This window comes from Strongylocentrotus purpuratus, unplaced genomic scaffold, assembly GCF_000002235.5.
Source record: "Strongylocentrotus purpuratus isolate Spur 01 unplaced genomic scaffold, Spur_5.0 spur5_scaffold_3, whole genome shotgun sequence".
Classification (NCBI taxonomy): Eukaryota; Metazoa; Echinodermata; class Echinoidea; order Camarodonta; family Strongylocentrotidae; genus Strongylocentrotus; species Strongylocentrotus purpuratus.
In genome coordinates this window covers 29,368,746-29,512,924 of record NW_022145609.1, presented here as the reverse complement: position 1 = coordinate 29,512,924, position 144,179 = coordinate 29,368,746, and the positions used below count along the sequence as shown (strand labels likewise).

Below are 144,179 nucleotides of genomic sequence, written 5' to 3'. Positions count from 1 at the left end.
GGATATCTTTGAGGTAGGAAAATATAGAAAAAATAATGAATAGACAGAAGGGGATTGTTTCTAGCATAACAATATCAATTTGAAGTCACCTACTAAATGTTGTACTATTTATTCTCAAGGGTTATCAAATTAGTTTTGCAGGAAATTAAACCAAAAATAAAAATGATGTAATTTTTTTAAAATTCTTTTCAAGAGTTCTTGATGTGTTACTTACTTAATAACAAATTGTCATGCTTTGATTTCCATTTGCAGACCGGCATTGAAATGAAAGGTTTTGAGCCAATCATTGAATCAGTCTTTGGACCTGAGGGATTCTTCCCAGAAGTAAAACTTCAAACTATGTTTGAAACCATTGATGAGAAAATCTTGTCTAAAGTTCGAGAGTTTGCTGAGGCTCAGCTTGGAAACTGGGTTACTCCTAAAGCTGAGCCAGACAATGAGGTCTACAACAAGCAGGGCAAATACGGCAAGAAGATGAAGAGGCACTCACCAATTGGAGAGCCTCAGGTATAATATTTAATTAGTATTGATATTAAACATGAATGATGAATATAATTGTTGTTTACACTTTGTCATTTGCTTGCAAATCATATTCTAATCTACGTCAATCTATGATAATAAGTTACCAAGTGCTTGAAGGATACTTCACAAATATATTGCACGGGTGTTTATAAAATGACTATTTTGGACATTATTAAAAGCTCCATGCTTTCATGATTTCAGAGTGAAATTCATTCATCCCTCTTCAATTGTGATGCGCGTTTAATATGCTTTCAGGTTGTTGATATGATCCACGAAAATACCATGAACAAGCTCAACCAACTGCACTATCTGGTTGGCATGGAACCATCTGCTACTGATGCTACAGTCTTCCTTCGTCTCCTTGGAAACGAATTTGGTTTCGTTAGTGCCAGTGATGTTCTTGCTCTTATTCCTTACACCATGGGAATTTATGAAGAGCTTTTGAACAAGACAAAACAGGTCAGTTTATATTCAATTGTTATTTGATAATGCACAATAATACTGCTTTTAGAGCATTCTCCAGCAATGTTTCACTTTAATCAAGTTCATTCAAATCGGCATTGACAGTGAAGGGATAACTAAAAGAAGTAGATATCTTCATGTTTCGCTCAAATAGTAGGCTTTTCAGTTTGTCATGAATGAAGAATTGTCAAATAAATTTTGATCAGCCAAGTATTCATCAGGGATATGTTTGAACATTACAGATTCCACAGCTCCTGTCACAGGGACTCAACCTCAACACAACTCGATCTTTTGTCTTCATGGATAAGAGCTTCATTGTACCAACTGGTATGGGTATGCCCCTTAACTGCAGCATCAATGGTACTGCTGTTGTCAGCCTACGCATGAAGAGTCAGTTCAGCTTTAATCTTCCTAAGATCATTGCCGCTGGACATGTTGCTCCAAGGTACGTTCCACATGTTGAACATATTTGATTATTCCACTTATTTTTAACTGCTTGGTTTTAATTTTTGCGTGAATATGAAAGAAGAAACTTCTTTAATACATATGTATTGTCTTCTACTTTTTGCCTACTTCTAGTGGTGCTGTAGAGGTTCTGGCTACCATGGGCATTGGTCTGCCCACCAAAGTCTTCACTGGTGTTATGGCCAATGCTACTGTCTACCATTCCTCCATGCTGGCAGGCAACATCACCATCGATGGAACTCACCTCAAGATCAACCTTAACAACACTGACCGTCCAATGAACCTCTTCAACTATTCCACAACCTACAACCTCTTGAAGGCTAATGGAGATATTGAATTTATCCCAGGAGTTCTTCAGGATGCTGTCAGAAGTCAGAGGTGTACCAATGTCAGCAAAGTCTTTGGTGTTGATCTGTGTGTTTCATGGGCCTATCCCAATGCAAGCTACGTTGCTGAAGCACCACGTTTCCCATTCAGTGGACCTAACAGTTTCAATGTTACCCTCGTCAACACAGACCAGTAAGTATTACTTACGATCACATTGGATATATGTTTACAACAAGCCAATGCTATAATTACCCCCAACTAACAACAACAACAACATTATGAGTGATGTCAGGAGTGGGATAAGAAATGTAACCTCTGATGGCAATAGGTATATTTGAAATCAAATTTGCATGTTGACAAGATGAAATGTTATGCACAACTTTATTATTTCAGAGCACTGAAGGCATACACCATCGATGCTCAGTACAAGCAGATCAGAGAAGGCGGTGCACCAGCACCGATGTCATTCAAGTCGATCGGAAAGAGGAGCAAGCAAAACGCTCCAGCATTTACCAAGCTTATTGATACAGTCCGTGTCTCTTTCTATGCACCAGGTAATAAAGACTTTCAAATAAATGTATAGATAGATATTAAATAGCTTATAGTTACATAGACTTACAAATAGCATTTCACTAGCTTTTACTGCGGAAGTACTGATGCCTTATCTGTTTTTTCTATTTATAAAATCACAACTGAAATCAGAAATGATAAACTGATGAGGCCCAGATGAAATTTACAACCAGTTTCTTATCAAATTGTGTACCGGGTAACCAGCTTTTTACTTTTTCCTTGATGTCTTTTTTAGGAGAGGAACTTACTCGCAACATTACCTCACTTGTGAGTGTTGATCGTCTTCGCAAGACAGCCAAATGGACATTCACCGTGCCAGAAGTTAAGAACTTCATCATGTTTGCTGGAATCCTGAATGAAACCACAGATTCGTCCTCCTCATACAGGGCCGTCTTCAATGTTTCTGCTGCTGAGAACACAGCATCAGTTGACTTCCTTGTTAGGAACGAAACATCTCTAGCACAGAAGAATCTTACTGCAGTCTTCAATGCATCCATCAACAGTTTGTACTGGGCTGCTGTTGGACAGTTTGTCAAGCAGTCAAACAATGGTAATTGGAATGCACATCTCACTGACACATACTATTGGTAAGCTACCTTCGTTTTTATTCCTCTCCCATCAAAGGTGGTACCGGGGGCATTACTTCATTACTTAAAAGTTTCTGCAGGAATAAATGAAAAAGTGTCAAAACATAGAGTCTGTTAGGACACGTGCTGTAGCATGAACGCTGTACTTGTTTCATACTGAAGATGTTTAGATCTTAATTGACAAATCATTATTCAGATTTCTATAACAAAAAGGACTGATTATATATTGTCATAATAATTGCTCTTCAATTTTTGCAGGGATAATGAGACTCCATTGTACAAGCAGCTTCTCTTCCCCTGGACTGGATATCAGATCAACCATGCTAAATACCAGACCTCAACCATCACTGCTAGGAGAGTCACAAGGGGACCAATCGTAAAGCGTGACCTCAAGATGGCGACCCTTGACTGGGCGTTTGACTTCAACACTGTTCAGACTGTTACAGATGAATTGAAAGAGCTTACAGTCCACACACAAATCTCCAATGCCACATGGGTAAGAATCATTCATATGAAATAACCACCACCAAGAGGAACAGGAGAGATCATACGCCACAAAAGCTACCTTGGTACCTTCATTTACAGTGTGACCCTGTTATGGAGAGTTCTTTGTCGGTTGGACTACCAAATTGACATATTATATTTTAGAATCACTGTGCAGATACAGGAAAGACAGGCTATTTCTAGGAAATGTTTTACAAGAATAAACATAGTTGAAGGTTTGGATGTTAGGTGCTTTGAATGAAAGGGTTCGTCAATACTTTGACTTTGACTTTGACGTGCAGATATTGTGTTAATTGTAACATCGCATTTATTTACAGGAATTCCCTCTTCTGGATGTTACCTTGAGGAACGTAACAAACGTGAATGGCTATCGTCTGGAAGGACAGGTTGCACGCAGCACTCACCATATCTTTGCTGAATACGATGTAACCAAGGAGCCAAGAGAGACCAACAGTAACTTCAGAATGGGACTCAGGACAGACGTTCTTGTGAACAACCCTGATGTGTCCATGTTCCTTAACTCTCCAGTTCTGCTTAGTAAGTAATACAAATGCAGTTATAGCAGTTATTGTAATAAAATTACAGTATATCGCAGAGAGAATTGACATGAATGGCGCATTCAGATACAATAGACTATGTCAACTTAAATTTTAGTCAAAATAATGATAACTAGCATCTCCAAATATTCCCTGCTGAAAACATGAAGCATTAGAATATATTTTGCTCAATAACTTCACCTTCATATCTTAAAAAAAAATTGTTTTAAACAAGCCTATTGTGATGGTCTTAGTCGATTTTGGCACAGGAATTTAATGCTTGTAAATGTTTCTCAGGACTCTTTGTTGACTGGTTTATTCTTTCTTACAGAACTTTTTGGCGAGACTGCACTCATTGATGAGCCAGTTGTCATTGATGGTGGTGTCAACTTCAGGATCCTTGATCAATCATCCCTGACTGAGGAACGTCTTATTCAGACCAGCATCTTCGTACCCAACCCAAGGAGCCCCCAGACACACCTGACATATGACTTCGAACTCCGACTTGAGAATGCTACAATCAGCGACCGAAAGGACTACTCCCTGGAATTGACGACACCAATTACTCTGCTTAAGGTAAAAATTGCCTGTTCAGAGCAAGAAGGTTGTTAACTGTGTGTTAAAGTATATCAATTAATATACCTTCTGGCTCTAAACATTTGATATAAAAAGTAATTTCTTTTTGGTCCATATTCCTTTGTTAACTCATATTATTCATTGATCTTTAAAGAGATGTGATAAATGTTTAAACAAAAGTAACGTAACAAGTTGTATGTAAAACATTGTTTCAGATGACATCAATGTATGAAGCTTACTTTTCCACTAGAGCTCTTGAGCTTGATATTTCCTCCTTTAATCCAATTATATTCCAGATAAACAACATTAACCTTCTTCATCTTATGATCGATATGGAGTCTGGCACATCCGCATTGGACCATACGTACACCCTCTACGACACCCGTTACAGCAAACCTCAAGTTACTGTGTCCAACAGTATTGGTGCTGGATGGAAGAAACCTTTAGCAAACTGGGCACTTACCATTGAGACACCATCGTCGGTGTATTTACAGAACTACACAGCACTGTACACCAGTGATAATGGACTACAATTCTTCTATGAAAATAGTCAAGACAGCAGTTTGTCGGACCTTTTGAATTTCATTGAAATAAGTAAGTCAGAACAGTGTAGTTTATATTTCATTTTACCTCTTGCAAAATTAATGTTATCAGTGAATTCAGAATTTCTTCTATTCTTCAGATACATTTATTTTCTATTATGTTAAAACTTGCATACGCCCAAAGCCCCAAAGAATATTACTATAGGGAAATGAAATAAAAATGTGTATTTTTATATTAATTTTTTGCATATAAACTCATAGAAGAATAAAAGTAATTATCATTTTAGGGCTCAACAATAATGACTAAAGCTGCCTACTGATAGGCACAATAACACTGTTTTGAGAGATTATAAAAAACATATTTCTGTTAAATCAAACATAACAAACTGTATCCAAACTTTAAATTCTACAGGTAACTGGTCTGTAAGGCCTTCTGCTGTTTCTATGTATACGTCATACATCCACCAACTCATCTCAACCAATGTTTCAAACAGTTTGGTCCTTGGGGGCCCAGTCACTGAGATGCGTCCACGTCTTGTACCCATGATCATGCGAGATATGCTTAACAAGTCCTTCAGCAGGGACTTCAGCAGTGTCAAGGATCTGGTTTTGAACAAGTTCATTTTCAATGTTACTTCATCAACCCTCACCTTACGTCAAAGTGCCAACATGTCTAGTCCAGCCATCGCTAACTTGTCAGCTTCACATTACATCTTTTTGAGCCAAAGCCTCTTTGAGCAGAAGCTGTCGTTTGCTGCTGAACAGAAGCGACTGAACATCTCAGCTGCTCTTAATCACTCTCTGCTTATTGAGGATCGTGAGATAACCCTGAAGACTGAGGGAGATTTAGCAGTAAGGACAGGACTTCGTATGAACACCCTAACATCAGTTAATGTGACCATGTCTAAACCAGACACTCCTTTTGATTTGGCAGCTTTGCACCATACCGAGGTTAATTCTCCTCTCATAAGATTCAGCACACGCTCTTCATCTAATGGTGGCTTCCGTGAGGTTTTGAACATGGTGGCAAATCACAACACATCCATGACATCAAGGATGGGATCTTTTGATGTCATTGGCAACTTCAACATCAATGAAATGTCTGCACCAACCTTTTTCAATGAGATGACAGGTATTATGACATACAAGCTTCAGTCTCCAATGATCAAATCTTCACTGAACAGCTCAGTAAGTTTTGAAACCTTCCGAAAGCTCTTCAAATTCAACAAGGTCCTTGTCAAGGCTTCCCATGACATCAGGAGCAACATGGTCAATTGGAATGCACAGGGTCAATCTCAGCTGAAGGGCTTTAGCAGCATTTCTCAATTTGATGAGGTCAGTAGTAGTTTAGAAGCTAATCTCCTCAACAAGTTCATCAATGGCAGTCACAGTTCTGGCATGGTTCTTCGGGATATGAATGGCCCTCTGGTGTTCAGCCAATTGACATCTCACCTCAGCAATAATATTACTAGCAGGTTTGTAAACAGCACATATGAAACCCAGATGAATCTTGAAAATTCTGATGTATCTTTCACTACCCTAGATGGCTCAACTAACTACGTGCTGTCCTCTCGCCTTTTGAATGTTACAGCCAACAACACATTCTTGATGAATGGATTCCGCCGGGTCTTTGACTTTGACAGTGTCACAGGAAAGCAGATCTGGTTTGTAAAGACAGCTCTTCTGAACGTCACTATGGACAATCTTATTGCCTTCACAGACTTCCAGAATATTTCCTACTTTGATGATATTACTGGACATGTTTCCGGCAGTATTGAATCTTGCTTTGCCAGGGGAAACACCAACACCACATTGCTTGTACAAAATGTGCGTTCAGTTACTCAGGTTGCTAAAGTGGCAGTTGAATCTTTGTCATCTTTCACCAGTCGTCTAATGAACACATCAATGACTGGAAGTATGGACATTACCAATCACAGATCTCTCCTTAACTTTGACTCCATTTCATCAGGTATGAACTTCACATCCAAGGTCTTCAATGTTTCCACATCGATCCAGAATGAAGTAAGTTTTAACGGAGTGCGATCATTTGGCAACTTTGATTCCATTGCTCATTCATTTGTTATGGCGGCAAACAGTTACTATGTCAATTCCAGCCTGACAGAGATGATCTCTCTAAAGAACTTTAGGAAAGTCAACCAGTTTGACTTGGTATCTGCAGAAGTTATTGCAACTTTCAACACATCCCCCCTGAAGACATCCTACCATCAAATGCACAAGGTCCAAGACATGGCAGGTTGGTTCCAGTATCCTCTTGCTGAAACTGTTGTCATTGGAAACCTTACGACATCTAAGCTGAATGTGTCTGGATCTTATGAAGGTAGAATCAGTGATATGACTGCACCATTCACATACACCAGCAGCATTGCCAAGATTGAATATGGAGTGAATAACAGGATGCTCAACATCACAGGTTTCCATGGAGTTGACGTTGACAACATGAGAGGTATTTTTGACTTTACAAGAATCAATGGCACCATTTCTCATGAAGTTAATACTCCTGTAACCCATATGGTTGTTGGTGGTCTGCTTGAAATGAAAAACTTCCAGAGGCTCTTTAATTTTGAGCTTATGAACATGACGACCTCCAATATCTTCACCGTTACTCCTCTGACAACAACATTTGCTTCCTACAATGGCGAGCTGGGTCTCCAAGGCTTTGAGAAGATTAACAAATTTGACTCCATTACTGGAATGTCAAGGACTGCTGTTCTCACCAAGTGGACCAACTGGACCATGAACATGGATTCTAGCTTTTCTGGTGTCCGATCTCTCCTGAATTTTGACCAATTGGCAATTTCTGGACAAAATGAATTCACCAGTCCCTTGATGGTAATGACTTCCAACTCTACCAACTTTGTCATCGGTTCAAATGGTTTCTTCAAGGCATCAAATGCCACTACTAACAGCATGCTTGGCATCACATCCCGCATTGCAAAGGTCGACACTGGTGTCATGTGGTCTGTCCGTGATATTGCAGGTCCCCTAACATTTGCAGCAAATGTCTTTTCAACCAACTTCAATGTCAGCACGCCTATCATCAAGACTGGTTCTGCATTTGATGTTGAAATGGAAAACTGGAAGAATGTCACAACATTTGGAAAGTATGAAATGTCTGCTGCCAATGACATCATTTCAAGGATTGCACGATGGAATCTTCTTTCACATTTCAGGCTGGACAACATGGCTGGTATCCTTACATACTCTCGAATGGAGGGCTGTGCATCATCCAACTTTTCAAGCATCATCTCATCCCTGGAAACCAGTATCAATGCCCACATCAACAATCAAGCCGGGCCCCTGAACTATGAAGAATTGGTCATATCTACCAAAGGAAACTTCTCTTCTTGGCCTGTCAAGATGCAAGGTGTTACAAATTTCGATGTCCAGAACATGGCAGGATTCATGAAGTATGACACTATAACTGGTTCTACCTCATCAGTCATGACCAGCAGATTCTTGAATACCACTACTCAATCTAGTCTGGTTGCAAATGCTGGTGCTGGACTCTTCAAGGTCCAACTTGCTAATGTGTCTTCTGCTATCACCATCAACACTCCATTTACAAGGGAAATCAAAGCTTCAAGCTCTGCTCAGGTCACTGATTCCACAAATCTGTTCAAGTTCAGAAATGCAGCTACGAAGGGCGAGTTCTCTTTCCTGACATCAAAGATCAACATGACTGGCAATGCTGACTCAATCCTGACCAACTTTGAAAACATTACAACCTTTGATTCTGCTGAATCATCTGCTGAATTTAATGTAGCCAGCCGATTTGTCAACTCTTCATCAAGAGGTATCATGCAGATGCATGGTTCTGAGAGGCTTTTTAGATTCGCTGATGTCAAAATTGGTGGATTCACTACAATCAAGTCTATCTTGGCAAATCTGACAACAGAGGCAGGTATTGACTTCACAAACTTCCAACGTATCTTCACTTTTGACCGTGTCAACAGTTCAGCTGTTGTTTCCTTCACATCTAGACTAGCAAGCATTGAAGGCAAGACTGGCATGGAGATGAACAACTTCAGAGGACCCATGACCTTTGATCGTGTTAATGGAAGCTTTATAACCAACTTCAACAGTGCACTTGTCAATTCTATGACAGTTGCTGACTACTCTCTTGAGGGATTTGAATCACTTTTCCATTTCTCCCGGGTTGCAGCATCTGCCGAATCTGTCCTAAACAACAAACTGTTTAACTCATCATTTGTGGCAGACTACACACTTACTGACTCTTCATGTTTCTGCAAATTTGAAAAGCTTGTGGCTCATTCTGCTGGATCACTGACAACTAGATTTGCTACAGGAAAGGCTCTTGGCATGGTTGAAGTGAAGAATGTACGTAACCTTACCAGCTTTGATCTGTTCAACGTGACATCAGAAGCACGTTTCATCAGCAAGCCAATGACCGCTATGACTGAAACCGTTTACTCTATAAAGAACCTCTACAGCCTCTTTAACTTTGAACAAGTAACAGGCCGCATGAATGGCAATATCAAGAGCAAATGGGTTAACAGCAGTGCCTTGTTTGAGTCTCAGATGAACAATTCTCGTTCCCTTCTCAGTTTTGACAGTTCAACGAGCCGCATGTACAGTAATGTTATCAGCAGATGGCTAAACAGCAGTGCAGTGTTTGAATATCAGATGGACAATTCCCGCAAACTTCTCAATTTTGATGCTGCCAAATCCAAAGTGATGCTCAGTCTTCTTACACCATTCAATGATGCCCAATTCAGTGGCCAACTGAATTTCATTGACTTCACCAACATAACACACTATGGAGAAATATCTGCAATGGTTGTTGGAAATATTACCTCTCCACTTGTCAGAGCTGCAGGAATCTCTAAGTTCAATATCACAAATATGGCTGGAATCATGTCTTTCGAAAAGGCTCTTATCGATTCATATGCTAATGTGGAATCCCGCTTTGTCAACAGCACTCTCCAAAACTCAGTTGTGCTCAAAGGTTTCAAGGGTATCAAGTATTCCTACATCGGTCATCGCTTTGTATTTCTTTGGGTTGATTCTATGAATAATCTCGCTGTCAAGAATGGACTAGATCTGACAACATTGAAAGACATGTCCCAGCTCTTCAACATCACCTGGGTCAACCCTAAGGGAACTGTTGTCTTCAATCAGCGCCTCACTAACGAGAATCTGGTAGCCACCATCAAGCTTCCATCTATTGGTCTGATTTCTGCAGGAGCAAATCTCAACACCTTTGGAGACATGTTGACTTTCTACATTGAGCATGAATTATTGGTGAGTACTGAGACCCATTTTCATTATGTATCGACCACTAGCAGTATCTAAGATTCAAATTCACATGATAAAGAAAGTTGTGGAAATCCAGTCATTCTAGAAGAATAAGGATCATTTATAATTAATGATAATTCCAATATATTTCCTTTTGTTCAACATTAAAAAAGGCAATTTGAATGTAGTATAAGCTTTTGTTGGTATCTGCAATCTGCAATATGAAGATCTAATATTTCAAATTACATTAAAATATTAAATGCTGCAAGCTTCATTGTAGCAAGCGATAATTAATATTAGTATACCTATATCTCCGTGATTTAAGACGCACCCCTATTTTGGGGGGCTGAACAAAAATTAAAAAACTTGTGCTTGTGAACTTGTCACAAAAAATAGTAACAATGTCATTTTTAAAACTAAAGATAACAGACAAATTTTCCTCTAAGTCAAAACAGAAATCCAGCCATATAGGTAGTGTTGTTCTACTTTCCAAGTGGTGAGTCAACAAACCGTGTATGACTGAGCTGGGAGACATTGCCAGGCACAATGCCAGGTGGAGGAGCATAAATCGACACTTAAAACAAAATTCTTGTACCTGTGTATAAAATTCACCCCGACTTTTGATTTTTTTTCTTTCGGCGGTGCATCTTAGGTCTGCGTATACACAGAGATTTACGGTGATTGTAATATTATTGATAAAGAGAAATACATGTACATTAAACTTACTATCTAATGCACTTTTAATGTTTTCACAGAAGGACAACTTTAAGATAGTCAATGACATCACATGGCTGCTGAGATTGAATGAGAGTAATGTGATCTACAGCAACTTCAGCTGGAACCCAGAGACAGTTGCAGAGATTGTGGACATCACTGTTGGAGCAATCAACAGTACCTTCAACCGTACCATCACCATCGCCAACAGCACCATTAACAGGATCATGGAAGTTGCTAACCGCACTCTCACAAACACCAGGAGGATGACCAACTGCACCAAGTGTTTCATGCGCTACACCATGATGTTGGCTAATGAGACTCTCAGTACCACATTCTCACAGTTCAACCAGACTTTCTTCAACCAGGCTCTGAAACTGAACCAGACCTTCTACACCCAGCTTGAGAGCTTGAACCAGACATTCTGCACACAGATGCAGAAACTCAATGAGACCATCACCTTTGCCCGTAACAACCCTCGGGAATTCGTCAGCAGGTATGTCAACCTTACAAAGTTGAATGAAAGAGTAACCAGGCTTAATGCTACACTCAGGGAACTATACACGAAGCTCCGATACAACATCACTCATCCTAGAGAAACCATGGAAAACATCAAGACCCTCATCAAGTATGAAAGGCGTCGTCAACAAATCACATGGGTGTTGGTGAATCGAGGTGCAATCATGACTAGTGCTAAGGATTATCTGGAGGAACTCAGGGCAAACCTAACCAAGAAGGTTGTAGCTGCTGTAGCTGAATTCAAGGAGCTTATCCAGTATGAAGCTAGAGTTGAGATTCTTGTCAACTATATCCAGACCAGATTCAATGTTCCCAAGTTCCAGGAGACGATTGAAGAATTGAAATTAAAGATTGGCGAAATCAAGGAAAAAATGGCTGCACTCAAAGTAAAGATTGGAGAAAAGATTAATGAGATGAAGATGAACATTGCTTCCCTCGACAAGGAAACAATCAAGGCAAAATTCAGAGTCCAAAAACGAAAGATCAAGAAATTAATCCGCTACTACCTAAACAGCACCACCACTGATGCAATCGCAACGTCCATCTTCATTGATTACCAAGATGATGCCCAGGTCCAGGAGCTTATGCGTAAGGTCATCCGCATCAGACCACGCAATGTCATTGACATCATCAACAAGACCAGTATAGAGGAAACGAAGGATCTGGCAATAGATATGAAAGACAACATGATCAACGGTCTTGAACTGCTTAACCAAACCACTTTCCGCTATGTCAACAAGACATACTTGAATGAGACCATCAAGCAGGCCGTTGGAATGCTAAAAGAGTGGAATTCTACCCTCCATGAATACGTCTATGTTGATGTCATCAAGGGAGATCTGAAGCTCGTCTTCAACATCACCAAAGAAAAGGTAGCAAACTTGACCAAAGCTGTAACACTCTTTGTCAAGACAAAGGCTGACCTAATCAAGACAGTTCTGAAGGAACAGTGGGATGCTCGCCCAAGATCACTTGAAGAGCTCAAGGAGCGTCTGATTGCTATGAAGGTCATTGCTGCTGATTACATCATAGAAAGATACAACATTGATGTTGATCAGATAATTGAAAAGATCGTCAATGAATACATGAAGAGGAAGGAACAATATGACGAAATTTTTGTTCGCATGGGCCTAGAGTACATGAAGAGGAAGGAACTCCTTGATGAGGTAATTACCCAGATCATCGCTATCTCCAAGAACGAAACTCATCCTGTCAATATGCTTCCACTCTGCTACTTCAACAGGACCATCTATCAAATTGTTCAACCTCCTGTCAACATGACAATGAATCTTACAGCCCTCTACAGCAAGATGGCAGTCAACTTCACTAAGGTTTACAGCAAGGAATTAGCCAACCTCACAAAGGCATACAGCAAGCAATTGGCTAACCTCACCAAGATGTACTCTCGAATTGCAATCGACAAAGTAATGGCTCTCAGGGAGACGTATAGTCCTGTGGTCATGAAGGCAATGAAGAAATACAAAGTGACTGTACTTGAAAAGAGCAAGATTGCAAAGGAAAGAGCAATCATGTATTACAACATGGCCAAAGGAAATGTTACCTTGTACTATCAGGAGTATGCTCCAATTGTCAATGAGACCATCCGCAACTACACTTGCTATGCCAGGCAAGCTCTCTTCAACTACACTCTGCAGGTTCGCAACATCACTGACAAATACATCAACATGACAATAGAGTTCCTTGAACCTCGTGTGCAACCTTATCGTGAGATCATGAGGCAGAAGGTTGAAATGATAAAGCTTCGTGCTGCCAATTTGAGAGAACGTGTTTGTGAACTCTCTGCCCAGACCGAGGCTTACTTGATGGAAAGTGCAGAATACCACATCGAAAGATACCCTGAGTACAAGCAAAAAACCATCCAGAAAATTGATGAAATAAAGGTAAAGCTTGAGGAACTGAAAGTCAATATTACAATGTTCTACAAAGAAGTGAAAGCCAACATGACGCGCCTCTATGGAGAACTGAAGGAGAATGCCACAGAGATGTACATCATCTACAGACAGAAAGCTCAGGATGTGTACATGCTTGGAAAAGACAAATTCATCACCTACAAGATCAAGGCTCAGGGTAAATGGCAGACATGGAGGCCAATCATCGTGAGAAAGTCTGGAGAATTCCTGAACGCTACCAAGAAGGGCATCAACAAGACAGTTGAAGCCATAATCTTTGCAGCCAAAGATGAATTCTCACTCATCAATGAGCTGCCAATGAGATCAATGGAAAAGACCATCTTTGAACTCAGTGAAGACCTCAATGCATACATCCGACAACTTGTAGAGAATCTTGTTGAAAATGCAAAGATGAGCATCAAGGACCGAAAAAGTCTGCTCAACAAGTATCCTGTGAAATTCCTGGACATGACAGTCTTCGAGGTGAGTTAAAAGATACATGTTGCTATTCGAAAAACTTTGTAAAGAAGAAATATAAAAGGGAGAGGAGAAAGTAACCCCAAAGAATTGACCTGCACAATGAATTTACATCATTAAAAAAATAAATATATTTGGTGAATAAACCACAAAGCAATTAAAGACAAATTCTTTTGAATCTTTAAAACTTCCCGCCCCCCCCCCCCCCAATTTGATATCTTTGATATAATTGTACCCTTTCAAATTGTTTTTATTGTAAAAGTAAAGCATGTCTCTTTTGCCTTCTTTTCTTAAAATATAGGTAGGTAACATTTCCTATGGAAAGATTCTTGTGGCCTCAAACTTGACCAAATTTTACGCCAACAAATCTCTGGTGATGGTAAACAAGAACTTCTATGATGTCTTGAATGTATCCAACACCACCCTCAGAGAGGTTGTTCTTCCACTCCTGAACCAAACTGCCAGGGACCTCATTGTCTTCCTTAACCGCACCCGTTTCCAACCATGGAGGGTTACCATCAACGAGACGATGTGCTTCCTTAACAGGACATCAGTCATTGTGATGAACAAAGCCAACGAGACCCTCATTATTGTCCAAGCCAAAGCCATAGAAGCATGGAAGAATCTAACATCAGAAGAAAGCATTGCCAAAATGAAGATGTATCTTAACAACACCAAAGATCTGATTGTCAGGAGTCTGAAGGTTGCCAATGAAACCATCTATATGATCCGCAACAGGAGCATCAATCTGGTCATCTACATCAGGGATGAAACTCGACTTGTCAATCTTTCCAGGGAGTATGCTCTTCTGGCCAGGAACCTGACCAAGAACTCAATCTACCAGGCTAAGAATATGACAGCAAGGACAATCAACTATGCCCGCAACATGACTAACACCCTTGTGACCTACATTCAGGGACCTGCCAAAGATTTTGCCCTGGAATATGTGACATATGTCAACAACACCATGGCAGGTAAGGAAAGCAATTTACTCAACTTTCATTTTGATGACCGTATTACACATACAGTAGCAAAACATATATTTAACATTAAATGTCTAAAGATTTACAGTAAATAATATGGATGATTCTCTGTAATAATGCTTCAAAGGTACTATGTCCAATTTGCAGGCCAAAAAAAAAATGAAAAGGCTAAATTCCACCGGAATTTGAAAGATAACATGTGGAATAGTAACTACCGTTAGTTGTCGAATCAACTTTAGGGATTGCAATCCTTTTTGAAAATAGTCTGATTTTCAGACCCTTGTACCGGATGGTTGTACGTTTCATGCCGCGCAAAGATTCAATCAGTTTAATTTTGACCATTACAAGAAGTGGGATTAGGATATTGATGTAGACAAATGCTCATGTACCCTTTACAGCTCATTTTATGTATTCTATTACCAAAGCAAAAAGAAGTCAGTCAGCCACTCAATAGTGTCAGACAGTGAAGTCTATAAAGTAAACAGGGTTCCTTGCATAATTTGAATACTAGGACACTGCTAACGTTTACATTTCACAGATAGGACATACAAGACATATTCATAATTTCTGCAAAGTTCTACAGAACTTGATGTTGGCTGCAAATGAACATAGTACCTTAAGTGACAATACTGTATCCATTATTAATTCAAATATTTTCTGCACTTCATTTGTCAAATAGGCTGGGTAATCCGCTACTATGAAGTGGATCAATTCCCAACAAAGGTTAGTTCATACCTTGCAACCATCAAGCCAATTGAAAGAACAAGGAATCTGACCATCATTGCCCTCAATTGCACACGTCTCCTGACACAGAAGGCTATTAACCAAAGCCAAGTCATGACCCGCTACGCCTTAAACCAGACCCGCATCATGACCCAGTATGCACTAAACCAGACTCGCCTCTTCACTGGCCAGGCCATAAACCAAACCCGTTTATTAACCAAACAAGCCATGAACCGTACCCGCATGCTGATCGTGGATACGCTCAACTCCATTGGCCGTCTTGATGACCACAGCTTTGCCATGAACATCTCTCATCCATTCAACTGGACTAGCTTCAGGACACTGCCCAAACTGAGCAACAGCCAGATCCAGTTCATCAAGGTATTGTCTTCTTTTGTAACGTTTACTTTCTTTTGCTTTTACTATTGTAAAAGTTCAAATTGTAGGCCTTCTATTAACACAAAATTAACATTCAATATCAACTCTGATATATGATGTATCAACAAGGATACCTGTTTCATTTTTCACTCATTCAATATCAAACCTGATAAATAATGTACTAACAATGATTTCTTGTATATCTTTGTTCTTCTTTCTATCCAGGATAAGATGTTACAGCTCAACATCACTCTGCAAGAGATTCGTGTGAACCTGACAGAGAGGTATAACAATATCTCCAAGACGGTGAATGATTACTATCTGCTGAAAAAGCCTTTGATCGATGAAAAGATTGAGCTATTCCGTACTAGACTCCAGGAAAGTATCGCAGAGGTCAAGTCCGTTTTGGGCATTTTCAAGGATATCTCTGATGTGTACAAGCAAAAATTCAATGAGAAAAAGGACTTTTACCAGCAAAAGTGGGAAACTGAATGGAAGCCTCGCCTCATGGAGAAGAAAGAAGAAATCTTGACCAGATGGCAGGAGGAGATCAAGCCAAAGATCAACGAGATGATCACCAATCTGACAAGATTTGTTAAGGACCCCGAGTTGCTGACCAATCTGAAACAGATGGCTATTCATTTCAAGACTGAGACCTTGCCTGAGTTGAAGAGAGTCCTCCTTGAAGAGAAGTTCCCAGAGCTGAAGAGAATAATAATGGAAGAAAAATATCCCGAGATCAAGAGGCAAGTCCTGGCCCAGTACGAGATTGCAAAGGTCATCATGGAGGAACTCAAACAAAATGCCACTCACTTCCGAGAGAATGTAATGGCCAAGGTGGAGACTCTGAAGATAAAGGCCACCGAGAAGTGGACTGAACTGCTGGAGAAGATCAAGGGGATCAAACAGAACTGGCCAGAAACCTACCAGAAGATCAAGGATGACATTGAGGACCTTAAGCTACAACTCAAGACCAAATTATCTAAATATATTAACAAAGTCTTGGCAGTGCTAAAAGAGCTCCGTATTCCTGTTGAAATTCTTCCTCTGGAACAGATGAAGGTCTACTCTCCATGGAAATGTGAGTTACATTTGGCTGAATTCACAATCATTCTCATTTTTCCTTTTTTGGGATAAGATTAAAAGAAATATCATTTATCAATGTTTACACCTTGGGATCTCATTTACCAATGTAGTGAGATGGCCTGTTAAATTAAATTACCGGAAGGGTAAATACATAATGATGTGTACAATCAGAAACATGAGATGGTCATGGGAATGTACAACTACTGGATGAGAATATAAAACTATTTGGTTGTGTTTCATGTATACACCCTTAATAATGGATATAATTATAATTATATTATTTCCATGATCATTTTCTATTAATTATCCAATAAAAGAAATGTCTCAATAGAAAGACGGACTATTGACAAGATCGAGAAGTACTTTGGAATGTATTAGAGTTTGGTTTTCATCTACTTTTCATCTGAGTAATTGACTTGGGGCAAATCACTAAGAAGAAAAAAATTATCATTACAGATACTGCCATGGTCTTCCGAACAAACCACATGATGACATTTGATGGCAAAGTCTACAGTGTTCCAGAGTTTGGGAGCGAACAACAGACCTACGTCCTCGCCCATGACTTTGTAGATAGTAACTTCACACTCTTGGTCCAGAAGAAGCGCATTACCCTTGTAGTCCGCAACATGAGCATTGCAATTGATGATGAGAATGTTGTCCATATCAATGGATTGCCAACCCTGCAGGAACTACCCTACCAGACACCAATCAGCAAGGAATTGACCATTATGGCTAAGGGTCCATGGGTGAATGTGACATCAACCAAGGGCATTGCTCTTTCCTGCCATCTTGAAATGTTCCCATGCATCTTCCATCTAAGTGGCTGGTACCATGGAAAGTCTCGTGGACTCCTAGGCAACCTTGACACAGAACATCACAACGAATTTATCCTACCAGAAGGCGGTATTACAACTGACTTGGCAGAGTTCATTTCAGCATATGATGTCTCTCCACATACATCAAGAAATGTCATTCCGTCTAGATTAGGATCTTGCCGATCAACTAGTGAGAAATGCAGAGAGATGTTCCTTGATGAAGACTCAACATTGAATGCCACCTTCCAGGATATCAACCAGGAAGAGTTCTACAACTTCTGTGTTGAGGAGACTAGGAAGTGCAACCCAACATGTGAAGTCACCAATCCTGTTGTTCGTCTTGGCAAGGATCTCCAGCGCAACGTTGACTATGATCCTGAATGCTGTGAGTTACTTTAGATTGCACATACTTGTACAATGGAAAGAGTTGCTAAGCTAAATGAGAAATGAGGATGGAACATATCTAGCAATATATTCTAGAGTTATGCAACATTGACTTTCTAGCCTCTTCCTGAAAATTAATTAAGAAGGGATTGGAAAAAAATTCTTCTTCAAGACATAAATAAGTTGGAATGTTTGACACTTATATTTCGTATGTAAACATGCAATACTTTTTCTGGTGAAATTATCTGAAATATGTTCAAGAATTATTCTAAGTATTACTTGTTGCACAAAAATATATATGTTTGCAATCACATTATCCTACTAACTACAATCTAACCTTTTTCTTGGTAGTTGACTGCACTGTTGGGGAAGTCAACCAGGAGAATGTCAGGTCTACAAGCTCTGCAGATATCATCTTCGTCGTGTCTGAAACTGCTGCAATGGCTGAAGACAATGTGATCAAGTCAAGTATCAAGACCAGCATCCGAAATATGAAGAGCGTGCTAAATACCCATGAAGTGCAGGATGTTAAATATGGCATTGCTGCATATGGTGGCTCAGACATCCTTGGGCGACCTCATGTTCATACACTATGTGGACATCTGATGGAAAGCAGCGTGGACTGTGCTTCCAGCGGTATTGACAGCTTAGTCTTCAAAGGAGCTAGGCCCGTTGATGCTATGGGGGCTATCCAGCTTGCTGCCAGCTATCCATTCCGCAAGGAGGCTGCCAAGATCATCATCCTGATTGCCGATGAAGATTTGATGGTACGTATACTTGCATGCACAATCCTTTACAAAATAAGGCATGGTTACTTATTGCTAATAAGGCTTTAACTAATTAACCCATTTGCTTTGGTGAATATAACATATAACCATACATTAAAATTCATTTTGTCTTGTTATTTTTTCAAGGAGGAGAGTACCAACAGATTTGAATACTACTTCCAAATCAACAACAGCAGAGTAGCTATTCAGAAAAGCCTGGCCCGTCAAGGAATCACCTTCAATGTCTTCTCATCCTACCCTACTCTGAACAAGAAGAGTACAGATTCTCCAATCCTGGGTGTCAACTACCTCGGTAAGCAGATCATCAACAAGAAGAACAGCGGTGAAGAGGGTATCAATCGTCTAGCCATTCCTTCAGGACAGTATGCTAAACTTGCAAAGGCCACTCGTGGTAAGTGTTGATCACTTTTTTAAAACAACTTTAAATAGCTATAGTCTGATAATTGAGATAAATCATGCAAACAAGAATGTCATGGCACCTTGCAAACAACTTTTCTGTTATATATGTACTTGTAAAGATCATTGGGACCAACTTCTAGACTTAATGTGAGGTAAAATTCTACAATATATCAAGGAAATTTACCTCCAACAGGAAATGTATAAAATATTCTGGCACAGTAGAATCACCGTGTCAACTGCATCATAGCAATGAACCTTGAAACATGTGTACATGATGTTCTCCACTCTTAATGCATAACATATTTTGGCACATTTTCATCACAGGTTCTGTAATGGGTCTTCACTGGCTGCAGACTGAACATCGCGACTTAAGCACCTTGCTACCCAGGATGGTCTATCAACAGATCCAACCCCAGGCTACTGGTCAGGTTGACTTCATCTGTCGCTGCGTCATCGGCATGTATGGAGAGGCCCGTAACGAGTGCCAGATCAGTCGATTCATTGACATTCAAATGTAAACCCGACATTCCCATGGAACATTCTTAGCATTAGTAAAGAAAAAAAAGGGATTGATTAATAGATAGTTAAAAGGGTTTAATGTACATTTTTGGTAATTCATACAGTTCTAAATGAAACATGAATGGAACTTGATGTGAATTCTAGTGGTCCATATTCAATATCTTTAAATTTCAGGAATTATTCAGACTATACAAGTCTGTGGTCTCATATTTCAAGAGAAGCTTGAACACTGGAGTTGTCTGATAATTGCAGTTCTCTTGCAAGTACTACTTGGCATCTACTCTGTTTTTATAGTCTTACATTGTCCAATATTTAGTTCTAAATGATTGTATAATTTACTAGCTTTTCTTATCTCAACCTCGCTGAGGATGAGCCTTTGAGCAAAGGCCTTTGCTAGTTCTCTAACATTATACTCAACTGTCATGTTTTACTGCATGTTTTATTTCTAATGTAATATTTCAAAAAAAAATTCTTCTTCTTCTTCTGCCTTGTCTTACTCATTTTACTGTTTTGATGAGTTTTGTAGAAATAAATGAAATTAATTGAATTTAATAATATGATTCCTGGATATAAACACTGTAAAACATAGCAGTTCAACAGTTTGGTTACATCTACATGTATTTGTGTACACAAACAAAAATATGCAAAAAGGAAAGTAATGTAGTTGGATTTATTTCTTGAATGGAACATTGAAGAAATAAAACCATATACTGGATTATTCTAGACATTATTACCAATCTCATCACAAACAGTATCTTCATGCATCTCTAATTGTTATACTCATTTCATGTCAAGCAAAATGTATATTTTGATATTTTGATAGAATGGATAATAAACTGCTGCAAGTATAATTCCCAAAGTGTTGTTTATTATCATTTGCATGTTTTTTTGGTAAGACACACATATATGCAATGGCCTACAAGGTCACTATAAAACATAAAACAAAAGACAGTAAATAAATACACCTGGTACACGCGCACACACAAACACACAAAACCCACCCACACACCCATTTTTTACATGTATGAATATATGTATACATGTATACACAAAAACCACCCACTCACCCATTTATACGTGTAAAATGCAATGAAAGAGAGCAGACTGATGCAAATGCCTTTGGTGATTTGTGTGTACCTTGCAAGAAATGAAAATGAGAGGATAAGCAAACTTTCTCACTGCTGCCATCAGGTGATTTTTTGCAACTATATTAAAAAAGTCTGCTCCAGAAATTGAACCCTGGTCCCTGGCTTGGAACCCAAATGCCCTAACCACAAGGCCACAGATATGGGCTAGTAACTTTGGTGAGGCCAGATTCAAATATTGCCAAATACTGCATAGCTTATTTACACACAAATATTCAATTTTCTCTCCATTTCTTTCATTGATGATTTCTTTCTACATTTAAAGTTCTTAATTGTAAAACAAAAGTATAAAACATGACCAAAAAGCTGTGTAAAATATGAAATGTATCACTGTTTATTCAGTTTACTAAATGTGACTTTAAGTATGTGCATATGAAACATATTACAAAATGTCAAATCTCGTGAATAGAAAGAGAATACTGGTCAGGGTAGATGTATACACAATGTATATAAGGCTGTAGATACATGTAACTTGAAAACATGTTGGACGGAATATACATGTTGTGGTTATATATATATATATATATATATTAAAACCTGTACATGAGCTTTTCCCACAAGCTATGTTCAGACTTTCTTCCTTCGATAAATAATTACAAAAGAAATTTCTGAAAACCACAAAATATAATTAGTAAATTGTAACATTTGAATGAGAAATCGAGATATAATTCCTATTTAAATTTGTTCCTTCTTTCATATCTACACAAAATAAAAATGAAACATGTAACATTGATAGGGACATGCCATACAATTTTAGCTTAAATAATTGTTTGCATTTTACAAGAATTAATTGTTGATAAAACATTTTTTTTACAACTAATAAATACAATATTTGTCAGGAGACACTTTACATGCACCAGGAAAAAAACCCTGATAAATACTAAGAATTGAACATTGCACAATCAAATTAATTTCAAATAACAAATAATACAGAATTATGTGAGCTATCTAAGTGTGTGTTTAAAAGGCCACTTTATATTTTCCACCTTCGGATTAAATAATAAATGTAAATGTGATGGACAAAGCCAATAAAACACTAAATACAGCTTTTTACAACTAAGATAAGACATTACATAAATGAACTATTGCACACAAACAGATATTATATGACATAAAAGCTCCATAATTAGCCAAGTCCAAAGTATTTGGTCTTTTCATGCCCCACATGTTACCAACAATTCTGGAGTTACAAATATCAATTGATATTAAAAAAATTATCCTATTACATTGTTTTGTTCTGATCCAAGTTTTAGTAGGACTATCAACTGAATGCAACCATCATCTGTACTAAAACCTGGGATGTGATTGGTAATGTATGGGACACATTGCTTAGACTTACCCAATGGCAGATTTTTATACAAAGTCTTTTTCTTGACCCTCAAGGTTAACAGGAAAATACATTTGTTTTTACAAATTTTCTTTACAAGTATATTTCAAATAGTAATAATAATAATAATAATAATAATAATAATAATAATAATAATAATAATAATAATGTTTTCTCCTACAGTGCCTGTATCTGTCAGCTTAGGCTCTTGCAGTGCTTGATCCAAAACATTATACATTCATGTATATTAGTTAAACTATGTACTAAAGGTGTACTACTCGTGGTATATACAGAGCAAATAATATTTAGATTTACATCAGAAAAGCTAGTTTATCAAGTGACACTATGAACATGACAGACAATGAAAGCGGACAAAATATACAGTTCCTCAGGTAGACAAAAGGACATCCCTTCACTGCTATTATGTAAAAATGTGTAGAACAGGTGAATATGCATGTGACACCTGTTCTACACATATTTACATAATAGCAGTGAAGGGATGTTCCTTTGTCTACCTGAGGAACTGTATATTTTGTCCGCTTTCATTGTCTGTCATGTTCATAGTGTGAGAAGTGTCTTGAGCACTTTTTCTAAAGGATTCCAAAGGTAAGAGATGCTCGGATAAAGCATGGAAGGCCATCCCATGCCTTTGCGGCAGCTACCAGGGGCCTGTTTCACAAAGCCTTCTTTCAATGACAAATGACAAAAATCAGTGACAAATCTGCTGATTACCAGTCAGAAGCAAGGATTTCAGTAGCTTATAACAAAAAACTGTCATTTGTCACTGATGACAAGTTTTGTGAAAAGCCCTCCTGGAATGAGAGGTAATGGGCTTTCATCATTCATAATGACATTAATTTTGTGGACATTTTTTTGTTTTCACAATAAAAACCACATTATAATCAATTTTTCTCTTTTAAATCTAGAAGTAAAGGAGGATTTATAGACATATTCCAAAGGTAAATTACATGGTTAGCATATATGACTATGACTGAACACAAATTCTGTGTCAGCCTTAATTTTTGTGAAAAAAATAATATTGCATGTATATTATATTCAGCTTTGAAGCTTATCAGTGTAAAGATAAACATTCTACTCACCCACATAGTGAATAGGATTGTATGTAAACACAGATGCACTATCACATAAGTCATCCTAAAGAAAAATATCAACCATAACATCAGCCACAATAACATGATGCAAATTCACAAATTTATATTGATAGATGCTATACAAATGAAAGTAAGCACTCTTTTGACATGGAATCAAAATCAGGAGTGGAGACTTTGATACTTCATGTATAAGTCTAACACTAGAAAATACAAATTATGATGGATAGCTGTGCACAACAAATAGTGCCAAAGCATTCATTTATTGTATAATGAAGTCAGATTCCAAAGGGGACACCTCAGAAGACCAACTTTTCAGAAAGCTCACATGACTATTTAAACCTTATCGATCTCCGAGTCGTGTCCTGTCAAACTTTTTGGCCATCAGTCTCATGGACTGTCATTTTCATAGGCGGTTAGCCTTCTTAACAGTCATTCGGATAAATCACTGAATCAACTACACCTAGCAATAGTTGTAACCTCAAGGAATTCAATGGGGCTTTTAATACCTGGGGAGTGTTTAACAAAGACTAAGATTGACTTTAAGTTGGAATTAACTATTGCAGGCCATTCATGCCTCTTTTTGCTCTCACCATTTACTGGCATTGATCTCTCCAGGGACGTACAAATCATGAACTCAAATCTACAAACTTTACATTTTTTTATAATTTATTATTGAAGGAAAAAATATTATCTAAAGATCATAATGGTGAGAGCAAACAGTGGCATGAACTGCCTGCCATAGTTAAGTCCAACTTAAAGTCAACCTTAGTCTTTGTGAAACATCCCCAGGGCAGTGGATACAATGACCATCTATGCGTTGGTTAATACAAAGTAAACTGTAAATTAAGATCCGTGTTTCAAGATCTTACACTACACAAATTACAAAAACTTGATAGTCATATGAAGCGGTGAAGGTGGTTTTTTAGGCCCTCCAAATGGGGGCGTTGTAGGCCTGCGTACCCCTGACGTTGGACGAGATGATGATGATGATGGGAAATTATGTTGATGAGCTTGATGGAGGTAGCTAGGATCAGGATCATGTTCTATCTCAGCGTGGGTAAAGTCAGTGGATGCAGGGGATGGAGGTGGGTGAGATGAGTCTGAAATGGAAGGAATGAAGGATGGGGGCGGGGTATGGATACCATGAGTGACATGCAGACATTGACAACAATGATTCATTCACACACCATAACAGTAAAGCCGACCTTTGAGCAAATTTGATTCCAGGAACTTTCCTTCCCCTAAGTTTTGCTAGTATAACTGAAAACCTTTGAAAGTTTGACTATACCACTTTCATTTGATCTATATTGTTCCTCTCTATTACCAGGCATTAGTGTATAACCAGTAGGATGCAAATGTCAATCATTGGATTTGGGAGCCATCAAAAAGGGGACTGACTAGAATGTCCCTCAGAAGGGTGGAGAATGTGCACTATAGAGTGCAGAATCGTAAGGACTTTGGTCAGTAACTTATAAGTGGTAAGGTGCTATACAAAAAATTTTAAAAAATTATATTGATAAAAAAGAATTTACATGTAGTATTATTGTTCTTATGATATAGTTAACAGAGCTCAAGATAGCATTTAATAAGGCTATGGTAGATAATGTACAGAAGTGTCTCTTCCTCTTCCTTAGGAACCCTTTATTCATAACATCATGCAACATGTCCTGTATATATGAAAGAGTTAGGTGCATTGTTGAGTTAAGTATGCCAAACATTGATTCCAAATGAAAATGAAGGTATCATTAGTGGGGCCATGCATAAAGTGGATGATTACATTAGAGCTATATGATACATCAAAATATCTTTGTATAGTTCACACATTTACATGTACATACAAATCTGTGAAATATCTATGGTATGCACATATTTTGTTCCCATCTTCGATTTGTACTTTTATATTAATTGAAAATACTGTGTCCTTATATCCTTTATGTATAGTTGTTAAACTTGTTTATCAGCAAAGGTGAACTTTTTATCTACAGAACATGGTGCCATGTATTGATGATTTAAATAACTTTGTTTCAATGCTTTGAGATATCACACTGATATCTTCATAAAGAATACATCAACTTCACACACTTTGTAAATGATAGAATCATTTCTAAGCTGAAATTTCACACATTTTTTACTTCAGCAAAATGCAATAGTTACATTGTAAAAGGAAAGTGACACACTTAAATATGAAGAATATACATTGAAATTCAACTAAAAACACAAATTCATAACACACATATAATAAACTTTCAGGCAAGTTAAAAAATATATTCATCAAAGACAGTTTCAAGTTCCTTACAAACTGTGAGTGACTGTATCCATGTCATGAAACAAACCTCTGTCTCTAACAGATAAAGTTATTATCTACTTACAAACATCAATAAATGTGCACACATTACCACACATTACAAGGCAAGATAAGGCATAAGATGCTAATCAATACCCAAAATAACAGGATAAACTCAGCCCGTAGATCACAAAAACAGTGAAATATATTTTTTAAAGCCAATGACAAGTTTCAGTAAATTCTGATTCACTGTTTCCATCCACTTTTCACAAGATAATACAGGTAGAAAGTAAGTTTGAACAAAAACAGCAAACTCTTCAGTCAACACATTACATTGTATAATAATCATTTTCCTTAATCACATGATTTTTCAAAGTTCTTCCAAGTGATGTTTAAATGTATATTTGATTGGCCATTATTAATTTGCAATCGATTTCAAACCTTTGTGTTACAGGGCCCTAAACTCTCATGGCAGGCTGTACTTGTATATTTTTAACTAGATAATGGTAGGAGAGTGAAAGGTGGAATAGTGAGTTCTTTACCTTGATAGTAATGGGGTTTCTCTCGTGGTCCGACAGCAGACTTGGATCGACGTTGCATCAACGCACCTCTCGGTCTAACACACAATAGAACAAAACATTTAAGAATAAGATCATGATCACGCATGCAACCTTTATTCCCTGGGTGCAAGCCAAAATTTCCATATAAATTTTTCCCCAGTAAGCTAAACATTAAATGATAAAACCTGCATTAAAGTTTCTGGTATACTCGCTAAGTGTGGCATTAGAAACAAAACTCTGTGGCCCGAATTCACAAAGGAGGTTTGTTGACAAACCGAGGTTTATGTACGTCATATGATGCGTTTTGACACGTTTTTTACAAACCTGGTTTGTAAATAACAAAAGGAGGTTTGTCGACAAACCTCCTTATGAATTTGGGCCTGTATGATCAGGTCATACTACATAGCCAGGCTTCTTAACCCTATTTTAACTGGGCTATTTCAGACCAGGTTTTTACTGGGGGGGGGGGGGTCAATTTGACCCCCCCCCCTAAGATCTCGGCCGTTTCACCGCCGATCGCCGCGAAAATTTGCATGCATGTCAAGTGAAGTGTATAGAATACTATGGTAATTTCAAATTTTTGAAAAATTCACTCATTTGCATATTTATGGTAATTTATGCAAATAAGGTCATCAAATTCACATTTCTGCCCATAAATCATAGATTATTCATGTTTACCTATTCTTTTTCACCACATATATTTATTAGACCATTTGGAATAATAATACAACACAAAAACTTGGAAGAGCCAGGTCATTCCTTATGTTATCTCTTGTTTTTATAATTTCTTATGTATTTCATTGTTTTTTTAACTTATGTATTTTATTGTTTTTGTTGTTTTATTTCATTTATAACTACAATTCAACTATTTTGACCCCAAAACAAACATCTAAACTTTAAACAAGACTGAATAACCAATCTTTTATCTTTTTTTAGGGAAAATGACTTTTACATATGTTTTGTACACAAATCACGAAAATGAGCAATTTTCGGGCTGACATGCAAAGACAAAAGGTCACGTGACCTTGTAACCGTAGGTCCGATTTTCAAAAAAATTGTTTTAAAAGATGCGTAAGACTCGAAAGTAAAAAGTCAGGAAAGGAAAATGTTATATCTGCCGCGGTTTCGGAGTAGTCGCGAAATTTCTACAGGGGGGGGGGTCAAATTGACCCCCCCCCCCCCAGTTAACGTAGGGTTAAGCCTTGGAGCCGTACTCACAGAGGTGGACTGGGTTGAACTAGAGCCCTAGCTGTTTCATAAAACATGTTATCAATAACAAATGCTAAATTTCTATGACAAATTTGCTCTCAACCAATCAAATGCCATTATTTCAGTAGCTTATAACAGTTACTGTAATTTTTTATTGATAACAATTTTTATGAAACAGGGCCCTGGTTAAATTTAGTGCCAAGCCTGAAGATCTACATTCTTCACAAATCACTACAATTCTGCACCAAAATAAATGTTTGATATGAATCTAGTCAAGAAATGAATAAAAGGGATTGCTATCATGATGGAACAATTTGTGAATGGTCATTTAGTTGGAAATTATGGTAACTTTTATGGAATGAGAGGGTTCACACTAGGCACTCTACCAGTTAGTTGTGTGTGTGCGTGCGTGTGTGTGTGTGTGTATTTGGGTGTTTACAGACGTGTATCAATCAGATATGTTTATTTACGCCTGGTGACCGACATTTAACATCACCATCCTAAAGACGTGACTCCGTTTCGAACCCGTGTCCTCGGCTGAATCAGTTTGTAACTTCCATTGTAAGCTGAACTACAGGCACACGTCACAACCCCTGTTGGACTAAACATGCTTGCTTTTAACTCTCTCAAGAAAAAAAGGTAATAAAAATTGTGGCGATTTACGGTGGTATGTTTGAGCAAGCCTTCAATAGAGATATGTTGATGACTTACTTGTATTTGTATGGTCCAACTGATTTGGGTCTCCTAGATGCTGGAGAACCCTCCATCCACCCTGGAGCATGGAACGTCTTCATCCGATTGGAAATGCGCTCCCATGTGGCGATGTCACGCCCCCCTGCCATCCAGTGGTTACCCATTTGAATGAGAACTGGTTGGGTTGGTGTGCCGGATCTACTCTTAGCAGAGGAGGCACGTGGTGTGGAGCGCTCTAAACAAAGTGGGAGGTAAAACACAACAGCATATTAAAGAATATATCATAAATATAAAGATCTATCAATTTTGTACTGTCGTACTCTTTAACCATAACAATGGGTGTATGTTAAATGGGCTGTGCATCTCAGAGAACAAGTTTACAGTTGGAAAAAAGTTTCCCCAAAGTAATATTTTTTGAGACAAACTGTACAGAATAGAGAAGAAATCATTTACAAATGTTTATCTGAAATAAGGATTGGTAGACTGAGATGGTATAGTCATGTGGTTAGGAGGGGAAAAGCCAGTGGCTTCTGAGAGCAAAGAACTTCCAGGTAGCAGGCTCAAAACCCTATGTTAAAACTCAAATCCTGGCTGGAGACACTAGGAAAAGACATGAGAGCATCTGGCCTAATTAAAGCTGATGCTGAAGACTATAGGGCTTGGAGAAGGGCCATATAAAGGGAAATGAAACATCCAACCCCACAGCATGAGGATGACGATTGGCCAGTATGTTAAATTAAATGAGAATTGTCTTATTCATTTCCATATGACGGGGCGATCTTTTTGAACGATATTCCAAATCAAGAAAGTCAAATTATAGCAACAATTTCTGAAGGCAGCCAGGGCCGCTTATTCTTTCCAACATTTCATATGTTGAAGTTGGAACGTGTACATCATTTTCTTTGTTACAGCGCACCTGATTGGTGGAAATGGGCGAGAAAGAGGAGGGGCATATTTTAATGATGCCGGATTCAAGTGATCTTTCAGGATATTGATCTGAGGATCCATTAGCGCTCAATTAACTTGAGGACTTAAAGGTAATGTTAAAAGAGCTTTCAAAATACAACCTATGAATCTGATATTGAATGAATTACAGACATGTATCATGAGTTCAGACTATAAATATTCATTTCCTGAAAAGTGACAGCCAAAGTCTAACAATGTTACATTTCTTTATATTGGCAATATGTTATGACCAATTTAACAAAATTCATAAATTATAATTAATCATGAACTTAGTGACACAGACAAATACAGCAGGTACCATGAAGTTATCTGGACACACGTACCTTTAGTGCGAACTGAAGAAGAATTTGGTCTCTTAAGGGAGTTTCCCCAAACCTTCGTCCTTTCCCTCTGGTATTCTGTATAATCGCCTGGATCAGGCCATACCTTGAGATCCAATACATTCACTTCAGCTCTACATAGGATTGAAATGAATTCAATATTCCACTAATTACATCTTATCTATCATCTACGTACTACTTTTATGACATGTACAATGTGTGTAAGTCTTCATATAAAGCAATTATTTATTAACAGTTTGCCACTACTGTTGTATCTCCAGCTATATCATGAAGAAAAAAAAATGTACCGTATTACTGTAAAGTCATCAAAAATGTACATCTTACAAAGGATAAACAGCAACTGTGAAATTGTAAGTGAGAGTACTTGTCCTGTCTTAATAAAGAATGCTCACTAGAAAATTATATGTGTACCATTTTCATTACCAGGAAATTTTTAAACAAAAATGCATTTCCACATGGATATCAAAACATGTTATTTCACCCATAGCTTTTGTCTGTCATATATTAAAGTATGCTACTTTACGTCCATAGACTTGTTACACAGACATCATGCAACGCAGTAGCAAACAGCCACTCAGACCAAAGACAACTCGGCCCAGACGCAAAAACGACCAGTTTTTGCAGGTTTAGGGTTAGGTTTAGACTCACCCACCATACACGAACCCACTCACCCCACAAAACACACACCCACTCACCCCACCAAACACACACCCACTCATCCCACCAAACACACACCCACTCACCCACCAAACACACACCCACTCATCCCACCAAACACCCACTCACCCCAACAAACACCCACTCACCCCACCAAACAGACACCCACTCACCCACGCAAACATCTACTCACCCCATCAAACAAACACCCACGCACCCTACCACCAAACACCCACTCACCCCAACAAACACCCACTCACCCCACCAAACACACACCCACCAAACAGACACCCACTCACCCACCCAAACATCCACTCACCCCACCAAACACACACCCACCAAACAGACACCCACTCACCCACCCAAACATCCACTCACCCCACCAAACACACACCCACCAAACAGACACCCACTCACCCACCCAAACATCCACTCACCCCGCCAAACACACACACATACACCCACTCACCCCACCAAACACACACTCACTCAACCCACCAAATGCACACCCACTCACCCCCACCAAACATCCACTCACCCACCCAAACATCCACTCACCCTTATCAAACATATATCCACTAACCCCACCAAACACACACACACACACACCCACTCACCCCCACCAAGATAACTCGGCCCAGCTTAAAAAAGGACCAGTTTTTGCAGGTTTAGGGTTAGGGTTACAGTTGGGTAAGGGTAAGGGTAAAATCACCCACCAAACTACTACTCACCCCCACCATACACACTTTTTTTATTTTAACAATTTTAAAAAAAAATTTTAACACACACCTGCTCACCCCACAAAACACACACCCACTCATCCAACCAAACATCCACTCACCCCACACCCACTAACCCCACCAAACAGACACCCTCTCACTCACCCAAACATCCACCCACACACCCTACCACTAAACACACCCATTCACCCCACCAAACACACACCCACTCACCTACCAAACACACATCCCACCAAACACCCACTCATCCCACAAAACACCCACTCACCCACCAAACACACACCCATTCACCCCACCAAACACCCACTCACCCTACCAAACACCCACTCACCCCACCAAACACCCACTCATCCCACCAAATACACACCCACACATCCTACCAAACACCCACTCATCCTACCAAACACCCACTCATCCCCATTAAACATACATCCACGCACCCTACCAAACACACACTATTCACCCCACCAAACATACACCCACTCATCCTACCAAACACACACACACACCCACTCACCCCCACCAAACACCCACTCACCCCACCAAACACACTTTTTTTTTTTTTTTTTTAACAATTTTGTTTTATTTCTCCAGATGTGTAACACAAACCATGACATACAATTGAATAAAATAAACGTGTTCAATATTGATGCTTTTACATAAACATAATTAAACACAAACTTATTTGCAGTATAATATAACTTAACAACAAAGTAAACGTATAAGTACCTAAACATAATATGTCAATTGTAAATGTTATTTACTTATATATTACAAAAAAAAACAAATCTGGAGATAATTTTACTGAAACAATCCTGCCCCCTCCCTGCCCCCTACATCACACAGACATACTCACCCTCTATCACACAAACATACTCACCCACTCACACACATACTCACCCACCCACCCACCCACCCCCCCCCCCCCCCCCCACACACACACACAGTACTCACTCAGTGGATGTCTGCCAACATTCTCAACTTAAGAAAAATATACTAAATAAGTTATCCAGGCCGCAAAATCGAGTTACGCTTTTAACAAGCTCACGGTGGAGAAGAAAGCAAATCTTAATTAATCTTAAGCTGCTCCCACTTTAAAAAATGTGATCCTAGCTTTCCCATTTTAATTGCTATTTTCTTTTCCTCATCCCTATACTTAAAAATGCTTTTTTTCATCTTTTCTAAAGTTAGTACTCGCCCCCCCGATCTTGACATAAATGTAACATACTTCACCATGAAAATGATAGTATTACACATTTTTATTCTATATGAACTACCTACCAACCCAACAAATATATCTCGCCATTCTAAATCTTTAATTTCATCTAACTCAAAAAGTTGTATTAAAGCCTGCCATAACCTTTGAACGCTCCCACAAGATAAAAATAAATGTTTGTATGTTTCTATTTCCTGCTTACAAAACGAACATAAATTATCACCAACAAAACCAAATCTATGAAGATGCTCATTAGTGTATATGGCTCCATGCAATAATTTAAATTGAAATTCACGTTGTTTTCTAATGAGTATAGTAATTCTTGGTCTCACAAATATTTCTTTTAATTCTTTATCGTTAAAATCATAGTCATTTTGCCCATCCCTTACCTGCAAATCATACGTTCGCTGCAGTGCTTTGATGAAATAATCATAGATTGTTCTTGAACCCACATCCACAAACTGTATTTTTTTACTAGAAATATGGAAATAAGTATTAAAGCTTATCAAATCAACCTCGAGGAATTCTATTAACCCTGAATCATCCTTCCATAACCTGGGTATCGCATCATAAATATCAATAATCATAAGCAAATTATTACCTTTCATACCGAGGTTCATAAAATATTTAACAGGCTTAACATGACCTTTCTCAACCAAATGATTCAGTTGAACAATCCCTCTTTCAAACAAGTATCTATCAAATATACTTTTTCCATTTATACATATATTCTGATTATTAAAAATAATTGGATTAATATAACCCTCCAAATATCTTAAATTACTTGTCTCTTGCCATGCTTGCAACATTTCCATATAGTATGGTGGAATATCTAAAACGAGTTTAATCTTGTTTAAATCATAATCACATAAAAAAATAAATCTACCACCCACAAACTGTAAGCAATGATCAAAAAACAATTTCCATCCCAAACTTTTCTCTCCATATAAAAGACGTTTTATCCACATTATGCGCTGTATTTTAACGGACATTTCAAAATTAATCATTCTTAATCCTCCAAAGTCATAATCCTGATACATTATTGCCCGTTTAATTCTATCTTTCCCCCTCCATATGAATTCAAATGAAATTTTTGCAACTTCTTTATATACCCAATGAGGGACAATAACGAGAGATGAAATATAATTTAATTTTGAAAGCGCATAAGTTTTTAGCAAATGTATTTTACCCATAATAGTTAAATCTCTTTGTTTCCACCATACAAGCAATTTTTTTATTTTACTTAGAATTTCTTTATAATTCAAATCATCTTTTAAACTTCGATCTAATGAATAACTAACCCCTAAAATATGTATTTCCTTAACCAAATTTCCAAATAAAGGCCCATCAGGTTTGTTCTCATCCTCACCCATCCACATAAAATGTGTCTTTGTTTTATTCACTTTAAGACCACTAATTTTTTCAAATGATTCAAAAATATATTGCAACCTTCTAACCGAATCAATATCCTTCAAAAATATTGTCATATCATCTGCATATAACACTTGCCTAATTTCAGATTTTCCAAATGTAATCCCTTTAATACCGTTGTCCCTCCTTACTGCATGCGCCAAAATTTCGATGGCAACCAAAAACAAATATGGCGATAATGGATCCCCTTGCCTTACTCCCCTTTCTATTTCAAAATACCCCGTGGAGTGACCACCGTTCATAACACAACTACTTATCCCTTTATACAATAATTTTACCCAAGAGCAAAATGAATCTCCAAAACCGAACAATTTCAATATTTGAAATAAATATCTATGAGATACAGAGTCGAAAGCTTTCTCAAAATCCACTGCACACAAAAACCCTTTCCCTTGTTCCCCATAATGCATAGAATAAAATAACATGTCATCTATCAATCGTACAGCTTCCCCAATATTTCTATCTTTTATATATCCAACTTGATCATGATGAATTATTTCATTTAAAACCTCTTTCATTCTTTTTGCTAGAACTTTAGATACAATTTTATAATCTACATTCAAAAGCGTGATGGGTCGATAATTTTTTATATGGAGAGTATCTTTCGCTTCCTTCTCAATTAAGGTAATTACCCCTTGTTTTTGAGATGCCGTTAATTCCCCCCTTTCGTATGTTTCATTCAATACTTCTACTAACAAATCACCCAAAGCTGGCCAAAAAGTATAATAAAATTCAACTGTTAACCCATCATTTCCCGGGGTTTTATTCAATTTCATTTCTTTTAAAACTTTCAAGCATTCATCTTTAGTTAATTTACCTTCACAGATTTCCTTATTGTCTTCATTTAACTTTGAAATATCATTGAAAAAGAAAGGGTCGTTTTGATTTATATCAGCCCTTAAAGAATATAAATCTTTATAAAATAGTTTAATTTCCTTTAAAATTTCCTCCTTATCTCTAGTAGTTTCCCCATTTTCTTTGTACACCTCCCTAATTACACTTTTCCTTTTATTCGATTTTAACAACTGTTCAAAATATTGCGTATTGTTTTCTCCATCTTCAAACCAAGGTGCTCTTGATCTTATTTTAATGCCCTGTCGAGAAAAATCATACAATTTATTTAGTTTATCCCTTTTCTCCTCAATACAATCAACAATATATTTAGTGGGTCCCACTACCAGTTCGCCTTCTAAATCCTTGATTTGTTTCTCTAACAGTTCTATTTCAACCCTCCTTGCTTTTGCCTTTTTCCGCGAGTATGTTATAATAAATTCTCTCATTTTCATCTTTAAAAAATCCCAAAATACTAATTTATTCAAGATCTGTAATGACCATTCAGCTTTTAATTCCTGTATTTTCTTATTCATCTCTTCAACAAAATCTTTATCCATACATAAACTACTGTTAAATTTCCAATATGATTTCCCAAAAACAAACTTATCAACAAGATCATTAAATTCTAGCCTAACGCCAGAATGATCTGGCGTAATAGATGTCAAAATCTCACACGTACCCACCAATTTTTCAACACTACAAGGTATAAACCAATAATCTAAACGGCTTTGCACCACCGGCCAATTTTGTCGAAAAGTAAATTGCTTTACATTCGGATTTTTTTTCCTCCATATATCTTCTAAATCGTATTTATTTAAAAATTCCTTAATCAAATCAATAACCCGAGATTTCACCGGTGTTTTTGACCCCACATAATCTAATTTTCCATCCAATATACTATTGAAATCACCTCCTAATAAAACTAAATAGTCCCGATCACACTGATCAAAAATACTTTCATCTAACTTCTTCAAAAATTCAATTTGTAAAGTTTCTTTATCTCTCGTTGGAAAATAAACATTAACCAATAGCATTTTAACCCTTTGTATTTCACCTTTAAAAATAATGTATCTCCCCTCTTCATCTACTTTAAATTTTTTTTCTTCAAAATCTAAATGATTAGAAAATAAAATAAGAACCCCTCTACTATGGTTTGACCCATGACTAAAAAACATTGGCCCTCCCCAATCTTGTTTCCACCGCTCTTCTATCTCTACTGTACTATATGTTTCTTGTAAGAAAATTATACTATTCTTTTTAGTTTTGCACCATTCAAAAATATTCACTCTTTTTAACCTATCTCTTATTCCTCTAACATTTAATGTCATGAAAGATAATTTCACTGCCATGTTATTTTATGTGTAATTGTATCCAAAACCTTACATCGATAAACTCCAAAGAAACTTCCACACAATCTATTTCCACCGTGAGCAAATGTATAGAAAAAACTATCTGCAGCCAAACATATATGCATACTTATCGTCGAATAATATAAAAAATGCAAGCAGAATCCACCCCGTACCACACAACCCAACGCATTCATACACACAAGCATATTCACTACACACACAACACCCCCACACAAAACAACCAAAATCTGCTCTTCGGTGTACGTAAACATCCGAGAGCAAGAGCCTCCCCCTTTCCCTGTCAATTTAACTAGACCAATGACAGAATAAACCAATGAACATTTCTTCTTGCACAAGTCGATGAGAAATACGTTGTATTGTTATATAACCGTAATCTAATTAAACAAAACAAAAAAAAATACAAAGAGCTTTTATCCCTTAACAAATGCCTTGAATTGTATTACGGAACCCGCTCGTCATAACTAAGTTAAATGATTTTCCTAAAATGCATTACAGTGAATTGACCGGCCCGCGTACCTAATTACAATACGCACCTTCTAATTAAAAATAAAAACACGATCCCAATAAACCAAATTCCCCCAAACGACACCAGTTCGGCAACCTAATAAACTGTTCGTGCAAACCGAACCCATCATGCTATCATTTACCAAGTTCTATAATTTGCATAATAAGCCTCACCCATGAATGAATAGGCTCACACACCTGATCGTTTTGTATGCACTCCGTAAAAAAAAACTCCTAAAGGGCGTTCCCGACAACTCGAAAGAACACCAAACGTCAGCCCGACATAATGATAGGCAAGCATGCATACCGGATCCCAACACGTTCCTCCCTCTCAAAACATCACACCACCACCTGGCTTTAAAACAAAATAGTTTTGGCTGGGTGAACAGATCGGACCATTATCCAGATACTCGAATTGTTTTCACTTTACACACCCACTCACACCGCCAAATGCACACCCACTCACCCCACCAAACACCCACTCATCTCACCAAACACACACTGAACCCACCAAACACCCAATCATCCCACAAAACACTCACTCACCCCACCAAACACACACCAAATCACCCCACCAAACACCCACTCACCCTACCAAACACCAACTCACCCCACCAAACACCCACTCACCCCACCAAACACACACCCACACATCCTACCAAACACCCACTCATCCTACCAAACACCCACTCATCCTACCAAACACCCACTCATCCCACCAAACAGACACCCACTCACCCACCCAAACATCCACTCACCCCCATCAAATATACATCCACGCACCCTACCAAACACACACCATTCACCCCACCAAACATACACCCACTCATCCTACCAAACACACACACACACCCACTCACCACCACCAAACACCCACTCACCCCACCAAACACACACCCACTCACACCGCCAAATGCACACCCACTCACCCCACCAAATACCCACTCATCTCACCAAACACACACTGAACCAACCAAACACCCAATCATCCCACAAAACACTCACTCACCCCACCAAACACACACCAAATCACCCTACCAAACACACACCAACTCACCCCACCAAACACACACCCACACATCCCACCAAACACCCACTCGTCCCACCAACAAACACGCAGGCATACGTCCACATGCACCCACTCACACACACACATCAAGACCAGTAGGAGAGTGCGAAATCTCTGCAAACACTTACTGTGATCTGTATGAATCAGGCGCACTCTTGGCTGTGTTTGGTCTGCTTGGAGCTCTTTTGGAATGGGTTTAATTACAACAAAATAATGATAAAATATGATGATGATGATAATTTAGACATAGAAATCAGGAACCCAAAACTTTTGATTTACATTACATCACAGATAATCATTTGATAACTGCACCCCTTCAAAATTTTGTAGAAAAGTATGGAACTCTTAACTCATTAAATTAAGTAACACAAAAGAAGCACAAAATATATTTGTGGTTTCTAACAACATTATACCAAATACATAACAATACATATGTATTAAAAATTATATTCACAACATCAATAATAATTAATGCTTTAAATATCAGTGTAAACTGAGTAGACCATCACATGGACATGGAAACATGGTAGTATTGATAGTTACCTATGGAGAGCATCTGATATATCCAGATCTTCTGTAGATGCTGTATTAGCTTCTGCTACTTGGCTAACCATAGATCCATTTCTCTCTCTTTCTGTTTGACTTCTGCGTTTAAATTGAGAAGCAAATCAACATATTGCTAGATTTCAAAACAAAAATAACGTATCCACAAACACTTTGCAGACCTGCCAACCTCTGGAGTTGAAAACTGTATTCTTTAATCCCAAAAGTTGTATTTTACTGACAAAAGTTGTATTCTTAAAAATAAACACGGACTGTTACGCAGATCAATGCCTCTTACAGTTCCTACATACAGGAAGAAATTTTTGTATGGATCATTGGTTGAATATGCATGATTTCGTCACGACTGGTGTGTTCTATGAACCAATGAACATCTCCAAATTGCCGATGTGAGATGCTTTATATGACAGAATGGGCATTTTGCCATTGAAAATGGCACACACACACACAAAATACCAACAACAACAAAAATATTAAAAAGAAAAAAAATGAAAATCATGTTTTATTGAGGAAAATCGTATTTGCTTCTAAAAATCGTACTAAATACGACTAATTCGTACTGGTTGGCAGGTCTACATAATGGTGGGCTGGAGCATGATAAGAATCATTATATAACTCACTCCAAGATCCTATTCCAATGTATGGTCTAATGCAGTCACTGTGATTCATTTACTAAGACTTTACCACGTTTTTGTCATTAAAAACCATGCAATAGTTTCCAGTTCTATCCAAAGATTCTAAGTGTGTGTGCAGAAGTGCACAAGGAGCTAAAACGCTTATACTGTGCGTGGACCTATACATGTACTGGGGTAGCACGTACTGCACACAAAAACATGTGCAGGAGTAATGGCACTTAATTGTACTCTTGTAATTGAAAGCCTCCTGAACATGTTTTATGTTTTATCAAGGAACAAGGATCTGGGAATTTTGCTGTATAAAAAAGTGGTGTATCTTTTCATTCATTCATTGAGGCTGTAAATGCATCTATCATACTCACCCTGACAGCTTCGTGAGATAGATAAACACAACCTCAACTCAAGGAGAATGGGAGGGTGGGGTAGATTGTACCATTCATGCTTTACAGAAATTGCAAGAATTGCTGTACTGCTGAATATCTATCTATGTTATCATGAACATGTACCACCTCTTGTATCTCCAACTTCCCTGCTGTTATCATTGTATATGAACTTGATGTGACACACAATTTTAGAAATGCGATAACGTATTGTCACTATTAATATATTTGCATTTAGGAAAATGGCAAGTTAACATACTTGTATTTTCGAAAGAGCAAAATAGAATGGTAATAATCAAACCTTTCGTCCCGTGCAGTTGAAGGAGCAGACACATCAGTGTTTATCTGTATGGTTTCCATGGCACAGCGTAAGCAGTTATAGAGAGAGTCATCCAGGCTGTGATGAGGATGCTGGTCGTCATGGTGACTTATCTTCTTGTCTTCTGTCATCCTAGCACTCAGTATCTCGGTCAATGTTGTTTCTAGTGTGACACAGAAATCAAAGAGGTAAGGACAAAGCATGTATCCATTCTATCTTTAGAGACACATGGGGGTGTTTCACAAAGACTAAGATGGACTTAAGTTGGACCTAAAGTATGGCAGGACATTCATGCCACTGGTTGCTCTCACCATTGGCCTCTCAAGAGATGTCACAAATGTACAGAATTTGCATTTTTTGTATAGTTCATTGTTGGATTTATTTTAGTTACCCTAAGCAAAATCTAACCATACTAGGCTGTCTAAATATTTGTATGTTTAATAAGTTGAAAGAAAATTTCTGTCAATGCTTTTATCATCTCAAGAAAAGAAGTCAAGCAAACCTCATAAAGAACTCCCCTTTTCTTTTTTATCTGATTTTTTCCTCTGGATAAATAAAAATTGGATGAAAGAACTTACTTGATAAAAGACTGAAGAAGTGACTACCCAGACATTAATTGTATTTCAAGTTCCAGTCACAAAACTATGTTTTGTTCTTGAGGTAAGGCGTTCCTTGTAGCTATACTCAATTCAAAATGAGTTTTAAATATTAATTATACAAAGAGATATTCCAGTTTAAATATGCTCTCAATAAACAGTAAAACAACCTGCTGAGAAGACTAGTTGACATACACATACACCCTCTAAAAGAATAGGGCATACATAGAAACAAAGTCAGGCTTGGGTTCTGTAAGTTTTTTTTTTTGTAATCCTTCATTTTATTCACAGTCCTTAAACATTAACCAATACAATGCCACATAAATATTCAATCTAGCTGTACACATATAATTTATTCAGGCGATTGGTACACTTTACAAACCCCCATAATTCATCTTCACAAGAGCTTTTAACAGTGCACATATTCAAAACAACCAATACTGAACTCAGAGGATCTGTTAAAGCCCCTCTAAAGTGTTGGGAGCAAAGTAAATTTAATGGTAACATTTCATTTTAATTGTATCATAATGTGAAAGAGGATTTCATTTAAGACACATTTCTGCAAGGATTTTCAAGAAAAATCTGTTTGAAGTCGAATATTGATATTGATGAAAAAATGCAAAATTTAGGTCTTCTGCACACAACACAAAACTTAATTAAGTACTCATTTATCAATATTTGTTTTCAAACACATTTTTTTTTTTTTTTTTTTTTTTGGGGGGGGGGGGGGGGGGGAGTTTGCAGAAGTGTGTCTTAAATGACATCTTCTTTCACATTATGATACAATTTAAGAGTAATTTTGCCATCAAATTTTTGGCGAATTCAGGGCTCCAAACACTTTAGAGGGGCTTTAACAAAATTACTTGTAACACACGGTACCTTGTTCAACCTGTTTCTTGTCAGAGTGTGATTCATGTTGTTCCATCAAAGCATCTTCCTTTCTTCTCCCAACCTCATGATCACCAGCATGTTGCTCCACAGCTTCTATTTCTCTTCTGTTGATTATATCATCCTCTATTTCTTGACTGGTTTCTTCTTGAACACTTGATGCTCTCTCGTGAGGTTCTTCAGCCTCTCTCTCTTCTACTATGGGGATGATTTTCTCCGGGCTCAGCTGGAGTTTCTCCCTGAATCTCAGAGAGATTGGTATGGGCAGACTCTCATTCTATGAAGACAAAGAAAACACATAATCCACTCATCCGACTAGAGCGCTATGATTTACATACAAACATGTAGATCTTGGTTTCATTATCATTTTATACATGTATCTTCAATTCTAGTACTAATCCCATTCACTAAATTCATATGTGCGCTCAATTTTGCAAAGGCAAATGCAATCAAAGGTGTTCAAGATCCTTTCATGGTTTCCATTTTGTTCCTTGCTATTGAAACAAAGTATAAAAAGTATAGGGCTCAGCTAGAATTTGAAGCATTGACATATCCACTACATTCGGAGCAAAAACATCTTTTCATTATTATATATAGATGTAATAATAATTACAATTCAATTCTCTATTAGATTTACAATATAAAATTGGTTAACATAAACATGTAAACAAATAGAACTCTACTGCAAGAAATGCTAGGTCTGCAGACTTTTAAAAGTACAACAAGAAGATATATTCTTAATTTTTAAAGGTAAAGAATTCCACATGGGGATGATGCCATGAAGGATAGATTTTCCATATGTAATTATGTTTACAGAGTGATCAAAGTGTATGTAGTGGAGTGTGTTTATGTACGAGTCTTGACATATAAGTGTGAGAGTGTTCTGTGCACTAAAGGGGGAAGTCCACCCTGATATTAAATTGGTTTGAATAGAAGCAAAAAAAGTTGTCAGTGCAAGCTGGAGTAAAATCTGACTAAAAATATAAACTTTCTGAATTTTTGATAGTGCAATCAAACACAAATTGACAACTCTCTGTGACGTATCTTGCGAGCTCCCCTCCAATTTGCCCTGTAATAAACAAAAATTAAAAACCGTATATTTGAAAATTGTCAATCATACATTTACCCTAAATATTATTATTGCAAATGTTTTTTTTTTTTAATCTTATCCGTTATCAAATATAACTGAGAAAAATGAAATTTTAGGAATTTTTGTTGGCAATTTGTGTTCCACTGATGACAACTTCAGAAATTCAGAACTTTCCTATTTTTGACCGGATAAAGCTCAAACTTTCACCAATCTGTTTCTCTCATTTTTTAAAATTTTATTAAACCCAACTTAAAATCAGAGGAGAGCAAATAAAGTACATCGTCTGTTGATACTTACTAATTCTCTGGGTGAAGGGTGAGGAGTACACTCTGTGCCAGTGCCATCTAATGATCTAGGACTGATGCTAGAGGTAGGACTTGATGGTGGCGGTTTGATCTCAGACATGCTCTCAACACTCTGAAGGGTAATCCTACACAATAAGTGAAAATACCATAGACACAATCATTCATTTCTCTATATTAATAATAATAATATGGATATTTATATAGCGTTGGTATCCACCAGGCTTTGACGCTAATGGTGCTGTACATATTACTATCACAAACATATAACTTTCTTTAATTAACTAAAATAAAGTGAACTAAAACAACACAAATTATTACGCTACATCGACATGATTAAATAGCACTGTTTAGAAAGAGATGGGTTTTTAGAAGCATTGATCACTATTATTATCATTATCATTATTTATCATTGTTATCATCATTATCATCATTATAACCGGAGTGTTGGCTCAGTCAGTAGAGCGTCCGCCTCACAACCGGGAGGTCGTGGGTTCGAACCCCGGCCGCGTCATACCAAAAGACGTTAACAGATGGGAGTTGTTGCTACCTTGTTTGGCGTTCAACAATAAGGGATAGAGCAACGTCGATCTGGCGCTGCTCAGTGGCTGCCGGGCTCACGATCAATTGGGCAAAAATAATTTCCCTTTCGGTTTATTAAAATTTGGAGTGGACTATTAGGCTATTATTATTATTATTATTATTATTATTATTATTACAATTATCGTTATTATTATTATTAATATTATTCTTCTTATTGACATCCATTATAACTATTATTCTACTAGTGTGTTGCAAAGGTATGTGATTTTATGGACTTATAATCATTATTATTAATATTAGTCTTATAACTGATATCCAATAGTCAAACTAGACACCGTTGTTTCAATGACACAATTACCATCATTTCATGTTGCAAAAGTTTGTGGTATAAGATTTAAGTATAAGATAGGAGACAATGTGCATGCCACTCACCTGTCACCAACTGTACCTCTAGGTTTCCAGTACTTGTATCGAGAGTCCCACTCCATATGAACCATATTCATATAAGCATAGTGCTCGTCCGTGTTTCTACTGAAGCTTACGACCGACCCATTAGGTGCTGTAACAAATGCAACGTTGTATTATGATGAAATATGTGGGGCCGCTTGTGTATATTAACTTTATTAACTTATCCTTTAAAAAAAAATCATGGAAATCATAGACATAATATAGGTAATACAACAGTGGTGAAAACATATAATTGTTATGATCTTATGACAAATATAAGATCATATTGCTCACTTGCTTACGTCCATGTTTCATATGTGTAAGACCATGGAGATCTCTACTTTTATCTCCATGGTAAGACCCTGATTCTTTTCTCTCTCACACACACACACACACTCTCTCTCTCTCTCTCTTTTTCCCACATATTTGTGTAGATTTTTTGCACATTCTTATAAATTACAAGTACCGGTTAAATAACAACAAATTATTAGGAAATTTCAATGTTTGGGCAGCAGAAAATATTAGAAAAAACCCACAACAACACAGGATATGGAACACTTTTCATAAGAAATTGAAAGTTATAGCTAGGACTTCAAATTTTCATGCTGCATTTTCTACATGCCATTTTCAAATAAAATCCTTCCCAACTCACAAAATAATACTTTGCTTGAAACTCTGGACTACCATCGAAGTAGCAGCTTTAAAATCACATCAGCACATGTAATCCACCTGTACCTAACTTATGACTTATTGCAGTATCTAGCAAACTACTTGAACTTTAAAAATACTTACAGAGAATTTTTGCACTCATTAAAAAAACAAAAAACTTTCAAACAAATACACAGAGACAAGCATTTCATATCACCAAATAATTACACATTCATGGGGTTAAAAGAATTATAAAACAAACATAAATTCAGTTAGTGTTTGATTGCACATCAGATAAACTTGTTACTGTTATTTTTTTTCATTTGCACAGTTCCCCACAAACTAGACAAAATTGCTGTTTGTGACATCAGAAAATAATATAGAAACTGTATTTTTGTATCAATGGACTAAATTTTCTGGTATTGAATTTGTGGAATTTAAGAAATCAAATCTACCATGATACTCTTTTCTTTTCTCTATTTTTTCACAGAAATTTTAACCACTAATAGGCCTACCAAAATTGTTTGCTCTTTATCTTACAACTATTCTTTTCTATAAATTGTTTTTACATCTAGTTTGAGACAAGATACATTAGAACATAATAATGTCAAATCAGCGTAGCGCCTAGAAAATGCCACTCTTGGAAATTCTAGGGGCAAAAAATAATATGCAGCAAAACTGAGCATTTCTTGGTGGCATATCACACATGTATGTACATGTACGGTAGGCTGCTGGTAATTTATGTCTGTATGATTTCATATAATATCAGAACATGTATTAGGAAAAGTTTTCTCATCAGGTGCATCAACCAGGGACCTGTTTCACAAAGCCTTTTTTCAATGACAAATTACACAAATCAGTGACAAATCTGCTAATAACCAATCAGAAGCAAGGATTTCACTAGCTTATAACAAACACCATCATTTGTCATTGAAAACAAGTTTTGTGAAATGAGATCCAGGTTCTACTGGATGGAAGTTGGTATTTAATGTGCAGATATTCAGTGAAAGTGTACCATTGTTCTTTTAGTATTCATAAATAAAGTTGAACAGTAGACATCATTTACTGACAATATCATGATGACAAAGTATTAAAGACAAAAAGGATAATTGGTAATGGATTAATCGACCCTTCATATTAATTCCTAAACAGACCGGTAGGTTATAAATCCCTGTATACAAGACAGTTAGAATAGTTGATGATATATAAATACTGGATATATGTTTATGTAGATATATAAAGTTATAATTCTAACAAACCTTCCTCTGTTTTCTAAATGTGTAATGTTTAAAACATGTATTTGCCAATTAGAAGAAAAAAAAGTTCTTATTGAACAACCCTATTTATTTGCACACCAAAACTTAGAAAGGCAAAAGACATTTTCACAGCCACTAAATTACTATTGAAGACGTCATGATCCTCATTTTCATTCATGAAAATCATATTTTTCTCTATGAAAGTGAGTTGGCTGAGCTCTTATTATTCCTCATAACAAAGAAAACCAACATTGAAAGAAAACAACATGATTTCAATCCTATTGAGTCATTGATATTGATTTTTGAAAGACCCATGTAAAGAGCTAAAAATGAATGCACAAACATGTACCACATATATGTACATGTACCGGTAGTTATGAATAACAATACAAGAAGAGATTAATTAAGGCTTGGTTAATGTTTACATGACTTCATTAATACACAACATGATCTCAGTTCACTTCATATGTTCAATTCAACTACAAAACAAACCTTTCCATGTTTTGGATAGATCTGAATGAAGAAAAAGGAAGTTGTGTTCAGTAAGTTAATGCAATCAAATTCTTATAAGCTGGTTGGGTGGGTAAAACAAAAACAAAGGTAAAATAAAGTACAATAACAAACAAATCTAATTTTTTTTTAAATTCCAAATTATATGTCAAAATATCTAAAACTTTTTTTTAAAAAATCTTTAGGGAATGTCCATGCTAAAAAGTTGGGAAAATCAATTACAAAGAAAACTTATTAAGGCACAAGAATATCACAACCACAAAGGGAAGGAAAGAAAAAGAACTTGAGAGTAGCCTAACCCTGTTGAATACCCCTTTAATTTGGGCTGGGTTTAAAGAAAAGGTGTGTTAACCTGAACTGAAATCACTTCCAATGGGTTAAATAATTTAAAACTAATGAATCTAGTTCCAAAGAATATTTTTGTTCCATGTACAGATCTCCATATTCAAACCCCATTAGAAAAAAAGTATAAAGAGGTAAACAGACAGAAAGACAATGGCGTCACTATTAAAAGAAAAGACCACTTTCTGTCTTGCAGTATCAAGTAGGACTCTTAACAAGAACAGGGGGTGTTTCACAAAGATCCTAGGTTGAACTTAACAATTATGGAAAGCTGATAGCATCTTTGAAAATATTTTTTAAAGGTTATTTTAAAAGGCACGAAATGTTGATTCAAATCATTCATATTTTCTATTATCATTGGGGATTTTGTGTTCTTGATGTGGAATTTCTGAAAAGTCTAAAATATGTAAATTTTTGCTTTTGAATATATTTCATTATAAGGCTACATTTGGCTCTCCATAATTTTTAAGTCCAACTTAGAGTTAAGTTCGACTTAGAATCTTTGTGAAACCACCCTTTGGTGGCCAATAGTTTTCTGGGAGTCTATGGATGGCATGGGGAAGGGGACTTCTAACCCCCTTAACCCCATCATACAGTGCATGAGCCGAGTCTAATTTGGCACTTCAGTCTTACAGCAAATACAGGTTACAGCTCCATTGAAGAGCCTCAATAAGGACTAATCTACAGCTCATAAAATATGTCCAGAAACTGTCACATCTCTTTATCAAATTAGTTCATAGCCAATCAAATGCATGATTTCAGAAGCTTATAACAGTTACTGTAACTTGTTATTGATATCAAGTTCTATGAAACAGACCCACACTGTGTGCTATAGATTATGAATATCAAGTAATATGTGAGCAAGGTCATATGCACAGTTGGATACCCCCACTCAGATTGGTAGAAGCTCCATGTGATGATATAAATCAATGAAGTCTTACCTGGAATAGCCTCCATCTGAAGCAATGCTACATCATACTCAGGCAAGGCAATGATATAGGCCAGGCTCTGTGGTCCTAAGAGCACCTTATCCCCTAGCCTAGGAGGCTTAGCCGGTCTCCACTCTTCCTGTTGCTTGGGGTAACGACACACCCTAGCGGATGCCGCACGGGGCTTCAGGGCCGTCGCTGATGGTATCTTGGTGGCTGAGGAGCGAACAGAGGATGCTGTGGTAGGGCGATGAGTCAGCTTGAGGGAGGGACGACTGCTGGTAGGCCTAGAATATGGCTTCCCAACAGGGCTGGGTTGGCCTACAGCCAGGAACTGACTTGCAAAGACAGGAGATGACTGCGGTCTCTTTGGTAAGGCTCTAGTAGTCTGCAGCAAAGTCAAGATAGATGATAACATGTTATCTACATGATGTTCTCAAAGACTTGTCATACTATTGAGACATTAATAATACATGTCTAATTTATTTTCTAGCAGGTTTTTCTTCTTCTGAAACTTGCTCAGATCCCCTGCTTCCGCTCCCAGGTCTATCTATGATTTTTAAAGGTTCTACACTAATCTATATCTACATGTATAAACTATGAGGGCTATAATACACTACTATGTGTATTCCTAGATGGAAATGAAAGCATATTGGACATGGACTCATATCTGAAAATGCATGTAAGCCAAGCATTACATTTAACATGGTTCTGCAGCATTTGACCCTTATTCAGAACATGTTAGGGCATTTGGTTGAGGTGCGGTATGTGCACACACAAAAAAAAATAGTACTTTATGAAGAAGAAACGTACTAGAAATTTTGATTAAAAAACTGAATAATTCCAGGAAAAATCATAATGGTTGGCAGCTCTGCTGGTTGTAAAGCATTATATGTTACCTCCAATACAAATTTGGAAGTGCTCTTGGAGGAAATCTTCTTGTGCATGACTTTCTTGGTATTTCTCTGGATACTGTCCATAAGGTACTCTGAAACCTCTTCTATGATCCGATGACTTCCTCCCTGACCCTGAAATCATATTACATGTATGAAATCAATTGAAAGAATCCAACATTCACAGGGTATTAATAAGACAAGGAAGAATGATCATAGGGCAAGTCCACGCTATTATGTCCCATATGCTGCGGATCACATTAGTATATGTACGTATCAAGCTGATAGTCATGACAGAGCTTGAGTGGGACAAAATATGATATATTATATTTTTGATCAATGAAATCCTGTTTAGTGATGGTCAACATAGCAACATGTGACCAAACATAACATTGCTATGATGTAATCGTGACGTCATCCATGGTATAGTGCACTATACCATGGATAACGTCATATACATGTGATCGATCAAGATCGATGTGCTATCGGTCGCACTCTACACTACCTCACTGCTCAGTGACAGTAAACATTATTATTATTTTTTGTATGAAAGTTGGTTTGAAAAATATAAAACAAATATATCATGCACTATTTCAAGCCACTAGTGAAATTATGGATTCCTCTGCGACAGAAATAGTGCTAATCCTGCCACCTCAATCCATAATTTCAACTAGCGCCTCTCAGTGCATGGTATATTTGTTTGCTATATGTGTATGTCAATTTATTCCATTATACAATTCTATAGAACTTGGGACATACCTTGGTCTTACCCTGAACTTACCAAATTAGGTAGTCCTGTAAGGGGTAGTGGCACATAAAGACAGGTCAGGAATGCGAATGCATAATTGTTTTTTATATCAATCAACAAAAAAGAGCAATTTGACATATATGAATGGCGGTTTCAGTAATGTTAAGCCTCTTCAAGGTAGAAGAGGTATTAACCAGCTCCCTATTCTAATCATATTTCACACCACATGTCAAATAGTCTGCTTCTTTGTGATGTTTCATAAGCATATGTTTAAATATTGGCAGAACTTCTCAATAATTTTAAGTCTGTTTGAAATGAAACTTCAGTGCAAACTAAAGGAGGCATTTCTCACACTAAAAAGCCATCATAAGCCAATCCACCAGTGGATTTGCACCTTTAACACAACATATTTATTAAAAACTGTCCACTTTCTTATGAGGCCAATAAAATTCCAGTGATTTCGTCAAATTTCCTGACTGAAAATGCCACTATTCCAGGTTTTCCCTGATTGACTACTTACCCCTGTATTTCGTATTCTTTCCATAAGAGCTTCAACTCCATCCATGGTGGATGCCTTCCCCGTTGCCTGGGTTACCAGCTGAGAGATGGACGGATCTTTGGTCAGGTAGATGTAGAATGAAGGCACGATACACAAAAGCTGGACTACTTCAGCAGCAAGCAAGGACCGATACTCACGATATCTGATGAAGATTCAAGTATGATCATTCTGTTAACATAGTCATTTAGTTAGTTTAAGCTAGTTGGAAGTGGGGTCTGCACAACATTCAATGATTACCCTGTTCATAATGTTAATAAGGAGAGCAGACCTGCCAACCTCTGGAGTTCAAAAACTGTATTCTTTAGTCCCAAAAGTTGTATTCTTGAAAATAAACACGGATTGCAATGCCTCTTACAGTTTCTACCTACAGGAAGAATTTTTTTTATTGATCATTGGTTGAATGTGCATGATTTCGTCATGACTGGTGTGTTCGATGAACCAATGAACATCCCCAAATTGCGGATACTTTACAGGACAGAATGGACATTTCGCCATTGAAAATGGCGGACGCACACACAAAATATTAATTTAAAAAAAATTAATTTAATTTTTTTTTTTAAAGAAAAAAAAAAAGATTTTTTAAAAATTTTTTTTTTTTTTAAATCGTAAATTTTTAAGGAAAATCGTACTGTCGTATTTGCGTCTAAAAATCGTACTAAATACAACTAAATCATACTGGTTGGCAGGTCTGGGAGAGTCATGTCCTTTATTTTCAGGACTTCATGTTTGTGTGATCCAGCAAATCTTTTCAGAAGATGTTGGACTATCACTATTATTCATCTACTTCTAACCAGGATTGGATATTTAAATTTGTCTACATACATGTATCATTTAAAAACTCTACAATAAGCATATATGCATTTATAAGACTTTTCCTTTTATTTGTAACTTTATGTATTAACTTCAAAAATTCTTAATTCTCTCTCTCTCTCTCTCTTTCTCTTTTGTTGACGGGGTGGGTGTAACGTACCATATGCATCCCTAAATGGAAAACAAAACAAAGAAAAGATTAAAGCAGTAGATGGTCTCATACTCACATGGGGTTCGTTCTATCAACAGACCCCTCGCTCTTCTTGCTTCCAACATCATGATGTTTAATGATTTCAGCTACAGTGTAATACAGACACAGATACAGCTTCTCATACAGTCCTCCATCCTGCCAATGACAAACAGTAAAGTCAATACAATGTGAGGAATTAAAAATGAAATAACTTTTATACGTAGGAAGAGTTTTACGAATAAATAAATCATTTTAGTCACTTCTACCTGGTGGAGAGAATTACTTATAATATGCAAAAATACCACAGTTACCAAAGCCGTATCTCCAATTGCAATTTAGACACGAACAAATTATCATGAACTAGTTTTCAACGAGAAAAGGGGAAGAGGGAAGGGGAAGGGGAAAGGGGAAGGGAGAACATGTAAGAGATAAAGGGAAGTTGGGAAGGAACAAGAGATAGAAAAAAAAAGAGATGGGAGATAAAAGATAAAGGGAAGGAGAGATATGAGACAGAATATGAAAATAATTAGAACTAGACTTTAATTCGTCACTTAGACGAATTAGGTAATACGTATGATAATGGTTTACATAACGAATAATGCATTACACAATATATTATTTTGTAAAATGCTTCTCCCATTTATATGCTTCTCCCATTATGATCTATTCATATTTCAAGATTAAATTGTGTCTTTTTGATCATCATGGATCTAGAGAAGATAGATTGAAACAATATATGACCTTTGACCCTGTGCAGTAACCAGTTACACATTTGACTCTAATTTACATCATGAAGAACACCTTTTGACGATTTTATCGTATTCAAAGAAATGAAAATGTAATTGATAAATGATTATCATCATTATGATAATGATCACGATCATGAGCGCGATCATGACATCTTATTGAAAAAATGAGGGTTGATTAAGATAGCATATAGTCTCAGCTATACTCAAAAATCAACAAAATCCAAGCAGAAAAAACGGCGATATTGCTCGCAAAAGACAGGAATGTAGACTCCAGATTTGAGAAAAAGTCATCTCCCATAGGGATTACATGCAAAAAGTAATGGATTAAGTGAAAATAGGGTTATAATAAAGTAAAAAGGGTTGTTTATGACATTATTTGCGATTCTACGTGTTTAAATAATCAAAGGAGATGGTACAGTGAAGGTCAAAAGGAAAAAAAAGTGAAGAAAAAAATTGTTGGAGACACCCGGACTCGAACCAGGGTTCTCGAGGTTGGAAGTCAAGTGCGTTACCGATATACCAAAACATCTCCCATAGCGATTACACGTAAACGGGAAATGGAATTCTGAAATCCTACTTTGCAAGTGAAATATAAGCATGATCCCGGCATCTAATCGAAAAAAAAAGGGCACACTTGTGATAGCTCATTGTCTCAGCTACAACATATCCGAAGCTCAGCAAAAACGAAGCTAAAACAATGGAGATTTTGCTCGCGAAAGACAGGAGTGTAGAATCCAATTTTGAGAAAAAGTCATGTCCCGTAGAGAATACACGCAAAATGTGAAAAATTGACATGCCTCCTTTAATCGCAAAAATACACCATGATACTTTTGTCAAAAATAAAAATTGTGAATACTGCATTTGTAGAAAATTATCTCAGCTAGATCATATCAAAATTTTCAAAGAAAATTGATCCATATTTACAGAGATACAATCAATTTTCCAAAAATATGCTGACGATATGCAAATTAAAATTTTGAGTTTGGAGGCCATTATGATGACGTCATGAGTTAATTGAGGATCAAATGAGACATGAAATCATATCTCCAACTCATAATCTATCCAAATATGAAAAAATATTAGGAGTTTCTATCTATTCTAAAGAGTTACAATGAATTTTATATAGGCATGTTTTTGCCCATGTATTGTGGATAAAGATAACGCAAATCCGCGCGTGCTGTCAACTTTGACGGACGCTCATTGCGTTATTAAAAGGTGAACAAGTTATCAAAATGCTTGGAAAAATGTACCAAATATGATGACAGAAAAAAATTGGCGATTCTATGTTGCAAAATGCCAGTACGCGCGAAAACGCGCGCGCATGCGCGTGTGCGTAATTTTTTTATCAAATGCTCCATATGGCCTGAAACGTATGTAAAAAAAATTTGGGATGATTTGGAGCATTTTAAAAAATTTCGCGCGCGTATACGCGCGGACAAAAGCGTACGCGCATTTTTGCACGCATTTTTTTACCTGAAATTGACCAGACGGATATTGATCTTATTCATGATAAATATGAATGAAAAATTACTTTCCGTTATGAAGATATGATCATAAGTTGATTTTCACAAAATGGCGCCTGGATGACGTCACGATAATTTTGAGTCTTTGAAAAGTCACGCAGTTCTACGTTAGACAAAGATCTATCATCATTGAAAGTTTCATGACAATGGCTTTATTCAGTCTTGAGATATCCTGCGAACAAAATCGAGGAAGAATAAGAGGAAGAAGAAGAAGAATAATAATAATAAATAAAAATCTTGACGAAATCAATAGGTGATACGTAGACTTCGTTACGTATCACCTAAAAAGATTAAATGATGACCTGATGCTCATTTCTACCATCCTCCAGAGCACTGGGTAAGATTTACACATACGTGTATGTTTAAATGTTGAATAGAAAATAGAAGGAAGGAGAGATGACACATATGGAAGAAAGAGGGAAAGAAGGAAAATAGTATGAATAGGGGAGGATGCAAGGGAGATAGAACATAGAGGACAAGATGGAAGGGGGAAAATATAAAGGGAAAGAGGGAGGGAATATAGCCATGAGAGGCAGATAACATATATGTTGATGTAAAGGAAACAAAACAGAAAAAGAAGGAAGGGGAAAAGAATATAAAGGAAAGGATGGACGGGAGAGAGAGAGTGAGGGAGGGAGGGGAGGAAGGAAGACAGATGGTAGAGGGAATAAAGGATGAGTAAACATTACCTGATGGTCATCTCTGTCCACCTTGACAGCACTGAGTAAGAGAGAAAGAACCCGGCATTGATGATTCTGTGTCATCAGTAACAGATCTAGACTATCAAAGTCATCTCTGTGGAGGTATAAATTGATGAAAAACATCATCTTAGTAAGCTGCTCATTATCATTGCAACATGTGAAGGCAATATTCATGTAAATCAATCTATGGAGATAATGATGAGTGGTTTTGTAGAGAGGTTCATTCACTAGACGTATAATCAATAAACAGAATGAGTCCTTGACTAAGAGAGGATTGAGGTGAACATATACATGTAATTGTTCTTCTTGCTTCCCATATACTATCAAATAAGCCTACAATATAAACAGGTCAATGACCTACTTACTTTGGAGGTGCCTACTTTCAAAATAGGATGCTTTTTGTCAAATTATGTACTATTTGTGCAGAACTTTCCATTAAACTCAATTTAAAAAACATGCAATTAAAAAGTTACTATGCTCGATCTATAGGTTAAAGGTCAAGTTAGTAAGAAGTTACACACATGTGCCATATATCAAATATTATAAGATGATAACGTGGATCCTAATCAAATGATTGGTTGAAAGCGTACATGTGACCAAGCATTTTTTTTTTGCCTAACGCGTAATTTGGATAGTGACCGGTCATTATCCAATTCTAATAACTGGTCATGAGTAAAATCATGTTATAAAACATCATTTTATAAAAAAAATACATATAACACATAATCTTATAAAACGAATCATATACATCATTTCGTTCCGGCATAAGTAAAAATTACCCACACTGTGTACCTTCAAAACAGTCCAAACACCCTCGGCTACCGCCTCGGGCGTGTTAGACTGTTCCACAGGTACCTTGTGTGGGTAATTCTTACTAATGCCCTCATAGCTGTGTATTATTTGTATTCTCACATAATGTCTCTAAGGTTGGTGACAGTCAGGGCATCCTGCAGCAGTGAATGTGGGATAGTAAACTCTAAAGAAGCTACAAGCAATATGAGAAGGATGTTACACTTCTCCCTGTCTGCTGAGCGGATCTCCAGGAGCTGCTCCACAAAATTCTTGCATGTCAAACCTGGATTTCTGCTGCAGAAGTGAAGTGGCAACAAATACAAACTCAGTTTAATATGTTGAAGAACTTGATGAATTCAAAATGTGAATTATAAGCGCAATGGATAAACCAACTGGATAAGATGTAATTTGACCTTTTGGGGTACCAAATGCCGCAAACTATAAATGGTTTATGGTGAAGTTGAACACACAGGCATGTTATGGGAAGGGTAATTTTGATAACTTTGTGATTTAAAAATGTCCAGGTAATCAACAAGTTTGTGCCAATGATGTAACAATCTGTCAAATTTATAGTTGATGTAAAAACTTAAAGCCCCACTCCACTACTTTTAGCTACTTGGGCCCTCGATATAGCAAACAATCCCTAATCGGTGCCTGTTGAGGCACGTTGTTAATTGAGAGCTGATTTGATGAGATAACCACCTTTCAGTGACCTTGCAGGGAGGTCTAATCCCCCTGGCCAAACTAGTGCAAACGGGCTCTAAAGACTTCAATCAGTAGCTGACTTACCTTTGCGTTTGCTGGCACTCTGTTAAGATGTCTTCTTGTATATTGTAAGCCATATAAGCCAGCCGTCTAAGATCTGTGCCAACATTGAGGTCACCATTTGTTGGAAACTTCATCATGAAATGCGTTGTCTGTGAAGGAATCAATGGGTTATTATCTACACTTAAGAAAATGGAATAATTGCCATTAAAATAAAAAAGTTGGTAACTTTTACAAACGAAGACAAAGTTTAACCAACCAAATACTAGTACTGTTTCTAATATCATTTGATCTGAAGAAGAAAAAAATTTGTCCCTGTTTTCACAAAGTGACGGTAGTGAGAAAAATCGTCACGCAAAGTGAATGCAATTTTTTTTCACTACCGTCACTTCGTGAAAACAGCGACGAATTATACTTGAAAATCAAAACAGGCTAATACACTCTAAAAATTTATACAGTGGAACACTATTTGTAATCTACATGGGGGTGCATGAAAGAACATGTTATCCGTGATATATGATCAAATTCAATGACATTTCTTGCATTCAACAAAGGATAAAATGTGAGGGGGTGACATCTTATTTGTGGGAGTGTTGTGGTCGAGTGGTTTAAGGCGCTTGACGAAAGATGCGAAGGTCGAGGGTTTGAATCCCGACACTGCACTAATATACTTTGGCAAGATATTAACCTGCACTTGCTACTCTCCACCCAGGTGTTAAATGGGTACCCGGTAGGATGCGACCGTCATTGTTGGTCAAACAGTTTTTGAGCGTCATGTAAATGTAACGCCTGGCTGGAATGCTCCCCAAGGAGTGGAGATTGTGCACACAGTGTGTGTGCGGGCAAGCACTGAATCCAATGACCTGGGTAATAGTATATTTGTAAAGCGCTAATAGAGACATTTCTATTAGGCGCTATATAAAAGCTAAATATTATTATCATTATTATTATTTAGAGACCGCTATGCCAATTCGATTAACTGATTTGAAATACTTCATGAAAAGTTACGGGTTTAAAAAATCCATAACTTTCTTATTTATTGTCCGATTTTTCTCAAACCTTCACTTATATGTTCTTCTCATTTTTTTCCTTGTATCAAAACAGAATTTTTGTCACAGTGGAATTCCCCTTTAATGTCTTTCTGGCTCCAAAAAGATGAAAATCTAGCATCAGTATAGTTTACCTTATGACCGTAGATTCCATGGACTTGGATCTTCTTTTGAGAGGTGGGCACGAATTGCTCCTTGGGAAGCTTGTGTCTCTGGCAAACAAAAACCACAAACCAACAACAAAAATTACTGTAATTTGCATAGTTTTGAATCCCTAAACATACCAGAAGGAATTTTAGGACAGTTGTGGTAACCAAACTAATTTAACATATCATTATCATACTATATATAGAGAATGATATTTTGCACCATTACCAAGACATTTTGAGTCCATTGGAAAATCTAAGGATGAGCAAACTATTTAACAATATCTTTACAAAGCTAACTTGAATTTATAATATTCTGTGCAAGCTTTTATCTTTGAAAGGAAAATTTCTTCTAAACATGAATCAATGAGAGCACAATTGCATAAAAATTGCTAAACAGGTTACTCCAAAATGTTCATTAAATTTTCTTTAACAACATTGCAGTTATTGTGCATGTGCCTCACACAATGCACAATAAGCCCATTCCTATGCATAGACTAGTCTACCAACTACATGTATATGAAAGAAACCCACCTACACTGTACTAAGTAATGAAAGGAGCAGTAGAGTATTGTCCACGACTGAAAATTAGCGAATACCCATACATTCACTATACTATAGATAACATAGTTAGGAGGCGTGATGGCTCAGTGGTAGAGCAGTGGTCTTGTAAGCAGGAGGTCCTGGGTTCAATACCAATTAAGTGTAAGCATTTGTGCCCTTTGGTAAGGCATTAATATAGTATTAATGACTGCTTTGAGAGAAATAGTTGTTTTTATACGCTCAAGGGAAGGTTAGAATTGTGCTATTACCCGAGGCGTGCCGAGGGGAATAGCCCAATTGTAACCTTCCCGAGAGCGTATAAAAACAACTATTTCTCGAATATTAAAGCAGTCATTAATACTTTTATATGCCGAAAAAAAATAGACTAAAAAATAAAAAATAAAAAATACTTTTTTTTTTGGTCCAAGATGAGATTCGAACTCTTGCGTACAAAAGGTGATGTATCTCAAGTCAGCGCCTCAGACCTCTCGGCCATCGCGCGTTATTAACATGCTTGGCAGTTTTGTACTATATATACATTAAAATGGATTGAAACCGGCTTTGCGTGTGATGAATGCTTCGCAAAAGCTCCATATACGGACTCTTCTTTTACTTTTGCAATGCATATTGGCACGAACTTAGATCAAGATCTATCGGCAGATGTTGTTTTTTTGTTTTTGGAAGTTTATTTTCGTCTTCATGTCAACAATGCAAGATAAAATTGTCGGTAAGATCGATCGAGATTCAATTGTATTGAAATTACCGACCAATTATTCGCACACATACGGTATCCTCCATCGCTCAAACCATTTTTTAACATGTAAACCTATGGGGTAACCATGGAGACTGACCTATTTTTTTAATAACCATGGTTATTAAAAATATTAAATGTTTTAAGCATGGTTACCGGGAATTTTACAGGAACAGTTGAAGTTTATGAATGCAATTTCGACCAATCAGATGGCTGGATTACTTAAGTGAGGTATATAATCCTCATTATCAAGTCCCTCGAAGAGGACTTAAAGTTGTCGATATTAATCAGCATTATCAGAGAAGAAAAGAATATAGATAAACAATGATCTTACCACTGGGTGATCTGAGACAGAGGTATCCTGAAAGAAATGCTCAACTTGAATCCTCTCAGCAGCTACATGTATAACATGAAAGAAGACATCATATTGAGAAACCGTGGAAAACATGATGATTAGGGATGATTGTGATTTATTCATAGAGCAGAGGTTTGGGCCTGGAATGGTCCTGGGTTCAAAACCAAGTCAAAGAGAATAGCTACTATTATCATATCCATCATGAAAAGAATCTCCTCATAGTGGGACTGCACAAAACAAACTCCAAAACAATTCACACAGTTGCCTGTGTAGCATATGACCCATCTCAGAAAATGGGTTTCATCAAAGGGTTATGGATAGCTAGGTTAATATAGTTCTACTACTCACATGTTATAAGTCTTCCATCCAACATCCACACATTAGGTAGACAATCAATCACATGGAGACGATCTAAAGACAACATGAAGAAAGTTAAATTAAATTAAATTAGAAGATAAAATATACTTGTTGATAAATCACACAATATATACATGTACATGTGTATATATATATATATATATATATATATATATATATATATATATATATATATTTCTTGCAGCACATTGATAACCTTGAACATACAGTGCTTATACTGCCTTCAAACTTTTAATTTAAAGCCCCTCTTAAGTGTTAGGAGCCCCAAATTATGTGAAAGAGGGTGTCATTTAAGACACACTACTGCACAGATTTCCCCAAAAAAATGTGTTTGAAGACCAATATTGATCAAAGAATACAAAGTTTGGGTTTTCTGTTGTACGCAAAAACCCTAAATTTTGTATTCTTTCATCAATATTTGACTCTAAACATATTTGTTTTCAAAATCTTTGCGGAAACATGTCTTACATGACATCGTCTTTCACATTAGGATACAATTTAAGTGAAATTATTTTTCCATCAAATGTTTGGGGCTCCTAACACATTTAAAACTCAACTATACCGGCACCTACACCATATAATCTACTGAAAACCAGAAGGTCATTTATCCTTCAAAAAAATAGTAAACACCCCTCCAGTACTCGGTAGACAACATTTCCCGCAAAGCGTATTTCTGTATGTTGAGTACTCTAGTAATAACGAAATTAAAAGGCTTAGACAAGGGATGACACTGATAATAAAGTTTTGTTCAAAGTGAAAAAGTTTGTTTTTTTCATATTCTGCGCCGATGTCATGTACAAACACAAACAGACCATGATAATCAGTGCCATATTTTTCACCTTCTGTTTTTGTTCCCTTTCCTTTCCTCTCCTTTATTTTCTCTTTCTACTTTAGGGGAGGGGCAGGGGATCATGTTAGCCCCAATGCTTCGGACTAATCTCTGGGTCATATTCACCAAAGTGATATAGACCATGAAACACGATTCCCAATTATACAATTATACCCTGAAAAATTCTGCATTTAAAGAAGGGTATTATGAAAAGTTAAACCAAAAAAACTAAGTGATACAAAGCTTGAGCTAACTCTGGCTGCAGTCTATACAAAATTGAGGTTCCTCCAGTACTACATTGAGTGATTCAAGTTGGATGTTACCATTAAGGGCGGGTTTTTGTGTTAAATAAACAGTAACACCAGCCCTAAACACCGAAATGGAAACGTTTGAATTTACCTATTAGTGATCTTGTTATTGTTTATACTGGATAAATAAGACCAATGATAGAGTATTATGCACCACTTTTTCATTCCAACCTAACACGTAAACAAACAGATAATATTGAACGAATACAAAAACGGGCATGTAGAATTATTTTGGGACTTAATTGTATGAAACATATAATCATGCTCTAGAATTGTGCAATTTGTTAACGTTGGAAGAACGTAGGAATAAACTCTCTTTTTATTTCACCATTAACTTAGCCAAGTCAAAGAATTGTTGAATTTAATTTACGAAATGTACAGAAATATTCTAAATTTATTTGTAAAACCAATCGTATTAATAATAGCTCTATTCCCTATTTAGTTCATATCTTAAACGATTATTATTCAAAAAAGTAAGCTTCATGTATTTTTTATATTTTGATGTTTAATGATGCTGCCTATTATGTGTATAAATGTAACTAGTATATTTACCCTTTTACATGTATATGTCATTCATTTTATTTTATGTTAACGTGTATAATGCTGTATTTTAAATATCATGTTTTTACCTTGCATAAATGACCTGCAATTCAGCTTCGGCTGCCAGAACGTCATATGAATAAACCCTTATTGAATTTGAATTTAAATTGAATGGAAATCAGCTGGTGTTAAGACTTCGACCTAAGAATATCGTCAATTTCCGGTAGCTAGTGTTATTGATTTTGCAAAATTGTCGTCTGCTGAACCCACCTTTGTGGCTGGTGTTAATATTTTACATGTAAATGTCCTATTCACTAACGCTTGCCCCTAGAGATTAAGCAAATGTTGATTTCCAGTTCGGTGTTAGTGTTAAGCTATCGATATTAATATCGGTATCAGGCTCTTGATTTCATCAGCAAATTTTAAGCTTGATTTAAGAGCTCTTGATTGCTCTAAGCACTAACACTATAACACCTAACTTGAAATCACTCATTGTACTCAGTCAGTTAAATACATTTCTGTACTTACAGTAGGGATCTCTATCCAGTTTTGGGTTACCATGGAGACTAAGTTCCAGGATGTACATGTGTCTGATATGTCTCAGGTCACTCCATGATAAGTTATTGAGACTCAGATTGAGAGTGCCGAGAGCCACAAACTTACTCAGCCCATCAAGATTGGTGACCTGCAGCAGATACAACGATTTTGAAATTACATGAATACATGAATGAATGCATGAATGAATGAAAAACTGGACCCTGTCTTAGAGTTACGATTGATCCAAATCAATTATATGTCCTCCAATCAATCGCAAGTTAGCAGTCTCCTATCTCTTATGTACGTACAGTAGTTGCGATTGATATCAACTCTTTATAAGACGGGGCCACGGATGAATAACTGAATGAATAAATGAATAACTGAATAAATGAATAAATAAATAAATAAACATAGTTGATAGATATGCAAATTTGCAACAACACAATACAATTTTGAGGCAAATGATGGATATGACAAGTAATATATGGGATTATAATCAACTTACTAAGAATATTGCGCTACGATTGGTCAAAAGTAAATCACGTGATGAAAGATAGTTCGCCCATCATTGATGGGAGAAGAAAAGTTTGTTACACTGTGTACTATCTTCAGTGAAAGTGTGTTGCACTGTGTAGATAGTAGTTCTATCTACACAGTGCAACGCACTTACTGTCACTGAAGATTGTATACGTTGCGTATATACATGTACGTACGGAAGTACTGCATGCACTGTACGTATCGTACGCCGTTTGCTATCTGTTAATTAATGACTTGTTGCTCTAAAATGGTGAACTGTTCCGATGTGGAATATGAAGCAAATAATCACCTTTTGGTTTCAGGCGAACTTCCTCAGCGATCTGAATGTATGTACGCTATCTTTCCTCAGCTCTGCTTCTGAAAGATAGCTATTTCGATTCAGATCGCCTCGGAAGTGACAGTTTGTCCCACCACCTTCACAAACAGTACTTATTTGCTTACGGTACTACTGTCCAACAAGAAAGTGGGTGTTAACTATATACATCAACCTATCAACACCTTTTCTCAAAGAATCTCACATGGACTATTGCTATGATTGAACACGTTATAAAGAGTATATTTTAATATCTATATTCACCTGATTGTTTCCAAGATGCAGATGCCATAGGTGATGACATACCATAAGATTCTGAACCAGACTGATATCATTGCCTTTGAGAATCAATGTCTCTAGCTTGGGAAGCACATTGAGATTCTCTATCTTCGCTATAGGATAATGACGGAAAACACATAAAGATTAAAATAATACCTCAATAACACACATCATGCAAACCTGACCTTCCAAACCCGGGAGGTGTTTCACAAAGATCCTAAGTCGAACTCAACTCTATTAAAGCTGGACTTAAAAATTATGGAGAGCCATTTGTAGCCTTAAAATAGAATATATTAAAAAGCGAAAATTCAAGTATTTTAGACTTTTTATAAATTCCACATCAAGAACATGAAATCTACTTGATAACAGAAAATATGAATGATTTGAATCAACATTTTATGCCTTTTAAAAATAACTTTTACAAAATATTTTCATAGATGCGAACGGCTTTCCATAAATGTTGAGTCCAACTTAGAGATAAGTTCAACTTAGGATCTTTGTGAAACACCCCCTGTACAAATTAAATAAGAATTACAAACATTTTTGCAACAAATTATAGAAATGCGGACTGACGGGTACAGTTGACATTGTGTATGTCAAGACAGATTGGTTCTATGGAAAATTCATTTTCAGTCAATAAAAAAAATTTGGATTCTTCATCCTTGCTACAAAATGTCCAATGAATAGAAGTTATAGAACAGTTTTTCACAAATCTTCAAAGATATGCTGACAATAGCATGATTGGCACATATTCATGGATTATAGGGTCACTTTTAATAATAGATATTTTGCATAAAATCCAAAGGACTTGTTTTACTCTATCAGGAGTGTTGAGTCATATCTCATCAGAACCAGGGTCCAAAAATGTGACAGTATTATTTCTAAGTATCTAGACACACCCTTTTTTTCAATCCGTCTTTCAGCAGGTCAGTCTTTAAAAGACAAGTCTTCTTTTTGAAACAGTCAGTCCATCTCTACATGTTTTTACTCAATATATTTACTTCTTGTTGTTAGGGTAGCTGTTCATTATTATATCAAAATATATTTACAGAAGGTTGAATAGAAAAAAAATGACAAAAAACAACAACAACATCAATGCCACAAATTATCTATAAACCTTGTCTACATTTTCCCCAAATGAAATATTGCTTCAGCACAAGCTTACCAAGACCACGATTAGCCAAGTCAACATATTTGACTTCATTCAGAGGTCCTCTGCACCTCCTCCTCAGGAGCTGTAATATTAAATATGATTAGATCAGTTTGTTATCTATTTTTTAAATGATCTCAGTGTCAAAATGCAAAATGATGAACTACGGATGAAGTGGGAAACTTTATATAAAATAAACTGAAAATATTTTTCAAGAAAAAGACATTTAGACCTTGTTGAGGATTCAGAAGAGATCCAACAAGACGATAACAAATCCTGGGGCAGCCATAAGGCAACCAAGAGGCTCCAACATGATTTCTAATTCTCTTCTTGGGTGTTTTTATTCTTTGCAAAATAGTAAAAGAAAATATGAAATTTTGGGGCCCAAACTTTCAAAAGAGGGAAAAGGAAAAGAAATTGTGTTTATTGATATGGCTCTTGGCAGCCTTTTCTTTTGAATTGCTAACTTTGGTTTTCTTCTTCCTATTCTAATTCTTTTCCTTCTGTCTTCTTGTTGTTCATGTATTCTTCTTCAGTTATTCTAGTGTCTACATAGAATAACCAATTCTTATTCTTCTTTGTAAAATTGTTCTGGATCTTCTTCTTCAGTGTAGTCGATCTGCTTCCTTCAACCTTGATGATTGTTGCAGAACTTCAGCTTTTTTTGTTTACTGACTCTGCCTATTACGTTCTTCTTCATCATTCTCCTTCTTAATAAAATTATTAAAGACTGAAAATGGTAGATCATGACATCAAGACTAAAAAACCGAAGCTGCATGTGGTACTAGACTAATACTAGTTTGACTGAAATATCATAATTTTGGTATCGAAAAAAACGGGAAATCGCAAGCTTGCTCCTCGCACAAATATCTTATACTGAGCATTGAGTGAATGGAGAACAGCGATTGCCAAACTGAAGGGCTCATGTCGGCTAGGCTAGGCGCCAACTTACGAAAATGAGGCTAAGATCAGATGAACGATCTGCGCATGCGTTAATTAATTGTAAGCTAACTCTACGTGCACCTTCAACCTTACAATGCAATGCCAATACACAAGTTTACGGTTGCCATTTTAATTTACAAGTAGATCTAGAGGTCAGTGGTTTACGCATAAATTAAGATAGCGTCCATGCAAATATGAATGATGTGAGCGCACAGCGCAGGCAGTGACATCAATGTTTTCAGATGCGCATGTATTGTTGCATCACTGCCAGCGCTGTGCACTCACATCATATTTGCATGGGCGCCGTCTAAATTTACGCGTAAACCACTGACCTCTAGAGGTCAGTGGTTTGTTTACTCGTAAGTTAAAATGGCGGCCAAAGCCGGCCATAATGGGTAGCCTCTAATCGGGCACATCTACAAGGGGGTCAATGAATATGCATATCAGTGACGTCGTGTCAATTCATGAATATTGATGTTCTTGACTGCGCGCGTACGATCGTACGTACGTACGTGCAGAATTGGGGTCATGACTGTACAATGAAGGTAATACGTGCAACACAGTGGTTCAGCCAAATCACGGCAAAATCTTACCATTATACAGTTGTATTGTCCGTGATTATGAGGTAGAAGTGTTTGAGTGTTAAGTAAATTTATTTAGTGTGGATTTTGATACATTTTTGATACAGTTTATACAAAATGGCGATTCTTTTGGTCGTTTTTTAACTCCAAAAAACAAGTGACCAACTCGGTCGTCGGCTAAACCACCTCCCTGTAGATGTGCCCGCCTACCTCTACATGTACCCGATCGAGATAGGGATCGAGTTGTGTAATAAAATAGTATTCTATATTCAATATCCGAGAGTTAACGGATGTAACATTAAAGATCCCTTATATATGAGTTTACAACTATCAATTCAACATCTTTGCATTGATTTTCTTTGAGGTATACGTGTTTAACGTTGTCAATACATCACCTCTCTGTAGATGTGCCCGCCTCCCGCTACATGTGCCCGAGATAGGGGATATGTAGTAAGGCATACAACTTAGTGTTGTAGCCTATATTGAATTTCCGACATGTCATGAATATAATAAAGCTTCCTAAGATACAAATGAGTTTCATAAATATCAATTTATCTTCTTTTCATGGATTTTCTTTGGATTCTACGTGTTTTACGTTGTCAAATAACCACCTCCCTGTAGATGTGCCCGCCTCCCGCTACATGTGCCCGAGATAGGGGATATGTATAGTAAGGCATACAACTTAGTGTTGTAGTAGCCTATATTGAATTTCCGACATGTCATGAATATAATAAAGCTTCCTAAGATACAATTGAGTTTCACAAATATCAATTTATCTTCTTTTCATGGATTTTCTTTGGATTCTACGTGTTTTACGTTGTCAAATAACCACCTCCCTGTAGATGTGCCCGCCTCCCGCTACATGTGCCCGAGATAGGGGATATGTAGTAAGGCATACAACTTAGTGTTGTAGCCTATATTGAATTTCCGACATGTCATGAATATAATAAAGCTTCCTAAGATACAAAGGAGTTTCATAAATATCAATTTATCTTCTTTTCATGGATTTTCTTTGGATTCTACGTGTTTTACGTTGTCAAATAACCACCTCCCTGGAGATGTGCCCGCCTCCCGCTACATGTGCCCGAGATAGGGGATATGTATAGTAAGGCATACAACTTAGTGTTGTAGCCTATATTGAATTTCCGACATGTCATGAATATAATAAAGCTTCCTAAGATACAAAGGAGTTTCATAAATATCAATTTATCTTCTTTTCATGGATTTTCTTTGGATTCTACGTGTTTTACGTTGTCAAATAACCACCTCCCTGTAGATGTGCCCGCCTCCCGCTACATGTGCCCGAGATAGGGGATATGTATAGTAAGGCATACAACTTAGTGTTGTAGTAGCCTATATTGAATTTCCGACATGTCATGAATATAATAAAGCTTCCTAAGATACAATTGAGTTTCACAAATATCAATTTATCTTCTTTTCATGGATTTTCTTTGGATTCTACGTGTTTTACGTTGTCAAATAACCACCTCCCTGTAGATGTGCCCGCCTCCCGCTACATGTGCCCGAGATAGGGGATATGTAGTAAGGCATACAACTTAGTGTTGTAGCCTATATTGAATTTCCGACATGTCATGAATATAATAAAGCTTCCTAAGATACAAAGGAGTTTCATAAATATCAATTTATCTTCTTTTCATGGATTTTCTTTGGATTCTACGTGTTTTACGTTGTCAAATAACCACCTCCCTGTAGATGTGCCCGCCTCCCGCTACATGTGCCCGAGATAGGGGATATGTATAGTAAGGCATACAACTTAGTGTTGTAGCCTATATTGAATTTCCGACATGTCATGAATATAATAAAGCTTCCTAAGATACAAAGGAGTTTCATAAATATCAATTTATCTTCTTTTCATGGATTTTCTTTGGATTCTACGTGTTTTACGTTGTCAAATAACCACCTCCCTGTAGATGTGCCCGCCTCCCGCTACATGTGCCCGAGATAGGGGATATGTATAGTAAGGCATACAACTTAGTGTTGTAGCCTATATTGAATTTCCGACATGTCATGAATATAATAAAGCTTCCTAAGATACAAATGAGTTTCATAAATATCAATTTATCTTCTTTTCATGGATTTTCTTTGGATTCTACGTGTTTTACGTTGTCAAATATAACCACCTCCCTGTAGATGTGCCCGCCTCCCGCTACATGTGCCCGACTGATAGGGGATATTAAAGGCATACAACTTAGTGTTGTAGCCTATATTGAATTTCCGACATGTCATGAATATAATAAAGCTTCCTAAGATACAAATGAGTTTCATAAATATCAATTTATCTTCTTTTCATGGATTTTCTTTGGATTCTACGTGTTTTACGTTGTCAAACAACCACCTCCCTGTAGATGTGCCCGCCTCCCTCTACATGTGCCCGATATAGGGGGAGTATAGAAAATAGGCATATACAACTACTGTTGTTAATTGAATTTCCGACATGAATGTAAAGGATGTCATTTCACCATTATTTGTAAACAACCGTTATGGAATTAGAAATAAACCACGTTTGAATTTTATTTCCCCAAAGCCCCCCCCCCCCCCCCCCCCCCCGATCTACACCTTGTTGGAATTGCAACTGATATCCTTACCTTTCTTCATTCTCTTTTTTTCTTCTTTTTCTTTCTCTCCTCTTTCCCTTTCCCTTCCCTTCCTTCCCTCTCTCTCTTTTAGATTTGCTGGGGGTGGGGGGGGGGGGGGGCAAGGTCATTTTGACCCCCACCCGCTCCACACATTGTTGGCGGGATTAACCGCAACTGATCTCCCCTTCTTTTCTCCCTTTTCTTTTCTTCTTCCTCTTTTTTGTTCCCTTTTAGCTCTCCTCTTTTCCTTTTCATTCCTTTTCTCTTTTTTTTTTTAGCAGGGACGGGGGGGGGGGGGGGGGGGGGGGGGGGGGGGGGGGGGGGGGGGGGGGGGGGGGGGGGGGGGCAAGGGCCTTCCCCCCCCCCCCCATCCACAACTTGTTGGCAGGAAAATTGCAACTGATATCCCCCCTTCTTTTCTTTTCTTCTTCCTCTTTTTTCCTTCCCTTTATCTCCTCTTTCCCCTTTTTTCTTTCCCTTTCCTTCCTTCTCTTTTATTTTTTGATTGGGGGGGGGGGGGCAACAGCCTGGAAGGCAAGTCCCCGATCTCCTTCTTCCCTCTTTTCTTTTCTTCTTCCTCTTCTTTTTTCCCTTTCTCTCTTTCCCTTTCCCTTCTTTTCCTTCTCGCTCTCTCCTTTTTTTTTTTTTGGCTGGGGCCGGGGGCTCGGCCCTCCCTTGATCCGCTTGGTAACACCTACCTACAGTGTAGAGGCCTGTATTTAAAATCAGTATCCTTTAATAATTATGATTGTTGATTATTACTCAGTATACTTTTGAGTAATTTATTTGTTTGATAATGATTCATTTGACGGACTACTTTCTCTGGGTATGTTAATGTTTTCTGTAAGGTAATTTGTTTGTGTACATATAATATAACACTGCTTCAAGAACGAAACAGTGCATACTAGGGGCGTCTCCAAAGAGGGGAGTGTGGGGGTGCGACAACCCCCCCCCCCCCCCACCTGTCAGGATATTGTCGGTAAAATTGCGCTGCCGTCGGGAAAAAAGAAATAAGGGGAGGGGAAGAAAGAGAGGGAAAGAAAGGAAAAGAAAATAGGAAAAGGAAAAGAAAGGAGAGAGAAAAAGAAGGAGGAGAGGAAAGAAAGGAAAAGAAAGAAAAGAAAAAAAGGAAAAAGGAAGAAGAAAACAAAAAGAGAAAAAGGAAACAAGTGGAGGTAAGAGCCTGATAGAGGAGAGTGGGAGTAAACGAGAGAGGGGGTTGTTGGGTGGAGTTGTCTCGTCGAGGGAGCAAGAAGACACGCGGGGTTGGGCCGGACCAAGAGCCTCCTTACTGTCCGGAGAGGGGTGAGAGGTGGGGGGGGGGGCACTTCGGAATTGTGATTTGTTTGAGACTTTGGGGGATAGGGGGCTTGAACACTTTCGGACCTTGACGGTTTTCGCGTCATGTATCGTACAAAGAGATAATGCAATCCAAATATGAATTAAACATTATTTTATTGTCTTTTTTGTTGGGGTGAGGGTGTGATGATGGTGGTGGGTAAGGAGGTCTGCAAAAGGTCTTTTTAGTGCAACACAATTAAAGTAAAAAATGCCGTGAGAAATTTGTCTTCGTTTTTATTTTGGGGTGGGATATCTAGCCCTCGTAGCAACAAGGGGGCCTGATATAATGATAAACACAGAACAAACACATGATAAATACGGAATGTAAACATAAATTTGAATGCAGGTTCAATAAAAAATAATCATTGATTAATTCATTCGAGACATGGTAAATTCAAAGCAAACACAGAAAATAAATGTAATAGTACAGGCCTCTACACTGTTAAACAAAGTTAAAAGGTAGGTGTTACCAAGCGCGGATCAAGGGAGGGCCGAGCCCCCCAGCCAAAAAAAAAAAAAAGGAGAGAGCGAGAAGGAAAAAAAGGGAATGGGTAAGAGAGAAAGGAAAAAAGAAGAGGAAGAAGAAAAGAAAAGAGGGAAGAAGGAGATCGGGGACTTGCCTTCCAGGCTGTTGCCCCCCCCCCCCCCCCCCAATCAAAAAATAAAAGAGAAGGAAGGAAAGGGAAAGAAAAAAAGGAAAAGAGGAGATAAAGGGAAGGAAAAAAGAGGAAGAAGAAAAGAAAAGAAGGGGGATATCAGTTGCAATTTTCCTGCCAACAAGTTGTGGATAGGGGGGGGGGGAAGGCCCTTGCCCCCCCCCCCCCCCCCCCCCCCCCCCCCCCCCCCCCCCCCCCCCCCCCCCCCCCGTCCCTGCTAAAAAAAAAGAGAAAAGGAATGAAAAGGAAAAGAGGAGAGCTAAAAGGGAACAAAAAAGAGGAAGAGGAAGAAGAAAAGAAAAGGGAGAAAAGAGGGGAGATCAGTTGCGGTTAATCCCGCCAACAATGTGTGGAGCGGGTGGGGGTCAAAATGACCTTGCCCCCCCCCCCCCCCACCCCCAGCAAATCTAAAAGAGAGAGAGGGAAGGAAGGGAAGGGAAAGGGAAAGAGGAGAGAAAGAAAAGAAGAAAAAAAGAGAATGAAGAAAGGTAAGGGATATCAGTTGCAATTCCAACAAGGTGTAGATCGGGGGGGGGGGGGGCTTTGGGGAAATAAAATTCAAACGTGGTTTATTTCTAATTCCATAACGGTTGTTAACAAATAATGGTGAAATGTCATCCTTTACATTCATGTCGGAAATTCAATTAACAACAGCAGTTGTATATGCCTATTTTCTACACTCCCCCTATATCGGGCACATGTAGAGGGAGGCGGGCACATCTACAGGGAGGTGGTTGTTTGACAACGTAAAACACGTAGAATCCAAAGAAAATCCATGAAAAGAAGATAAATTGATATTTGTGAAACTCAATTGTATCTTAGGAAGCTTTATTATATTCATGACATGTCGGAAATTCAATATAGGCTACTACAACACTAAGTTGTATGCCTTACTATACATAGGTCTATCCCCTATCTCGGGCACATGTAGCGGGAGGCGGGCACATCTACAGGGAGGTGGTTATTTGACAACGTAAAACACGTAGAATCCAAAGAAAATCCATGAAAAGAAGATAAATTGATATTTATGAAACTCATTTGTATCTTAGGAAGCTTTATTATATTCATGACATGTCGGAAATTCAATATAGGCTACAACACTAAGTTGTATGCCTTACTACATATCCCCTATCTCGGGCACATGTAGCGGGAGGCGGGCACATCTACAGGGAGGTGGTTATTTGACAACGTAAAACACGTAGAATCCAAAGAAAATCCATGAAAAGAAGATAAATTGATATTTATGAAACTCATTTGTATCTTAGGAAGCTTTATTATATTCATGACATGTCGGAAATTCTAGGCTACAACACTAAGTTGTATGCCTTACTACATATCCCCTATCTCGGGCACATGTAGCGGGAGGCGGGCACATCTACAGGGAGGTGATGTATTGACAACGTTAAACACGTATACCTCAAAGAAAATCAATGCAAAGATGTTGAATTGATAGTTGTAAACTCATATATAAGGGAGCTTTAATGTTACATCCGTTAACTCTCGGATATTGAATATAGAATACTATTACACAACTCGATCCCTATCTCGATCGGGTACATGTAGTAGGGTGTCTGAACGATTTTTCAATTTTCAATTTGGGATCATTTTTCACCATTTTTGTTTGATATTTGAATTAAAAATGTAATCAGAATAATACATTTCAAATTTCAAGTCTCGCCGATGTTTCTATCAAAAGATACAGCCCCTTCAAAATGCTGAAATATTCATAGCATTTTGCTCAGAATCGACGAAAAAGACGTACACGCAGAGTTATGTTGTTTTGCTAAATTTAGCCAAACAGCTGTATCGCGCGATATGCAAGCGTATGCATATCGTACGCAAGTTGCTCAGCCAATGCGCGACTTGCAAGCTTGAGCCACGCTGTCTCCGCGATATGTGCCATTGACTAGTATGGGTGGCCGTTCCCGCTATAGAACCCGGAAGTGAATACACGTTGTAGTCAATGGCAATATCGCGGAGACAATCTCCGCGATATTGCCATTGACTACAACGTGTATTCACTTCCGGGTTCTATGGCGAGAATCGGCCACCCATACTTTCATTCACTATAAGCGCACATGTTACGATGTAACCATGGTTTGGACTGAGCGGAGCTCACGCCTCCCTAATTAGCTGATTCCAAAAATGTGGGAAGGGTATTTTCAAACTGTTATAACAAATGATCCCTTGGGGCTAGCGAAAAAAAAAGCATCTGGATATTATCCTTACGTCTAGCCCTGCTTAAGCCGCGGGGGCGCAGCTCAGGAAAGTGGCAAATTTTGGAGCTAGGATGCAAACAACATTTCAATCGCTGTTTTGACCAAGATATTTTTAGAATTCTGGGGGTGGCCCCCTATGGGGAATATGGAGAAAAACCTGCTCTTTCATATGACACCTCATTTATTGAGTTTCACCTTCAGGATCATTTGTTATAAAGGTTTGAATTTCAAATTTTTTCATAAAATCATTGACCAATTTTGGATGGTCGCGCAATGCACGTAGACCACATAGGGAAGCGTACAATCTCTATGGGAAGGGTTTTAGCACACAACATTGGGTGCGCGATCAGACACCCTACATGTAGAGGTAGGCGGGCACATCTACAGGGAGGTGGTTTAGCCGACGACCGAGTTCGTCACTTGTTTTTTGGAGTTAAAAAACGACCACAAGAATCGCCATTTTTGTATAAACTGTATCAAAAATGTATCAAAATCCACACTAAATAAATTTACTTAACACTCAAACACTTCTACCTCATAATCACGGACAATACAACTGTATAATGGTAAGATTTTGCCCTGATTTGGCTGAACCACTGTGTTGCACGTATTACCTTCATTGTACAGTCATGACCCCAATTCTGCACGTACGTACGTACGATCGTACGCGCGCAGTCAAGAACATCAATATTCATGAATTGACACGACGTCACTGATATGCATATTCATTGACCTCCTTGTAGATGTGCCCGATTAGAGGCTACCTGTCTGCGCATGCGCATTGTTGGCGTTGCAACCATCAATGATCAACTGGTGGTGTATTGTTTTGTATGTCATTCGAACCATGCAGCCGGCCACACTAGTAAGACCAAGTTACTAACCATGCAAACTACTAAGGCAGCCTAACAATACAAAGAGTAAAGTTGTAAGAATTAATGGGATCGGGAGGCCTTGGTTTAGTCAAGTGAAGTATTGGAACGGGTCAGTTCGCCGGCGCGGCAATAACCAGGCGTCCGTCCCGACGCGATGGGGACAAGCGAGGCGAAGACTATGCCCTGATGGGATGCCGCAGCCGCGGCGCGGCCGCGCCGGATGGCAAAGTTAAATGAAATTCTAAAAGGTTTTAATGACGCTTAAATACAATGAATACTTACTGGAATAGACAGGGGCATGATCTACTGGTGCACAATCATTATTCTACCACATGAGTATCCTGCAAAATTCAGGCTTTGACTTGATATTTGATAGGCGCTAACCTAAGAGTCTCTCGCGTCCTAGCGACGAGTGTCGAAATGGACTCTTAATTTATTATAATTATGGTGTCTTCAAATTCATTTTCGGAAGCAGAGTTGAGAACAAATTCTCAAAGAGGTCGCGACGTCGAGGTATACAATAATGATAACAATAATCATAATAATAACAACAATTATAATTATAACAATAATCATAATAATAACAAAAGTGATAATAATATAATAATAATAATAATTATAGTGATAATAATATAATAATAATAATAATAGTGATAATAATAATAAAAACAATAATAATAATGGTAATCAGGCCTGATGGTAATGATAATAATCATACTAATATTCTTCTTTACCGAGGGTATTGTATACCTTATCAGTATTAATACTGTTCTCCCTGCCGCCCCTGCATTCATATTACTACCCAGGCTAATTTAGCCGAGATAACACTGGAAAAGGCGCTCAACCCGATTCAAGGAATTTCGTCCTATATACCGGGTGGGCCCCTCACCTGGGTGGATTGTGGCAAATGTAGATGTATGTAACCAAATTTAACGGGCCTTGATACAAAATATTGTATTCAGCTGTTACAAATATGGATTTCAATAGTCAGTAGGCATATATGCAAATTGCATATACTACATACTATATACTATACATACTATATACATACTATATACTAGGTATAATATATGACAAGCTATTTTGTTTTGGGGTAAGAGGACACTTTTTTTTTGTCTCGAAATTCAAAATTTGACATTTTGTTCTGTTGGGGGGGGGGGGGGGGGGGTTGTTGTGGTACTATATGAACAACATCAATAGTTCATTGATGTGCGTAATGAGGCCGCGATTGGCGGAAGGATACATGAATAAAGCACTTTCAAGATGGCCACTTATACATGAACCTTGTCTACAGTGATCTCTTATTTATCCGTTCATCTGATCTTTCAACATGGTGGCAGCGGTCAAAAGAATTGCCATATCTATTATTATAAAATGGCTCTAGTATTTTAAGCATCGTGATTGGTCAATACGCGTCACATGACATTGAAAAAAATTTGATGCAAGCACGATTTTGCAGAAATGAGTGCAGAAAAAGCGCAGTAAAAAGTTATATTGCACGGTGCGTACGCGTGACCATGGAGATCCAGTGCGCGCGCGTACGTGTAGTACGCGCTCCCTCGAGTTGCATTGCAATTATTGTAGGCTACGCGTAGCTAATATTGTACGCTCCACCATGATCCCCAGCGCAACGTACGCGTAGCTAGCTCTAGCTATCTAGCTAGAGCGGCCAGCGGGGTATTATTAAAAAGCAAATTTTTATTTTACTTTTCCCTTGGATTTAGGCCTGTTTTGACTTTTGGATTTTATAATGAAGCCAGGAATTTCAGCTGTCTGATGTAGACTCGTCTCTAGACCCACTGTATGGATTTTATTTTTAATCAAGCCAAGGCAATGAATCCCATTGACTTTTTGGTAAGCCTGCAAGGTCTTAGTCTAATTAGAAGTAGAACCAACATGACTCTAGATCTAGATCGAACTCTCGTAGACTCTATAACTTATTAGATCTAAAGTTTCGTTTTTGCTATTTGTGTCGCTATTTTATAAAACAAATAACGCACTTGACCCTGTTGTGCAAAACGTAAATGCAGTAAACGCTCGGTTTCTTCAGATGGTTCGCACTGTCAACTCGCCGCAAGCGGCTCGTTGCACAGAGCGGCACCAATCTAAAGAAACCTCGCGTGTACTGCTAGGGTGTCTGATCGCGCACCCGATGTTGTGTGCTAAAATTCTTCCCATAGAGATTACACGCATCCCTATGCAGCCTACGTGCATTGCGCGACCATGCAAAAAAAGTCAATTTTTTTTTTTCAAATCGAGATTCAAACCTTTATCAGTTGTGATCCAGAAGGTGATAATCAATGAATGAGGTGTCATATGAAAGAGCAGGTGAATTCCAATATTTCCAAAGGGGCGTAGCCCCCGAAATTCTAAAAATATCTTGGTCAAAACAGCAATTTAAACATTGTGTCCTGGCTAACTCTCAGGTTTGTCACTTTTGAGATATGACGCCCCGATCGATAAGTAGTCCCAGTCCTAAGGAACAATTCTATGTGATTGTATTTTCGCTAGCCCCCAGGGATCACAACTGATAACAGTTTAAAAATACCCTTCTCGCTATTTGGTGGATCAGCTAATTAGGAGGCGTGCGCTCCGCTCAGTCCAAACCATGGTTACATCGCGTAACATCTCCGCGCACGAACGAAACCCCAAATTATAGTGACTGAAATTATGGTTGGCAATTCCCTCGATAAACCCGGAAGTGAATACACGTTATAGTCAATGGCAATATCGCGGAGACAACGTGCGTTGTCTCCGCGATATTGCCATTGACTATAACGTGCATTCACTTCCGGGTTTATTGTGCGACGAACGCCAACCATACTAGTCAATCGCACATGTCGCGGAGACAGCGTAGCTCAAGCTGCAAGTCGCGGATTGGCTTAGCAGCATGCGTACGATATGCATACGCTTGCATATCGCGCGATACAGCTGTTTGGCTAAATTTAGCAAAACAACATCACTCTGCGTGGACGTCTTTTTCGTCGATTTTGACCAAAATGATATGAATATACCAGCGTGTTGGAGGGGCTGTAACTTTTGATAGAAACATCGGTGAGACTTGAAATTTGAAATGTATTATTCTGATAACATTTTTTATTCAAATATCAAACAACAATGGTGAAAAACGATCCCAAATTGAAAATTGAAAAATCGTTCAGACACCCTAGTACTGCATTCACCGCTATTGCACTCTGGGACGTGCGTTATTTGTATACTATTGAACTGCAGATCACATAGGGCAAGCAATAATCTTGAATGACTTATGAAAGATTGATAAGGGACGGTTTTTGAACTGCCGACAATCACACTGCACAGCCAGCAGAGTAAACTCACAGCCGCGTCTCCAATATGACTTTGTGTCGGCGTAAGGTTGCGCACTATATTACGCGGGAAACGCTACGAGTAGACTAGTGTATTGACTGTCAGACTAAAGCCCTATACATTCAGGACCAGAACTGATGCGGAGGCAGAACCAGAGCCTAGAGGCTCGCCAGGAGCAGAGCCTAGAGGCTCGTCAGGAGAAGAGCCTAGAGGCTCGACAAGACCAGAGCCTAGAGGCTCGACCGGGACCGGGAACAGTACAGCTCTAAGGCCGCTACCTCGGACTTCCAGCCCTGCACTGCATTATGGTTTTGGAACTAGCCGCCACTCGGACCCAGAGCGTCGTGTTGCGGACCGTGCAAGTAGATCCAGGACTGATTGCTGGACTTGGCCGGATCTGATTGTGGAATGAAAACTAGATTAGACTCTCAATCAAATGGACTATAATCTAAGCAGACATATAATGTTTGGACTCGGTTTGAAACAATTAAACCATAATTAATGTGCTTTGTTTGTCGTATAAAACTGGACTAGAGTCTAGTCTAGTCTAGGGGTCTAGATCAAGACCTAGCCTAGATAGATAGTCTAGACACTTTTTTCTAGTCTAGAATCCACTTATGGATCTAGACTAGACCGAGTATGAGAATGAGTATGACTAAGATATAAAGGTGTAATTTGATCAAAATCTACTTTCACCTTGTTCTAGAGTCTATATTACTGGACCTGGTCTAGATCTGGACTAGGCCTAGTCTAGATTTCTAGATGTGTTTACTTTAGACCTTAACAAGTCCAATTTCTACATGTGGACCTGTCCTAATTAAGTGAATGATACACACATATCTCTTACATGTATGTAGAAGTGCTGATGTACTATTACTAACTTAGATCTAGATCTAGTGGTGGTAGACTCTACTGCCACTTGTACTATAGACCAAACAGTGGTCCGTGGTATCCCCTTAAAGCGGGTCCAGGACCAGTTGTCTTTGCTAGACCACTTACACAAGGGGGTCTAATTGTCTATGGGTCTAGACTTGATATATTTTGATACATTTGAACCTACATTTTGAAGTTGTACATATAGATCTAGTCTATAGTGTAAATGTTAATTGCTATGTAGGCCTACATGTCGATTTAAGTCACAATTCATGTATTACATGTAATTACCTGTGTAGTCCAAGACCCCATTGTAGAAACCAGGACCATGGCTCGCTATCCAGAGATGAAGTGGGACCCTCAGTGTGGTCTCGCTGAAGAATTCACGTTATTTCAACAGCGAATGGAACTTTGCCTTCTCGATAATGAGATAACTGATACTACAAAACAGGCAACAAAAATAAAGATAGCTCTTGGGAACGAAGGGTTACGCAGGATAAACGCCTCTAGCCTCGGTGTAGAGGATCAGAAGGACCCAAGCAAGCTATGGGCCCTAATCGAAGGCCAACTGAATGTCAAAGTGAACTTCAGGATTCATCGTCTCGAATTAATGCGATACAAGCAGATGTCTGGAGAAACGATCGACGAGTTCGTCAATAGATGTCGGAGTAAGGCAAAGGAATGCAAGTTCACCGAGGGGGAATTGAGTGAAAGACTCATAGAGCTGGTGATTTCGTCTACACAACTCGAGTCGTTTCAGAAAGACCTACTCGACAAAGAAAAGGGGTTCTCAATTGATAAGCTTCTTGAAGAAGGCCGCAAATATGAGGCCATTCAAGTCGGTAAACAGTGCCTGCAGACGCTCCACACCATTGGAAGTGGGAACATTGATGCTGTTAGTCACGACAGTAGGCAGAAATGCAGGAACTGTGGTCTTTCACACCTTCCAAAGAGGTGTCCAGCCTTCGGGGACCTGTGCAATTCGTGTGGCGTCAAAGGACACTGGGCGAAGATGTGTCGAAAGACGAAGGAACAGGTCAAACCGAAGATCCCTCCTAGACGTCCACCATCACAAGACAGGTGGAGCTCACAGCAGAGACAGCCCAGAAACAGGCAGTATAGGCCTACATCCTTTCATAGCAGGAACCAGCGTAAGGTTGACGAAATTGGACCGGACGACACAAACCAACCGGACAGTGGGGAACGTGAATTCCACATGATACATATATCGCTAAACTCTATTGACTCGGAGGAGACCGAAGCATATGCGAGTATCAACATCATATGTCCAGACCTGAGGGGTCATCACCGCCTCAATGCAAAGGTTGACACAGGAGCCAGCGGTAATGTTCTGCCACTGCGGACGCTGAAGGACATGTACAGGGCTCGATGGAAAGATGTTATCCGTCCCACTACTACGCGACTATCTGCCTACGGAGAAACGCCTTTACGCTGCTTAGGCACCTTGATGATGTCGATGATGTACATGTATGAAGGGTCGCCTTGGGTCGTAGACCAAACATGGTATGTTGCGGACGTAAAGGGACCAGTCATTGTCGGACTTCCTACTTCCAGAAAGCTAGGGATTGTTACGATTCACACAGTAGAACAACAGACGGGCCTGGACAGTCCAAATGATCTTCCTCCCATCAGGTCAGCTAAAGACCTACAGGCGGCTTACCCAGACCAGTTTGACCAGATTGGGAACTTCAGTGGCAAGGCAACGTTGCACTTGAAGAAGGATGCAACTCCATCAATTGATGCGCCTCGAAAATGCAGCATCCACCTGAGGGACAAGCTCAAGAAAGAGCTGGATCAGATGGAAAGTAACGGCATCATTAGGAAAGTTACTCATCACACGGATTGGTGCAGTTCCCTCACCACAGCCCTGAAGAAGGATGGGTCATTGCGAGTCTGCCTTGACCCCAAAAGGCTCAATCAAAACCTGAAAAGATGCCCTCACAAGATTCCAACTCTAGAGGAGCTCAATCCTGCATTCTCACAGGCCAAGTACTTCTCGAAATTGGACGCGAAGGCAGGATATTGGTCAGTCCACCTGGACGAAGAATCGCAGGAGCTTACTACATTCAGATCACCATTTGGAAGGTATTGCTTTCGCAGACTTCCATTTGGACTTTCGGTGAGTCAAGACATCTTTCAACAAAGGATGGACACAATCCTTGCACAGGCGCCAGGCTGTGAAGGTATAGCTGACGACATAGCTGTATTTGGCAAGACTGAACAGGAGCATGATGATAATCTCTGGAGACTGATGGGAGTTGCACAAAAAGAAGGTCTGGTGTTCAACAGTACAAAGTGTGTGATCAAGGCGAGAAGCATCAATTTCTTTGGTTCACTGTACACAGACAAAGGCATACAACCAGATCCTAGCAAGTTGGAGGATGTCAGAGAAATGCCTACACCACAGAACAAGGACGATCTCCAGCGAGTGTTAGGAATGATGACCTATTTATCACCATACATCTCAAACTATGCTGAAAAGTCAGCAATACTGCGTGATCTTCTGAGGAAAGATGTTCCCTTTACCTGGCAGGAGGACCATGAGGAATGCTTTCAACGATTGAAATCAGACATTTCAGAAGGAAAGTGTCTACGGTACTATAACCCCAGTGTCCCAACAGTACTAGAGGTAGATGCATCGCTCAAAGGACTTGGAGCCTGCCTCCTTCAGAATGAAAGACCAGTCGCATTCGCCTCAAAGAGTTTGTCAGATGCACAATCAAACTACTCAAACATCGAGCGAGAGACATTGGCACTTGTTTTTGGGATCACACGTTTCCATTCATATCTGTTTGGTAACCAGTTCACAGTCTACACTGACCACAAACCACTCGAAACGATCTGTAGAAAGCCCCTGGGGAGTGCGCCTCCAAGATTACAGAGGCTTCTCGTCAAAATACAGGGCTATGATTGTGATATCCTATACAAGCCCGGAAGTCAGATGACATTACCAGACACACTCAGTAGGTTGCCAAACCCCAGAAAGAGAGGAGACGTCATCGTTGAGCTCCATGTAGATGAAGTCATGGAATTAGAAGAGAATCATGACAATGATCTGGCAAGCTTCACACCTATGAAGCAGACACAGCTGCAGAGAGAGACAGCAAGCGATCCAAACTTGAAGCAGCTGGGTAGAATTATTCACGATGGATGGCCAGACGTGATTAAGCAGGTTCCAAGCAGCTCAAGGATTCACTGGTCATACCGAGAGGAACTGGGTGTCGCCAACGGCATTATCTTCAAAGGAAGACAGGTGTTGATACCTTCAACGCTGCAATCAGACATCCTGGAGCAGCTACACACGAGTCATATGGGTATAGAGAGAACTCGTAGACTAGCAAGGGACACGGTATACTGGCCAGGCATCAATAAGGATATTGAAAACCTTGTCAAGACTTGCCCTGCTTGCCAGGAGAACCAGGATCGGCAACAAAGGGAACCACTACAACCGCACGAAGTTCCAATGACGCCATGGACAAAGGTAGCCACAGACCTGTTTTTTCTTGATGGAACTGAATACTTACTCATTACTGACTATCATTCCAAGTTCCCTGTGATCAGGAAAATGCACAGCACCACAAGTGCTTCAGTTGCTACCGTAATGAAAGAAACCTTCAGCCTCCTGGGAGTGCCCTCCGAAGTTATATCTGATAACGGACCCCAGTTCATTGGAAAAGCTTTCAAAGACATGTGTGAGTCATGGAACATCAAGCACACCACCTCATCGCCGAGATATCCGCGCTCCAATGGCCTAGCTGAGCGGATGGTACGCACCATAAAGTCGATGATTAAGAGGTGCAAACAGACAGGACAAGATGTCCAAAAGGCACTTCTCCACCTTCGAGCAACGCCTCAATCGGACCTGCCATCTCCTGCCGAAATGATGTTTGGGAGGCAAATGAAGACAACCCTTCCAGGTCGCCATGATCATGACAGACAGATGAGCGATGTCCACGACCAGCTCCAGCGAAGGCGGGATGTGATGAAGACCGACCATGACAGACATGCCGGTCGGGTACTGTCCCTCCTGAAGGTCGGCCAGAAAGTCAGAACTTTGCATCCAGACGACAATACATGGCTGCCGGCTGAGGTTTCAAGAGTTTGCCCAGAACCAAGATCATATGAAGTGACAACACCAAATGGCAGGGTGTTAAGGAGAAACAGGTCCCATCTGCGAGAGATGCCGATACAAATAGAGACGGCAACAGCACCCACACCAGGGACAGAGCATCTTCCAAGAGAGGATGGTGACAACTGCACAACACCCGCAGGAACACAGGATTTCGATGGTTCAATCCCTCGTTCTGATTCTTTTGCCTATGTCACACGATATGGTCGCAAGGTTAATCCCCCATCTCGTTATCAAGAATAAAAACTTCATCGATTAATAGATTGATAAACAACAACTATACTTTATTTGTTTAATGATTTAGCATACCCGGTAGAATTACATTGATGATAGTAAAACCTCATATTTGACATCAGGCGAATCAATATCTTAATCAGTATACATGTATATAACCAAAATGTTTTATATAACTGCCACGCTTAATATTGGCTATCTTTCAACAGAAAATCTCTTCTGTATACAGAACCGAATTTAACAATTGTATGTCGTGCTCGCGATATTTCTTCTCTCCACACAAATGACCAGGTATTATAGTTTTGTTACGCTGATTTGTCGTATTGCTAAGTCCTAATTGAAATGGGATGAAAAACGTTTTTTCACAGGAAAATGTTGTTTATAACTGTTTGCCAGAAAGCAATATGGAATCACTTTAGTTTATTCCAGCAAAAGTTATGTAAATTATAAAAAGTTGAATTACATTATACAAGTATGTCGATTCAGCGACAAAAATATGCCTGTTATAGTGGAGGACACTATTTTACCATTCTAAAATTTGTTTTTCTTGTTGAAAGGTACTTGTACGTTTTAGTTGAACAGTTTTTAGTACTGTGCTTCTCAAAAAAAAAAAGAAAAAAAAAGAAAAGAAGAATATGTTTGGAATGTTTCCTCTTGTTGAAATTTCTAAATTGTGTTACTGTTTTAGTGGATAATTTCCGTCATGTACAGTGCCTATTGAGCAGGGAAGATATAACTGGTTAATGAAAGCACTATCAACTTGTCATTGAAAGAAGGGGGATGTTGTGGTACTATATGAACAACATCAATAGTTCATTGATGTGCGTAATGAGGCCGCGATTGGCGGAAGGATACATGAATAAAGCACTTTCAAGATGGCCACTTATACATGAACCTTGTCTACAGTGATCTCTTATTTATCCGTTCATCTGATCTTTCAACAGGGGTAAGGTCACCTTTTTTAGGTCAGCCATTGGCATAATTTGTTTTAATTTTTTTTTTTTTTTTTTTAAATTAAAACAAAAAACTAAAAAGGGGGAGGGAGGGGTTTCCAAAAAAACATACACATAAAAAAACTATAAAAAAACTCTGTTATTTACAGAGGAAGCCATTCTCATCGAATTATCTAGCTTATTCCATTCAAATATAAAAGACGATTGGGCTACACTCAGGGGCGTCGCTAGACCTTTTCAGGGGCGGCCGGGGGGGGGGCGTTATTTCTTTCTGCGGCACAGATTGGATTTCGATGGGTTAGGTGCGTGTTGAGCCTATGGGAAAGTTTAGGGTGAGGGTTAGGGTTAGGGTTAATCAAGACCTTTTTTTTAAAGCCCCATACAATCTGTGCCGCAGAAAAAAATGACGCGGGCGGGGGTGTAGAGGCCACCGATAACCGACAAACTAATCACCAATTACCGCCAAATATATTAATGCCAATCTCCTAATGTCTATAAACCCGAGGCTAGGAACTAAACTATTGTCCCCCCCCCCCCCCCCCCACCGCGCGGAAGCTTTGACATTTCATTAAAATATTAGAGAAATGAGACGATTCGTCGTACCGTTCTCGACTCTTTATCCTATACTATGAATTCAGTTTCCCCCTCTTTCACGAAACGCGGAAGCTTTGACGTTTCATTAAATCATTAGAGAAAGAAGACGATTCGTTGTACCGTTCTCTACTCTTAATCCTTATCGTAATTAATCCCCCCCCCCCCCCTCCCACGCGAACGCGGAAGCTTTGATGTTTCATTAAATAGAAAGAAGACGATTCGTTGTACTGTTTTCGACTCTTAATCCTTTGTCTGAAATTAGTTTTCCCCCTCCCGCGCGCGCGCCTTCCACGCGAAGCGCGGAATCTTTGACGTTTCATTCAATAATTATTAGAGAAAGAAGACGATTCGTAGTACCGACTCTCAATCTTAGTCTGAATTTTCAAAAATGTTTCTTTGTCTGATAAAAAGTCACAGTTCGTAGTCGGAAAAAATTGCCGGCTGACCGACATAATACATCTCACGGACCCGACACAGCAAGATAATTATCTTTGCGTATCTTTCTTGCTCCCTCGACGTGGCGACTCCCGATAACATCCCCTTCTTTCTCTTACTCCCACCCCTCTTCTCTCAGGCTCTTACCCCCCCCCCCCTCTCTCTCTCTCTCTCTCTCTCTCTCCTCTCTCTCATTCATTCCCCGTTTCTTTTGTTTCCTTTTCCCTTTTTTATTCTTGTTTTCCTTTTCTCCCTTTCTTTTTTCCCTTGTTTCCTCTCCTTCCTCTCTTTCTTTTTTCCCCTTTCTTTTTTCTCTTCTCTTTCCTTTCTTTCCTACCCTTCTTTTTTTTTTCTTTTTTCTTTCCCTTTCCCTCTCATTTTTCCCGATAGCAGCGCAATGCCAAGCCCCCCCCCCCCTTTAGCGACGCCCCTGGCTACACTTATAACAATCAGTGTGAAATCTAGGCACACGTAAACATCCACTGTCTATTTGCCTTGTATGAAAATGTACACACCGGTATACATTTAATTTGGTTACATTACGAAGATAACCTAGATCAACCAATTTAACAGTCCTGCTAATAAAACTAGAGGAACCAATTCTTCCCCTCTAGATCCACCGGGCACCAGTCCTGCTGATCTTTAGAGAAAAGTAAGAAAACTTGAACACTATACTCATACTTGATGTCATTCATTGTTGGAAAATCTCCTGGTCAGAAGATGATCTCAAACACACGGCAGAAGGAGAGAAAGAGAGAGAGACAGAGACAGAGACAGAGAGACAGAGAATGCCAGGAAATTTCCCGCATCATGAGTGACCTTCAACTTTGAGGGGAAAAACCCCCGTTCCGTATAGCTGTTTCTTTCTTTCGTAGTATTTTTTTTTTAGGTTTGCTTCCTAATCAATCTTCAGTTCATCTTTGCATTGTTATTTTATATATTAGCCCTCAGGATGAGTAATATAGAGGAGAAGAAGGATGAGAAGAAGAAGAAGAAGAAGAAGAAGAAGAAGAAGAAGAAGAAGAAGAAGAAGAAGAAGAAGGGGAAGAAGAAAAAAGAAGAAGAAGAAGAAGAAGAAGAAGAAGAAGAAGAAGAAGAAGAAGAAGAAGGGGAAGAAGAAAAAAGAAGAAGAAGAAGAAGAAGAAGAAGAAGAAGAAGAAGAAGAAGAAGAAGAAGAAGAAGAAGAAAACAAGAAGAAGAAAAAGAGGAAACAGAAGGGGATCGGGAAGAAGATGAAAAAGAAGAAGATTTTTTACCATTCAATTTTCTGCTTTCACTCATACTGACATTTCCCCCTTCAGAGATACCATACATGTAAATCTTCTGTTGCAGCAGACACCAGAACCAGTACAAGACTTAACTTTCTGATTCGTATTGACAGGTAAATACGTCTTTTTTTAAAGTATTTTGCATATTGATTGCACATATTGATATAGATTTATATGAAAATATGGCATAGTACAGAGATTGTGTATGTGATGTAGTTTAATTGGTCATTTCTTGTCCCGATATCACCGTGCTTAATGATAGTATACACAAAAACACTATCTTTTGTGTACTATATGCATGTGAAAGCGCGTCTGTGGGGAGTCGGCAGAGATTATGATTATAATGCCTGGATAATAATTTATGCATGGGAGATTTAACAAAGATTGAACTTGAATTTGCGAAGAATTTTCTTTTATATTCCTCTAATGCTTAATTTGATATTATTTTAATATTCTGAAGAGTAACTGTGTCCAAAATCTCATCAAAAATTTAAATTTAAAGCAAGAATGATGTAGAAACTTAGATCTAGTTTTAAATTTTTACAAGAATATCGATCAAGTCAATTTGACAATGACATTCATTAAAAAAAATAAGTTTCACACGTCTTCCTACTCATCATTTTACACACAGCTCGGAAATATGAACATGAAAGAAAGTATTTCAACTTTTTCAAGGCTCTTGAATAACATTACTAGATCTAGAATTAGACTTTTGACAATTGTGAACAGTGAAAGTGACTTTTCAGTATCAAGACCATACTTTTTTTGAAATTTTGCTCATGAAAAGAAAAGCAGAGTTAGATTTGAATAAAAATGGACTAGAAAAGTAGGATTCTACTTTACTTGCCCTGAGCAATCTATGACAAAAAATAGTTCAAATGATAAAGTGAAAGTACATCAACAAACTAAGAATGCAGTGCATGACTAAAGTCGTGAATAAATCACTTTTAATAAATTGATTTTGCATGTTACAGTTTAAAATTACTAGTTGCTGAGCTGGACTGTTGGGAGAGGACCACAACATGGCAGCTACTCATGTTTTTCGAGAATCATTCATCTTTGGTCATAAAGAACTGACTCACTGGTTCCCATCTCATATGGCTCGAAGTAAGTTTTATCAATAATAATAATATGTCCATTTACATATTGCACCTACTGTATAAAGGTACTGTGCTTTGCTTAATTCACAATAGATTTGAATGAATACCTGTACAATGTACTATGTACGTTCCCTCTCTTTTGTTAAACTTGGGCATGTGTCTTCTTCTTCTTCCTCTTTAAATGCTACTTCATACAACAAAGATTACGCACTGCAGTGTGATGTCTGCCATGTCCAATATGTGTGTATAGGCATCAATCCAGGTGCAAAATATACAGTCATTACAGTGATGTGCTGTTAAAAATATGAACAGCGATGTGCTGCCATCAGTTGGACGCTTCCTTTAATGCCCTTTTAAAGGCATCCAGAGAAAGGAAGTTCGCAGGGTCCTTCTTGAGGTTGTTCCACTCTCTACTAGTACGAGGGAAGAAGGATGCGAGGAAAGTTTGGTTGCTGCAATAAGGTGTCCAAAGCTGTGCCCCCTACCGTCTAATCCCTTATGTAATCTTAATCCATTACTTTTCTTGTTTAAGCAATGTTTTGTCATTTAGCTTTTCTTTTTTGTTGGTAGGTATGAAGAAGATGCAGGGATCTATGAAGAAAGTGGACTGTGTTGTAGAGGTACATGATGCAAGGGTAAGGAAACTACAAACTGAACTTTTGATAATGAGCTGTAGCTCTACATTTGGATGCTGCTTAAAAATGAATTTGCGTGAACACTCATAAAGTATTATATTATAATGTAACAATACTCCTAATGTTCAAACAAATGATTTCCTCTTTGTATGGAAAAATATCAATGCTACATCATCGGTTCTTGCATTGATTTTCTATATGTGCCTTGTGATTATTTTTGTTAGGGGACTTCAAGAAATGGGGGGGGGGGGGACCTTGGCACCCCTCCAGCCCCTTAATCGTGAGCCCCATTTAATCAGTATAAATGGTTGCTTGTATGCTCAAAGGCAATTCGAGATGACAAAACTGTTGCTTCTGACCTTGACACTATTCAACTTGATTAGGAATCCCAAGGAGATTAAACAAGGTTGACTATCTTAATGATTTGATGTGAAAATGAAGGATATCTAAATCCCATTGTTTGATGACTTTATCCAATGTGGTATTGTATCTTTTCCATGCATATTGTAGCTTCCATTTGCTGGTAGGAATCCAGCATTCAGAGAGACCTTTGGCATCAAACCTCATCTTCTCATTCTCAACAAGAAGGATTTAGCAGACACGGCATCAAGTAACGTAAGTAATTAACAACAATCTCAGTTTATAAAAAATGGTTGAAAATGGTTTGACGACTGATACCTCATTGATATTGATTGTAAGGTGACACTGTCTTGAATTACAATGACCCTGAACTTAATTATGATCAAGAATTGAATGTTGGAAGCCTGTATGCTTAGTGCAAAATAACAGTAATGGTTTTGATAATGGTGATGATGATGATGGTAATGGTGATGGTGATGATGATGATGATGATGATGAGGATGACAATGACGACGATGGAAGTCCTTAATTTTCCAGCATCTTATCACTGGATGCTTCCTCTGGAGTCTTGTTTATTCATAGACTAGGTAGCTAGGGTGAAATAAATTCTCAATTTTATTTGTGACTTTTGCTCTACATTTGTATTCATAATGACACAATGAACTGAAGCAATGTGCAAAGTCCTTATTCATAATACAGAAGAAGCAATAGAATACAGGTGAGTTCTTCTCTATATTCTCCACCCAGGTGTGAAATGGGTACCGGTAGGAAGGAATGCTGTGAGCACCGAAATCGGTAGCCTAGCAGAGCCGGGGTAACATTGGAGCATCTTGAGCACCTTGCAGGGTGGATATGTGTGCTATATAAATATCCAATGTTATCATTATTATTTTCAGCTTAAAATTCTAACAATTTTGTTTTGACGTGGTTATCATTCTCTTTAGGATATAAGGAAGCGGCTGCAGGAGGAAGGAGGCATTGAACATGTCATGTTCACAAACTGTGTGCAACAGAACAGTCCAAGTGCTAAGAAAGTAAGTGCAGAAAGAATTAAAAGTGTATGAAAGTGTTAGGCGCTCTCTCTCTCTCTCTCTCTCTCTCTCTCTCTTATTAAAGGTAATACAAAGTTTAGTTTTGGGAAATTTTGAAAATTGGGTGGATAGTGATTCTTTACAATTTTGATATATGCTGATGCCCTTGTGGATGTATTATAAGCACTAGAAAATTTAGCCCCTAAAACACCTCTGCTTTCGAGAAAAATTGAATATAAAAATTACCAGTGCTCCCGGTAAATTTTAATAAATTTCAAATAGCGCCTACGGCCGTACTATGGTAGTTACGACAATGAAAATCTCAGAATATGCAGTTGTGATATAAAATTTCCAAATGGGAATAGCCAATCGGTCAATTTTAGTCAAGAAACATTGTTTAATAGCTCAATTAATATATTGACCTTGAGAGGGAGCTATACAACATAAAGAGTTTATTATTTACAATTTCCTAACTTTAGACTCGATTTCAACCGGGACAACGATCGCTGAATATTGTAGGATCGCATATGCTTCCAATATGTTCATTTGAACCAAATTCATGACCCCATACCAAAACTTTGTATTACCTTTAAGGTTGCTATAGTAGAAAACTTGGTGTTCATTCAGTGTAAAGAGGGTATAAAATAATTCTGATAAAGGGAAGTTTTGCTATTGCTTATTGAATTTTTATTCATTTCCAAAATTGTAAGAAAGCAAGTTCATCTTCCCCCCTGTGGATTTCTAGCTGAACATCCAGGGATTTATATGTATGCAATGTGTCTGGTTTGTAAATGTACTGGTATGCATACCAATCGCATTGAGAACGAAAAGTGCCAATTGTTCGTTTGTGAATATTGCCAAAGGAAGGATTTCAAAAGATATACATCTTTCAAGAATCACTAGTTTCACAGGAGTTAAAAATGACACAAACTTTGCTACTTCGAAAATATTATTTATGTTGATGTGTACCATTCAAGTTTATGGTTATAGGGGTATCTAAATATGTTGTTATCTTTGTGATGTAGATCATACCGTATTTGCCGGCGTAAAGGCCGCACCCCCGCATAGGCCGCACCCCCAACTTTGACATTTCGTAGAGAAAAAAAAATAAAGGAAAAAAAAAAAAACGGACCAAAGAAAATAATTGTAATTTTCCCGTAGAACTCTATTTTTCCTACAAACTAATACAAAAATTATCAATCATTTTATAAATTTACAGGAAGTTTACCTAAAAAATGATCGTAATTTAGCAAATCTTCATCGATTTTTAGGCAGATTAGCACATTCATGGGACACTAGAGAGCGCTTCGCATGCATACAGAAACCTGAATGGCCAACCTATCGCAGGGTGGAAGCATGGTGGAAGGATGTATCTTTTTTGTAATGTTATCCGGTCTTACCCCTATCGTACCGTCAAATGGAGAAAATAAACAAGCTTTTGTATTGTTATTAGAGATCTACCGAGGTTAGTTTGTCGCTTTAATTAATTAGATAGTCTCAATTATAATTCAGAATTATCTTACTGAAAAGTTAAGAACACCGATGATTGCGCGCTGTGCATCTCCGAAGGTGCGTTGGATTTGTTAGCAACTCTCAGCCCGTAGCTCCCCACCACAGAGTGTGTGAGTAAGGTATGATTTTGGTTACGTACGTAACCCAAATCATACCTTACAAATCATACCTTACCTTCGGATATGCACAGCGCGCAATCATCGGTGTTCTTAAGGACATTTTTACAACTTTACAAGTACGAGTTTCTGGTCAGTTTTCTTATTTCTTTGGTTGCACAACAACTAAAAAGATAACTTCTTCAAATTTGCTGCTGACGTGGTTCAGACTAGATCTTTTCCAATGTGTTTTCAAGTCAATTTTGTTAATATATTTTGTTGTATGAATTTGCCTACAAATAATGGACTTGCTGTTTTGACTTGCGATTTTTACTCTTTCGGCGTAAAGGCCGCACCCCGACTTTTTGATATTTTCTCTTCCAAAAATACTGTGGCCTTTACGCCGGCAAATACGGTACCTACTGTGATAGATATCATTGAAGGGGGAGAGAGATTTAACTGAGAAGAGGATCAGGAATATTCAATTATAGTTTTAGGGATATCTAAATATGTTGTTATCTCTGTGATGTAGATCGTACCTACTGTGATAGATATCATTGAAGGAGGAGAGAGATTTAACAGAACAGAGAACCAGGAATATTCCATTATGGTCGTAGGGATACCGAATGTTGGCAAGTCTTCTCTCATCAACGCCCTCAGACGAATTCATGTAAAGAGAGGTAAGAAAAACGTACAGTAAAGATAATACTATACTCATAAAGCTTTATCCAGTATATAGTATGCTCTGTGATTATAGTTACTTCGAGAAAGAGAAACAACCATTCTACTTGGAATGCATGATTAATATTTGAATAAATGATACATCCGTTAGAAAAACTCTAATATTCTCAACCCTCCCCTCTGCTTTGCTTAATCTTAGTTGAAGATTATTGTAATATTTTATGATCTGAATATGACTTTATTAAGGCCATTGTCAAAACTTCAAGTCAAATGACCGATTCAGGTGGCATAGTTTATATGTTACAATTTAGTATACTTCACTAGGTGTTGCAATAGTTATAATACATACTTACTTCAGATTAATCAATTGAAAAATATTCAATTTTTTGTAAAACTGTGCACATGTGTAAAATAGGTCCATGAAGAATGAGTCATGTTTTAAATGAAGATAAATGATGTGAAGAGGAAGTATACTTCTAAACTTGCCTCTTGAAATTGTATTTGAGATAGATGTTTATAAATTTGGTAGCACTCATAAGGTTTTATAGACATAACTTGATTTTTAATTTCTCTACAGGAAAAGGAACAAAGGTTGGAAGGCTACCAGGGGTTACAAGATCTTTGATGCAGAAAATTCTAGTAAGTTAAACCTACATGAAGATAATAAATTGCTTTAATTTGCATTCTTATAAAACAAAATGAAATCTGCAATTAGCAGATATAACAAAAAAGACATGACAAAAAAAGTGTTAATACACAATAAATATACAGAAGGGAAGGATGGACATTTTCACCAACCATATTAATGAGTAGAGTAAATGCAAGGTAGTACCTCTAGTTGAAGGGGGGGGGGGGTACTTAAAGTAAAGTCTAGATATGTGAGATTAATTGATCGACAATACGTTTGTATTCCTGGTTATCTTTTTGAGCTGCTTGGGAGAGACAATTCAGTTTCATTAAGAACTTCCAAATTGCTAAATTCAAGGTAACATGTGTCACAGATGTACATGTAGCTGTCCAAGGTTTTAACAAATTTCTACCAACTTCAACCTCATATTTCAGAGGTATGCCAAGGGAATAGCTTGCCTTCCTAGTTGGGGTTTTATAGATAGGTTTAGGTAGAGTTTTGCATGGAAAATGACAGCCAATCAGCGCTCGATATATTCACGCCTTGTTCCTTTAGTTTCCGTTTATATTGATCGATTTCGGCTTTCTGTTTCATCCTTGCGTTTTACTCTGATGAGTGCAAGTCTAAAAGCTTCAGTATGGCTCTTTTCAATGCTATTCTCCGATTTTGTAGTACCAATCATCTTTTCAGTAATGGAATTGAATTGTTTCTTGTAGGTGAGTGAGCAGCCTAGAATGTGGTTGTTTGATACCCCTGGGATCACAACGCCCTTCATTCAGAACGTTGAGGTCGGCATGAAGCTTGCTATGATGGGTGAGTACCTAGGATTGTGGTCTGGGCCCTTTTGCATAAAGAGTTGCGTTTAAACGCAACTCTCACTGAAAATCAAACGCAAGTCCTGATAGTCAAATGGTGTCGTGGACGAGTGGATATGTCACCAGACTGTGGATCACAAGGTTCGCGGTTCAAGTCCCACCGTGGCACTAATGTCCTTTGGCAAGACATTGATCTACATTTGCCACTCTCCACCAGGGTGTTAAATGGGTACCCGGTAGGATGCGAAAGCTAATGTGGTTAGATTAGCAAGTGTGCGCTTGTAAAAAAGACGCCTGGCTGGAATGCTCCCCAGGGAGTGGAGAATGTGCATACATTGTGTGCGGGACAGCCTGAATCCTATGACCAGGGTAATAATATATATATATATCTGTAAAGCGCTTTGAGAGGGCCTTCGGTCCTGAAAAGCGCTATATAAGAACTAGCTATTATTATTATTATTAAATGCAACTGCATAGAGAGTTGCGTTTTGAATTCAAGCGCAACTTTTCCAGAACAAATGCAACTTTATGATAAATATACCGGTATGACCAAACTTTGCGTTTGATTTCAATCGCAAGTCTCTTTATGCAATTCGAAATTGCGTTTGAATGGAAGTTACATACGATGTTTGCGTTTGATCTGAGTTGCGATTTTTAAAAGTCACTTGACTTTTATGCCAAAAGCCCCAGCAGTTGTGTTGTACAAAAATGATGGCAAAGCAGGAAGTATTATGGAAAATGTGGAATGGATTCTTTCTCTCTACTTGTTTGACAATTCAGTCTTAAACTTGTTCAAGATATCTTCAAAAGGGAACATCAGACAAGTCTGCTGTGTAGCAAAAAAAGTGAACCATTACAGTGCTGCCAAGTTTACAAAAGTGTATCACAAAGATATCACAAAGTGAATTTATCTGATACACATTTTCAGTGAGATCTATTTTGTTGTTCATATTGATGAAAACATTAATACTGTGATATCTGACTTCAGAGAATCCATGAACCCTTTTTAATTTGTTATTGATACAGACAAGTCCTCCTTAATCACAAATATGATATAAATATCATATTATGAGTACTTTGAACGCCCAGAAAAAATAAGCGTTTTGACAAATAGTATATATATGTGATGAAGCCGTCATGCCCTTTTATATTTGAATCTCTTGCAGGAACATTACAAGACCATATGGTAGGAACTGAGCTGATTGCAGACTATGTACTCTTCACTCTCAATAGATTACAGAAGTTTAGGTAAGTATTTTTTTTTACATCATTTCTCACAAATGTTTCATTGCTTGTGCTCCCTTTCCCACACAAACACAATCCAAATCTTAACCCACGATAACATTTTTCAAAAGGAAAGGATAAACCTGTCCGAATACAAACTATTTCGGTTAATTTCCATAATTTCTTATTGTTATCTATTATTATCCTTATTTGTTATGTTTTTTGAAATCCATATTATGTATTTAGTTTTGCGTTATGTAATTTTCTTAACTGTTCGTTATGTACATATTTTGTTAGGTGCCTTCATTCTTTCTAGCATGTCCTTTCGGGCATAATTATTAGAATATGTGTACATAATAGATTATGTGTTTACTTGCAAGTCATTTATTATGTGTACCACAGCGTTAGATATTTTTTTTCTTCCTGCAGGTACGTAGATGTTTACAACATGTCCGAACCTTGTGATGACATTGACGGAGTCTTAGCAGGTATAGCAAGAAAGTTTGGCAAGGTCAGAAAGCTGAAAACCTATGAAGATACTTACAGTATATTAAATTTTGTTTGTTTGTTTTTATTTGTTTTTCTTTGAGGAATGATGTCATCTTCTTGAAATAATATATCATGGGGCCGTACCATCTGCCTATTTTTTCGTCACGTATCGTTATGTTCACTGCTTTTTAAAATGTTGCAGCAAACGAAAATAAACGAAACAGAGTAGCTCGCTCCCCATTTCTTCCCAATCTTTTCCTCTCATGTTGACAATGCTGTGCAGTCAATTTACATCTGTTTGCTTGTTAGCCCATGGACTGCAGAGTTCTCTCATCCCCATAGGATTAATACATGGTTCACACTGTTTCAGTAAGCAATGGATTTTGTAGTTAAAGGGCAAGTCCACTCCAAAAAAAATTTTCCTTTTTTTAGAGGCAGAAAAATCAGACAAACCAATCAAAAAAGTTTGAGCAAAATCGGATAACTAATAACGTATAATAACTAATAAGTTATGAATTTTAAATGACATGAAAAACTTCGAAAATCACAAGACAAATTGGCAACTCACTCAGGAATCTCTGACGCCATTGCCTCACTATCTACTAATTGTTTTCTTTATATACGGATAAGTATATTTAACGCAATTGATAAATAGTGAGGCAATGACCATCACAAACTAAATGGCAAATTGTGTAGTGATTCCATTGTTCCATAGTTTTTCAAACTTTTTCAAAAATTCATAACTTCCTTATAAGTTATCCGATTTTACTTAGCAAAAGTTGCTCTGTATTTCTTGTTTCTCTGCATCTATTAAAAGCAAATTATTTTTGGAGTGGACTTATCCTTTAAGGGCAATAGAGAGACTGATTTCATTTTGACATTATGTTTACTTACAGGATCAAGAAGAGAAATATTGGATCTTCATGCAGCTGCACAAATCCTTGTACGTGACTTTAGAAAAGGAGCCTTGGGTCGAATATCAGTAGATTGAATCTCCTGTGACTGAAAAAAGCAATATTAATGATCTGTTGCAAGGCTGGAGTGCAAGACGTGTGCAACCACTACTATTGGGCGCCTTTGGGGCCTTATCTCTTTACAAGAACAATTGTTTGAAGATGTGAAGAAAGGACCGACTTGACTTGGATGCGTAGGATGGTGTGTCCCCTTGCTCTCCTATGAGAAATCTTGCTCCATTCTGATCTGCCCTGGGCTTCTTGGTCTGCCTCTTGTGTGGGTAATCCCACATGGCACGCAATGTGAAGTACTATCATAGTTCTAGGCCTATTCGTTTTTACAAAACTGCTCCTGTACCTTATCTGATGACAAGATAATGCATCTGCCTATTCATACGTGCATGATTTAACCTTGTTTCCCAAGCAGTAAACTCATCTTAAATCTCTACCAAATAGGTGAATATGAGGATATAAAAAGAAATCAGCGACTGGAAAATGTTGCTTCTTTATTCTTCATTCAAATGAAAACAGATAATCCATCAAATATACTCATTAACAACAACAAATCCAAGCTCTGACAGAATAGCATTTACGTAGGGATATCACTGCCATTCACTCTCACTGAGCCCATGAGTCCCGTTCCTGACGTCACGGATAGAGGCCCGACTCTACATGCACTTCCGGGTTTCAGACTTAGATAGTTTGGTAGAGTTTAATCGCATAAAATCACCATTCTTAACTTGTTTTTGTCAGTTAGACACCATTTAGTGTTATTCTGGGGGTTAAAAGCTTTCCATTGATGTAATTATCTCAATATTTGGGATTGTCTTAGAAACTTGGATGCGTAGGATGGTGTGTCCCCTTGCTTCCCTATGAGAAATCCTGCTTCAGTCTGATCTGCCCTGGACTTCTTGGTCTGCCTCTTGTGTGGGTCATCCCACATCGCACGCAATGTGAAGAAAAGACTAGTGCAATAATGGAGGTGTATTATCATGGGAAATCTCTGTTACTCATTAGCATAATAATGATAGCTACATTTATATTGAACATGTATCCATCCCAGGGATACTCAAAGTGCTGACAAAGTAGCATTATTACCCTGGCTTTAACACAGCTGCCCTAAGGCCCTTAAAGCATTCAAGGGATAATATCCTACGAGGTATCCATTGACTACACCTGGGCGGAGAGTGGCAAATGTAGATCAATGTCTTGCCAAAGGACGTTAGCGCTGCAGTGGGACTTGAATCATGTGAACCGTGTGATTCACAGTTCTGTGACGTATTCACTTGACCACAACACCTCTACATAGCAATTGTATCTCAGGTATTATAATTGAGGATGAAATCAATCAAATTGCTTATCATGGAAAGAAATGTTTAATAGCTACAGGTATATGTTCACCACTGTATGCTGTTAAAATGTTGAAGCTGGTAGAAGTTTGATGTCTTTATTTGTATGAATGCACCTGAAAAGCCCACCTTGCTTTCATGATAATGAAAGGAATATCGGAAATGAATATTTTGTATTGCTAAAAATTGAATAAATCGTACATTATAGAAAATCTGTTTATGTCTTGTTCATTTAAAGTCATTTAATAAATTAAGTTTATGTACTAGTTTTAACAACATTTTGACAATCCAGACATATTGCTTTCATGGTTCTTTGTACCGGTACTTTGTTGGGAAAAAATGGCTTGACCTTTGACATCTTACAGCCAAATTCTAATCAGTTCATTCTGACATGCTTGAATGTTTGAGCCCTATCTGGTTTGTTTTGATACCGATTCAGAGGTCCACATTCAAGGATGGAACATATGAGCCTGGATATAGTGATATAACATGTACGGTGTATCTTATAATTTACAAATATTAAATAAAACGGAGGAAACAAAAAGCAGTACAACATTATATAAGTTTTGCATTAAGTCATTCTTTTTATTAGCAAAATTGTTTTACTATAGTATAAATTGACCTCTCAGATTGCATAATCTGAGTATATTCTACATTAATATGATGTTTGTATGCATACATACACACATATATAACATACATATATGTATCTTGGATGGACATATTGTTTTTGATGCATAAGGTAACAAAACGAGCCCATTATATTAGTTTCAGGAATGGTTCACTACTACAAGCACTACATCATATTTTGAACTAGTTAGCTTAAAGATCAACGGTCTTCAGCTATCTAATAACCAGTACGTTAATTTATTTCTTTTTATTTATATATTGCTAAGTGGAAACAGCCATTAAAGTACACCAATCACCTGAAGAAAAAATTGGTGTAAAATCAACCTAAAAAAATGTTATCTGGTATTCTATCGGTTAACGCTTGGTCTACGACTAGTCTACTCGCAAGTCTTTTTAATGTTAATTGAGAGTCGAAATTTTTTAATACTGTATCTCTTTATATCAAGCTCATCTTGAATATAGTATAGCGACGAGAAAAACCAATAAAACAAAAGGTTCTTTGGTAATGAGTACACTTTAGATAGAATTACGAGGGAAAGACAAAGACATGAAGAAGATGGTTGAACAAAAATAAAAGAATAAAACCTGTTGACATGATTACAAAATTAGAAGCATACATTATCATGCCTGCCAATTGTTACAATTTAATCAGAATATTCTGATTTACTAACAATTCAGAATATTCAGATTTGTCAAAATTCTGAATGACCAAATCTATTTTTATTGTTTTAAAGCCAATTTTGGCTCGTTTCACAATGTGCCTTGATTCGCTTTTTTGTACAGATTTACTGTGTATTGGCAGTTACACTGCCTCTGCATATACTGTATGGCCATGGTTAGGCCGTGCGATCGCCTGTTAAGGGTACAGATTTCTTATTTTCAAATGTTGGCAGGTATGCATGATGAACCAAAAGAACCTTTTGATACACATGCTATACTAGTTTCCAAACTACAATGTATTTGCGTTTTAGTCTGCATCCTTCATAATTTGTAAACACTTTCAGTCATAAATCTTTTTAAAATTAATTTCATGCTATATACTGTATTTTCTTCATTTCATACTATATCTGTCTGTCTCCAATATCAATATCTGCTATTTAATGATAAAGCCTGCTCCCAATACTGTAGTTAATTTATGAATAAATTTTAAAATACTAAAAATATAATGGAACTTCCTCCATTTGTCTAAGGAGTCTCCAGTTCATCCTTTCAAATGGAATTACAATGGCAAACAAGATAACATTCTTGTTGGACCCTTATAACATCACTTTATCATTTCATAACATGCCAACACAACATCATGTATAGCATATAATTTTTGAATATATTAAGAACCCTACATTATTACTTGGCATAAATCAATACAGCTTTGGATAACTTAGATGCTACTATTATCGATGCTCCTGAAAGAGTCTGAATATGATAGCTTATCGCAGCAAAAATCAATAGAATTGTATATTGAAAGGGCAATAGAGTACTGAAGCTGTGACGTCATACATATCTATTTTTAAAATTTCTTAATTTTTTCTTCTTTTTCTGAAAGAGCATAAACAATAATGTCCAAATGTCGAAAACCAATTGAATATGTTCAGTATTGGCTGAGATATGACCATCTGAATACATATATTTCCTATATGAACTCAGTGTTATATGCTCTGGCTCGTAATGGTTAGGAGCCAGAGCAAATAACACTGAGTTCCTGTAAGATATTTGTTTTATTCAGATGGTCATACAGATATCTCAGCCAACACTTAACATATTCAATTGGTTTTCGGCATTCAGACATTATTTTTGATGCTCTTTCGGAAGATGAAGAAAAAAAAAGAGAAATTCTAAAAATAGATATTTGATGACGTCACACATCACCACTCTTACTATACAAAAGAAAAGAAGAGAAAAAAAAGGATGCACAGAATACATATCACCTAAAAGAATGATTAGAATCATTTGCCTGCAAAGTCTATACATAACAAACACCTCCGTTTATAGCTCTATACATTAAGACGCAATGAAGACAAGAAAACCGTTAGAGTTGCAGCTTATGCTCTTCAAATAACATTCATTTATCTGGAGAGAAACTAAGCCTACAGAAAAATAAAATAGACTTGTATTTGACTAATTTGTACAGCACGTAACTCAAATAATGATACAATATTTGATCCTATACTCAAAAAAATATCTTTCCAACAATATAACTCTGATAATTGCATGATTAAATGTACAAATGCAATTCATACAAGATTCAATTCCATACAAATACAATTTTCATTCAATGATAACCATGAACAATATCCACTTCATATGTTCATTCCAGGTCTGGGCTAGTATTCAATTCAATACTTCAGTCATAAATACAAGCATTTTACCAAGTTTTAGGCTAAGGCAAATTACTGATTACTCTAAATTTAGGACAGCTCCCTAGTTGGCTTCAACTAATTATTTTGGAGGGCTTGAATGGCAGGCACATGGTTTTTTTCATACTCATACTGATAGGTCATAAAATGCTGCACACAATTATATCAGCTTGAAGCACATAATTTTTTGATTTGGTATGTGACATCAAAATGGCCATCAGTTCAAAGTATTTTGCCTAAAAGTTGGCTTACTGAAGTAGAATACTTAGATGTGATCTGAATAAGACTTGAGCCATTTTACTTTTTGTTTTTAGCTAAGCTAAATGCTGAGTAAACTACTAATACGATTCAAGTACTGAATTGAATACAGGCCCAGATACCTATACGTAGATGACTGTCCTATCGTGGCTGTGGCCCATATACAGGGTATACAGTCCCAGATATCTATAGGTAGATGATCGTCCTATCGTGGCTGTGGCCCATAGATGGGTAGATGTCGATCCTATCGTGGCTGTGGCCCATATACAGGATACTCTAACATGGTGTCGAGCTCCTCGTTATGCTGGGCCAAGTTGATCTGTTGGTAGGCCAGTACCAGCTCTAGGAGGGACCCATACAGGTTGTAGGGCTCTGCAAACCCATAGCCCGTTGAAGTGTAGTTGATCTTACAGTGGCACACCTCACCCTGGTCCTTGGCCCTGCAACCAAACAAGAAATAGTGGAGTTGAAGTGAGTTACAATGATAAGGATAACCATCTTTAAGCGCATTAGACGTACAGTCAAACCTGTTTTAGAACCCACCTGTCTACAAAGACCACATTTTTTGTTTCCCTTGAAAATAGTTTCTCATTGAAACATGAACTAAAGGAACCTGTCTACAAAGACCACATTTTTTGTTTCCCTTGAAAATAGTTTCTTATTGAAACGTGTACTAAAGGAACCTGTCTACAAAGACTACATTTTTTGTTTCCCTTGAAAATAGTTTCTCATTGAAACATGAACTAAAGGAACCTGTCTACAAAGACCACATTTTTTGTTTCCCTTGAAAATAGTTTCTCATTGAAACATGTACTAAAGGAACCTGTCTACAAAGACCACATTTTTTGTTTCCCTTGAAAATAGTTTCTCATTGAAACATGAACTAAAGGAACCTGTCTACAAAGACCACATTTTTTGTTTCCCTTGAAAATAGTTTCTCATTGAAACATGAACTAAAGGAACCTGTCTACAAAGACCACCTGCCTACAAAGAACCGCTTTTTGTGTTTACCTTGGGCGGTCGCTATAGACAGGTTTGACTGTACTATCACACTAGTCCTGAGATTTACGTACAAGCAAAGAATGTGCACCATCTCCATTTCCCCAGGAGCTTATTAAAGCCCAACGTAGGTATGTCACATTACTCTCAGAAAGTTACATTAGACTTTAATCAGTTACACTGGTTTCCTTATGTTTCCGTAAATGAACCCACTAAAAGTGAATTCAATCTAAATCCAATTACACCAAAGCAAGTTAAATCAGTTCTTCAGATGAAAAAAGCATCTTCGGCCCCTGGTCCAGATTGCTTAATGTATGGGTTGTTACGTAATGTACCTTGTATTCACCACTGTCTAGCTACTTTGTATTCTCGTATACTATTCGAAAGTAATGATCCACCCGATAATTGGTCTGTCTCTCGTGTTTCCCTTATACACAAAGACGGAGACACTTCCCTACCCGAAAATTTCAGAATGATCTCACTCACTTCATGCGTGAGCAAAGTATTTCACCAAATTTTGGCAAACCGGTTGGTTGAATACCTCGTAGAGAACAAGTTTGTTGATAAATCGGTTCAGAAGGCTTTTATTTACGGTATAAATGGGTGCATAGAACACAATCAAGTAGTTCAAGAGATTATCGCAGATAGCCGGTATAGAAAACGTACCGTCCACATAACCTTTTTTGATATAGCCGATGCCTTTGGTAGTGTTAGCCACGATATCATTTCACACTCGCTTAAACGATTTGATGTACCGCAAAATGTTTCATTGTATATTGAGAATTTGTACAGCAAACTACAAGGTAGTATTGCCGGTTGTAATTGGTCATCAAACCCTTTCACGTTTAAGAGAGGTGTATTCCAGGGGGATCCCCTCTCGCCTGTTATTTTCCTCGCATGTTTCAACCCCCTACTTGAATATTTGGCCGAACTCAAGGATAAATATGGATACAATCTAAATGGTACTAAGGTGATAACGACACCTTACGCTGATGATTTTAATCTCATTACATGCAATAAGCTACAACATCAGAAGATAATCAGTAAACTGCACCAATATAGTTCATCCATGGGCCTTATACTAAAACCGTCTAAATGTTGTAGTCTGTCAGTCAGCAGTGGTTCACCAAGAGAGATCCCATTTTACCTTGGCAATGAAACTAGTATTAGAACACTCAGAGAAAAACCTCATCGTTTCCTAGGGGCCCAAATTTGCTTCAGTGGTAAAACATCTGAAGTTTTCCAATACGTCTACAGTGAAATTAAAACAAAGCTAGAAAGAATAGATCGATCATTGGTAAGACCTGAATTTAAGGTGGCTATATATACTAGATATATGCAACCATCTGTTCGCTTTCTCCTAACAGTCCATTCCCTCCACAAGACCAACTTAGACGAACTCGACCTTCTATCTAGACGGTTCGTCAAAAAGTGGCTGGGAATCCCATCCCGTGGGGCAAATGTTGCCTTAGTACATATGACCCAAGGAATGAATATACCACAAATGTCTGATATATATTGGCAGAGCCACACTCTAGCACTCACAAGATCTAGAGTCAAAGGGGACTCCTTGGTGAACCACGCACTGGATTGTACTCTCGAAAGAGAATCACGATGGTCACAGAAGACCTCGTCTATTGTTCAATGTCAACTAAATCTTAATAGAGTAGAGGATACGGTAGATGTTAATAATAGTTCATGGAAGGTAGTCAAGAAGAGTGTCAAAAATGTGTTAGAAGATGATGCATCAACGTACTGGGAAAAGTCCGTTGAACCATTACTTTGCCAAGGCCAGTTTGTGAAACTACTGACTCTGGAAGACGAAAACCTCACATGGAAATCCATAATGTACAATCTACCTAAGAGAGTATTAAGCTTTGTAACCAACTCATGTATTGACTCTTTGCCATCATACGCAAATCTTTACAGGTGGGGGAAAAGACTGACAAACAAGTGCCCTTTCTGCCCACTTACCACTGGCACCCTCCACCACATTCTATCAAACTGTTCAACATTTCTTGATAGATACGAATGGAGGCACAATAATATTCTCAGGTATATTTATCGAACTGTGAAAGAGTCCCTCCCTCACGAACAAGTTTATGCCGATATTCAGGGTTTCACCGTTGCGGGCGGAACCATCCCATCCCATATTTACGTAACTTCTCAACGCCCAGATCTCGTCATTATTTGGGAATCAATGAAACAAATGCTAATGATCGAACTAACAGTGCCCTTTGAGACAAACACCAATGCTGCTCACACGAGAAAGCTCGACCGGTACAAAGAACTTGTGGCCGAAGTAAGAAACAATGGTTACAGTGTGACATACCATGCTATTGAGATAGGAGCAAGGGGGCAAATAAATAGGGACAACACAAATCGGCTAAAGTGGGTACTCAGGAAATGTTCAGTCCCTCTTCGCCCGAATAGTTTCTTTCAGACCATAAGTAGGTACGCAGTTGTGTCATCCTTTGTCATATTCAATGCAAGAAAAGAATCACAGTGGAAGGATGTGGAATACCTTGACCTCTGATTAACACTCTATTCTCTTCAACGCTTCTTCTCTCTCTTCTTCCTCTTCCTCTTCTTCTTTGCCTCATTTCGTCTTTGTCTTCTTCTTCGTCCTCTTCTCCCCTCTTCTCTCTTTACCTCGGACCCCCTACATTATCCTTTTCTTCCACTACGTCCATTTCAAGTGGAATGACTTGTTTTCACTCGTTTACACTTTATCTCCAACCTATAATGTACCCTCTACTTTCTCATCTTTTTCACATTTTCCTACATCGTTTCCTACTCCCAGCCTTTACCCACATGCCCAGAAAATTATAATCCCTTTAATTTGTTTTCTGTAATTAATTTATGTTGCCAACCTATGCATGATTAATGCAGGCACGATTAATGATTGTTATTATACATGATTTCTATATGAATATAATGTATACAGATCAATGATTAATGTATAATTGTATCTATACATGATCAATATATAATTGTTATTGTGCATGATTGATATTTATTTGTAACTGTAATGCATTATTGTTTGTATATGTGTTATAATGTAGTGCGACCTGCCATGGTTTCGGAAAGGAAACATGGACCTGGTATTGAATGTAAACGTGTATTCCTTTTATATGAAATAAAGGCATGATTTAACAAACAAATGTACTAAAGGAACCTGTCTACAAAGACCACCTGCCTACAAAGACCGCTTTTTGTGTTTACCTTGGGCGGTCGCTATAGACAGGTTTGACTGTACTATAACACTAGTCCTGAGATTTACGTACAAGCAAAGAATGTGCACCATCTCCATTTCCCCAGGAGCTTATTAAAGCCCAACGTAGGTATGTCACATTAAAAAGCAATAAAAAATGATGGTACACCTGTAAGTGTGAAATGCTTCTCCCACATCTGTACATTAAAAAAAACCCAGAATACTGATAGGGGTTTTAGCAGGCCCCTTTCCACTCTTGCTATCAATTCACACAAAAGCACTGTTTTTGCCATGGAATTTTGTTTTAATCGTCATCTTGAATTCTAGGGATGTATCTTTGCACTTGACCTTGAACTTCAACTCATTATTCTGAATTTAACAAGTAATTGGCTGAACGTAATTTCCTAATGTATTAAGGGGATAGTTTAAGTGCATGGTTATTGCTCTTATTCTTGTTTATGACATTTCTAGTGCCCTTTTAGAACCCAAAATTGCTATGAAGGTCATTTTAGACCCCCAAATGTGTGAATTTAGATTGATACGATCATACCAGTTCAGCTCCACTTTCAAAAAAATATGGTGACCATCATTTATTAGTTAATTAATAATAATAACAACACACAGGCCTGCTGGTTGTGCGTATTATAACCAACACGAGAAAGCCAACAAAAAGCCAATATTGACATTGGCTGGAATAAAACGTACCTGTATAAGGCGCTATCTCGTTTTTTAAAACCAACGAATATATGTGGGGCATCACAAATATTAGAAATGGTTATATTTATGGAAATTTCAGCCGTCTCTTTACCGATTATGATCAAACAAAGATGATTTTGTCATTTAAATTGTATATTCTTTCAAATTTGACACTCAGTTTTTCATTATCTTGACAACAAAATTATTTTGTGGCTGCCCTCTGCAACAGACCTCAATTATCCCTTTAAGTATTTATATAGGGTTTGGATCAGCAGGATTTCAAAAAACCATGTGCAGTGCTGATGACAATACATTATGGTCTGAATGGATTGGACATGATAAGAAGCATCGGTATCATTAGAGGACACCAAGGGGGTGTTTCACAAAGATCCTACCGTAAGTCAAACTTAACCCTAAGTTGGGCTTAAAATTATGGAGAGCCATTTGTAGCCTTGAAATAAAATATATTCAAAAGCAAAAATTCAAATATTTTAGACTTTTTATAAATTCCACATCAAGAACATTGATAATAGACAATATGAATGATTTGAATCAACATTTTATGCCTTTCAAAATAACTTTTACAAAATATTTTCATAGATGCTAATGGCTTTCTATAATCGTTAAGTCCAACTTAGAGATAAGTTCAACTTAGGATCTTTGTGAAACACCCCCCAGAAGATGAAGATGAAGAATGAAAGTACTTACACGATGGAGCAAGCCCAGTCGATTTGTTCCCTGGTCCTGCGTATGAGGAATGTACCTTTAGCCTTGCCATAGAGAAGCTGCTCAGCCTTAGCTCTGTTAGTATCCGGTAGGAGCCACAGAGACTCGTTGTTGTGATATTGCACCTCCTTCTCTCCAGGTCTGATAAAGGAAATATAAACAACAATAATAACCTGACGACTGATAGTCAACCTGTTCGAAACGTGGAGCCACTCCCACTACCTATCCTCTCCAACCGGTGCTATACCGGTAGTTCTCCTTAGAACTATAAGCTAAGAAAGATAACCAACAGTCTTTTTCAAGACCACACAAACAACAGTCCTTCAGGGCTACACACCCTCAAGAAAGATTACAGAGAGTCCTTTTCAGGACTCCTCAATCCTCTCTCTCTCACATGGTGCACCTGCAAGCCTACTGCATAAATAATAATAATAATTTTAAAAAATATAATAATATGGATATTTATATAGCGCTGGTATACGCCAGGCTCCGACGCTCATGGCGCTTTACACATATTACCCTGGTCGTAGCCGAGCAGCCAAGGTAACTAGCGCTCAAGCATATCAGGTACCCATTTACACCCAGGTGGAGAGAGGCGAATGTAGATTAAAGTCTTGCCAAAGGAAATTAGTGCCGTGGCGGGACTTGAACCCCATACCTTGTGATCTGCAGTCGGTTGACTTATCCACTAAGACCACAACATCTCTACATAAACAACACTTTAGTCTAAATCTTCATGCCTGGTCATTACTACACGCTCCTTCCAAATTGAATATACATTCGCTCAAATTTAAAGCACTGACATTTCAAGTTGAATTCTTTTTTCCTTTCCTTGAAAAAGATGCATAGTGTCAGCATGATTTGTTTTGGTCTGGACAAAATTGGGCAATTTTTCTGATATTGAATTTGTACAGATGTCTACAGAAACAAGGCACGATTGTTGTCAAAGCTCCCACATATTAAATTAAAGTGCATGTATGAGGATATGTAATAAGTGTATGTTGGTTATGTGATGAGAGGAGGAGGATTGCAGAACAACTTGCTGGAAGGAATGGTAGAGGGTAAACGAGAAAGGGGTAGACAGCGAATCACTTAATTTGATGATGTCAAGAAATGGACTGGTCTTAACTATGGAGAGGTTAGAGCAAGGGTACATGACAGAAAGCGATGGAGGGGCATAGCCACCACACCCTTCCAAAGGGACGGCACTAGATGATAATAATAATAATAATATTGGATTCTTATATAGGGCACGTATCGACCTTGCAAGGTCCTCAAGGCGCTTCAACATTACACGGCTATGCTAGGCTGCCGATTTTGACGCTCGAGGCATTTAAAGGAATTCCTTCCTACCGGTACCCATTTAACACCTGGGTGGAGAGTGGCAAATGTAGATCAATGTCTTGCCAAAGGACATTAGTGCTGATCAGGACCAAGAAGTCAAATTATTCTTAAGCTTACCCATCCTGACTCTCCAACCAGCTGTTGATCTTGTCTTGTTTGACACCTTTCCTAGCCAGCCAGCTGTATCAAAGAACAACAGTATTAATATGGTAAAGATTCAATCCAATCCAATCCATTAATTCATAAAGCGCCAATATCTAGTTGCCTAATCAAAGGCGCTGATGAGACTGACAAACTACCAAAATTGTCAGTTCATGATTCTAACAGGGAAAGACAAAAAAACAGTGACTAATTGTAAGCAATCTGAAATAGGTATTTCTTTAGTTGAGTTCTGAAAGTGGATAACTGGTGAAAAGAGCGAAGGATTTTGGGAAGACCATTCCACAATCTTGATGCAGAGGCAGTAAATAATCAATCACCTACATGTACATGTAGAATAGAGCGTGTTTGAGGACTCTCATGCAGGTATTTTACCTGCAGATTGCAAATTAGTTTGAGTGTTCAAACTACTACTGCACATGTAAAAAAAAATAGTCTTCAAATGCCTACCCATGACGAGGCCTCCAAATTGCAAAACCTCTGTTTGCAGGAATTGGACTTTGACAGATTAAAGTCAAATTGCTAAGCATACTACGTTGGCTTGCGCATCTTACTGGGTACCCATTTAACACCTGGGTGGAGAGTGGCGAATGTAGATCAATGTCTTGCCAAAGGACATTAGTGCCGTGGCGGTACACGAACCGCGGACCTTGTGATCGACAGTCCTGTCGCACTCTACTTACACAACATGCCTAGGTCTAGGATATTAGGTTTTAGGCTGTTCATAGTTCCGTCACAGTCTACTTACACAACATAAGTATCTCTGAGATTGCGTAGGTCCAGGATATTAGGCTTTAGGCTGTTCATAGTTCTGTCACACTCTCTACTCTCCTCCACCTCTTTCTTCAGCTGTTCTTCCAGGTTTTCTCTGCTATCTTTCACTTCCTGTCGACGATTCTCCAGTCGTTCGTAGTTCTGAAGCAGCCTGGAGAGTGAGTACAATCCATCAGATCATTCAAAGATTCATGTATATACAGAGTGCAAAGTTTAAAGATAAAGACCAGTTAGGGTCATGCGATTGCATTGTGAAAGAAACATTGTAAAATCGATCAGAAAAGGTTGATCATCTAGCATAGATGTACTGCAAGGTTCTGGAATCATCAAAATGATAAGAAATTTGGCCCAGTCTTCATAAAGTTACAAGCACTGTGCACAGAAAGATGTATATGGGACTACGCACATGTGCACGACACGTGCGTTTTTATCTCTCACATACCAATAGATAAACTAATTTACCAAATATATCAATTAGTAGGCGGTTTCCCGGCAAAATTTTTATCATCATGTATTATTCAAAACATATTCTTTCACATGATTGGTAATATGAGCCTCCATTTCATTTTTTGAAATTGGGGCGTTTCCAATACTGGTCTTTACCTTTAACTCTTTATGAAATTTCATCTCACCAAAGATATCCTTGAGTAACCTTTCTTACAGCTCAATGCACTAACAATCTATTCCTAAGTTTTGATTATATTAACCTCATTTGTGCTCAAAGATTCTGTAAATTTATCATCTTTGAAGAGTCTCAGAGCGTGTTTAAAAGAAACAATAAAAAACATTTTTTTTCCCCTTTTAAAGGCATCGTTTAACAATGTTAGATCTGAGATACATGGCTCTACGTGTTATCAGTGTCTGTGATATGGAGTAACATTGAAGCCCTAAAAAAATTGCGCTTCAAAATGATCGTGAAATGCCTCAAAAAAGTAAATATCTTTGAGTGACCGGTTTTACCAAACTCATTTTCCCCAATAGACTGTAGTGTTATGAAAACAGTTAGGAAAACGTGAAATTTGATTTTCTATTTCCAATCATAAATATCTTGATAATCAGACAGGCGATCGGCTTGTAAAAGTCATGGGATTCCTGACTGACCTACAGGTTTATACATTTAATTATCATTGCAGCATGAGCTAAATCCAGGATTTTGTTTCAGAATCTGAGACAAAGTTACCCAATACCTAATCCACCGATCTCAAAGATTCTGACACCTTCCCACTATGAACATTGGGTGGTATTCTCGAAAGTGGACTAACTTTAGACCATGGTTTAATCCACCGACTAAGTATGGAATGCTATGTGTCCATATGAATATGTTTTTGAATAATTTCATCTGTCACTAAATTAAAATAAAATGTAATAACATAATTAATAAACAAAATATAACTATGATATAATTATGTTATGGTAATTTTGGGACATATCACATTATGGCATTCCATACTTAGTCGGTGGATTAAACCATGGACAAAAGTTACCGCATTTGCCGGCGTGAAGGCCGTAGTATTTTTGGAAGAGAAAATATCAAAAAGTCGGGGTGCGGCCTTTGTGCCGAAAGAGTAAAGAATCGCAAGTCAAAACCATGAAAAAACGGCACGAATTTGTACATATGGGACTATAATAACTATACCACTATGGTACAGGACATTTCCACACATCTTACTGAGAACTTTATCCTGCATTGTTGACATGAAGACAAAAATAAACTTCATAAAACAACATCTGCCGATAGATCTTGATCTAAGTTCGTGCCAATGCATCGCTAAAGAGTAAAAGAAGTGACCGTTAAGGAGCTGCCGCGAACGCAATTGCGCATCCAACCGAAGTCGCACCAAGTCTATTTTCTGATCTTTGTATCCATTTCATGCAATTTCGCATTACACCGTACATTGTGGTAGGGGTATATATCGGATACCAAATCTGCCTGCGATCATTTTTTTGCTAAATTTATAATTTATGAGAATATTGATTACTTTGGTATCAGTTTGTAAACAAAATAGTGTTCTACAGGAAAATTACGATTACTTTGTTTTGTCCGTTTTATTTTTTTCTATTTTTTTTCTTTCTTTTTTTCCTTTTTTTCCCCCTCTTTGAAATGTCAAAGTTGGGGGTGCGGCCTATGCGACGCTGCGGCAAATACGATAGTCCGCTTTCGAGAATACCACCCATTGATTTGATATTTACATTTGTTTCTCTGCAGGATGGCAGTCTTGATGGTAGCTCGTATGGATCTGGAGTTGTTCTTCTAACATCGTCACTATCTCATTGAAGGCATCCAGGGCTTGACGTTTCGTCTTGATTTCCTGTATTACATGATAAAAAGAGGAACACTGATATAAAAAGGAGTCATTCTATGATTGATTGCTTGATTTATTTATTCATTTCATATAACAATTGTTTGCACAATAAAGACTATAGTTGACAAAGTAAGATCAAAATTATGAAATGAAACAGGAACCTACTGGAAAGCATAGCTTGATTTTGTAGGTTCCCAAGAATACATATAATATGAACATTATTATCATAAATCATTTTAAAGTGTCTTAATAATCACAGTATAAAATAGATATAATATAATAACATATTTTCGTAAGCCATTTTAAAGTATCTAAATAATAAAAAAAAATACAAAAAGAAAAGAATGACAAAACAGGACACAAAGGACAGGAAAATTACATAAAAAGATAAGATAAGACATGACAAAACAAGTCATAACAGGACAAGATAAACAAGACAGGATGGGACAAGACACACAAAAGGACATGGCAGGACAAAACAAGACAAAAACAAAGCTGCACACAACAGAAGTTAGAAGAAGAGGGAGAGAGGGAGAGAGAGGGAGAGAGAAAGAGAGAGAGAGAGAGAGAGAGAGAGAGAGAGAGTGAAACAGGGGAGATGTGAGAAGTTTAACCTGTAGGAGACATGTATTTTTGTATTAAATTCTATAGACAAGTATTTATAAGGAAAAAGGGACTACACATGTACAAGATAACTTCTTCTTCTTCTTCAGTACGTGTCGACAGACTTGTTAGTCCATGTAGAGACACTGAAATGAGTCACATGGTCAGGGACTGGAGCGATCATTCAGGAATTTTAGTGCATGGGATCTAAAGGAATCAAATGATCCTGTGTTTTGATAATGCCATCAGTATCGGGTAACTTTTTCTAGTCCTTGCACATGCGAGGAAAGTAGGAGAATTTTTCATTCCATGTTCTTTATTTGCTTAAACTTAAAAAGCACATTAATATTTTGTAACATATTTTTGTCAAACAAACTTGGGGAATGTTTCACAAAGACTAAGATCGACTTTAAGTTGGACTTAACAATGGCAGGCCATCATGCCACTGTTTGCTCTCACCATTTACTGGCATTGGTCTCTCAAGGGACGTACAAATCATGGTCACAAATCTATAGAATTTACATTTTTTGATAATTCATTATTGAAGGAAAAAATAATCATCTAAAGATCATACTAGTGAGAGCCAAGTACTGAGTAAACAGTGGCATGAACGGCCTGCCATAGTTAAGTTCAAATTAAATTTGATCTTAGTTTTTGTGAAACACTGCCAGGGTACAATAGGCAATTTCTCTGCAATATACTCGCATATAATACGTAGAAAGAGAGAGTAAAGTGACTACACTGACCTGTGCTAATTTGTTGTACTGTTCATATTCTACTACTACTACATGTACTACTACTACTACCACTACCACTACCACTACCACTGTCACTGCCACTACCATTACCACTACCACTACCACTACCACTACCACTACCACTGCCACTACCACTACCACTACCACTACCACTACCGCTACCACTACCACTACCATTACCACTACCACTACCACTACCATTACTACTACCACTACCACTACTACTACTAATACTACTACTACAAATACAACAACTGCTACTACTACTACAACTACAACAACTGCTACTACTACTACAACTACCACTACCACTACCACTACCACTACCACTGCCACTACCACTACCACTACCACTACCACTGCCACTGCCACTACCACTACCACTACCACTACCGCTACCACTACCACTACCATTACCACTACCACTACCACTACCATTACCACTACCACTACCACTACCACTACCACTACCACTACCACTACCACTACCGCTACCACTACCACTACCATTACCACTACCACTACCACTACCACTACTACTACCACTACCACTACTACTACTAATACTACTACTACAACTACAACAACTGCTACTACTACTACAACTACAACAACTGCTACTACTACTACAACTACCACTACCACTACCACTACCACTACTACTACCACTACCACCACTACTACTACTACTACTACTACTGCTACTACTACTACTACATAATAATAATAATAATACGTAGAAAGAGAGAGTAAAGTGATTTCACTGACCTGTGCTAATTTGTTGTACTGTTCATATAGTTCATCATACTGCTTAGTCTTATCTTGATATTCTTTATTCTTGTCTTTGAGTTGTAGTATGACCTTACCGATGTCATTGTCTTGTATATCGTCCTGCAAAAGTATCAATCAAACAATAAACCTTGTTAGACATACATCATACATATACATGCTCAATCAAACTATATATCTACATGTATTACAAAACTATTTTCATATAATCTTTTAAAAACTATATCATAGTTTGAAAACCTAAATTATTCACACTTATACAGCAGAAATCCATCCTTATATCAACTTGGTTTTAATAAAAGACAAAATATTTGAGGAAAATACAACTGAGGATCAGAAGTATTATGAATTTCTACAGTTGTGATCAGTTACATGAAGTCACCAATTTGGTAAGTATTCAATTGCAAGCAGCTCTCTATTTTTTTTTCTTCATAAAACATATTTCTAAATAAAAAAAAATATATAAACATCTATTTCTTGGTTATATAATGAAAAGATCCATTTCACTGAAAGGGATTTTAAAACAAAGTGTCCTTACATATGTCTCGGGCACAAATTTGACAGCATATTTTCTACGGAGAAATTTCAATATGAAACATGGATGCATGCTAGCAAGGGAAATCATGTGGAGTAGCAAAATTCAGGTGTGATTGGTCACAACTTAAAAATTTAAAACTTTCTGTCTCTTCAAACTGTCACTGATCTGTTTCTCTCATTTTTGCTCTTATTGAAACCAACTTGATGACGGGTGGGCTCGGACTTTAAAGAATGCAGAGGTGTCAAAGGTTGGGGGTTCAAGCCCCACTGCAGAACTAAGTGTCCTTGTGCAATGTAATGTGATTGAGAGTATGTGCCTGCAGAACAGTGATATTATATAAATGATGCATGCAAATGAGTTCATGATCTATCCACACTCAAGTTATGGCTGTATGTATCTATTATAGAAAGCCATCAGGCTGAGCATGACAGGTGCATAAACAAGAGAAAAAGATCTTATAATGTTCACATGAAAACATACATCATTTGTTTTATTAATACAACAAAACCCCTAGATTCTTGCTATTTGACGGAAAATGAATTCATTTCACAACTGTTTTGTGTCATTATTGCTGACAAAATTTAATAGTCTTACTTTAGCATGCACACGGAGATGCACAGTGCTACGTGCTGTGCATCACTTAGTTAAAAAATCATTGGAAAGTACTGGAAACTATTGCATGCCTTTTCAGGCACATGTGATAGTCTCAGTAAATGAATCACATGTGACCGCATGTGACCAATCAGTTGATAAGGATCTAGAAGTGAGTAGTTGAAAAGAGAATGTTTGTCTCACCTGCTCTTTCCTCGAGACTGGAGTGGTTAATCTTACATCTAGTCTGTTGTTGTACTGAGCTAATGAGACGTGATGATAATGGTTGATTAACTCCACCACTGAATGAAACCGGAGCGGCTCGGAGAAACCATACATGCGGTTCTTGTGGACGATCTTGATAAGTTTGTTGCTGCCACCATGCCTATGGGTACAACAAGAAAAAAAATACAACATTAATAAGTTCAATTAGCTTATATTCTATAGATGACCATGAAGGTCATCACAATTAACCTTGGTGATCTGTACATTTCTTTTCTCAGGGATTCTCAGGTTTTAAATTTTACATCCATATGACTTGGTAGTATGATTAAGAGAGTTGCTAAAATCGTAAGTTAAAGGTACTATGTCCCATTTGCAGGCCAAAAAAATGAAAAAGTTAAATTCCAACTGCATTTGAAAGATAATACTAATTTAAGACTTTCCTAAAAAAGGTGGGGCTTGAAAACGTCTTCAAGTGGGAAAATAACGACTTTTAGTTGTCAAATCAACTTTAGGGCTATAGAGTCCAAAAGTAATAGTCTTGATTTTCAGACAATTGTACCGAATGGTCATACGTTTTATGCTGCGCAAAGATTTAATCAGTTTAATCTTGGCCATCACAAGAAGTGGGTTATTGATGTAGACAAATGCTCATGTACCCTTTACAACTCTTTTCATGTATGTTATTACCAAAGAAGACAAAAAGCCAGTCAGTCACTCAATAGTGTCTGACAGTGAAGTCTAGCAAGTAAACGGGTTTCCTTGCATAATTTGAATATGAGGACACTGCTAACGTTTAAATTTCACAGACAGGACATACATGACATAGTCATAATTCCTGCAAAGTTCTACAGAATTTGAGGTTGGCTGCAAAAGGGACATAGTCCCTTTAAAGTAATCACTGATATCTGCCATCCAAATGTCCACACTAAATAAAAAACTGTTTTATCATTTCAGTGTATTGTTCTCTTTTGAATAGTCTTAATTTTCATGAAATGAGAGAAATATTTTGGTTGAACTTTTGAATTTTTACCAACAGAGTGCCCCCGAGAAACCTGTTACTACACTATACAATGTACATTCCTCTTTAGCCATTGGAACCAGGGCCCGTATTCAACTCCATACTTAAGTACAAAATTTAAGCTTTTTACTTAGTATTTGGCTAAGATAAAATACTTAGCCAATGTTGGTATTCAATTCAAACTTTTTGCTTATTATTTTACCCTTAAATTAAGACAGCTCCTTACCAGACTTAAGCCAATTATTTGGAGGCCTTGATTGGCAGGCATATGGTTTTCTTACACAGTATTATAACCTGTGCACAACTACATGTATATTAGCGCGCATTTATTGCGCATTACTTTTGATTGACCGTGTGATGTCACAATGCTTATCAGTTAGTATTTTACTTAGATTTTGTCTTAAGTTATTATAAGTCTTAAATGCGATTTGAATAGGAGATAAGTAAATTACTTAGCTTACCCATTTACTTAGTAAATTTCTTACTAATGCGAAGTATTGAATTGAATACCGGCCCTGGTGATTCCTATATCAAGCCTAAGGGAATAACAGAATTCAGTTTATATCATAGCGCATCTACCCAAACGCTGTGTGTTCTGACAGGTGGGGTGTCCGAACAGATGATTTCAAACAGTAAATTGAAAAAGTTTCCATTCAATTTTTCAGAAACCTTAGGGAAAAAAATCACTTTGGACAATGTCATCAATGACGGTATTCACGGTGGTTAGTCCGTTTGATGCTTATTTTTCATTTAATCCAATGGCAAATGGACAAATGGACAGTGTCTGGATGCCCCCCCCCCCCCCCCCCCCCCCCCCCCCCCCCCCCGTTCTAATAGTAAAATTGAAGAGTTTAATTCCAAAAGGAGCTAAATCCACTTTTGATGAAAATTGAGTTATTGACATCAGAACATTGTTTACTTCAGAGCGCGTCTTTCAACATAAGTATTAACATAAATTTTGCAAACAATTATGAAAAAATGCACTTTCTCGTATCACTTGTCCATAGGCGCGTGTACAAAATCTGGTAAACAAATTCTTTTTTTCTCTGAAGTTACAAAAATGGATTTAGCTCCGTTTGGAATTAAACTCTTCAATTGTACAAAGAATGATAGCTGGACTAACCTGAGAGTAAGTGTATAGTTGCCAGGTTCTTGTTTGCTGTCTCTGACTAGAAATGTACCATCAGGCATGTCCTTTAACTTCTCGTTTACTTCCTCTCTAAAAGATGAAAACAAAAAAGAAAAAATCAGAACAATGAAAAAATCACAAACATCACATTGCAACAACAAAAAACCAAAAAAAGTTCTGTTTGTTTAAAGTAATGCTTGCATTTCCATAATTTGATTAAACAAATTCGTTTTAAAGGAATAGTTGAGTGTTGGTCAATACTCACATTAGCGAACGAAACTATGATCTAAACATAAAAAACATACAATAAATGTCTAAGAATGCATCATTGAAGATATAAATCCGAAATATTACATTAGAGTGAATTTATATGCAAAAAACCTGTTCGACTGCAAATGATTTTATTTATCAAAAATTTTACTTTCGAGGCGTGTTCAGTGTAATTGTATAGCGCCACCTCTCGGTCAAGCGGCAGCACACCGTGAATTTTCGCCAAGACGACGATCGGATATGGGCGTGCAAGTAATATCCGAACCATGTCTATAGCGCGCTGACTGATTTATATTGTACACATTATGGTATGCGAGGCCTGCACATAATTGCATGGTCTGTGGTACTGGTAGCGCTATTGTTTTTGAGCGCGATATGCGAATACTGTATGTGTATGTAGTGCGAGTACGAGTACGCTCGACCTAGTAGTAGTGTATGTGTATGTATTGTACGTCGTATGACCAAGGAGTTACTACACACTCCTTGGTATGACCCAGTTGATTACTTCTACAGTGTAAAGAAAGTGGCTTACTCTATCTATCAACCAATATGTGAGACAACGCAAGGGCAATTTTGTATTTCGTTTGTAGGAACAAAGCTGTGGAATGATCAGATGAAATTAGATTAAAAACATCGAGGTTATCTGTCCACCTACCTTCTATGTAAATGACGTGGGCCTTCGTTTTTCCTTTTATATTACTTGTCTTCCTTTTATAATATGTGAAGAGTTTCATTCCAAAAGGAGCCAAATCCACTTTGGGTACTTCTGAGTAAATTGCCTTTTTTATTTCTCCACTTTCCCTTTAGCCATGTATACCTTCATGTTGTTATATATGTTAAAGGTGTCACCCTGCATGGACCTGATTATCTGCCAATAATGATAAGAAAAAATCTTCCCTTCGGCTTTTCTGATGTTTACTAAATTTTTTGATTTTTTATTTTCGTGGATTTAGCTCCTTTTGGAATGAAACATGTTATTGTACCTAAAAAATAAAAAATAAATCATATTTTCTCAATAAAGTCACTGAAATTTTATTCAAATTTAGCAGCAAACCTTTCCTTTTAAATAATAATAGTGAAATCACACATAAATATAACCTTTCGAAAAGAAAGTAAACAACATTATTACAGTTTCATTCCAAAAGGAGCTAAATCCATTCAATTCCAAAAGAAGCTAAATCCATGTTTCATTCAAAAAGGAATTACTAAATCCACATTTTTTTTTGGCACATATCGCACGACAACCAAATGCCCTAAGATGTTGATACCCACTTTGATAGAAAAATAAGGTTTTACAAAATGGAAAAATACTAGAAGAGAAAAGGTAAGAAAGAGTAAAGACGGATTGAGGACGGTAAACCCCAAACAAGAGACTCAAAAGATCTACCCCAGAATCCTCTCACCGGCACCAGAGTTGCCTAGGCCAATGATGGCCGAGAAGATTGCGCAATGTACCGCGCCGGTCTGGCAGGAAGGTGCCAATTGCGGTGAGGGGTTTTCATGGACCAGTAGATCTGAGATTATATTATCCAAAAAAAAGAGATGAATATGAATTGACAAATAGTACCAAAAATAGAAGAAAAAAAAGAAATAAAGTGAAAGGCGTAAATATTCTAAAAAAGAATGAAACGCCGATAATACCAAACAACAACAACAACACAAAATCTAAAAATTTGATAGAAATCAGAAATAACTGGTGGATTTTTTGTCTTATCATATGTTATAGGTCCAGAGCGACACCTTTAACATATATAACAACATGAAGGTACATGGCTAAAGGGAAAGTGGAGAAATAAAAAGAAATAAATTAAAAAAAATATTAAAAATTGTTGTATCAGTAAACTATAATGAATAACAGTAGTGAATTAATTTAACATCTTACTTGATTCATACTTGTCCATAATGCAGTGTTTTTCAGTATTCTTATTTTGGTACTGCATGCAATTGTAAAGTTTAAAAAAAAAAGTGATTGTAACTTCTTGTAAATAAGTTGTGTTCTACAGTGCCTGTGTATTGCATGACCTACGTCAGTACGTGATAACTTGTAAATGTGTAAAGACATAAGATTTTAATATAATTATAGTAATGCTAAAATGAAGATACATAACATATTTTTATGGTGTACATTGAAAGCTTTATTCGGCCATAACTAACAGTTAAATTTACACAACATTATTGAGATGAATACAAATTATACTTGCTGTACTGAAGGCAATATTTAAACGTGATGTTGATTCCAACCATTGCATACAAACAGATCATGTGTATTAAAAAAGGCACATTTTTATTTAGCATCTATCGCTATGACAACTTTAAAGATGAAGTTGAGTTCTGGTCATGTGATTGTATTTTGAAAGAAACGGTGTGGAATCGACCAGAAAAGGTTGATCATCTAGCATATAAGAATTTGTGTGTATTGCAAGGCTCTGGAATCATCAAAATGATAAGAAAATTGGCCAAGTCTTGGTAACGTTACAAACACTGTACACAGAAAGATGTATATGGGACTACACGAACACATGGGGTAAAAATACTACCCGGATTTTTATGATGTTACATGACATATTTAGAATATGAAGGCATTTGAAGAGCCATGCTTTTCAGGGAACATGTCTTATCTGATGTTCTTCCACACTTGCATAATAAGAATGATAACGCTCACAAAATATTTTTCACCTCTTCCCAGAACTCAACCTTCTCTTTAACCGTCGTCATTAAGAAGGAGCAATATACTTTATTTGTATACCACCATGTCTTGTTACTTATTAGTTACTGCTTATTTATATACATCTTATCTTGTGTCTTTCATAAAAACTTGACATACTCTATAGGCAATGTGTAGATAAGTTTACCAAAGAAAAGTATCTATAACAGTAATGTTTCTACGCGCTTGACAAATATACCATTACCCCGGTCATTTGATTCAGTGCTTGCCCGCACACAATGTTTTGACTAGTACGTGATCATACAAATTTTGCCGAGAAACTGCCTACTAATTGATATATTTGGTAAATTATTATATCTATTTGGACTTGATAGATATAACGCATGTGTCGCGCACTTGTGCGTAGTCCCATATACATCTTTCTGTGTACAGTGCTTGTAACTTTACCAAGACTGGGCCAATTTTTTTATCATTTCGATGATTCTAGAACCTTGCAGTACACACCAAGACTTATATGCTAGATGATCAACCTTTTCTGATCGATTCCACAACAATCCTTTCACAATGCAGTCGCATGACCATAACTGGTTTTATCTTTTAAGTTTCACATCTTACTTTATATATAAATGCTTTAAAAATTGTCTGAGTGATTCTTTTCCTTAATGTGTACGAGTATACATGTATACATACTCCATATCGATCTCAAATCCTGAATCATATCAGTTTCAGCACAAAATTAAGTATAGTTAGGTACATATATGTCTTTCATCTTCCCTAATGCTCGACTATGAATATCACCTCAAGTGATTAACATCCAACATAAGGTTTTTCAAAAAAATAGCACAGACATTTCAAAACTGGTCATGTCCTATACGCACACAAAAGACAATTCTGCGTTGTGAGTACTGAGTTTCATATGAATCGATCAAACTACTTCCAATAGTTTGCTCACATACTTATTTTACACACTGCACATGCATTGAGTTTTATACTGTTATTATAATGCCTCATCAAAGATACCAAAACTATAAAATTGCTAAAACTTGGAAAGAATATGCTCCACAAGATTATTAAAACAAAATTGTATTCTTTGTGCAAAGCTTGGTTACCATGGAGGTACCTTAACAGACAGACACAACAAATGTGTCTTGCACACCCTCGGGTCAATCGGTATACCAAGTTTTATTACAATTTGCAAAAAAATTTGACCCAGTTTTTTACAATAGACCAACAGAAAGACTCGCCTGCCCAACTGTATCCTTATTCCTTTATACACCCTTTCAAACTACAAAGTAGTTACAGGCAGCATATCTCTTGATGGTATAACCTTGAACCGCAATACTTTGGCGTTGAGCTGATTCACGTTCATTGATTCAAATGATGCATGAAACCAACTGTTTTGCTGTCTTGTGATCATTTCTCTTTTTCGCTTGCATTATTTTAGTCACATTGATTGCATTAAATAAAAAATGAAGACTATTTACAATAAGATATTCTACAAATCTTTCTTCTGTCCATGTTGATTTTCAACAGGTTCCGAAGTATAGTCTTTTTCATGATCGACTGTCACCTCAGTTACATGCACAGTCACTAAAACCAAACACATTGTTGACTCATGGTTTGACCTCTTGGCTGTAAATTTTATAATTACTACCGTAACTTCTTCAAGGAATATAGGTTGCCAAATAGATACAAATTGAAATATCCACCATTTCCACATGAGCAAGCACTGATTTTATCACAAATTATGAATTGTATAAATCACATAGAGCTTTTATACACTGATGTCACAATTTGTCTTTTATATTCCTACATTTCTTCCATTTGTAAACTTGCCAACCTCTTATTGTAATACAATATACAAGTGCCAAGCATGGTGGCTAATCTAGCAACAATAACAATTTATTTCTGGTACATGTATATCATGTGTTATGTGATTTTTTTTCTCCAGATAACCACATCCCCATGATCCCCAGGGACACTCTAGTATCAAGTTTGGTGGTATTTTGTCAAAGGGTCTCTGACATATCAAGAATACATGCTCGTAATGCTAAGCCATGCAATCTTTCACCTCCGGACCACAAAATCATTAGCAACCAAATGAGTCCAAAATGTTAAGTTCCAACCAATCCTCAAGATAGCCTAAAAACATGCCACATGGACAAATTAAATCGAGGCGATTAAGAGTCTTGCATGCAATCATGCAACAATGAACCTCATTTGACCTTTGACCTACTTATGTGACCTTCAACTCCAGAATATCATGGAGGCCAATAAAGGGCATCTACCAATCAAGTATGGTTACAAACAGATGTAGGGTTGGAAAGTTAGCAACCCTAATTGATTTTTGCAGGTAAGATTTCACATTAGACTTCATTCAAATTTGTGTACAGTCACGGAGGATGGACGGAAGGACGCCATTTGGATCCCTTAGTCTCTGCTCGAAAAAAAGCAGTTCTCAAGTCAGACAATCCCAAATGTTCACTACAGAGGATTACATGGATTTCTCTAATCGGCCTAGTCTCCTGGCTAGGATCACATCAACTTGTGGTGGAGGAAATGGTGCAAGCCGGGGCCTTGTGTGTCTAGGGTCATCAGGGAGCAGAACAGCCTTCGAGAACAGTGGTCCTTGGTCCTGTTCTCTGCGTTCCAGTATCGCACCGATGAGTCCTTGTACATACATGTAGGGGTAGGTCTTGGGGACCTTCTCCTTCCGGGCCACGTAGTTGTTGGCACGCTTTGACCATACTGCAACATATCTGTATCATAAAATAAAAGAACATGCAAAATGTAACAAGTTGCATTATATGCACACTCATTCTTGTCAATTGGAAATGATTCATATCTCTTAAAGATAAACTTGAGTTCTGGTAAAAAAAGAAAATGAATTCTCACAGAATCTAACGAAACTTACACTGAATGTTCAAGATTACAAATAAATGTCATGTGCCAAACAATTTTGGAAGAAAATGTATACTGGCTGAGTAATGAGCATAGAAAGATAAGGAAATCAGGGTAGTACTAGCCCCGACAGGCCGACACCATGTGTGTTGTCCCATATACATCTTTCTGTGTAAGTGATTGTTACTTTACCAAAACTCTGCCAAATTTATGATGATTTTGATGACTCCAGAACCTTGCATTACACACCAAGTATATTATTACACTGAATCCAAGTCCGCATTTAGGGTCCAAAATCAGCAGCATGATTGACAAACCATCAGCTTACAGTCCGTCATCTACATAATTTAGATGTGCGTCGTGTACAGGGACAACTTCTTTAGATGACGTCATATTTTGGCGATTTAAAAGGGGCGTTCCCAGGAAGGACAATTAGATATTTAATAATTTCCCCAAAATTGATAAATTTCATGGGAAAGAACTGCCAATTCGGATTGCCCTGTCCAACTACACAGGGAAAACAAAAAATCATGTTTTTTTTTTTTACTCCACCCACTTTGGATTGCCTTGTCCATCTAAAAAAAAATGTACAAATAAAAATAGGAAAAACAAGAAAGAAAAGAAAACCTTTTTTTCTTTCTTTCTAATTTCCACTCACTTTGTATTGCCTTGTTCATCAATCTGGTCGGGCCTGTCCTTGTGTGCCATGTAGTCGATGACCGCAAGCAAATTCCTTGCCCGGTTTGCTGGGTAGCTGGATGGATAAGACAAACAATTGGTATTACCACTACCATGATGAATGAATAGTAAATGCTTTAGACAAATCTCAGACTCATTGGCCCGTAGTCACAAAGGAGGTTTGTAGGAGGTTTGTACAAACCATGGTTTGACGATGGTTTACATCTATGGAATGCTGCTCGCATACCGTAAATTGTAAATTAACATTGTTAACAAGTATGGAGTTTACATTCCTTCTCCATCAGTTTACAAATGGCATTCCATAGATGTAAACCTTGGCCAAACCATGGTTTGTACAAACCTCCTTTGTGAATACGAGCCATTCACTTCAGTTCTGGATTTGTGTTGTAAATTATTGACTCTTAATTAAAGGTAGTTACATTTCCCTGCTACAACCACTCCAACTTGACTTAACATCAGGTACCGACACAAGTACGATACAAAGTCTGCTGTTTCAAGACTCTGCATGCATCCAAAAGTGATTTCAGCATTTATATAGATGTCATTCATAATTTCTCATTAACTTTGCTATTTGCTTCAAAATATGATATTGTAACTGTAACCGTACTGTAATGATATGTTTCAACTTTTCCACAGACAATCTTACTTCAAACATACAAAATGATACTAAAAATACTTACTCAAAGGAATACCGCTTGGAAGCATACATCAGTATATGGTTGTGGAAACACTCGAGCATGCTGGTGTGCCTAAGGAATTATGAAAACAAAATAAAAACTGATATAAATGATAGGGCATTTCATTATTTTCATACCACAAAATCAATATTGAAAATCCCATGTCATACACATGAGCAAATAAGATGCATTATCTTGACCTGCTGATATGTCCCAATTTTATAGGTCATAACCAAAAAAGAGCTCAATCTTGCAAACATGTACGTAATGAACGCATTCTCATTAAATTCCTCTCAATTTACAGAGCCTTTCGTACATGTATACAGAATCCTACCTGAAGCGAGCAAATCAGCAGAGTAGGCCAAGTTCTCCATGAATTTGCGGTCAAAGGTGACTTGTACTATTCACCTGCTAATTCCCCTACTGCTGCTTGGAATTTCTTCGCTGGGGATGGATTGTGTTGTCTGTTCTTCATATCTGTAAAAAGTGAAGAAACGAAAGTCATTCACAAAGTAAAAAACATTCAGATTTTAAATCACCAAAAGAAATTATTTTGAAGATGGCATTCTCTAATAATTATCACAGCTAGCCAGATTTGGAATTTGCATGACTAATAACTGATGCATTGGTTCTCTGTCATGTATGTGAAGTTGAGACACTCTTTGGTAGAGATAAATATAGATGAGACAGTCACATCTCAAGCAAGCTATAGTATAACCTTGTCGACTTTTAAAAAGAGCAGGATGTTTACCCGGTTGACTAGCCCTGCACGTCATCATTACAAAGAAAACTGCAGTTGTAACGAGGGACATTAAAGGTAGGGTCTATTACAAAGTTTTGGGAAATTTTGAAAATTGGGTGGATAGTGATTCTTTACAATTTTGATATATTTGGATGCCCCTGTGGAAGTATTATAAGCACTAGAAAATTTAGCTCCTAAAACACTTCTGCTTTCGAAAAAAATTGAATATAAAAATTTACCGGTGCTCCCGGTAAATTTTGATAAATTTAAAATAGCGCCTACGGTCGTACAACGGTAGCTGCTAGTGCTACCATAAAAATCCCGGAATATGTAGTTGTGATATATAATTTCAAAAAGGTAATAGCCAATCGGTCAATTGTAGCTTGTTGTATAGCTGAATTAATATATTGACCTTGAGAGAGAGTTATAGTATACCCCATAAAGAGATTATTATTTACAATTTCATCACTTTAGACTCGATTTCAACGCGACAACGTTCACTGAATATTGTAGGATCGCATAGACCTATGCTTCCAATATTTTCATTTGAACCAAATTCATCCGGAGGTCTAGTGGAGCCAGACGTAGTCTCAGTGGAACAACCGACGATATAGAGACTGAAGCTTTCGGTCTACTGTAGACCTAGGCTAGACTATCAATATCATATGATTCATGAAATCTGAATTAAAAATCCAAGGCAAGAGATAACAAAACGTAATTTCTTAAATTTGCCGATTTCATGCATCTAGTCTCTAGACTAGATCAAATTAAAACGGTAGGCCTACCCAATGCAGTGGGGCGTATATCATTTCAACTTACCTCTCAGTGAGCTGGCATGTCTATTGCATCCTCTAGACTCGGCAACGAGAAGGCCGCCTGCAGCTCGCGAAGTTTCTCCGCCGTACCCTGGCCTTGTTCACAGCCACTCCCGCGCCTCCTCTGGGCCGGATGGTCGAGCTGCCATTGCTTGTTTCTCTCCTTCCTCTTACCGTCTTACTTAGTCTTATTCCGATTTAGCGTAGCCTTAGCCTTGTCCTTAGGCTTAGCACTAGCTGAGTCCGAGTCGGCCATCGTCCGTGACCTCGAGCTCCTTTTCCAATCTCGATCTCGTTATCGTATTTCAATCAAAGCTTGTCTGTAGCTGTCTAACGTTCGATCGGCGCCGGTGATAATCTGATATGAGCTGTGTGTGTTATACTTTACGTGAAAGCAGCGTATTGGAATTGATCAGCTGTACTGTATTACTAGCGCGCGGTCGGATACCCGCCTGCTAGCTAGCTACCTGTAGTACTGTACGTACCAACGAACTCAAACACTCGTTGTAAATACGCTGGTTGTTAAATGACATAGAGGGAGCTAAACACGTAAATTCAAAAAATAAATCGTCGAAAGTCAAAAGTGATGTCCGGACGTCAAACACTTTTATATAATGTTTTGAAAGCAAATTGCACAACAATTAGAGCATTTGATTTGGAATTATTATCATCTCCCATGTTTTTTTCGATGATCTTTCATATGGTACTGAAATAAACCAAATCTGTTTTGGAGGGGCACTTTGGAAATTACCAATACTCAACTATACCTTTAACTCCAAGACTCCAAGACGATCAGTCATGCACAAAGAAGATGAAAGACTTGATGCATGGCTGATCATCAACGAAACAGAGTTAAGTCTTTTGTCAACTCTATATTTTGCTACGGCAGTTAGCCATTTAAACAAATTTGTTTAATAAAATTAAGGAAATGCAAGCATTACTTTAACTTTAGCATTACAAACAGAACTTTGTTATTCCTGGCTAATTTTTCCTGATTGAGGTGTCATATGAAAGGGCAGAAAATGAACTTTCTAGAAATGTGATTTTCTCTTTGAAATTCAGATACCGCCCGCCAAATGACTTTTTGGTTTCTCTCTTCAAATTGTTTTTAATCACTCATGCATGAGATATGCATCATATGAGTTGCATCGAATAAAAGAGGAGGATCTAAGCTTTACAAATATGTGTCATTTATTAATCATAGTTGTGATTAAGTTATGATAAACATCGATAAATCTCGGTTTCGTTTTTTGTGGGACTCACTGTATAGAGCACCAAGCAGCAATATCTTCATCCCATCAAAATCAACAAAATACAGTCGAGTCATCAGAGAGTTACTTTCTCATTTTCCTTTTTATTTATTGTTTATGTTGAGAAAATCACAAATGACAAGTTACAAAAAAAAGTCAACCTGGAAACTATGGCTGGTATTCTTAAATATTGACCAAAGCAAGGACTAATCCCTGACTAATTAAAAAAGAGATCGCATAAAAGCATCTGCAGTATTAACTATAAAGGAACAGAGGTATAAAGTTAAAATATACAAAAATGATAGAACAATCAATTATATGCCAAATTAAACATATATGTTTTGAAATTATTTTTAAACACTTCAACTGGTCTACAATGATATACATGTAGGCATATCTTGAGGCATTCCGGGGCAAAGGTTCTCTCCCCACTTTATAGTATTGAGCTTAGGAAGAACAAGAAATCCAGAGTTTTTAGAGCGTAAAGATCTGGACAGAACGTAAATATATTCATCAAAGTAATATTGTACTGTGGAGCAGAGCCATGGACACAATGAAATAAAAGCAAAAGAATATAAGAAGATAAGATAATGTTTACCTTGATATACTTCCCCAGTACCATTCAGCATCGTTTAGAGACTTTGGGTAGTCGGTGCTACCGGTGCTGATATAATCACCTGGGCTCTTCCTAGGGGGAGGCTCTGAATAACAAGAAGATAGAAATATTCAATTCATTTCAATTTTATTTCTCTTTCCAACAAAACATAACAAATCAATTATAATCATTTACAACAGTTAAGGAATACATAGTGGACACTAAGGCCTATCAAATACAGGTCATCCGATTGCATTGTGAAAGAAAAGGTGTGGAATGGATCAGAAAAAGTCGATCATGTAGCATGTAAGTATTTGTGTGTACTGCAAAGTTCTGGAGTCATCAAAATCATAATAAATTTGGCCCAGTCTTGGTAAAGTAACAAGCACTGTACACAGAAAGATGTAGATGGGACTACACAAATGGTGTCGGGGTTACCTACCTTGATTTCCTTATCTTTCTATGCTCATTACTCAGCCAGTATACATTTTCTACCAAAATTGTTTGGCAAATGACATTTATTTGTAATCTTGAACATTCAGTGAATGTTTTGTTTGATTCTGTGAGAATTCACTTTAAAAAAACAACCATAACTCACATTTATCTTTAACAGTACATGAACATCATATACTTCATCATAAATACATGTACGAGTGTGCAGATAATATTGCATAATGCAATTTCAAGAATAGATGTACATGTATCTGAATGTTCTACTACTGCATGCATCACAGAAAAGTGGAATGATATGTTTTCTTTATGATGAGGTTATGGGTTGATTTGGTTGTAAAATGTAAACCATTAAAGTCATCATTTAACAATGTTAAATCTGAGATGCATGGCCCTACCTTTACGTGTAATCAGTGTCTGTAATATGGTGAATTATTGGAGCCTTAGAAAAAATGCGCTTCAAAATGATCATGAAGTGCCTTAAAAAAAAGTAAAAATATTTGAGTAACCGGTTTTACCATACTCATTTTCCCCATTAGACTGTAATGTTATAAAAAACCGTTAGGAAAACGAAAAATGAAATTTTGATTTCCAATCATTAATATCTTGATAATCAGACAGGCGATCGGCTAGTAAAAGTCACAGGATACCTGACTGACCTAAAGGTTATGAATTATGATTGCAGCATGAGCTAAATTCAGGATTTTGTTCAGAATCTGAGGCAAAGATACCCCATCCCTTTAAGAATTTATTTGTCTCTCTATTCCAATATGTGGCTTCATGAATGCCCGTCGGGGAGGAACCCCTCGAGTGTCAAGCTGGTTTCAATCATAAATCACTGATCTAACATTTCATTACAGAAAGATTCAATGGGCATGCCATATACAGCCAATTAACCTTTGAAATCCAACAACACTCCAATAAAAAATAATTCTCTTCTCCTTGTAGTATTAGAGTTACAACTCTTGCCTTATGTTGACCGACTGTATTAATGAACAAATAATGAAATCTCATACAGCGTAAACAAACTAGATCCTCTTCCTTGTTCGAAAAGTATCAAACAGCACATTCATACTGTTTATGTTTTCAGGTCTAGCAGCCAACCTCTGATGCTCAATGGTGAGAATACCAAGATGTTTTCATCAGTTGATTTGCACCAAAGATCCCATAATATAAACAATTTTATGACAGGGCAAGGAGGAGAAATGAAGTGTGGAAAAATACACATAATTTGGTGTCAATTGAGACGGAAAAGCTTATTCATTTTAAAGGGATCCGGTAACTTTGTCTCAGATTCTCAAACAAAATCCCAGATTTAGCTCATGCTGCAATGATAATTATAAACCTTTAGGTCAGTCAGGAAGCCCATGACATCGTAACCAAATTTCACGTTTTCCTAACAGTTCCCATAACACTACAGTCGATTGGGGGAAACGAGTATGGTAAAACTAGTCACTCAAAGATTTAAAAAAAAATTTGAGGCACTTCTTGATCATTTTGAAGCACAACTTTTTTAGGGCGTCAATATTACACCATATCACAGACACCCATAACACGTAGGGCCGTGCATCTCAGATTTAACATTGTTAAACGATGCCCTTAACCTTTGGTAAACTTTAAGTTGGTACATATGTGATAAGTTACCTGGTGCATCTTCCTCCGATGTGTTGCCCCATCTTCCGTGTTCAATCAGAGTGTTCACAATCTCCTTGTGATCATTCGTATTCCGGATAACATTTCTACAAACATCAACAAACAAACAACCCTCATTATAATCTGATGTCCTTCAATTTTACAGTTCATAACTATGTAGATATGTACATCAAAGTATTTCAATAGTTAAATATCATGATATTATACCAGGAAAATATTATTATTATTTCAATATTCTGAAACCAATATGTATATTAAAAACATTAAGATACATGTACAATGGTAATGCATTCATAAAATGCATTTTGTATATGTAAGTAAATAATCATATGCATGTACCAGGTAGGCAAATGTATAAACATTGTAAAACGTTAATGTGATTCGTTTTTATGTTCTATGTGCATTGTAACTGTAAGATTATTGTACCTTGTAACAAAGCCAATGGACAGAGAATTTCAATGCATTACCGTGAATCAAAAAGATGAAATTATCATGAAAAGAAATGCCCAAGGCCTTTTATTGAACAAGTCAGAGTGAGAGGACAAACTATTATGTGAATGATCTCAAATGAGCTCTGGTACAAAGGTTAATTATCGCCCCGTAGCTCATTGCAACCTTGGTTCTTACATAGTGTGGATTTACCATGGCAACACAGAGTCTGAGAAATTAGGGTATGAAGATGACACTCGTTAGTAACATGTAGGTATTATACTGATCATACAGGTATGTTCAAACTAAATATAGCGGTGCCAGAAACTACTTGCTATCTTTAAAAAAATCTAAGTTAGCCTTGGAATCCATGCAGACCCTATTCTATGTGAGCACGTACAGGTCCGCCACGTAGTCTACTTATAAGTCGTTTTTATTGTTAATTGAAATGTATTTAAACTTGCGACATCTCTTAACAGAAGTAGTACCTGAAACTCATATTTTGAATACAGCTTAGCGACATGGAATCCCTAACACAGAGAGCGAATTATTAATAAAGAGATGAAACATAGATTGAAAATAAAAATAGACCTATTATGACGGAATAAAGCTCTAGAACAAGAATGCGGTGGGACTTTCCCTTTCAGGCTATTCACTTCATGTCTAGCTAGAAATAAAATATTACATCCATGTGAAACTGAAACTTACTATTAACAGGTTTATGGGAAAGCAAGGTCGTTTGTGTACCTACACTATTCTTAAAGAGATTTATGGGAGTCTTGGCATGTATCATAATTGTTTCATAATGTGAAAGAGGATGTCATCTAAGATACATTTCTGTAAGGATTTTTAAAACAAATGTGTTTGAAGTCAAATACTGATAAAAGAATACCAAATTTAGATTTTTCTGCTTACAGGTACAACAGAAAACCTCAATTATGTATTCTTTTATCAATATATGTCTTCAAGCACATTTTTTTTTTTTTTTTTTTTTTTCGGGGGGGGGGGGGGGGGGGAATCTTTGCAGAAGTGTGTCTTAATTGACATCCTCTACAACATTATGATAACATTTCAGTGAAAGTTTGCTCTCAATTTTTTGGCACATTTGGGGCTCCCAACACCTTAGAGGGGCTCTAACTGAATTAGAAGAAAATTGAGCTTACATGAGTTCATGTTGAGGGGGCCTAAGTAGTATATGACAGAAGACTGCCGCTAGGTGCCAGGCTTGAATCTGAGATGTAATTCGCTTGAAGTGAGCCATAAGGTAGTACAGAGTTGAATGGTGTGCTGGAGGAAGCTTCTCAACGCAGGCCAGCAAATTGGCAATGCGGACATGTTTGTCGACAGTTCCTGCAACCATGATATGAGCACATGAAGCAATCAAAGTTTAATCAAAGTTTGATCAGTTTCAATGAAATTGCAACATTGTTAAAGGTAATACAAAGTTTTGGTATGGGGTCATGAAGTTGGTTCAAATGAACATATTGGGAGCATATATGATCCTACAATATTCAGTGATCGTTGTCGTAGAATCTACCTGGGTGTATATAAAGTATTTTTAATGTGGCACAGAACTAATTCCTAATGTTTGCAGTTTTTAACATCAAATGTAAGTTTGTTTTGCGTTTTTTCTGTGTGAATTATTTGGTCATTACAAGAGCCCAAGACTATCTGCGAAGGCGGTATTGGTGTTATCATAGATCTTCAATTACAGATGAAGTTTTGTTGTGTTTGTGTGGTTGTATTGTGTAAGTAAAAAAGGTTGAATATTTAGCACATAAATATTGTAATCATCAAAATGATAAGATAATGAAATAGTCATGCAATAGTCATGTGTGTTATACACAGAAATGCATATGGGACAAAACAAACGTAGCATGAAAATTTGGTCCCATACCCTTTAAGTCCTTCTTGTCATATTTCAAATATGGTAGAAAATGTGTAGGGACTGAGTAATGAGCATAGAAAGATAAGGAAATCAGGGTAAGTAGGCCCGACACCATGTGCTTATTAAACACAGGTCACTATGTGCAAATGAGAGTTGTGGTCTTTATTGAAGATGATTTCCAGCAAGTTTTTGTGAGGTTGTTTTTATTTTACTAGTTCAAACAAACAATCTACTGCAGGATAAACAATCCAGAATGAATAATAGCCATGTTCTCTTGAACATACGATGCCCATACCAGAGCTCAAGAATAGCTTTAAAGATAATTTTCAGAAGATATTTGTTCCATGATTTTCTTCCACACTAACAGAACAAAAAAATGAGGAAGATGAGGGGGGCACACAGAGGTGGCGTTCAACAGGTACTAAAGGATCTTCCCTGATACTCACTATGTGCTGCTAAGAGACTGTCGTACATTTCAATTGGAATGACTGGATTAGGCAACAATAAGGAGGGGGGAGAGGGGGAGAGGGGAGGGGGCCACAAAGAGGTTCCCCTGGTACTAAAGGATCTTCCCTGATACTCACTATGTGCTGCTAAGAGACTGTCGTACATTTCAATTGGAATGACTGGATTAGGCAACAATAAGGAGGGGGGAGAGGGGGAGAGGGGAGGGGGCCACAAAGAGGTGGCGTTCCCCTGGTACTAAAGGATCTTCCCTGATACTCACTATGTGCTGCTAAGAGACCGTCGTACATTTCAATTGGAATGACTTAATTAGGCAACAATAAGGAGGGTCCGAGGGGGAGAGGGGGGGGGGGGGGGAGGGGGCTACACAAAAGTGGCGTTCCCCAGGTACTAAAGGATCTTCCCTGATACTTACTATGTGCTGCTAAGAGACTGTCGTACATTTCAATTGGAATGACTTAATTAGGCAACAATAAGGAGGGTCCGAGGGGGAGAGGGGAGGGGGGGGGGAGGGGGCTACACAGAAGTGGCGTTCCCCAGGTACTAAAGGATCTTCCCTGATACTTACTATGTGCTGCTAAGAGACCGTCGTACATTTCAATTGGAATGACTTAATTAGGCAACAATAAGGAGGGTCCGAGGGGGAGGGGGGGGGGGGGGAGGGGGCTACACAAAAGTGGCGTTCCCCAGGTACTAAAGGATCTTCCCTGATACTTACTATGTGCTGCTAAGAGACTGTCGTACATTTCAATTGGAATGACTTAATTAGGCAACAATAAGGAGGGTCCGAGGGGGAGAGGGGAGGGGGGGGGAGGGGGCTACACAGAAGTGGCTACACAGAAGTGGCGTTCCCCAGGTACTAAAGGATCTTCCCTGATACTCACTATGTGCTGCTAAGAGACCGTCGTACATTTCAATTGGAATGACTGGATTAGGCAAAAATAAGGATGGGGTCAAGGGGGAGAGGGGAGGGGGGCATACAGAGATGGCGCTCCCCAGGTACTTAAGGATCTTCCCTGATACTCACTATGCGCTGCTAAGAGACCGTCGTACATTTTGATTGGAATGACTGGATTAGGCAACAATAAGGAGGGGGGAGAGGGGAGGGGCCACACAGAAGAGGCGTTCCCCATGTTCTACAGGATCTTCCCTGATACTCACTATGTGCTGCTAAGAGACCGTCGTACATTTCAATTGGAATGACAGGATTAGGCAGTTCTCTGAGATATCTTTTGAGTACACCAGTGATGCAATGGACATCGGTATAACGGGATAGATCGACAGCATCGGGGTTCTCGTTGAAGCTGCGTTTGATATCGTTGACGGCTGACGTCGATGAAGATACTCGATATAAACCCCGCTCTCCAACACCTATCAGAACAAAACAAGGCCATATGAAATATTCAGTTCTTGTATAGCGCATATCACATAATATTATAACGTCCATATAAAATTAGGACATTTTTACCCTAGCTTTTGCCCTGGCAGCCGTTATCAGCACACAGTGCATTTCAAGGAATAATCCTTCCAGTTACCCATTTACCTCACCTGGGTCGAGTGTGGCAAATGTACATTAATGTCTTGCCAAAGGAAATTAGTGATCCCGGTGACATATCCACTCGACCAAGACACCTATAAACATCTCTCAACACGGCCTAAAACATTTGAAATCTAAAAGACTACAAGTCTGCTCTAAGACTGGATATTACTTGTCTTTTCAAAAATATCATTCACCTATATTCACTATTTTTATTGTTCTATTTACTGTTTTATTTTTTTTATTTTGCATTTCAGGATTGCAGTGTTTATACCGTCTTATTTTTAAGAAGCAAAAAATGATGACCATGACAAACTGAGAAAAGTAGTAAATTGTTAAGAACAAATCAAGAATGTTATGTATAAATGCAATAAACATGTACATGTCAATAAGCATTTCAGTTCTTTCTAATAATTCTATTAGAATCTTCAAGTAAAAATGTAATAACATCTCAACATGACTTTAAAAAAAAGTATAAATAAGTATGACGTTGTACCATCCAGAACTGCTTTAAGGTTATGAACTTGGAAATTAATTATTTGTCCCTTTCCACTTTGAAATCTCTCGGGAACAAGTGAGGTTTAGTCACTTCAGCACTCTTCTTGCAGCACAGACTGAAAAACAACTACCGTAGATGCGGTTTCTCTATCCAAATCACTTCTGACAACAAGGATCAAGGAATATTTTGTTCCCTTTACATTTGGCAGCTCAAGCTGGAGCGTCGGTCTGAGATGCTAAACTTCATTACTCTCCAAATGTCAGAAGGGGGGAAGGTCTTCCCGATCGAGGGCAGGATGTCCATATAATAGCCCCCATCCTGTTTTTGTCGCTGGCATAATTCACTTCGCCTCATCATGCTGGTTGTCTTTGAAACTGATCTTAGGTGAATATTTCCCTTCTCCCTTTCACTACACCTACATGTACATGTATTTCTCTCTCCTCTATCTTCTTCTTCTTCTCCTCTCTCTCTCTCTCTCTCTCTCTCTCTCTCTCTCTTTCTATCTTATACGTTTCTCTCATCTTGCTGTCTAATTCTATTTTTTTTCTCCACCCTCTCTCTTTCTCTCTTTCCATGTCAACCTCTCTTTTTCTCCAATTTCTTCTGATATACCCCCTTGCAACCACCCACCCCCCTCTCTCTCTTTCTCTCTTTCTCCCTCTCCCTCTCTCTCTCTCTCTCTCTCTCTCTCTCTCTCCATCTCTCTTTCTCTTCTCTCTCTCTCTCTTTCTCCTTTTCTCTCTCTTGCTCTCTCTCTCCTCTCGTTCTCCTTCCCTCTGTCTTTGGCCCTCGCTCTCTCCTTCTCTCTCTCTCTCCTTATCTTACCCTTTAAATCTATCAATCATACTCCCATCTTTCCATCTTTCTATTTCCAAAGAATGACGACATTATCAAAACAAGGATTGAAGTGCATTGAAAGTGTTTTTGATGTGACTAACCTTTGCTTTCTATCGCGTCTACACATTTGATGACAACAAGAGGCGCTTGTGAACGAGATGGATCAAACTGGTCTGCTAGGCTTTGGCTGAACACATTGGCTAAAAAAAGAAAAAAATGAAGAAAACAAAATCGCTATCAGCATTCACATACATACTGTACTGTCGATGAAAGAAGTTGAAAGATTGCATAAAAATCATTGTTTCTTGGATAGAAGAAAAAAAAAGAACAAGTTAGAGGGACAAATGCTACACAAGACATTATATCACTTCACAGATACAGGTACCGTAAAAATCTCCCTGTATAAGATGCACCCTTTTCCCGCCAATTCTTTTTTGAAAGCCGGGGGTGGGTCTTATACACAGGTACAAAACTAAAAGAAAAAAAAATGTGTCGATTTATGCCCCTTCACCTGGCGCTGTGCCTGGCAATGTCTCCCAACACATTCATACAAGGTGTGTTGACTCACCACTCAGAAACTAGAACAACACTACCTGTATGGGCAGGATTTCTGTCATCTTTAGTTTTAAAAACGACATTGTTACTATTATTTGTTTGTTTGTTTGTTTGTTTTGTTTATTTCCACTTTTTCATATCAATACAAAGAAACATACAAATAAATATAATGAATAACATGTAAGTTAGACAAAATTTGTTTCTAGTTTCTAGACCACTGTCGAAAGCGTAAATGCTTGTCATTTGCGACAAGTTCACAAGCACAATCGGCGCCTTCAACTACACCTCGCTGTAAAATAAAGGCCCTTCCTCGCGTGGGTTTTCTAACACGGACCAGACCATTAGGAAAACGCCAAATTTGATTTTGATTTCCAATCATTAATATCTTGATATTCAGACTGGTAAAAGTCATGGGGTTCCTGACTGACCTAAAGCTTTATAATTATGATTGCAGCATAAGCTAAATCCAGGATATTGTTTCAGAATCTGAAGCAATGTTACTGAATCATTCAAACAAGATAGGCTACTTACCACGTATAGCACTATCTCTCCTTGTTCTGATACCCGTTGGGTCACATCTAGGAAGACCAGTAGCTGCACATGTACGATGGAAGATAGATCCACAGTCTGTAAGAAACATACATTAGTAAACATTATATCCCACATACCAAGAATCTAACATGATTGGTCTATATGAGATCACATGACAAATTACCGGTATTGTATATCTTGACGGTCATAAACTATCACATTTTATATCACAGTCTCTCTTTTGCTGATAATTAATATTATATTCCACATACATGTACTACGAATCTTGCTCTACGGTTGGTCAAAAGTAAATCATGTGATGAAAGATAGTTAGCCCATCATTGATGGGAGAAGGAAAGTTCTTGCACTGTGTACACAGTGCAATGCACTTTCACTGAAGATAGAAGTACTATCTACACAGTGCAACGCACTTTGATTGTATACGCTGCGTATTGCTCTCCTCTTTAAGCGCTTTTAGTGTTAATACGCGAACTTTGGTCACGCGCAAACTATATGGTCACACCACCATACTGCATGCACTGTACGTATTGTACACTGTTTGCTAGCTGTTGATTGATGACTTGTTGCTCTAAAATGACGGAAGAAGTGAAATGTTTCCGATGCGGAATATAAAGCAAATAATCACCTTTTGGTTTCAGGCGATGGCAAACTATCACTTCCTCGGCAAACTGAATGTATATGCTATCTTTCCTCAGCTTCGCTTCGGAAAGATAGCTACATCACCTTCACCAACGGTAATTATTTGCTTAATAATAATAATGTCAACTTATAAAGCACACATATCCATTCTAAAAGACTGCTCAAGGCGCTCTGTACAATATCACAATAATTATACAATATTAAAACTAGGACATAAACAAATGGTGTTTAAGTTTCTTCTTAAATATTTCAATTGATGATGATTGTCTTTAATATTTGTGATGGTAAAGTTTTCCATAATTTGGGTGCAATTTTAGCAAAAGCCCTGTCCCCCCATTTGTTATTGGTTTTGGGTGTACATATGTAACCGATGCCACATAGACAATATACACTGAGAGCTAATGGGTTATTTTTAGGGCATTTGGTTGACTCATGTAGCACATGAGTGGGAAAAAAAACTATATATTTTGGAGAAAAAAACGTAATAATTCCGGGAAAAAACGTAATGGTTAGCAACTCTGAATGGGTCAAATATCTAGGGACAGCAGTGACTACATACATGTACATGTAAGACTATGAACGATGGAATATCCACGTACACTGTAAATTGCAATGACATACAGGTGTAGTATTCTAGTACATCACACATACTATGATTATCTCTATTACAATGTTCTTCTGCTGAAGTCAAATGTTTCAGACATCTATGAGATTCCTCGCTACTCAATGCATGCAATGAATCCCCAAATCTACATTATAGGTTGAATATACAATCTTTACCCCATTCACAAATAATCCTATGTTCAGTTTGTATGATTACACGACTGTACATTAATTGAATGTCATGGAAATGTATGCATTTATAAAACACAATTTTATAAAATCTACTAATTAACGTTCCGTTCATTCATTTTGATGTTGTTTGCTATGAATGTTTTTATATACATGTATGTTTTACTACTGTTTTCTAAAGGCACTAGTATGTGATGTCATCATTATGCTTTGATATACAGACATAACATGCTTTCATTACTTCTAAATAAATGTTTGTGTGTGAAGATGATCATCTAAAAATCAGTAGATATATTGGCTTTAATACTTAAAGATGACAGATGCAAACCAAATACATAATGCCAATATTAAAGTTTCTGATTATAAATACACATGCTCTTCCTTCATCTACCCTCAGTGATGTGAATACAACCATTATCCTTTGGGGGCTGTGCCACCCATGAAAATAGTCATATTCCCATCACCTCCGGGAACATACTAGTTTCCAACCAGACGCTCTCATGGCATTACGTATTTGTAGTTACTGTAGATGATGAGTACAACAGCCTTGACAATACACCTTGCGTACGTAATACATATTTTTAAACCAAGTCCTACACCATGCAAGTATGATGTATGTACACGCTGTTTCAAGAGCAACGACGCAATTTTCTCTCTCGTTAGAGGCTTCAGGCCCACGTCTTATAAAGAGGTACGATTGATCCAATTAAATCAATCATTTGATCCAATTCAATTGCAAGTCCTCCAACGCAAGTTTGCAGTCTCTTATCTCTTACATTATTGCAATTGATATCAACTCTTTATATTAAAGACACGGCCCTGAGGGGTGTTTCATGAAACAATTAGTCGGTGGTTTTCACCGACTAATATCATTTTCACCGACAATTCTTTTGTCACCGACTATTTTCCAGGACTGTGATTGGTCAAATTTAGTCAGCGCTGACTAAATTGTCGGTGAACATGATATTAGTCAGTGAAAACCTCCGACTAATTGTTTCATGAAACGCCCCCCAGATCTTCCATTTACTTGAAAAAAATCTTCACTAATGATCTACACTTCAATAAAAAAAAAACACTAATAATTTCATATTTTTCACAAAGATAAAAAAACGTTTTTTAATTGAGACTCACAGGTATTCCTCCGCGGAGGTTTCTGAATCATGATCCTAGGTTAAAAAGTCAAGGTGCGCAATCATCGACCGAATAGTTGTGCAGGTCTATCTACCAGATAGTTCAGTCAGGAAGGAACATACTTCCAGGAAGTCTAGCATTCCATATGTATTACACAACAAGACTAGGAGAGCTTAGAGCAGTAGGAAGTATGGCATCGTACTCAACAGAACAGACAATCGCTTACTGACTGGCCAATCTAGCATTCAGTATTGTATCCTAATTACCTGGCGTGAACTCAACTCTGTGCCTGGCTTCAACAAGCGCATAAAGAGATCTTAAAGTTGGCACGGAAATATCAAATCTTGAAATGATAACCTTGCAAATGTTTTAATTTTACCAGACAATGTGAAATCCTTGACATCATTCTCTGGGTACTTAAAATAATTTCCCATTAGTATCAACGTTGTGATTGGCTAAATTGCATTCAATGCTAAATACTAACACACATGTAATTAGCCATAAATATGTTGAGACATACACATGTACATGTACTTTCATGATGTTTCATTGCATTTTGTTATATTGTGAATTTTTAATGTTATGTACCGTAATTGTCATGTATGTTTTATAGGTCCACCCACTTCCCTCAAGCAATCGGTTTATCCGGTGTTAATGATCCAGTATAATTCTCATTGTATGTGATTTTTGTAATGAAATAATAAATTGAATTGAAATACATTGAAATGAATAATGTAAATGAATTTCATTGATACTAAGAGTATAGTTGGAACTGTGATCACACAAAAAATATGGAAAGTTGCCAATTTCGATATCATTGAAATAAGGTAGTCATTTCACTATTAACACCGCCTTTTGAGAGAGAGAACTTTCACGTTTCAGTTCCAATATAAACAATACATATGCTCTAAAATAGACTTTGTTACCCACTATCCGGTAATGTGCATATTTATGGCCTAGCTAGTCATAAAAATACTTTTCACAAAAGTAAACACATGATAAGATTCATTCCTCTTTTTTGAGACTTGAAAACACTGTGATGCGATTACTGATACACTAGAAACTAAACACTAGAGACAACGCCTTTTAAAGCAGATGTATGTTCATTCATTGACACGCATGCACAGTGTAGATAAACCTATAATTATCTTACAATCAGGAACTCTTCATGGAACAAATCTTAAAATTGCAATCGTATGTCACATCTACACATGATAATAAATCAACATAAAGGAAAATCTACAAGGAACTTTGGCAAATTGCAAAAATGATGTGAGCGTCAGCTGTGTTTAAACTGATTGCGGCATGAAACTTTCACATAATTATCTTAACCACTCACAAAATTTATGAGCATTTTATATACAAGTAATTTTCTGATTTTCTGACGGTAAACATACGTTTTTAGGTGGTCAAGCTTATGATGGCAGCAAGATGATAGAGACAAGTTACAATTAAAACTGAAATCATTCTCCCAAAACTAGAATTTGTATCGCTTCATTACTTTCCCCTTTTTTTTCTTTTTGGGTAAATGCAGATTGAATTTCTTACATTTACTTAAACTCTACTCCCCTTACAATACACTGAACAATTGAAATTCATGGAACTTTCCCATTTTTTGCTAAACATTTTAGAATACAACTAAATTCATGATGATTTCGAGCTACATGAGAGGACTTTCGAGATTAGATAATAAAAGAGAAAATAAATTTGTATCAGCAATCCTCAGCAAATGAAATCAGGTCCTTGCTCTATTAAAGATTGTTGCTTGATGAGTTTTTAATTCTAAGATAAAATACAGGTACATGTACAATTGTGTATGGTAATACATCAGTATACATATAAATCTTAAACAGAAGTTAATTTCTATATACAGTATTCAAAGGATTGAACTGAGTGATTCATATATTAACCCATATAATAGCTTCAACAACACCCCCCAAAAAAGGAAAGAAAAAAAAAAAGGAAGATTTGCTGAATACATACAATGAATCTGAACATGTAAATCTGAAACAAGGTTCATTTCTATATTCAAAGGATTGATGGCCTATTGCCTGCATGATCAGGGGGGATTCATTTTTTAACCCATAAAATAGTTTCAACAACAACACTACAAAAAAATATTTAAAAAAAGAAAAAAGAATGAAGATTTGTTGAATACATACCTGAGCATTCTAGACCCTGCTGTACCAGACCAAACATGAACTTTTCACATTTATCACACCATTGCATGGTAGAGAATGTCCTTTCTTTTAGCCTATGCTCAGTATTTGGATGGGTGCCTGGGCAAGACAAAACAGAATACAATCATTATTTAAAGAGAAGGTTGAGTTCTGGGGAGAGGTGAAATATAAATTATGAAGGTTACCATTCTTATTATGCGAGTGTGGAAGAACATCAGATAAAACATGCTCCACGAAAAGCATGGCTCTTCAAATGCCTTCATATTCTAAATATGGCATGTAAAAATCTGGGGTATGATTTTTACGCCACATGTTTGTGTAGTCCCATATACCGGTACATCTTTCTGTGTACAATGTTTGTAACTTTACCAAGACTTAGCCAAATTTCTTATCATTTTGATGATTCCAGAACCTTGCAATACACACAAATTCTTATATGCTAGATGATCAACCCTTTCTGGTCGATTCCACAACGTTTCTTTCACAATGCAATCGCATGACCATAACTGGTCTAAATCTTCAATGCACTTTCACCATCTTCAGAGTTCTATCATCCGTAGAAGACATGGTCATGGCCATATCTTCAGCATTTTCATTTTTTGTACATTAACGGTAATACAAAGTTTTGGTATGGGGTCATGAATTTGGTTCAAACGAACTTATTGGAAGCATATGTGATCCTACAGTATTCAGTGATTCTTGTCGCGGTTGAAATTGAGTCTAAAGTTATGAAATTGTAAATAATAAACTCTTTATCTTGTATACACCTGTACATGTACATGTAGCTCCCTCTCTAGGTCAAGATATTAATTAAGCTATAAACAATGTCTCTTGACTAAAATCAACCGATTAGCTATTCCTGTTTGGAAATTATATATCCCAACTACATATTCTAGGATTTTTATGGTTTCAGCTACCATTGTACGGCCGTATAAGTGATTTGAAATTTATAAACATTTTTACATTCAATTTTTCTCGAAAGCAGAAGTGTTTTAGGGGCTAATTTTCTAGTGCTTATAACAAAAAAGTTGTTGCATGCATACCCACTCTAAATTTAATTCTGAAACCCCTTCCAAAAAACTGTAAAGAATCACTGTATATGGACACATCTATGAAGTATGCAGATTGATTGAGTGACAATGAGTGCATCTGATGTACATGTACATACTACTCTTCTGCTATTGCGCAATAGGAACAACTCTTAGGGGATTTCTTCAAAGGCCCCAAAGGAATAATGTTCCAAAGTTCTTACACCAGGATTCTGATGGTAAGAAGGAATTGATAGTCTTCTGTTTGCTAAGTATATTGAGTCAGTCAGTCAGTTCAGTTTATATGGTGGTATTCAGTTGAACTTGTGGATGGTGTTTATGGACGGTAAAGAAAAAAAAAATCACAAGGGAAATTCCCTCCTATTAAGTGTAACCATTCAGGGCGGTTTTAGTCTTTCCCCCTACTTTATGAAAACATTCAAAATAACCAAACAAGAACACAGCCAATCCATTTTACAGAGAAACTCATCTACGATAACATGTACTGTACTGCTTTCAAATGAAAGGAAGTAGAAAAGAAAAAATAATAATAGGAAAACAAATAAGGATAAATATGAGAAACTCAAGTCGACTAATTGGCCTTGCCACGGATGTCTGCAAAGACTCTTTGATATTTACACCTTTAAGTTAACAAATGATATGATACACTTTTCTAAAATATTGGACAAATACATGTAGGAATAATAATAATAATAATAATAATAACAATATTTAATTTTTATATAGCGCTTAATACATATGTCTCTAAGCACTTTACAAATGTACTATTACCCCGGTCATTGTCATTACACTGCTACAGCTACAATGTTTTCCTACAACTTAGCAACAGCACTTTAAACAGAAGTGAAACTTCGAAGAATACGTGTTAATAACCACATAAAAAGTGTGATTAGAGGTCATTCATTTGTCTGCTCAAGCAAAGAAGGAAATTCGTCCTTCAAAAATGAAAAGAACTCAAGCATTAAAGCAGTATCCATGGACAGTTTATTCTCTTGGACAAGGAAATTTATTGTTAAGAAGATGAGGATCCGGTCTTAATAGCAAGTACAATGTAGGTGTACTCAGCATATGACGTGTATAGTAGTTTTAAAGTCCCTCTAAAGTGTTGGGAGCCCCACAAATTTGATGGTAAAATTTCACTTAAATTGTATCATGATGTAAAAGAGGATGTCTTTCAAGACACACTTTTGCAAAGATTTCCTCCAAAAAATGTGTTTGAAGACAAATATTGATACAAAAAATACATCATTTAGGTTTTCTGTTGTATAAGAAAAGTGGTCTTTACAGACAGGTGGTCTTTTGTGTACAGGTTCCTTTAGTACCGTTCAATGAGAAATCATTTTCAAGGGAAACTACAAATGTGGTCTTTGTAGACAGGTGGCCTTTGTGTACAGGTTCCTTTAGTACTGTTCAATGAGAAACCATTTTCAAGGGAAACTAAAAATGCGGTCTTTGTAGACAGGTGGTCGCTAAAGCAGGTTTGACTGTACTTACAATCAGGTATTGTAGGTAATGAGAAACTATTGTATTTTCAAGGGAAACTAAAAATGTGGTCTTTGTAGACAGGTGGTCGCTCTATACAGGTGGTCACTTAAGCAGTTATGACTGTACTTACAATCTAGTATTGTAGTAGGAGTATCTCCTTGACTCGCTTGGCTCCTAGAAGGTGCCATGCCACCGCTTCTCGTCCTAGACTTGCCCCAGCACAGCTCGTCACGGGCTATCAGGATACACTGCTGATGAAACTTATCAAGGACACTGATCGACTGCAGTCACAAAAGAGAAATATATATATGCATGTTTTCTTTTAATAACTATCATCTACATGTACATGTAAATAACACATAAACTACATGTAAACTACATGTAAACTAAATTTAAACTACATGTAAACTACATGTAAACTACATGTACATGCAACAGGTGTATTTATTCAGCTACTTCCATACCATAGAAAAGAAGTTACTTTTGTTCTTTTGGCAAAATTGAATATATAAACTCAAATTGTTTTCTGTTTTGGCTGATAAATGATTATGACTGAGAATCAGTTTCAAAACAATTTCATATTAGGACAGTCACTCCTAGCACTCTTGGTTTCATATCATTAAGCTACATGTACATGTAGGGTGTTATTTCAACGATGGAAAATTAGGCTCTGTATGTCTATTAATTTGACTTGCAACAGCAAAAAAATGATTAATTGCTGGCATTCAAACTTCCCTCTAATGTAATTCAAAGAACATTTTTTGGTGATGATTCAGTTCTTGGAAGCAATCCTTTGTAATGCAATCCATCAAAGTTATGTGTGTAATCGATTAGCATACTATAATTGTATTGGTGGTATGCACATGCAGTTTCTTTTCAGTGTTTGTAAGGTCTCTTAAGGTTCATTTAGGATATGCAGCGGTAAACAGCAGCAGTGTTTTTTGTTTAACATGTACATAATGAACATAATAACTGCATGCAAAAAAAAAAAGTCCTTTGCATATTCACTGAGCTCTATGTTATAAGATATGAAAGTGTAAAGCATATTACACACATCAGTGACATCACAGTCTAAAAAACACTATGGTCTACCATCTCATACCTCACTGAGGCTTTATCATCCCACCAGTCTACACTTGCAGGAGGAATTTACTAATGGATCAAACTTTTCAATAAGTAATCCATTGAAACCCATAGGATACCAAGCCCAGGATAACTCAGGCTACGGTTTATGAAAAATGAATGTCATACCTGTACCAAATCAAATGGTATCAAAAGGATAAACTGCAATTTCAATTCCAGAAATAAAACATCATCTTTATTCAAAACAAATTTGATAGTAGAGATGTGATAACATTGATAATAATTATATGTTCATTTACATGTATATACATGTACATGTAGCATGATGGTTCGAAACCAAGTGCCTTTTGGTAAGGTTTAATAATCCTCATTACCAAGTCCCTCGGAGAGGACTTAAAGCCATCGGTCCCCTGGTTGCTGACATACATGTACAAGCACAAGCTTTCTTTAATAGCAGTCAGGTAAAACAAACAAACTAACCAATACTATACAAATACTCTACTGCATTTAATACAATTGAGCGTTCTGAGAAATTCTTCCAATCGGGTACCAAATGTACAGTACTTCACCTGGGTGGAGAGTGGCAAATGTAGATCAATGTCTTGCCAAGGGACAATAGTGATAAGGAAGCGAAAAGTAGCATAACATACCTGTAAGAATTCTTCACTGAGCGAGATTAACTTAGCGCCCTCTATATTCTTTGCTCTGAAGAGTTCTCCATACCGATACATGTTGGTTACTGCCATCCAGTTCAGCACATCCTCCACTCCCCAGTAGTCAACAAACTGCATGAGAGTAAGATAATCATTTAGAAAAAAAGTTATGAACAGTTTGAAATCACTTTAATAAACTTTCTCACACCACAATGATGTGGCTTACACTGAAATAAATGTTGAAAGTAAAAAGTAACTGTTACTCTACCATGGCTAGAATGTCACTTTTAATACCAGGTAACATTACATGCAACAGTTCAATCTCCCATAATAGATACGTTTTTATTTAAGATTACCTATTGTTGAATTCCTATTTTTAAATGTCCATTTCACCTGGTGTAAATAGAAAATTTCTCATAATCTTTCTGACCCGAACATGCAAACTTTTAGGTACATGTTTGTAGAAAGTCAATACAAAACTATGTCACGTTGTCTCATTGTGTAGAAATATATTGAGGCATTGGGGCCAGTGACCAGTTTTCAGAAATCTGGCCCCGGTTTAAAGGAAGACCGTTGTGACTCATGGCCTATTTCAAACAAAGCAGTGACAAGAAAAAAGTGAAAAGTGAAAAAAGTAAAAGTGAGTAATGTTCTCCTATGTATTGTCGATGTTCTATACAGTACGAGTATCATGTATTGTACTTTGAAACATAAATTATATCACACTGATGGACATTATGTTTGTTTCAAATATGTATGTTTGAAGTATGAAAATAGAAATCAATAAATCAAATCAAATCAAACCAAATCAAAGCAGCGACTAGAAAGTGCACTCACCTCTTCCCTGAAGGGGTCATCTCCTGGCTGTAAGAGCTCTTTCTCATACTTTTCAGCAAACGGTGCGCACATCTTGTGAAAAAGATTGCGACAGTTGGGGTACCTGACCGCTATCGCACCACTACCCCATATGTAATCTTGACCTGGAAGTAGAATCAATTCAAATATTAGCATCATGACTAGGAAGAGTTTATACATGAAGATCATTGTTGCATAAAAATACTATGTGTTGATATGGGCCCCATCTTATGACAACGAGCTGCGATTGATCCTAATCAGAAGCAAGTCGTCTAATCAATCACAAGTTTGCAGTCCCCCATCTCTTTAGTACATATTTGAGAATAATCAACTCTTTATAAGACGGGGCCCAGATTTACAGAAATCTGATTCAAACACATTTTCATAATTTTGTAGGCTATTAATGGTGTGCACACGTGACATGTACAATTGTACACTGTACATGTACAAATGTACACTCCCTAAGAAATGGACATAGTGCACACTTGTATGGGCTTAAAATTCAGTGCCCAGGGTAACAATAATTTACTTTTTGGTGCTTAGGGGGGGGGGGGGGTGTTATTATCATCATTACTAATGTACTATTAAGGTGATACCACTTTGAAGAAAAACAAAATAGAAGAATGGGCCATATGATGGTACATTAATCCTCTTAAACACATCCCACATGTTTGTACACAATGTACATTGTACGCAGTCACTATATCATATGCAAAAGAAATCACTGAAATTACAGTATCTGTTACAAACGAAAGACGTACATGTATTATAAGTAGGAATATTGATTTTGTGAGATGATACTTACAATGTTGACAAAACTCGGGATTGACGATTCCTTGATTGACTAATCCCTCTTTGGCTTCACCTGGCAATTCAAATTGAGATATACATTATATTATGAATAAATGTTGCATTAAATTACAAGTAGTCAATAATACTTGTTTTAATATTTAAAAATTTACTTGCAGTGAACTAAATTACAATACAGGTTTTATTTAAAAGCTGGGGATGAACAGACAAAAATAACAACAACAACAACCAGACAAGGAAGGGAAGAAGAAGTAGTAGAAGAAGAAGAAGAAGAAGAAGAAGAAGAAGAAGAAGAAGAAGAAGAAGAAGAAGAAGAAGAAGAAGAAGAAGAAGAAGAAGAAGAAGAAGAAGAAGAAGAAGAAGAAGAGGAAGAAGAGGAAGAAGAAGAAGAAGAAAAAAGAAGAAGAAGAAGAAGAAAAAGAAGAAGAAGAAGAAGAAGAAGAAGAAGAAGAAGAAGAAGAAGAAGAAGAAGAAGAAACAGGAGAAGAAGTAGAAGAAGAAGGAAAGGAAGGAAAGAAGAAGTAAAAAAAAGAGGTAAAAAAGAAGGAAGAGAAAAAGGAGAAGAAGAAAGAAGAAAGAGAAAAGAAGAAGA

The 144,179-nt window shown here is 37.5% G+C and overlaps 6 protein-coding genes across 9 annotated transcripts in view; 3 read left to right on the top strand and 3 right to left on the bottom strand.

Annotated features, from left to right (window-relative positions):
* The window catches only part of LOC583017, a gene marked incomplete at its 3' end in the record, with an annotated part of 27,553 nt that extends 11,016 nt beyond the window's left edge, over positions 1–16,537 (top strand). Inside the window, exons 9-24 of the mRNA XM_030995875.1 lie at positions 1–13; positions 253–507; positions 778–981; positions 1,227–1,429; positions 1,564–1,968; positions 2,170–2,330; positions 2,582–2,933; positions 3,192–3,429; positions 3,755–3,974; positions 4,305–4,549; positions 4,846–5,143; positions 5,504–10,374; positions 11,124–13,994; positions 14,290–14,962; positions 15,651–16,075; positions 16,298–16,537. The exon at positions 1–13 is cut by the window's left edge and continues 228 nt beyond it. Coding sequence (XP_030851735.1) covers positions 1–13; positions 253–507; positions 778–981; positions 1,227–1,429; positions 1,564–1,968; positions 2,170–2,330; positions 2,582–2,933; positions 3,192–3,429; positions 3,755–3,974; positions 4,305–4,549; positions 4,846–5,143; positions 5,504–10,374; positions 11,124–13,994; positions 14,290–14,962; positions 15,651–16,075; positions 16,298–16,537 — 11,674 coding nt within the window. The remainder of the gene's footprint in view (positions 14–252; positions 508–777; positions 982–1,226; positions 1,430–1,563; positions 1,969–2,169; positions 2,331–2,581; positions 2,934–3,191; positions 3,430–3,754; positions 3,975–4,304; positions 4,550–4,845; positions 5,144–5,503; positions 10,375–11,123; positions 13,995–14,289; positions 14,963–15,650; positions 16,076–16,297) is intronic.
* Positions 16,514–20,632, top strand: LOC115918960 (apolipophorins-like). The gene is made up of 5 exons (XM_030995686.1): positions 16,514–17,153; positions 17,615–18,358; positions 18,709–19,124; positions 19,272–19,536; positions 19,869–20,632. Exons 1-5 carry the CDS (start codon positions 16,580–16,582, stop codon positions 20,060–20,062), a joined length of 2,193 nt encoding a protein of 730 aa, XP_030851546.1. The 5' UTR covers positions 16,514–16,579; the 3' UTR covers positions 20,063–20,632.
* Positions 20,633–24,358: 3,726 nt separating this feature from the next.
* Positions 24,359–72,022, bottom strand: LOC580904. 3 transcript variants are annotated; one of them, XM_003724274.3, is made up of 25 exons: positions 71,903–72,022; positions 62,428–62,497; positions 61,248–61,375; positions 60,125–60,281; positions 57,890–57,952; positions 57,521–57,582; positions 55,881–55,958; positions 54,722–54,849; positions 54,053–54,226; positions 53,129–53,234; positions 50,205–50,323; positions 49,129–49,309; positions 47,867–47,995; positions 46,980–47,355; positions 45,679–45,699; positions 43,268–43,394; positions 42,288–42,420; positions 40,892–41,177; positions 39,399–39,579; positions 38,065–38,166; positions 37,650–37,703; positions 29,683–29,813; positions 28,412–28,628; positions 26,474–26,547; positions 24,359–24,747 (listed from the first exon to the last, which is right to left on the bottom strand). In XM_003724274.3, the coding sequence occupies exons 1-25, from the start codon at positions 71,918–71,920 to the stop codon at positions 24,527–24,529; spliced, it is 3,336 nt and encodes a 1,111-aa protein (XP_003724322.2). In that variant the 5' UTR covers positions 71,921–72,022; the 3' UTR covers positions 24,359–24,526. The 3 variants fall into 3 exon arrangements, with proteins under 3 accessions (XP_003724322.2, XP_030852125.1, XP_030852126.1); XM_030996265.1 differs by lacking the exon at positions 45,679–45,699; XM_030996266.1 differs by lacking the exon at positions 47,867–47,995.
* An 11,472-nt stretch (positions 72,023–83,494) lies between these two features.
* Positions 83,495–92,368, top strand: LOC588789 (mitochondrial ribosome-associated GTPase 1). 2 transcript variants are annotated; one of them, XM_030996873.1, is made up of 10 exons: positions 83,495–83,564; positions 84,426–84,558; positions 85,122–85,186; positions 85,697–85,801; positions 86,491–86,580; positions 88,717–88,864; positions 89,443–89,504; positions 90,210–90,306; positions 91,475–91,556; positions 91,962–92,367. In XM_030996873.1, exons 2-10 carry the CDS (start codon positions 84,474–84,476, stop codon positions 92,119–92,121), a joined length of 894 nt encoding a protein of 297 aa, XP_030852733.1. In that variant the 5' UTR covers positions 83,495–83,564; positions 84,426–84,473; the 3' UTR covers positions 92,122–92,367. The 2 variants fall into 2 exon arrangements, with proteins under 2 accessions (XP_030852733.1, XP_030852734.1); XM_030996874.1 differs by having other exon boundaries at positions 83,509–83,564; positions 84,440–84,558; positions 91,962–92,368.
* A 4,881-nt stretch (positions 92,369–97,249) lies between these two features.
* Positions 97,250–143,662, bottom strand: LOC588766 (phosphatidylinositol 3-kinase regulatory subunit gamma). Its single transcript, XM_030996834.1, has 20 exons — positions 143,583–143,662; positions 142,760–142,902; positions 141,920–142,054; positions 140,317–140,467; positions 137,635–137,751; positions 132,890–132,985; positions 131,905–132,003; positions 130,092–130,301; positions 127,741–127,927; positions 126,140–126,234; positions 124,049–124,151; positions 113,426–113,521; positions 111,264–111,444; positions 109,910–110,032; positions 107,668–107,786; positions 105,452–105,628; positions 104,662–104,724; positions 103,183–103,341; positions 97,810–98,005; positions 97,250–97,770 (listed from the first exon to the last, which is right to left on the bottom strand). Exons 2-19 carry the CDS (start codon positions 142,829–142,831, stop codon positions 97,810–97,812), a joined length of 2,379 nt encoding a protein of 792 aa, XP_030852694.1. The 5' UTR covers positions 142,832–142,902; positions 143,583–143,662; the 3' UTR covers positions 97,250–97,770.
* On the bottom strand, positions 117,030–122,972 carry LOC115928842. Its single transcript, XM_030996835.1, has 5 exons — positions 122,205–122,972; positions 120,978–121,120; positions 120,647–120,715; positions 119,926–120,021; positions 117,030–119,125 (listed from the first exon to the last, which is right to left on the bottom strand). Exons 3-5 carry the CDS (start codon positions 120,703–120,705, stop codon positions 118,861–118,863), a joined length of 420 nt encoding a protein of 139 aa, XP_030852695.1. The 5' UTR covers positions 120,706–120,715; positions 120,978–121,120; positions 122,205–122,972; the 3' UTR covers positions 117,030–118,860.
* Positions 143,663–144,179: the final 517 nt, after the last annotated feature.

Excerpts from the sequence above, each read along its gene's own strand:
- LOC588789 (XM_030996874.1), top strand. The coding sequence starts at position 84,474 with ATGGCAGCTACTCATGTTTTTCGAGAATCATTCATCTTTGGTCATAAA. Across the intron at positions 85,802-86,490 it reads CAGACACGGCATCAAGTAAC|GATATAAGGAAGCGGCTGCA; the intron begins GTAAGTAATTAA and ends CATTCTCTTTAG. Across the intron at positions 90,307-91,474 it reads CATGAAGCTTGCTATGATGG|GAACATTACAAGACCATATG; the intron begins GTGAGTACCTAG and ends AATCTCTTGCAG.
- LOC580904 (XM_003724274.3), bottom strand. Across the intron at positions 57,953-60,124 it reads ACTGGATAGAGATCCCTACT|ATCGTCTCCATGTGATTGAT; the intron begins GTAAGTACAGAA and ends TGTTGTCTTTAG. Across the intron at positions 54,850-55,880 it reads ATGGAATCTACGGTCATAAG|ACAACGCATTTCATGATGAA; the intron begins GTAAACTATACT and ends ATTCCTTCACAG.
- LOC115928842 (XM_030996835.1), bottom strand. The coding sequence starts at position 120,705 with ATGCTCGAGTGTTTCCACAACCATATACTGATGTATGCTTCCAAGCGG. Across the intron at positions 120,022-120,646 it reads TCCAAGCGGTATTCCTTTGA|CTACCCAGCAAACCGGGCAA; the intron begins GTAAGTATTTTT and ends TTATCCATCCAG. Across the intron at positions 119,126-119,925 it reads GATGAACAAGGCAATACAAA|ATATGTTGCAGTATGGTCAA; the intron begins GTGAGTGGAAAT and ends TTTATGATACAG.
- LOC588766 (XM_030996834.1), bottom strand. The coding sequence starts at position 142,831 with ATGTGCGCACCGTTTGCTGAAAAGTATGAGAAAGAGCTCTTACAGCCA. Across the intron at positions 111,445-113,425 it reads AACTATACACTTACTCTCAG|GCATGGTGGCAGCAACAAAC; the intron begins GTTAGTCCAGCT and ends TTGTACCCATAG. Across the intron at positions 107,787-109,909 it reads AGTACAACAAATTAGCACAG|GAAATCAAGACGAAACGTCA; the intron begins GTCAGTGAAATC and ends CATGTAATACAG.
- LOC115918960 (XM_030995686.1), top strand. The coding sequence starts at position 16,580 with ATGGAGAAGAAAGAAGAAATCTTGACCAGATGGCAGGAGGAGATCAAG. Across the intron at positions 18,359-18,708 it reads TGACTATGATCCTGAATGCT|TTGACTGCACTGTTGGGGAA; the intron begins GTGAGTTACTTT and ends TTTTCTTGGTAG. Across the intron at positions 19,125-19,271 it reads TTGCCGATGAAGATTTGATG|GAGGAGAGTACCAACAGATT; the intron begins GTACGTATACTT and ends TATTTTTTCAAG.